At 28.8% G+C, this 144,179-nt stretch overlaps 1 protein-coding gene across 1 annotated transcript; it reads right to left on the reverse strand.

Moving 5' to 3' along the window:
• Window positions 1-36,231: 36,231 nt before the first annotated feature.
• Window positions 36,232-96,653, reverse strand: LOC135957494 (frequenin-1). Its single transcript, XM_065508243.1, has 7 exons — window positions 95,922-96,653; window positions 51,378-51,402; window positions 51,122-51,170; window positions 46,962-47,051; window positions 41,529-41,607; window positions 36,711-36,799; window positions 36,232-36,555 (listed from the first exon to the last, which is right to left on the reverse strand). The coding sequence occupies exons 1-7, from the start codon at window positions 95,983-95,985 to the stop codon at window positions 36,388-36,390; spliced, it is 564 nt and encodes a 187-aa protein (XP_065364315.1). The 5' UTR covers window positions 95,986-96,653; the 3' UTR covers window positions 36,232-36,387.
• Window positions 96,654-144,179: the final 47,526 nt, after the last annotated feature.

Raw genomic sequence — 144,179 nt, forward strand, 5'->3', positions numbered from 1 at the left:
TTTAGTATACTAAAAGTTATTATATGCTTTACTTAACTAAGTAATTTTTCTCATAAAAAAAATTAAATTTTTAAAACTTTAATAAGAAAGATTTTTTGTTCCCAAATCCATAGATACAATTTTAAACGCCTTTCTACACTTCCCTCCCCTTGAGAGTCTAACTCTCAACAAAAACATAAATAATCTACAAATCTGCTCATAATTTCCTTTTATTGGCAACATGATGTTCACTTTCTGTTTTCTTTTATATGAATTATATTTTTGCTTCCATGTCTCTTCTATTGTTTAGACAAGAACTAGAGTGTTACATTACATGTTTATGTTTACATGTGTACTACGTCTGTGTCTGTATCTTGTATACATCTACATATTTATTGTATTTCAATATTTATTGGTAAAACAATATCTGCACAAAATGCCTAAAATACTATAGCAGAAAAAACAAAACAAAGCAAAGAAAGGAAACTAAAGATTATTTACAAAAATGGCAAATACACGAGGGTGCTGCCAATAATTGCGTTAAATCGAAGCCTAAAAGCCATAAACAATAAAATCAACATAAACAAAAAATAGAAAGTTCGATGTAGAAAAGGTCTTTAAATAAAAATTTTAATATTTTTTTCAACAACACCTCGTAGTTATAACAACAACCCTGAGACCTCAAAAATATAGATGTAACTAACAAATTATGACAGACAAGTTCAGCATGAGGGATTTGTATCCATATCATTTTGATAACAAAGCTGTCATGTTTTAAAACCAACATTTACAAAAACAAGCACAAAGAAATTACTTAAAGCATTTAATTCTACATAAACAAATTTAATAAAACTTCCAACAAGATTATCCGAAAAGCTGTAATTTTGTTGAATAAACAATCAATAATACTGAATTTTAACTTCCCTTTGTTAATATTCAATGTTAAAAATATGAAATTTTTGTTTCATATTTTTATGACTTAAGTGAAATCTTTAATAAAACTATTAAATCTTACTTAAATATACTGATTTAAGTTAAGTACACCAATATCATTTCATTTACCATGTAATGTATTAGACTTAAAATCATCGATGCCTGGGAGAATTTAAACAGACCAACAACATATTGCAATGATAAAACTTGATTGTTAAGAAACTTATAAAAATACAAAAATAACATGAAATAGTTTTCACAATTTTTATTTCCACTAACGTCATCTTATAAAAAGAACAACTACTCAGAGACCTGTTTATATTTCCACAACAAATACACCAGAAATCAGATATCAAACACTCGCAGTTGGTAGATTAGGGAAACAGTTAAATATTTCTGGTATTTGTTGAGCTAAAGTTGATAGATAGTTGTATCGTTGTATAGTTGTATCGAAAAGTTGAACGGTTATCTCAATGATATACATGACTTCTTCACTTCGTGTAACCTAAAATTATCACCAGCAAAATCATCAGCAACACCTTTGACCTCCTGTATGAAGAAAGTGAGACCGGAACTGAACGTTGAAGTAAACACAGCGGTTGTAGGTTGGTTGGCTGGTTTACGTTTTGACAAGACCACACCACTCGTCAGATGTAGTGTCATTTACATCGTAATGTATACTAAAATGTCGAAGTTATTAGACTCTGGGGCGCTGGGCATTCGCGGAGAAGGTGGAAAATCGTTTCCCCTTTTTTTCGTCTTTCTACATCTACAGGTCGGTCAAGGGGAGTCCAAGGTGATTTTCATGATTTCCTAGCATCCAGTGCCCCGTTACTACTGCCATTAGCCTTGATATATCAATTCTATTACGGGTTATTGGCATCATAGTTTGTTTTTTGTTAAAAGAGAACCACATTAACTTGCCCACCCTAGTACATGTATCTAAGTTGTGCCATCTACCTTTGTAAGCAAGTGTCTGAAGATAATACTTTTAATAGTCTCTACACGAATTTTACAGAAATTGCATTGACGATATCGAAAGCCGATCCCATTATGGCTAACTCCTCTGTCTGTTCATTGTCATAATAGTCTCGATGTGCAGGGATCCAAACAGAGCTTTCTTATATTACCTGGCTAATGAAAATGAAGTATTATAGGCATTCAATGAGAGAAGTGCCGCCTGACTCTTATTAAAAATAACAATACTGCCGCGAGTATTATGATCATGTAGTGTATTACTAGCTACCATAATCGCAAAAATAACCCTCTGAAAAACCCTACATTCATTCGGAAGACGGTATATGATGCCTATCCCAAGTTCATCACAGAAAACACCAGAACCAACACCACAGTTCATTTAAGGACCGTTTGTATATATCCTGGTGTCATATTCGTACATGAAATTTCCCCTACACCATTCACTCCTGCACGGAACTAAGACTTTGAACACCTTCTCAAAATCTGTATATGGAGTAATATAGTCCGATGGTTGTTAGACGATCGAAGGCAGAAGGGCTAGATTCCACGAGTGGCTATATGTTCTCGATCTCCAACAGCCAGATGCTGAGCTGCAGGCATAGGTGGCTATTATGTGAAGGTCTGTTGGAACAAGGTTCAGTATAGAGTTCAGAGCCTCTGATGGACTAGTTCTTAGTGCGCCAGTTATGACAATGCAGGCTGTATTTTGTATTTTGCATTATTTGAAAGGGGGATTTCGCAGTTTTTCAACCTCGGAAGTCAGAAACCTGGAATATTGGTATTTGTCGTGAAAAGTAAAAGTTCTGTTTTGCTTTGATTTATTCCAAGACCATTTTTCATAACCCAATTGTTAAGAAACCCTAAAGCAGTGGACATAATATCACTAATCATATCTGGAAATAATCCTGGTCCAAGTATCACACATCGTCCGCATAAGCAACAATTATTATACCCCTTTTGTCTAGTTCAATGAGAATCGAAATAATAACGATAAGCCAAAGTAGTGGAGAGATCACTCCGTCCTGATGTGTGCCTCGTCCAACTTAATTGAACTTAACCAGCCATTGATATAGTCTTCAACATCCTGGTTAAGTCAAACCTGTTGAATTGCAAGAGTACTTACATTATTGAAAGCACCCTCTATGCCCTGGAAGCATGCCATTGTGTATTGTTTAAATTTGAGTGCTCTCTCTATAATTCTTACGACTTCATGCAGAGCTTTCTCTTTAGAGTGATCATTAAGGTAGGCATGCTGACTGCTTGAGAGCCGTGTTGTACCCTCTAGTCGATGCTGGACTCCTTCCAAAGTTTTAAGTTGAAAAGATTAAAGATTAATTGGACGAAAATTCTTCGCATTCTCATTGCTTATTTTGCTAATTTTGGGAACAAAAACAACACTGACCCTTCTCCAGTTAGCTGAAACATGTTTAATAGAGAGACAGAGTGTAAATATTCTGCGCTCCTTTCTGCGCTCTGTAGCATCTTTGACTAAATACCATCAGACCCAAACAAGAGTATGTCTAGCACAACTGAGATCTGGATGGAGCAACAGGCTCAATGCCTTCTGGTACCATATAAACAGTGCCATTCCCACCATATGTCCCGAATGATGCTACCCATCTCACTGCGTCTTGAAGATAATTGGAGACACCCAGTCAAAGTAGCCTTACATCTTGGCCTTGATATCAATGATGCAGAATCCTAACCGAAGTTATGATTAACAATAACGGCACTGTCATAATCGTAACAACCTAGAAATTATATCGTATGGTGAAGTTCGTTTCGTTTTAGGAAATGCAAGATTTGAGTTAATTATAACACATTTTTTTTCTTTAGATTCTTTATTTTTATTGACTCAAAAATACACTGGATAGGGTTATGTATTTAATAGTATTTCGGCTTTGCTGGAACATTTTTAGGCACTATGACCCCTTTCACACTAGGCAAGTTAGTTGCGCAAGTCTCTTGCCTAACAACAAAACAGCATGTAAAATTTTCTTCTCCTTAACCCTTCATTACCTCTGCAATCTACAAGAGACTTGCGCAACTAAATTGCCTAGTGTGAAAGGGGTCTATTTTAGTAAAATTTTCCATGACGACTTTTCATAAATGTGGCTGAATATCCTCCTCGAATGCACGGATGGTTGTGAGCTTGTTGGCATATACCTTTGACCTGAATTAACCCAAATTTCACGGCACAATTCTGATCGCCAAAATAAGGAACTCCACGACTAGGAAATGTCTCATAGAGTAATTGAATTGTCATGGGCTTATATGGCATGCGGTAACATTATGTTGAAATCACATGTCATCTTCATTAATACCATCAAATTTATGTAGAAATAACCATGTTGTCATATCGTGATATAGAACATCAGAAACAGAATCTGCTTATTTTCGATGAAGTATGATACTTGAAGCATTAAATTGAAATCGAAACATCGGATTTGCAAAAATTTAGTTATTTTTGTCTAAAAACTTAATCTAAGTTTTTATTCATTTAACCCTGAATATACATAGTTTATCATAAACAGCTCTGCAACTGCTAGTAAAACATTCCCCAGCAGCTAAACTAAATGTTTATAAAAATACTCTACATTTCTATAAACATTAAGTGATGGCAAGGAGGGGAGGTTAGAGGGTTAAGCAGCTAAAAAAAAATAACTACAATATTTTCAGTTTTTGCTTACGTTTGCCAAAATTTAACAAAAAAATAAACGAAACAAAACCTTAAATTTCATATAAGTAGAAATGGTTTAGGAAATGTGGCATATAGAAATTCTACTTGATATGGCATGACTAAAGCAGTTGGTGTTGTTGATGTTTAGAAGCCAACAACTTGATTGTACAAATATGGCCGAAGAAGTGGTTGTAGACATGGTTGTTATTATTGTCGTCCTGGTTGTTATGCTGCTACATACACAAAAAATCTCGCATTAACACCCCAGGAGTTCTAGGGTACTGTCCCGAACTAGTGATTTTACCCATCATTTAGGGTGACAACTAATTATATAACTAGGTACGTGACTAGTTAATTTAACATGTACATGGCAACGGGACAGTCTCGATAGCTGGTCCGAAGTAGTCAACACATTGGATTCACATACAGGTTATATAGAGTCAGTTATCTTACTAGCTACATAAATGGTTACTTCATGTGCTAATTGACCTCAAATATTCAGTTTAAAATACATCTCATAGACAGCCTGATTAACCGATTGCTTGTAAACGACAACTCTCCAACAGATTACTGCTGGTGGGTAAAATAAATACTTTCTAAAGTGCGGTACAAAGTAGAGGCTTAAACTGACTACACTCTAGGCTACTTAGGGGCACTAAAGGGATGTCTGTCTACTTAAGCAAAAATAAAAATAAACTGTATGAGAATTATATCGACACAATTTTCACGAATTACACACAAAACAGTGCTGTACGAAATAAAAGATTAAAGTGACCACACTCTAGATTACTTAGAGACACTTAAGTGATAATTGACTTCACGCTAGATTACCTGGGATGTATAAAGTAACCAACTGACTTCATTCTGCACTACAAAGAGAACATAAGTGTCAAATGACCCAAAATAAATAGGACACATTCAAGTAATCAGACATTAGTGACAAACACTGTCTACAAGGAATACATTGACTACTTGCTTAACTACTGGGACTTATACTCTGAATCAAAAAAAGTTATATTTAAATGCAGATGTAAGCATTGTTGTCTGTACGTATGTATTGGCGGCATTTTGGGCATTTATAAAGATTTATGTTTTGTGTTTTTATGATTTAATTAAAATAAAGTGTTGTTTGTTTGTTCAAGCCATCTTTTTCTATTCTTTATACACATTCTAGTCGGTTCAGTTCTTAGCTTGTTTTCTTTTATACCATTTAAACGTAATTGTTTGCATCTTTATTGTTTTTCTCATTTCCATTTTTATTTTCGTTGCTTGATGTTTTTATTATATTTTATTTTGGTTGCCTTTGTTTTTACTAAATGTTTATTTGTATTTATTCTCTAGAAAGTGACTAGCTTGGTGTTGCTATAGGAGTAAGCAATTAAAGGTGTAGTTTTGTCTAAACAATTTAAATATACATATCGTTACCTTAATATAGAAAGGCCCTAACTCATGTTTTTTTAACTCTAGATTTTTGGCTAAATATGTAGAATGAGCGGAGCATATATCGAAATAAAAAAAATCTGGGCTTTCAAAAAAAACGCGAGTTAGGTCCTTTCTATGTTAAGGTAACGATATGTATGTAGATACATACATATGTGTATATATACATACATATATGCATAGCTTAGTAAACATCTATACATTATTTATTTGTTGTTCCTTGTCGTTTTTCCTTAGTTTCAGGCTAAACAAATTATTATGTCAAATGTTAATTAGTAATTAGTGTAACACCAAATGAGTCTAGGTTAAATAAGAGAAATGTTTCATTAGGCTTCTTTGCTAAACAATTAGTGCGAAACAAAAAAAAAAAAAACGCCGATGCCAACAAAAACCAAACCAACATGTAGCAGAAATTAATTAATTCAACACAATGAAATTCTTAGTAGCATCAATTTAAATACATTTAATAGTATTCAAATTTTCTTCTTAGATTGAAGACATAATAAATGAAAATTTAGCTTTTTATAAAGCAAAATTTCCGGAAGGAAATTTCTATGAGAGTTATGGGCATTTCTACGGCCCAGATCGTGAAATTCGTAAGCCTTTGTTTCCATTATTCGATAGCATTTTCGTAGCACTAGTTTGAGTGCATAATATAGGTTTTTTTGATTCCAAAATATTAGGAATAAAATGGGGATTCAGAACGTGACAATAAGTCATTTTCGATATACTCAGAAAATCAGCGAATTGAAGCAACATTCTTTAAGGGCTTTTAACATACGATAATGTGGCTTTCTGTTTGATTTGACGTCAAGTTTTATAATAATGATTAGATAAAATCACTAATGTAAATAGTTTTGTTAATTAGTGAAAATTAAAATGACCTACTGGCGAATTTCCGATAGAAAGTTGCTCTGTGTTTAGTTTAGGGACTACAAATCTATTTTAATCGTAATCTCAATTAATCGCATAATTAAATCATAATCTCATATAAAATATTGTAATTACGTTTAATAAACATTAGAAGCACCAAGTGTTAAATACAAATTTAAGTTTAAATTTAAAGAGGCCACAAGATATGATTATTTCTTAAGTAGAAGCTGTAGGAAAAATTATTGGATTTTTTAAAATTCCTAACGAATACAATTTTACAACTATTATCACAACCTAAACAGTTTTCTCTGTTTTTCTGGTTCTAAACATTAAATGCAATCCCATGAGTTCCAGAACGCGACAAAAATTTAACTAATTTTCATAAAAACCAGGAAATTGTAACATAATTCTTTAAATTAAAGTACAATAATTTGGCTTCACATTTTTTATGCTGAAATATGTGCATTCGTTCTTTAAAAACTTTTACTGTGATTTAGCATGCGACATATTTTCTCGTCACGCCTATTATAAGGATTAGTTCGAGTATTGTATTTCATTTTGAAGGGTATATATTAGGGTATTCAATTAATCGGGTTTCTGGTTTAATCGGTTAATCGACAAAATTAATCGGTTTATTTGTTATTTGAAAATTGGCAATATTGAATTATTCGAACAGTTAACCGACAAAAATTAATCGGTTAACCGATTGAATACCCTAGTTTATATCTGTCATTTATACTCACTTAGCTATTAAACAAAAAAGTTTTTTTTTGGTCGTCATTTGCGGGAAGTTTTGATTTACTTTTTTAATTTGACAAAAAAGTGCCGCTGAAGCACACCGAATGATCACAAATGGAACCTATACCGAACGCAACTGAATCCGTTCAAGCGAGAATTGGAAGAAAAACTCTCAGAATATGTTAAAAAGTATTTAGAATGCAGTGGTTAGGAAGTTTAGCATCACATTGCTGTGTCCGACTACTATTTGTTTCGATCGAGACAGACTGCTCGGAATCCATATGTTGCCAGAAAGATGGGAAAAGGCTATAGCTGAAAATGGCCAAATGTTTCAAAATAAAAGCCAAACATTTTAAAAGATTCCACATTTATAAGTCATACTTGCAATACAATAGTGTGGCTTTCTGTGAACAATTGCCATGCTGAAATATTTGCATTCATTTTTTTTACAAAACTTACTGTGATTTCGCACGCCACATATTATTTCGTCACTCTTGAAATAAGGATTAGTTAAAGTAATTTTAGCAAAAAGTTCGTATCTATTATTTAATGGTTCGATTTACGTTTTATTTAGTGCTGCAATAACTTTAACTCTTTAACATAGCTCACTGACAATATATATTTTTCTCTTGCAGGTATAAGGCTGAAACTTCTCGTTTTCTTTAGAAAAATGTGTTTTCCTATCATTTTCTTCCAATTTTTTTAACGCAATTTGTTTACTAACTTCTGGGTTAGATCGATCGCGAAAAACTGATAACATGACATGATTTAAGTACAAGAACGCGACATTAGACCACAAACAAAATAATGAAATATTTATCAAGAATTTTTTGGACAGTTTTCGTTTTTGGTTTTATTACTAATTTGTTGTTTATTGGAACGATCGCGGAATACTGACTACAAACGAAGATTTAGGTACAAGAATGCGACATTAGAATATAAACAAAATCAAATTAAAATGCTTGCAGTTGATGGAGCTTTGTTTGGGGTCTTTTAATATTTTGGTTTTATTAATTTTTAATTGATTAGAACGGTTGCAAAGTGCTGATTACAAACGATGATGTTGGTACAAGAATCATGAAAAACAAATAAAAAATTTATATGTAATAGAGCTTTGTTTGGCATCTTGTTTTGATTAATTTGTTGTTGATAGAAAGTTTCCATGTGCAATCCATGTGCAATGTATATCAGGACCGCGGAACAAAAGGTACTTTTTCGAATTTTTTTACAAATTAATTTTTTGGTATTTTTATAATATTTGGCTTAAAATCTTCTAAAAAAATCAATTTCCCAAAATTTTTAAATTTTCAAAAAAGTACCTTTTGTACTGCGGCTCCTCATATGTCAAAAATAAAGACAAAATGACAAAAAAATTAGTTAAGAGCAAGAAAAAAATTATGTTCAGTTTTCAGGGCAATTTTCTCATTATACTTAGCATTTGAAGCCTTGGTAAATCTAAGTCTTCTTGACTTAGTTCTGAAGCAATATTTTGCCACTAGTTTTGACAAATTAAAAAGTCTCTGAAACCTAATTTTCGTTATAATTCAACAAAATCTTGTTGGACCCTTTACTAACCAACTTTATTATTAACTATTTAAAAATAGTAAACAAAAAAACATCATTTGCTATTTGATTTAAATTCAAAATCCTAGTTCCCTACATGTTAAGAACTTTATAGCTATATCTAAATTTTAGTGTTGTTAAACAAAAACTAAAATTTTATTACCATACACTTTATTGACTGTAAATATGCTATAACTTCTAAGAATGGGAAAAAAAGGAATACAATACATCCAAACAATGTATAAATAACCCAACATTTTTAATATTGCATTTATGAATATCCCAAAGATACATATTCATAACATCAATTTTAGTTTATACTTCGAAATACATAAAGTGCTTTATTAACCACTCTTACAATTAACTATAAACATCGAGCAAGAAAACTATGGAAAAAAGGAAAGCGAAACTCATAAAAGTTTAAATTATACTACACACTTCAATATTTTATAGTTTGTCTTTAATATAGCCATCTATTTGCAATCATATACATGTACATCCACAAAATACAGATACTTGTACATGTTTTTACTCATTTTGAAAATGTCTTGAGTATAGATTACTTTATATGGGTGTACATTTTGTGCTCAACCCATAACCTCTAACCAATATATAAGATTTATGGGTATTCCTTTGGGAATGTGTCCAAAAAAAACTAATAGACTAACTACTGTGTACAAAACAAATTTATATGGGAGTGTGTCGAATATTTTGTATCTGTATTTTTTTCATAGAATTTTACTGAATGTAGTGTATAAGTTAAACCATAAACAAAATAAACAAATACTCATATATTCATTGCTTTGGATATAGATAGTTGTTAAATGTATTGTATCTACATACCAGTTTAGCTATGTATGTATGAATGTTGGTATGTAACAGCTATTGTAGTAGTGGCGGTTTAAAGAAAAATTCACACAAATACTTTTTAATACCACACTTTAAATGTACTTCAGTGAAGCATAACAACAGCAACTCGACAAAATATTGACTAGATTCTTTACTCAATATATATGTATGTATAGAATATATAATCAATGAAAAATAATTGAATGGAAATAGTACATATGGTCGCAACAAAAAGAGCTATGTATCATTTTTCAAAAATTTTTTATTCGATTCAAAAAGCTTTATTGTCATCGGTCTACTTAGTAAACTACTACCAGCTTAAGCTACTTTTTTTGGCATGTAATTATTCCTGGGGTCGTCATTAGAATAAAAGTTATTCGAATAATATAACATTCCAGTTTTGTCCGTTAAGATAATTCATGAAGATTCTGGAAGATGGCGCTGTGTATAAATAGTGGCAGACGGTTGCAATCAGTGATTAGTTTATCACATCAACTGTATTACCAATTAATTCTTGCACATTACCAGTGTGCAATATAAATGTGTGCCTTAAAAGAGAGTGAATGTTTAAATAGTTCTGCAACTTTAAACAAATAAAGAGTTGTTACAATTTTTAAACCACTAAACTGTTTTTATTTGCAATCACAAGAATTGAGTTTATTTAAAGCAAATAAACCACCGTTTTTAAAAGGTAAAAACGTAACAATATTCAGGAACCTAACATAAAAATGAAATCCCTGTGACTAATAATACCTAGGAAAGGTGAAATTATCTTCAATAGAGCTAGAATTGTTTTCCAATTAATACTAAATAATATAGCGCTAACATTTTATAAATTTTAGCTAAAAATTTAATGTAAGCCCTACATGAACTTGAGCAAACTTTTGTAGCTAATCGAAGCATTCAGTCGTAAAGACAAAATTGGGATATTTCAATAGCAATTCTACTTTCTCAACTGACTTTATTTAGCTAGAACCGATAAAATCTGTGAGTATAATCGAATCATTGGATTGGCTACAAATTTAGATTTATATTTTTATTAATTTGTAGCAAACAAATAACTAAACATTTTCTGGTTTTAACTACACATATTTTATTAAATTATTCGAATAATATTCAGTGTTTGTTATTCAATCGAATAATTTTAAAAATTAATCGATCTCTCGAATAATAAAAAAATAAACTCTCATTACTGACAAACTTAGTGGTACCTCATGGCGTATGAATATTTTTTACAAACTTATACGAACTGAGAGCCCAGTACAGGCTGTAGCTAAACAAAACATGTTTCATCAAGATTGAACGTTTTATGATTTCAAAATATTTTGCTACATTTATTGACTGATTCATCATTGTCCGTCATTGAACAGCCCAAACGGGAAAATGCTTTTTATTCGATAAAATTTCAAACATTTGTCCATCCAGTCACACAAAAATAAATTAACCAAATGTTATTTGGAAACTCGACTCCAAAGACGTATTTAAAGCATTATTGGACCTTAATCAGCTACTTGGACAAAAAGTATTTCAGCGAAACCAGGAGATGCCGAACCAAAATATTTGTAAATATAAAAATGACGATATATTTGGTAAAAAGGCAATAGTTTGGTAAACCATTTGCATTCTATCTCTGAAGGGAACCTCATTGGTCACCTTTTCAACTTCGGATATTTATATGAAACAATTGCTGCTTCTGCTTAGACGTCACACAGTTTTATAAAAAAAGAGGGAAATAAATCTGTAACTTATAAACGCAATTACCAAAAAACTTTTCAAAAATCCAAACAATGGGATTTTTAGTTTTTTGGCTAAAATTTCCATACTAGGATCGTGGTTTACAAAATAATTAAAAAGATATTGGGCCATCTAAAATAGGTTAATATATTTTGATATCGACTATGCGATTTGAGAATTTTTGCCCTACATTTTAGTTTTACATAAAAAATAGGCGTTTTATGGATGGATCTAGTCCCCTCGGTATCAACAATTTTTAAATATATTGTTTAAAGTTAACTTTTCAAAAAGTAGGACACCTCATTTATGTCTAATTTTTAAAACGTAAATTCCATCGTCTGTGTTCCGAGCTTTTCAAAAAACATAAATTCCTAATACATCTTATAAGAAATTTTTTAAATAACTTGAAAAGAAACAAGTAAGAGAGCTATATTCGGCTGTGCCGAATCTTATATACCATTCATCAAATTATACTTCAAAATAAAAATTTTAAATATTTTTAGGAAAAGAAAATAAATTTTTTTTTTCAGTTTTTTCATTTTTTGGAAACAAAATTTTTCGAATTGTTTTTTTTAATTTTTTTTTTTAAATTTTATTTTTATATTTAAAATTTTTTTTTTTGTTGGTGAAAAAAGAATTAGGATTTTTTCTAATTTTGACCCATTGTAGGTCCGACTTACTATGGTCTTATAAACGTCGTTGCAAAGGTCTTTGAAATATCTATCATTAGATGTCCATATTGTCTATATTAATGAGAGAGTAATCCAGATATAGGTCAAAAATCGAGGTTGTCCTGGTTTTTTCCTCATATCTAAGTCATTTGTGGACCGATTTTCTTAGATTTTCTTTAAATAGCAAACTTCTCGAAAGCATGTCTGACAGAATTATTGAAGATTTGGATCTCAAAGATATCAGGGGTCTTCAGAAAATTGATTTCAACAGACAGACGGTCAGATAGAAGGACATGGCTTAATCGACTCCGCTATCTATAAGGATCCGGAATATATATACTTTATAGGATCGCAAATGAAAAATGTAGAAATTACAAACGGAATGACAAACTTATATATACCCTTCTCACGAAGGTGAAGGGTATAAAAAGTGCTTTCTTCCCAAAAACCTAGCACAAAATCGACTTTTTAAAATTGTTTAAATTTAAATACATATATATATAACATGAACTTTTTGTTAGGCCAATAAAAAAAATGGAGAAATTCGGGAATATTTGGTCCCGCAAAAAACTGGAGTAAAAATTTTGAAAATCGTATTTTGTTTTAAATCGGAAGGCAAACGAAAAATAGGATCGTTTTTAAAAAATTTAACATACATGAGGTGTCCTACCTCTGACCGCGCTCTCTTTGGGCCCATGAGGTCCAAGTTCGACAATACTTCCTCTTTGCGCATATGAAATTTCATTCTAAACGAACTAAGCGTTTAAAGGTCATAGATTTATTTTCCTGTTTTTTCTCTATACCACAGTGCAGCGTTATTAAAGTTTTGTCTGATTTAGTCCCTTGACATTATTCAAAAGCTGCAAAGGAATATATGAACTCAAACAATTGTCCCCAGCTTCCACCAATTGGACGATACTGTGCTATTGTCAAATGAAATTAAAAGTTGAGTGGTACTGTAGTTCTCGTCAATAATGTGGATAGTCATGTTGTGCAACAGGTAATGGGATCCGTCGAAACAAAAACACTTATTTTTCTAAGAGAAAACTATTTTAGTTAATTTTTAAGCTTTTCGTAGACATTAATAAAGGAGTATCTATTTGTGGTTCAAAACTATTAAATTGCTTTATTTGTTAAAACATTTGTGTGATAGGGCTTTATGAGAACAATGCTATAGATTGAGCCAAATTCGAGTAAACAGTTTTCATACAAGACCCACTTCAAACAATCCCTTAAACTAGCATAAATGTGATAAAAATGTTGTTATTCAAATAAAATTTAACAGAAATAAGTTTCATATAGAATAATGGTCACAGCTCCCATATAAGAACCACTTCAGAAAATAAATCACAAAAATAAACTATTGACATTTTAAGAGAAAAAGGTTTTTGTTCATTTACTCAATATAGGGATCTTATGCGGGCTTGATCGTCTACACTTTCTTACTCGTTAAAGATGGGAACATCCACTAACTTTTGTTTGGTTCACCCTAATATGCATATGTTCAACAAAAAAAGTACATATTTTTCTACATTCTCTAAATTGTTCTCATACACTACTCCTCTGGAATGTTTTCCTATCAATATTTTTATATCCATCACACAGCTTTTGTTATGTATAGCGGAATATAGACGGTATGTTAATGGTTGGTTTAAAAGTCAACAATAACTATCAGTTGCTGAGAAATATGAGTCAATAACTTTAAATGTTTGGCTGATTTTAGCGTTTTCATATCCCAATTTTCAATATTTTAGAAAAGCATTTTTTGGTTGGTTGTTTTATGTATTAATAGTGGAGAAAGTTAAACGCGTGTGGCAAATAAATATAAAAGTTTTATGTAATCAAAGTTAGTACCAAGGTGAAAGTAAATACATATTTTTAAAGAGAACAATATTTAAGTATTAAATAGTTATTGTTGATAGGCGCTTATAGGAAAGTACTAAATTCTGCTAAAGAAATTTTCATTAATCCTTCTTTTCACAACTAAAAGGTCTTCCAATAGTGACATTTGAACATTGACAGTTGATAGCGGGCATATTGCTGAAGCTACATCTGTTAGATTGGCTGCCATTTATTCTGTTTGTTTTGTCAAATCACCGTAGGCAGATATGGAGTTCAGCAACACGTGCAAATGATAAAATGGTTTTATCAAAATGGGTGTTGTGTTCGGGTAATGTTCCACGAGCATCACTCTTTTTACGGTGTGGCCCTTTTGGGACAATCCACATGATATCTAAGAGCATCGAATTCATCACAATAAGTCACTAGTAGGTGTGGATTTTAGACTGGCGCCATCGTTCCATATTTCTTTGAAAACTTCGTTGGCCAGGTCATCACCGTGAACGGCGAGGGCTACAAGTCGTTGATTATCAACTTCTTTTGGAATGAAGTGTACGATATGAATACCAACGATATGTAGTTTCAACAAAACGGTGCTGCGTGCCACACAGGAAATTCTGCACGAGCGATTTAAGGTCATGGTTATCTCATGCTGAGGTGAGAGATCGTTCTGTATTCTTCCCTTATCGCCAAAACCAACAATATTATACAAATGTTGACCACGCAATACAATGGTCATAATAAGTATTAGCCTTGTTCAAAAAATCAAAGTATTTTTTTTTCTTAATTTGTATCCCTTTTCACAACTACAAAAGTTTATTTTAAAAAAATTCAAAATTTAAATTTTAGCCTGAAATCTTATCGACAAAACCAAAAATTGTATGAACATGTTGGCCATGAACGTCAACAACGGTCATAAATACCAAACAAAATATTTACAAATACATTTGATTATTTCATAATCCATTTAAAATTTATGGAATTTATCTCTCATATTTAGTAAACCGTAAAACAAAACTATTCTTAATTTAACCATGAATAAATAAACAACAGCCGCCACAAAAACAAGCCGTGGTATTAATGTCAGCCCAAAACTCTCTCTCTCTTACAAAAAACAGACAACAAAAACAACAAACTCGCACACATTTTTCAACACAAGTGCAAACAAGGAATTTATTTAGAAGAAAAACGTGTGTGAATGTTCACACCTAATCGTATTCGTATACTAAATATCTATATATATACATATGTAGATGCCACAAGGAAATAAAAAAAAACAAAAACTAAATAAATATAATGTGCATGAGTGTGTGCACGTTTCTAAAAGCAGCAATAATTTATAAAATGCATTTTAAGCTTTAATTCCATGCATACATTTAGGGTAACCCAATGTTATTATGTTATTTATTACATCTGTTTCAAAATGTGACAGTTAAATGTTTATCTGTAAATTTGTTTGACCTTGTTTTACAAACAGTTTTAAAAAATACTAAGAATTTCTTAGAATTAAGATAATCGTTATATAAAGGATTTGTGATTAGAAAGTAAAACAACATTCAGACATACATAGATACATAAATTAATAATAACATGTGATTTTGAAGACGACTAAAAAATCAGAAACCTGCTCACGTCCAAGTTGTTGCAGTTTGGTGTAGATAATCTATAAAATCTGTTCAATAGAAAAGTTGTACATCAACCAACACATATCAACACTAAGAGCGTTTAATGCTCTTATGACATTCAACGTAAATGTTAATGCTTGTTCATCAATGTCAAAATTAAATAGGGATGCATAAGTTCTTCACACAGTATCAGTCAAAACATATTAGAATAAATTACTACCTTTTTAGCATTCATATTTTTCATATCTTTAAGTTGTGTTCCGATGATTTATAGAAACATGGTGAGCGATATTTGGTAGTTCGAGACCCGAATTTATTATGATACCAAATTTCTTTTCGGATGGAGAACGAGTTCAAGAAATCGAACTCGTTCCCCATCCGAAAAGAATTCATTGAAGAACTTCTATTTCGACGGTGATTATCAATTGATAGAGCATCTAATTCGGAAAACATTTCTTGAATTTTATTTTCTAGATTTGAGATTCTTTTATCATTATTTACAGAAACAGCGTTGATAATGGTTGTGAAGTCAGACTGGTCATTAATTTTATCAGCTATTAAACACAATTTATCGATTGTATCATTGCTAACCGATAATATTGCCTTTGTTATATTTGGAAGACGTTGAATCCACAATGTCTTGAGTAAATATTTCGAAACAGCTGACGAAGCTTTTCTCTTTTGATTTAATAAATTCATTTAGTAGGGAACATTTAAGAGTTTCCTCTCTGGGGTACTTCAACTATATGACTAAAATGATTTAGAATGTTGCTCTCTATAGATCCAACCAATGTATGGTATTTTGTTGTGTCTGACATAATACCGGAAGTTAAAAATTGAGATTCCAGTCGTCGAATCCAAAGTTTAAGATTTTGACGCCAAAAACGAAGGTACGGGCACAGTAACTCGAGATATATCGGGTAGAATTAATGATGAGGCAGATCCAAATTCTTCAGAAGTTGACATTTTTAAACAATTTAATTTAATCAAGTCGCACAATGGTTGAAGAGTGGCCGAAATTCATTTTTTTCATGTTCGCCGATTTGGATAATTTTTTGGTAATTTGTTGTCAGATATCAGAATATTATGATTCCGTAATATTGGCTGATATATTTATTATTTGTTTGGCCAGACACGATCGAAGTTCATATTCGCTTGTTTGAAATGGCATGCAAATTTACTGTATATTCAATCTATTGGTACAATCACAGTAACTTATCATTTGACTTTGTTATATATTTTCGTAAATTATAATTGCCATAGTTGAGATTTGCATTAAAAAAAGTTGGAAAAAGTGCCATATAAAAAATTTCGTAGAACAAAATATAAACAACATCAAAATTTCAATGTTCATCAACTTCAGTGGACTGCATCTTTTTAGCGCTGTGGAGCGCTGTTTAACGAAAGATGGCAAATTACAGCTTGAAGTCTCAGCTGCTCCTACCTGCCCCTTTCCAAAACAAACAGTAAAAACTATAAAGTGATATAGTGATAAAATAATAAAACATGAATTATTGTTCATGCATGATGTTGTTGCCATAATTATTTAGTTGTAGGAAGGAGAAATTTATCTCCTTTCCTGGGTGTTTTGTTATTTTATTATTTTTTATACTTAAATTATTAAGTAAACCCAAGCCAGGCGATCAACGTCAAAGCTGGGTAATACTTTTTATTTATTTGTTTAAAGGGACAAATCGGACTATAAAAATCTTAATCTGTCCTCTTTAGTATTATTTTTTATTATTAAAAAAAACGCCGCTTTTTAATTTGGTCAACTTTACCAGTGGACAGTTCATAAGCGAATGAATTTTATTTCAAAAAATATTAATAGCTAAGCTTCAAAATAAATCAATAAAATAATACAGGATTAACGGTATTTTAAGAAGTAAATGAGAGTTGAGTGATAACATGAGTTATTACGAAAGTAAAATAATGAGACAATGAAAAACAAAAGACTATTAAAAGACTATGCTTAAATTACTAATTCATGTTTTTTCTATGGGAGATGGGCGTAAAAGTGGGCGGATCAGGTATATATTCTACAATTATAATATTTATTTTTTGAGAAAATTGAGTTGATGCATTAAAAAGTTATGAAACTTTTTCAATACAAGTTGTATGGGAAGTGGGCGGATATTTTTCAAATTTCACACAAATGATTCTGAGTATTTAAAAATGCTATGCCCCAAAAATCAATACCGTATGTCAAAATTTAATTTTCACTTTGTATGGGAGGTGGGCGTAAAAGTGGGCGGATCATCTTGATTTTTAAACTTTTTCTTGATTTAAACAAAAAATGTCTATGTGCCAAGTTTCATTGTCCTTGGACAAATTCTTCCATTTTTAGCCGCTCTTTGTATGAACTTCAACCAATGTGCGTCGGGGTCCCCAATATGGATATGTTTAGTTAAAATTTAAAATCCAATTAAATTTAAATAAAATTAATATTAAATGTTATTAACAACGAAATTTAATTTCTGTATTTCTTATATGACTTTTTGAATTTCCCTCATATTACCGGAAAAGGCAACACTGCTCCTATTAACAGGCATCTGACAGTTGACTCCTGCCATAATTTTAACAAGCTGCGGCATTTATTTTGTATTTGACAGATATTGGTTGCAGACTACCGCTTGACTTGAGAAGAAATTGGAAAAAAAATTAATTTCGTCTGCTCATTAAGCATTATTTGTTTTTAATCCAGTCCTTTTAATGATATCGGTTTAAAATTTATTTGTTTTAGTATAAAATCGCCAATAACAAAGTGACACAAATGTGAAAAATGTATGCAGCAAAACTCTATTTTTTTGGGGTCCGTAAAGTACGGAAATAGAAGTATAGAAGTTTTGTCGATCACTTCTTGATCATACACACAAAAAAATAATCGAGGCTATATTAACTAAGCTTAGATAGATAATTTCTGTTTATATGAAAACTAAAAACTAAGTTTTATTATCTATGCTAATAGGTAATTCAAACAATACACTTTACCTAAAAACTATGTTAATATAACTATTTGAATTAGTAATTTGATGTTTTGTATCTTCTTCGATGTTGTTTTTGTTTATTTTATTGTCAATTGAAAATATTTTTGGTGCAAAATGGTATATATAAAATTATCTAAAATTTTAGTTATATTAACTAAGAAACTTTGTAAATGCCATTCTACCCTTGCGCTTAGTTAAATTTATATTATATTTTTAGAAAATATAACCTATGGATTTCTTTGTGTGTATGCTTCATATTATTATAATCGAATATAATATGGTTACCGATTTTTGTACATTTTGTATAAAAACAATTATCTGGTTCAACTGAAAAAATGTTTTTTTGCTCAAAAAAATTCGGAGTAAACATATTTTTCCCGATTTTGACTCATTGTAGGTCGGACTTACTTTGCCGTTGCAAAGCTTTTAGTATCCATATTGTCGATATTATACAGATATAGATTAAGAATAGGTTAAAAATCGAGATTGTCCTGTTTTTTTGCTAATATCTCAGCCACTTGTGGACCAATTGTCTCAATTTTAAACTACAACCAAGCCGGGAGAATTCCCGACATATTGATGTGTGAATCATGTATGGGAGCTACGGAAAGCTGATTTCAACCTACAGACGGACATGACTAATCAACTCCGCTATCCATAACGATCCAGAACATACATTATTTGTGGGGTCGGAAATAGAAAATGTATAAATTACAAACGGAATGACAAACTTTTTATATACCCTTGCCACTCATGGTGAAGGGAATAATGACAGCGTTTGTGTTGTCAGATAAGAGAAATAAATTTCTAGTTTTATGAAATTCCAAAATTTTTCAAATAAATTTTAAATAATTTTTCTTAAATCCACTTTATAAAACCAAGACTATTTTTCAAATTAAGTGGAACACCCTTTTTACTCTCACAAACAACTAGAAAAAAAAAGAGTAGCAATAACATAAATTTAAATGAAAAATCGCAAGTAAATTCTATTTTTTAACAAACAACCTCACAAATACTAATTTTTATTGCAAAACTAAGTTGCTTTTAGCATTCACGTGTGCACAAAAATGTTGCTACAGGATATAGCGAGTACCTACTCGTAGTAACTGGTTGCAAATAAAGTTGCAGTAGTTCCACTTTATGAACACAAAAAGCGACAAATGCTAAATAGGTGACCGATAACTAATACATTCACGTACTCAAATGTTAGATGTTGGTGGCATGAAAAAAAAAACATGAATGTTAATTTTTTTTTATAACAAAGGAGGCAAGCAGCAGCATAAATATATATAGGGCGAGATGAGTAAAAAGATCTAGTTGTCTTCCTTGTTTTTTTTTGTAGATTTTTTTTGCATAACAAATAGTGTCATATATTCTAGCCCTGCATGCAATTGAATAAAAAATGCAAACATGACACAAAAAGAACTGAAGTTAAGCTTGAGCAGGTAACTGTATTTGTTATGCAAATAAACTGTATGATACAGTGGTCGACATAAGTTATATAACAGTATAACTAATAAACCAGTAAAATATAAAGTTAAATAAGAATTGAAATATTTCCCTTAATAACAAGTTATATTTAAAAGAAAACTGTCACCAACAAATTATTACCCAAAGTATGTTTATATTTATACAACACAATTACTTAAAGGATCAACTCTAACATTTGATCTTGATTTATTTTATATATATTCATCTCTTGCAGCTAGAATTTATTTGAATTTATTTTTCAAATTATTGTTAATTACCTATGTCACCTAATCCAAGTACACCCGCATTAAATCACTGTGCTACAGTTTGCTATGTGGCAAATAGCAACTTACAGCAAGGATAAAAAATCCAACAAACAAAACACACAAAAAAAACAAATGGCTTCTACAATTTTTCTTCTAGGACTTTTTGGTTGTTTTTCATTTCGCTTAATTCGCTTTACATTTTCACATCCATGCATGTTCTCGTCGTAGTAGTTCTGGTTGTGTCTTTGGTTTTACAACCCAGCAATGTAAACACAGAAAATAAACGACTTTGTAAAGTTACCATGAATATACAAATGATGTTGGTGATATGAAACATTCATGAACAGAACAACAGTAGAGGCAGCATCTGATGCAGTGGCAGTAACCAGAGCAGCAGTTGGATTCCACGAATGGAAGGGTTCCCTAGTAAAAATGATGTTTAAACAAAATTTAGGAAAAGTACTTAATTAATTTATTATATTTGCTAAATGGGTTAATTTTAATATATACATTAGAGGGGTTGCACAACAAGTTGTATAATAATTTGTAAGAATTCTGTTTAGAACATCCGCATAGATGTTCGTGTAGCACCAACTTCTAGTTGTCTTATGATGTTGAACATTTACAAAAATATTTCGGATGATAGTCCCTTCCATAATTTGAACCACTCTAATATACTATGCGAATATGTGAATAAATATGTTAAATGAAAATATAAATATGTATATGTTTTTGTAAACATGTAGCACATAGTGCACTTCCTTGAGATTTTCAAAGTATTAGAAAAAAACCCTTTGGGTTGACTCCATTTGTGCACACCTTCCTTCAGTTTTTTTTTTTTGCTGTTACGAATTTGCATACAATTGTAATGACAGAAAAGTTAGTGGTTGTTATAGTATGTGCATCTTAAATGCCATTGTTCTCAAATAATGTAACCAACTATTTAAGTGGTTTGTTTTGTAAAATTAACACTTATTAAAGAAAGCAAGTAATAAAAACAATTCGGTCAATACCGACCATATGATACCCTAGATATATAAAAAGCCTAATATGTGCTGTACTTTCCCGTTTATTATGTATTTTTTGCTTCGTGGCCATCTCCCAGCTGACTACTTTATTGTCCGAATATTAGAAATTTTAATTCAATCATATTACATTTGTTTTAATGTTTTTATTTTAGCTCTTTCAGCCACAGTTTTATGTGTAAAAGTTTATAATCAAAACAATTGCATTTTTACTTTAATTAGGGTTCATACATTATGAAAAATAAGAAAAAATAAAAATACAGCTAAAGGTTTTTATGGAATAAGGTGGTTAGTTTATTAACCACCTAGGCGGTTAGCATAAAAAATAATTATGATACAAATTTTCGCAGCGTATAAATTTGTTTGAAAACTTATAATTTTGAAAACTTATAAACAACTTCTGCGTAATAAACCGGCTCTTTAAATTTTGGTTCCACCACAGCAGTTTAGGTAGATAAAGTCACTAACAGATGTATTAGCCAAATTTAGGTATGGATTCCCGAAGGTATGTAACCGAGTACCATCATCAGATCGACTTGCTCCTAATAATTTTCTTCAATTTGAAGTTCATTGAGTACAAGCGGCATTCTTACAAAATAATATAATATTATGTAGAGAAACACAATATATAAAACCCATTTCAGTCACGGTGGTTAGTAACCTAACCACATTATTCCTTACGTTATTTATCAAACAGTATATTATAAAATATTACTTTGTTAGCATAAGCCAACCAAACAAACACTAATAGCGTGGACAGACGACAGCGTTAATATGCATTAGCAATCTTAATTCAAATTAACTTGTGAATTATCCCCATCCTAATGCGCATTATCTTTGACGTAAATACACAAAATCAAACTGAATTTATACTGAATTTAGCTATTTCAATATGGCAATACCGTCGAAATCAATCAGCTGTAGGAAAATTATTTACTATTTTTAAAGGAAACGTAACACAGTAGAATAGAAAAAAAAGAGGGAAATAAAGCTGTAACTTCTAAACTGTTAGCCCGTTTGGTTATGAAATTTCAGATTCGCAAAGAAGTAGAGTTTAAGTTTTGAATTTGGACCACCTGGGCTCACCAGGGGCGCGGCCACTGGTGCCCAAAGTAGGATAGTTCGGGCATGTTAAATTTTTAAAACGATCCTATTTCTTCCTTTGTGTTCCAATGTCAAGTAAATAACATATATAGAATGTCCTTATCAAGCACTATAAAAAACCTCCGTGTAGCTTTCAATTATCTTTTACAGCTTAGGAGATATTTGCATTTGAAAATTAAATTTTAAAAATTTTTACCCACCCTACTCCAGTTTTTTGATAACAGCGGATCGAAGTATTTCCCGATTTTCTTCTATTGGACTGACAACACATGTATGTGTCAAATAGAAAAAGAATTTTTCAAAAATAATGACTAAGTTATATGTATTTAAACTTAAACAATTTTAAAAAGGTGATTTTTCGCTAATTTTTTTTTTTTGAAAAAAGTACATTTTTTTCTTTTTATGTTATCGCAAACTATTTCTAAGACGATGTATAAGGAATTTATACTTTTTCAAAAGCTAATATTTCATCAAATATTTTAAATGAAAAAAAATTACAAAATTGTTGATACCGAGTGGACCTGGTCCATTCAAAAAACACCTATTTTTAGGTAAAGTTCAAATTTAGGGCAAAAAATCTCAAATCGCATAGTCGATATCAAAATATAGTAACCCATTTTAGATGGCCAAATATGTTCTTAATTATTTTGTAAAAGGTTACGATAACCCCGCCCTGGTATAGATATTATAGCCAAAAAAAAACTAAAAAATCCCATTTTTGTCAACACTTTTTTGGGAATTGCAAGATTCCTGATAACAAATTTCAAAATTTGTTTCTATTTTTGCATTTTCAATAGAAAAATCTATATAAATGTAATTAAAATTTTATTAAAAAGTATTCATAAATAAAAATTTAATTTCAATTTGCAAAATTTGTATCTTCGCAAAAACTCATTAAAAAGCATTTTTTTGTCATATTTTTCAAATAAGTATTCCATGAATTTTTTAGTTGTCAAATGTTATATATATTTTGGAAAAAAAGACAAAATCCCCTATCCTGGGATATATTACACGTCTATCTTGAGTTTCTTACGTGGCAATTAATTGGGAAAAGCTTAAATTCTAGCAGATAATTTACCGATTTGCAACAAATTTTTTCAACATTAAACAGTTTACAAACAAACAATTGTTTACTAAATGCAAAAACTGTCGTCTGTCAGGGTTAAAGTTTAATTCACATTAGTGTGCTGTTAATGCAAATTAACTCTATCGTCTGTTTACGGTATAAGTAACAAAGTAACACTGAATTTGATGAACAATAAACACTGATCTTTTTAATTGAACGCGGGAAAATCCCTTAGAAAATCTGCGGTTTACAATATATTCAAATTAATATATTAATCTAACCAGAGCAACCTGACTGCAAAGTTTTGCCAAAAACATAAAGGATGACTTAAAAACATTTAATTGTTTAGCGAATTGCCAACAGATGTCACTAAAAATTGTTTAAAGACTCTAGAAAAAGTGGTCAGTAAAGTGACCACTAAACCGGAAAGAGTTAAACAAATTTTAAAAATATATAGATCTGATGTCGATACTGATAGCAACCAGAGGGCAAAAATTATCGATTATTTAGTGTAAATAAATTTAATCAAAGTAAACAAAATCAGATCAAATTATTACAAAGACTTAGAGGTCATAATCTCTATGTTCTCTCTATGTCGATCACCGCACGCAGAGAAAAACATGGTTGTGGTAAACATAATCTAAGAGCAACTTATTATAATAATATTTATAATTGTAATCCACTCATAATGAAACACAGGTTTTTTGGATAAAAAAATTATTCTATTGTGCCCTTCACCATAAGTGGGAAGGGTATATATAGGTTTGTCATTCCGTTTGTAATTTCAACATTTTTCATACATTTTTCACAAATAAATAAAAAAAAACAATTTTTGAAAAATGTTTGAAAAATACGTATTTGATGACCAATTCACTCCGAGAAACCCACTATTTTTACTGAAAAACTCGTCCATATTGCGACGATTGCACAAATACATTTTGTTGTGAGAAAACCCTGCACTCATCTTGTTGAAATCTTTCTTATACCTAAGTGAACATTCAAAATTGACACCACTGAGTTATATGAGATGCCTATGGCTTCCACAATCTCTCACACTATCAATCTCTGTTCGGACAACACCATATCGTGAATTGTTTTTTAATTGTTTTGGATGTAGAGACCTCAACATGGTCGTCCAGAACGTTCGGCAACTTCCATGATAGGTTTTGGTTTTTTCCGCAAAAATGTATACACGAAATTCACTTTTTTCCATTTTCTCCTCAAGTCTCTCGGTAGTCTGCAATCAATGGCTATCAAATTTTGATGCCCATTCAGTTAAGAGACGGGAAATTCAAAAATCCACGAACTTATTGACCCGCACTCGCATTATGATCATATCGAATAAATATCGAATTATGATCAAATATGTTCGTAATATTACATCATATTATTTTCCTATTAAGAATAATGTAACCTTATAACATAATATTATAATTTAATATGATCATAACCAGGGAAACCAAAATATGCAAATGCATGTTTTTTCTGGTGAGTCTAATGAACACATGGATAATATATTTACACGTTTCAGAACTATTTAAGAATTTCGGCTTCGATTTGTTAGTGCATATTTTTGCATATTTTACCCTTAAGAGCATATTTATGTCATATTTTGCGTTTTTAGAGCATATTTTACTGTTTAATAGCATATTTTGAGTTTATCAAAAACAAATTTTGTCTTACTTATTTTTCGCTGTTGTGTTACAGGTTTTTACTTCCTTTGTTTAAAATTCAAAATTGAAAAATAGATGGCTTTTCACCAAAAAAAAATTTAAAAAACAGAAATTTTTTTTTTAAATTTAAAATAACAATTCGAAAAAAATTTTTATCCAAAAAATTAAAAAACTGAAAAAAAAATGTTTAACTAAAAAAAAAAAATTTTTTTTTCCAAAAAATGAAAAAACTAAAAAAAAATTTTTGTTCACCTAAAAATATTTAAATTTTTTATTTTGAGGTATAATTAGGTGAAGGGTATATAAGATTCGGCACAGCCGAATATAGCTCTCTTACTTGTTTTAATATAAAATAAGCACTATTTTAATAATAGCTCCATCTAAATATCAAATTTTAGTTCTAATTCAAACTTAACCGTTCTAAGTGTAAAAGAAATATTGTCTTTTAAATTTGCTCCTGTAACATCAGTTGATGTCGAAAGAATATTTTCTATGTATAAAAATGTTTTCAAATCCAATAGACAACGATTTTTATTTGAAAATTTAAGTAATTTTTTTTTGGTTAAAATTATGTAAAAGTTTGTTTTTTTAAGAGCATATTTTTTAAATTTTAAGAGCATATTTTAAAGTTTTTACTGCATATTTAAAGCGCCTAAAACGCTTTTTTTAGAGCATATTTCCGGTTTCCCTGATCATAACATTATCATACAGGATCACAATGTGTTCTGAATTAATCATATTATGTATCAAAGCACTCATAATATTACCTAAAGTTATCATATTATGATTCAAAGTAATAATTAAAAGATATTTTTGGGAATACAAAAATTTATTTTCTTCATTTTGAAATTTCAAGTGTTCGTGGCAACTCTCATACAAAGTAAATAGTTATGAACTATAATTGCGTAAGCCGCAAAACGGGTTATATACAATTTTTTCTTAGAATTTTCAGTAGATTGGATTTCTGCTATACGAAATCTGTAAAAACTGTAAAAACATACGTAAAAAACAAACAAAAATGCCTGTATTAATTAAATTCATCTTTTGAGGCCAAGAACGAATCATCCGCATTCGTTTCATCCGCATATTCTGGGCCTTTTTCGACAAATGCTCGCAAACCAATATGTTGCATTCGTTTCAGACATCGAGACGGACATAACTAGATCGTTCTAGAATCGTATTAGGATCTAGAACATATATACTGCTGTGGGTCTGCTATAAATATTTTGAACTTTTACAAACGGAATGACAAAATCCATATACTCCAATTAAAATTAAAATACTTCCTTTTAGAATGGCTCAATGGTGCTGTCGTGGTTAAATATCATCCGTTAATTATTAGTTGGTCACCTTTTCTCACCTTATATAATTACATTCACATACAAATATATGTGCATATTCTTTATCATTTGCAAGACTCTTCCATGTTCATGTTTCCTTCATATAATGTATGTAACCTGCAGTTCATGGAACTATTTACTCTCGCCTTGACGAATGCCACTATTAACTATCAGCACAGAGTATACAGAGGTGACAAATGTGACGTTTCAAAAAAGCCAAAATCAGTTTTCTAGTGCAGTTTTCGTGGAATGAGAAAATATAAACATTTTTGGCACCTAAATTAATGTGTGTTAACAAACTTTAAAAAGCTAAAAAAAAGTTGTTGAAAAAGTTTTTTTAGGGTAATTATGACCCAATAAACTCAGAACAGCCATCAGAAACTAATTTGCAAATTAAGGTGCAAAAAGGTGAATAGTGCCTCAGGGCATTGTTGCCGGTTTAGGTGTAAAACACAATAATTACACCATACAACGAAATCAAATTTTTTCCAAAATTACAAGGACCGACCAATAAATTTTGATAGAGGAGACAAAAAAAAAGAGACACGTGTATCGGCATTTTGAAAGTTTACATCTGAATTTCATTTGAGGGGCTGTTAAAGTTTCCCAACTCTGGCATATTCTTATTGTTAATCGGCAGAAGAAACCATATGATCCTTACATTTTAGGTATAAAATGTGTTCAGCAAAGTTATGTAAAATATTACGGAGAATACTTTTGTAGAATATGTTAACCCTCTATATCCTCAAAGTGCAAAAACGAAGGGTCTTTTTTTGCCCTTCTTTTAAAAAAGTGCAAAATCCACCATTAAAACAGGGATTAAAAGTCAGAAATAAGACATAACAAAAGAGAGCATAGAGCATTTATTAAGAATTTTATTTTAAAAATAAAAATATTTCAGGCGACTAAAAGTTAGTAAAACTTTGATTTCAAAAACTGACACATACAATTTTATGTGCAAAATTATGACATCACTCACAAAACACCTGACAGAACAAAAACTAAGTCAGAATACATTTCGACCTTCGAGGGAAATGTTAACAAATCTGTAACTAAAAACACAGTTAAATTTAAAAAAAATTATAATTACTTATTGAGATAATTGGTGTTTTGCAATGCATGCCTTGAGGCACTCTTGCGGGTTAGAGGGTTAAAGTTAATATATTACTTGCAGCAAAAATATGAACAAAAAGAGAGAAATACAAAACTTAGTTACCTAACACGACACCTTCTACACTACCATTCTGTAGTAAAAATACTAGTGAAAAACCAAATACCTACTGCAGCAGTGTAACTACTAGGGTATTCAATCGATTAACCGTTAATCGGTTAACCGATTAATTTTGGGCGGTTAACTGTTCGAATAATTTGAAATTGCCGATTTTCAAATAACAAATAAACCGATTAATTTGTGTCGATTAACCGATTAACCGAAATTCCTTTTTTTTCACTTTTTTGTATTTATTTTTCCGTTTCAATTCAAATACAAATTTCAAATTAAAATTAGATATTTTTTAAACATGATTAGTGAGTATGTATGTATAACAACAGACATATTTAATTTACATGTGTGTATTTGAAACTTTGTATTAAATGTACCTATAGACGAAACTTTTTTTTGAAATGAGTCTTTTATCATAACTAAACGAAACTATTAAATTAATAAAAATCTAAAACAATCCAAAAAGGAATATTCTTTATCATGCTTTTGATTTCTCCAACATATACAATCAGCGAGAGATTTTTTTTCCAAGAAAAGTTTTATTAAATCTAAAGAAAAAAATCGTTTAAATTATATTATTTTTATAAAAGATTATTTCAGAAGATCTCACTAAAACCCTAAAAAACTCACACATCTCTCATTTGCTGCAACAACGTCATAATTCAAAAAAGTAGTTTCGAGAAAAACGTCTTTGAATATTTTATGACATTTTACTATTTCTTAAATAAATTTTCAACAAATCATGCGATTTCAGAAATATAAACAGTAGATGTTAATATCTTTCTAATCTGTATTTAACCAAATTTTCACTTATTAAATATACTAGAAAACATGAATTTTAATTTTGGTGTTTACAACAAAAAAACACTCACACACAAAAAATAATTGACTTTTTTGAAAACTGATGAAACTATATGAAAGATTATAGAACAGCGTATATTTTGTATTACTCAGTTCATAAAACACGGATTTTGAGTTATGACGTTGTTGCAGCAAATAGGCGATAAGTTTATAAAAATGATCTCAAATACCTTATTTGCTGTTTTTTATGTTTTTGTACACAAAATTCGTTGTTGTATTTTCAATTTAAAATGAAAATATAAATTATTCGGTTAATCGAATAATTTTAAATTAACCGATTATTAACCGAATAAATCTAAACCTCGATTAATTATTTGCTCGATTAACCGATTAAACCAGAAACCCGATTAATTGAATACCCTAGTAACTACGCAGAAAAAATTATTTCTTAAACCGTTTCAATTCAAATATTTGTCACATATTGAACTGGTTTCAATTATTTCATAATTGAATCAAGTATTCATATGCTCAAAAACAAAATTTTCTGATATTTTCTATTGAATTTTGAGTTTTGAATTTGATAATTTTGATAATTGAATATACAATTTTCGTTATTGGTTGAACTTTAAATACAAAAATTATTGAATAGATAATTTTCGTAATTGAAAACACATTTTTGTTATTTTTGGTTTTTCAATAACTTTTGTATTTGAAATTCAACCAATAACGAAAATTGTATATTCAATTATCAAAATTAACAAATTCAAAACTCAAAATTCAATAGAAAATATCAGAAAATTTTGTTTTTGAGCATATGAATACTTGATTCAATTATGAAATAATTGAAACCAGTTCAATATGTGATAAATATTTGAATAGAAATATAGTTTTTTCTGTGTAGTTCAAGGTGACTAATTACTACATTTACATCTGCCGGGTAACAAGAGCATCTGCCTGCAAGTACAGTTACTCTCTTACACATACATTTACCTTTATCCGCTAGTTTGTTGTTGAAAACGTTAATAAAAACAAACTACACAAAGATATTTTTTTTCATAATTTTATTTTTTAATAAATTTTATTTATTGCTTAAAGTTTTTTTTTCATTTTTCTTCATTTTCATATAATTTTACAATTATATTTTATTTATATAATTTTCCAGTTTTTTGTTATCAATTTAATATTAATATTAATGTTATTTTTGTTTTTATTTAATTTAATTTTTTGCTTTTTTTATAATTTTGTATTAAATGTTTATTTAACAAGAAAATTAAGAGAGAAAAAAAACCGTTGTAGTAAATAAATAAAGATATTGATACAGGTAAATTGAAAAAAGTGTTGTTGTGGTATTAATTTATAAAAAAAAAACTTGAATATCATACAAAATTTTATTAAAGTTTTATTTAAAAAAACATTAAATGTAACCAACTTTACATATTTTTGATAAAGTCTGTGGTGCAGATAAAAATTTAGAATTTAGGGTAATTGATTTGTAATAAATTCGAAAATATGTATGAATTTAAGAAATATGAAGCCAACAGGATGTTTTGAGAAGTTGCCTATAAACGCTCCTTTGTTTTCCCTTGTGTGTTGTTTTCCACACATGTTTCTTAAAATGACTTTTATGTATTGCATCTTTAAATAATCCATAAAAATAATTCATATTTGTTTAATTTAATTTTCTTTCCATTAAATATGTTCTTTTTTCTGGCCACAGACAAACATTTCTTATTTCGTTTTAATATCAATTTAATGTTTCAAAACTTTATTCATTTTTATAAAATATTGCTTTATTAATTTATTTATTTATGTGTCTCAAATTTTATTTGTATGTTCTCAATTAATATTCAATTAAAATGAATTTCCATATAATTGTAGTACTTAAATTTGTTTTGTTATTAAATTTATTTTGTTAGTTTTTATTTGAAATATACAATTTAAAAATATTATTTTACCATTTCAATAAAATCAAATTGACTTGTTTAAAAAGTTTATTAAGATTTTCTCTTAAATTATTTATATTTCAATTTCTCTTTTTTGTTTTTTTTTTTTTTGTGTGTGATTTATTTAACCATAAATATTTTGTATGATTTTTCATTTATTTATTGTTTATGTAGATTGTGTCTATGTTGGAAAATGTGTGAAAAACAGTGATTGTTTTTTAATATAATGGAAAAAAACGAAATAAATATTTAAATTGTAAATACTTTGGTTTTGTTTCTCTATAAATATTTAGTATAAATACATAAATGTAGTATATATGTTTGTATTGTAAGTTTAGAAGATTAGTTTTAGTTTGTTTTTGGTGTTATTTACAAGCTATTTTTTCCATTATAGTTGTTATACAATAAAAATTTGTGCTATTATTTTTTTTATATTCTGAAATAGTTTATTTATTTAATTGTTTATTTTTATTTTTTCGCCAAACTTTGTATGTATATGATTTTGAGTTAATTTTTTTCTATACATTTTTTGCTTTTTCCCATTTTTGTATATTTTCAATTTTCAGCTACATTTTGTTTTTCCATTTTTATTAATTTGGCTAAATATTGTTTTCAACAGCTATTTTTGTTTAAATATATTTTCAATTTAAAGTTTATTAAGCTTAATTTTTATACAGTTTTGTAGTTAATCAAGAGTTCATTTTGAAAAAAAATAAAATTTTTTGTTGTTAGTAATAAAAATATTGAGTTTTTTGTTGTTGTATTTATATATATATAGTTTGAAGAATTTCAGTGAGGTGTTACTTTTTTACTTTGGTGGTTGGTAAGAATTTTTGTTTCAATTTATACACAAAAAGTATACATTGCATTAATACTATATACTCATATACATTGCATACTTTTAGGTGTTATAATCCTTTTGACTAAAGCTTTTGCTAACAGGGTGTTAAGATATTTTTAATGCATACTTACAATGTAAGAGAATTTAACTATTAAAGGACAATAACTCCTAAAAGCATAACAAGTATTTTGTAATAAAAATGTGAATAAGTGTTAGTGAATGATAAAATTATTAATTAATTAAAATAATTACAGGGTGTCTCTAAAAATACTTCAAGTTTGAAATAAAATATTTAGTAAATTAAATGTGTTTTATTACATTTTTACACAGTTGCTGTCTGTTTTTCATAAAATTAATAAAAAATTCTTCTAAAACATTTTTTATGAAAACCGCTTAAATGTTTTAAATATTTTTGAGTGATTTTCACAAAAATTTTGAAATGAATTATTCACTCTTCTTACAAAAACATGACTTCAAATATGTTACAGACATATTCAACTTAATTTTTACAAAAATATTGCATTTATGTTCTCAAATTCTACACTAAAATCAATATTAATTTTCTTTCAGTGCTTAACTACAATATACGATCAAATTAACACAATTCCCTTGGGAATTAGGCTGTAGCAATATAAGAATTTTTATTTTAAATTAAACTTCAACTAAGTAGGTACTCTCATGAAAATTTAAATAAACTATTATCCTTATGTAAGTCCTTTTCTAATTTATTTTCATACTATTAACAGATCGGGTTATAGTTGAAAATGCTTAAATATGTTTTATTGTAAAGCTTTGCATGCGCAATTTTTTCTTAAAATTTACAAAAAAGAATAGTTTATTAAATTAGGGACCTTTGCTGAGTATGTTTAATTTTAAGATAACCACTTGAATTATTCATTGAAGAACTTCAATATTCAATTCCATCTTTTAATATTTCAAATACATAGACATAGAAAAAGCGTAAGAAATCGTGTGAATTCCTGCTCATGAAAAAGCTAAATGAGAAGTATAATATTGTAAAATAATTTCAAACCCAATCTTACAAGGCAATTTTGAAAACATTGTTTCAGAACTGAGCATGGCTTAAGATCAAAATCATTTTTTTCAGACCCTTAGAGAATTGAGAGGTGTGTAGATCATGAAAATTGAATTGTAGATCAAGAAAATTAGATTTTGATCCTGAAAGATATTTTTTTAAGTTTGAAGGCACTAAATTAATTCTTTAGTTTTTTCCGCGTCCAAAGAAATATGAAAATCGTTTCTGATTTTGGATTTTCATGATCAACTTATGAATGATGAGTTACACTGAGGGAAAAACTGCAACTTAAAAACAAGAACGTTTCATATTAATTCAATAATGTACATTATAATAGAAAATCCATATAAAACCATATTGAAATACTTTTCCATATTAATATTTCAACATTACTAGACTTTCGTTAATGTTTCTTATTGATTTATTATAGTTTTTATTGATTTGAAGTTGTTTTTTCTCTGGGTGTAATTTTCATGCAATAATCCATTCTTCAACTCCATAGTGTTGAAAAAATGGGATTTGGGGAAAAGCGTGTCAGTCATCATCTGAGTCAACTCCAACTGATCTTCCATGATATGCAAGACTTTGTCATCTAACTTTTCCAATCTCCGTTGAAAGTCAGATTTTAATTGTAAAATTTCAAGTCGACAATTGATCTTAACAAAATCAGAAAATGTTACGAAAATTAGACATTCTTAGATTAAAGCTCGAAAAATCATAAGAATATGAAAAAGCTACCTTAACAACTGAAAAATTATGTCGTTGAAAGTCCGGGAGAGAGCAATAGAACCATGTGACAATTACTATTATAGATTAGATCAGTTCCGTCCAAGCACGCATACATCGATATTTGAGATTCTGTTAAACAGCTTTAAACCTCTTTTTTCAAAGAACATACAGCGCAGCGTAACATCGACTGATCGTTGTTTGTTTGCCAAATAAACAGCAAATATAGTTCTCTGATTGCTTGCTGTACTCTTGTTGGTGTGAAAGCATAAAGCTCTTTTGTAAAAGTTCGCACATTCTGCATATGAGCTGGACGTATGTAACTGGATTAGATCCATGATCATCACTAAGCCCACACATATAAGCCTGAGAGAAGTACGGCACTAGGAAAATAACAAATGGCTACGGTAGCTCGTCAGGCGAGATTGAATTGTTTCATTCAATATGAAAAGTGACAAAGAACAAAACGCACTATATATTACAATTATCGATATGGAAATCTTAAATGTCTTAAATAATAATTGAATCAATTCAGGCATATAATAACTGTTATTAGTTTAATTGTATCTTAGTCTCTCCAATAATTTTCATGATTACCGTGATCATGTTGAGACAACAGCAGAGGTAGTTTTACAGAAACATGATCACAAGGCAAAAAAGGTAATTTAATGGTTTTATATGATCATCTTAGGATATATTTTGAATTACGCTGAAGTCTTCAAAAGTCTCAATCACACTATTGAAGATAAAGATCACTTACATCACTCTCTCATGGCAGCCATTAGTCTTTATCTACTAGTTTTGAACTAAGTTCCAACAAGGATATATTTTAAATTACGCTAAAGTCTTCAAAAGTCTCAATCACACTATTGAAGATAAAGATCATTTACATCACTCTCTCATGGCAGCCATTAGTCTTTATCAACTAGTTTTGAACTAAGTTCCAACAATTTATACTGATCGACAATCACAATATGAAAATCCATAGTTTTTTGGTTTAACTCTGTGGCAATCAGAAAGGATATTGAATATATAAAGATTAACGATTAATGGGCGTGGCAGCTCCTATACAAAGTAAATAGTTATTAGCGAATATTTGGAGAACTATAATTGTGAAAATCTTGAATCAATTTCATATCACGAAATGATGTTTAACCAAAAATTGGAGGGGTCGGAAGAGGGGGAATTAACATACAAAGAAACAAGTAAGAAAGTATGGTCGGTCAAGCCCGACCATATAATACTTTTATAATATTTTTCTTTTAAAATTTCAGTAATTTATATTTTTGAGTGATTTTCGGAAGTGGTCTTCATATGGGGTCTATGACCAATTATGGACCGATCACCATGAAATTATGTCGTGTGATTTATGTCTATATGAAAGTTTACTATGTTGAATTGTGTGAGTATACCAAAATTTTTAAGCGATTTATGCACGTTAAAGTGATTTTCGGAAGCGGGTCTATATGGGAGCTATGACTAATTATGGACCGATCGTAACAAAATTTGGTGACATGAATTTTGTATATATAAAACTTATTTAGATCGCAATTTGTGGAGATACATTAATAAATTAAACATTTATAACCGATAAAGTCCAATTTCGGAAGGACATTTGTATGGGGGCTAGGTGAAATAATGAACCGATTTCAACCACTTTCAATGGGCTTGGTCCTTGAGCGGAAAAAATAATATGTACCAAATGTGATCGAAATATCTTCAAAATTGCGACCTGAACTTTGCGCACAAGTTTTACATGGACAGCCAGCAATAGTCCAGAATTGATATAATCAATTCTGGTAAATGATAAATATTGAAAACATAAAGTCATAATCTGATATTGAAAACATAATGGGGTTGGAGAATTTGTAATAATACAAATTACAAAAATAAGTATAGCTTTTCATTTAATATTTTATAAATAATTTTAACACCCTGTAAAAAAAAAACTTAATAAAAATCTTAAAATCTATGATTTTTTTTAAATTACAAACCTTTATTTTATTTAAAAATTCTAGTAATAATAAAAATATTAAGTAAATTGAAAAAAACAATTATGATTTCTTATATAACTATTAAAAAAAAATAATAAAGCTGAACCGCATATAGAATAGAAATTAAATCAGTATGATGGATTTCTTGTCAAAATTTGGCTTACAAGACGATGCAGAGGAAACCAAATGTTATGATTATTCGGCGGAGTTTATTTGAAGGAAGAAAATAGGAGCTTAAATTTTACTTTATACCAATAAAGAGAAATTTACTTGAGTTGCTAACAATTTTTTTTACTAAATTTTTTTAGGGGAAATTTTTCTGTTAAAATGTCTGGCTAATGCTAATAACAATAAGGCTAAAAGCTAATATAAAAAACGATTTATTTTTCTTTTCTTTTTCTTGTTTATATTTAAATTTACTTTAATAAATATTAAATATGATTTGTTTTATGAATTATTTGTTTGGGTTTTTGTTTGTTTTTCTCATTCAAATATCAAAGGCTTTTTATTTAATAAATGTTTTTCATTAATAATTTATTGACTTGTTATTAAATTAATTATTAATTTTCTGTTTGGTGTATTGACATTGTTAAACTTTAGTTTATTTTTAATATTATTATTATTAATTTTCTTTTTGTGTTTAATGGCTAAAAAACTTTTCTTTTCTTTGGTATTAAATTTACAAAAAAACCAAATAAATTTTGTATGTATATAGTTAAAGTACAAGAGAGCTTTTATAAAAGCTCTAAAAGAGTTTTTTATTTTTAATTTTTAGAAGAAAATTAAGTAAATATTAAGTTTGTTTTTAATAAAAATTACCAAGACTTTTAAAATCCAGAGTTTTGAGTTTTAAATAAGAAAACAATTAAACAAAAACTTGTAGATAGATTTTTCTTTGGTATGTAAGAGCTTTAAAGCTTAAGGTTTTGTTGAGTTTAAAAGAAAAGTTAAAGAACTGTAGAGGTAAACCCTTTTTTGCAAGGAAAAGGATTTAACCACCACCTAAACTTAACGCCTGAACTATACGTGGATCAGCTTTACTACCCTCACGAAATTCTTCTAATGTTAATTTGCCATCATGATTTTTATCCATTTGATCGAATATTTTATCCACTCGCTTCTGTGGTGTATTTTCATCCTCCGCTTGTGGTTGTTGACCCTGATTTTGTTTTGGGTTTGAAAAAAAATAATAGAATACAAAAACCAAATAAATATTTTCGTTAAAAAAAGTAAATAAATTTTAAATAACATTTTCGTTACTTAAATTAATTAATGACATTTGCTATAAATTTAACAAAAAAAACATATACTTACCACCATTTGATAAATGGCATCAACAATGTTGTACATTTCCTCTCTTGTAATGTAACCATCATTGTCCACATCGTATAAACGAAAAGCCCCTGTTTTTTTTATTCATAATATTTTTTAATTTTTTTGTTTGGTTTCGGTGTTTTCATCATCCAATCCAGCAGAGTTTGCAAATTTAATGGAATTTAAGAAAAAAAAACATTTAAATGGTGACATCGAAAAAATGGGATTTAAATAATGGCGGAAATAACATTTACATGAGTTAAACTTTTGTTTTCCGTTTTTCGTAGCAAATTTGGTAACATGCTCACACAGATTTGTTGACAAACATTAACAAAAAAAAAATCACAGAAAAAAAGCGAACTTAACAAAACTCATTTTTTAAGGTCCTTACTATTGTAATGACATTTAAAGTGTTAAAAAAAATTTAAAAAAACAAAAACGATTACATATTCGGCATAAGTACAAAATTAAAAGTAAGCTAAATTGTGTATATTCGTCAGAAGATATGTGCTCACAAGCTAATATGGCCATTTCCACAGAAAGGTCCAACGGGATCGAAAAATGTCTTATTTTTGATATTATCATGAGAAAATTATTAACATATTTACATATATCATGTTTTTAAATATTAAATCCTTCAATCAACAACTATTTACACAAACAAAGCATGATTAGCGTAAAAAGTTAATGTTCTAATGTCGCATTCTTGTACCCAAATTATTGTTTGTTATCAGTACTCGTTCCAGTCAAGCAGTTGAAAATGTTAATGTTTTAACTAGTGGTTTTAACTAAAATCAACAAAGAGAGCTATATTCGGCTGAAACATTTACATTTACACAGTCCGACTTACTACGAATCTTCACCAATTATACTTTAAAATAAAAATTTTAAATATTTTTAAGTAAACAAAATTAAAAAAAAAAATTTTTTAATTTAATTTTTTATTTATTTGAAAAAAAAATTTTTGTTGAAAAAAAATTTCGGTGTAAAAAATATTTTTCCCGCTTTTGACACAGTCCGACTTACTTTGGTATAATATAGGTCATTTCAAAGGTCTTTGAAATATCTATTATTGGATATAGATAAAAAACAGATAACAAATCGAGGTTGTCCTGGTTTTTTTCCTATATCTAAGCCGTTTTCGGACCGATTTTAAATAGCAAACGATCCGGGAGTATTCCCGATTTATTGATATAAGTTATTTAGTTGCTACCAAAAGTTGATTTCCGTATACAGGCGGACAGACGGTCATGGCTATATCGACTCCGCTATATACAACGATCCAGAATATAAATACTTTGTGGGGTCGCAAGTAAAAAATGTTGAAATTGCAAACGGAATGACAAACTTATATATACGCTTGCATATAAGAATCCCACTAAATATTTAATACTGATTTAGAAAGTGTGTCGCGTTCGCTATCATTATTATTTTATCATTTATATTTGGAAGGTAAGGGAATCGAAAGAAAACGGAAAACCACAATATCTACTTTAGTTAACAATGTTTCAATTCGCAAATGCTTTCGCGACAAGAAAATAATTGTTTTAAGATTTATTTATTTTTTCACTTCAAAAAACTACGAATGTCGCGTTCTTTGCCATAGAAATATAAATTTTTCAAACATTCTTCATAACTAATCTTAATACTTCTATTTGAAGCATTTATCGCTTTATAACAATTTTCAAAAATGGATTTTTTGCCACAAAAAAACCTTGGGTTTAATAATGAAATAAATACATTTCTGAAAATCCCCTTTTTAATGAAAAATATTGGGATTTACACATTATAGTGTAAACAACAAAGTTTTATCTGTCATTAATTATCACTTAGTTATTGAACATTATAGAGTAAACTACAAAGTTTTTATCTTTCAAAAATGTGGCAACAAAGTGTGATAAGCGGGAAGTTATGCTTTACATCTTTAATCTGCAAAAAAAGTTCCGCTCAACTACACCAAATCTTATGGTGAATGTGTTCCATCGGTTTCAACGTGCGAGAGATGGTATGTTCGGTTCAGACAAGGAAGACAAAGAGCGTCCAGGCCAGCCAAAAATGTTTGAAGACGAAGAATTGGAATCATTATCCCATGAAAATTATTTTCAAACTAAACAATAGCTTGCAAAATTATTGGCAGCTACTCAAGCAGCAATTTCTAAACGTTTGCGAGCAATTCAATCAAAAGCTGGGAAATTGGGTACCATACGAATTGAAGAAGAGAGACTTTGAAATATCCGAAATGATACTTAAACGCTGTGTCTTTGCACCGAATCATTACTTGCGATGAAAAATATATCCATTACGATGGATATCGACACCAAAGCCAAATATCCATAGCGATGAGATGAGCTCATATTTTGGCTGGGAATCCATATGTTGCCAGAAAGATGGTAGAAAGTCATAGCTAACAGTGGCCAATACTTTGAATAAATTTATATTGTAGAAATGTTTCAAACTAAATTCTTAAAATTTAAAAAATCCCGATTTTTAAGTTTATAGTTTTTTTGGTACAAAATTAAATTTTTGTGAAAACTTGATTTCTTTGTGAAATAGTTTTATAGATAAATATGAATTTGTATGTAAAAAACTAAATTTTTTGGGAAAAGTTATTTTTGTTTTTTTGAAATATTTATATTTTTTTGAAAAAAATGTGGATGTGACCTCTCCCGATATTTTGATGTATCTTTAAGTTATTTGTGATATTCTTAATGCTGAATTCAACATAAAGGTGATCAACATTTATATTCGTTCAATTCATCATGACCTAAAGATAAGATCATTCCATAGTCATGAATGCGACATTCGAATGCGTTTAAAGCATTGGTAGGCAAAAAGAGACATTTAATTTGTGTGCTCTTTTGGGTAAAAAATAAAATATCCACAACAACATCAAGAAACTGAATGAATTGTGTGTATTTTTACGCTCTATTACGCTCTTTTGTTCACATTCGGGTTGTTTGACGAAAATCATCGTAACCTGAACAATATGAACGCCTACCATGGGTTTAAAGTGAAAAATATAAAGAAATCCTCCAGAAATCTCCATTTCCTTTTTTGATGGCAGTTTTGTTTGCACTATTTTTAAGGCAAATTTCAGGTTTGGCGTTTTGTTGTTATTAATATATATTATCAACAAACATTCAATCAAAAACGCGACATAAAATACAACCAGTTATTGCCTGTTTTTGGAACTTTCCATTGATAGTAGATTTCTTTCAATCGCTCAGCTTTTACTGTCTATACTTTCAGCAGCATGCCAATTCGATAGCTCTCCTTGTCATCTTCTAAGCTGATTAATCTCAATAATCTTTATACCTTACTGAATCTTCTTTTGACACACATGTTATCCATCTAAATGTTTATGTTAAAATGATTAAAGCAATAACAATTCTGATAGCGAACGCTACACACTTTGAAAATCAGAATAAGATATTAAGTATGATTATTATACAAAGTAACTTCTTTTAGTTAAAGCTACCAGATTTTATTTTGAATTAAATAGTTCAGTCAATTGATTAGAATGATCGCGGAGTACTGATAACAAACTAGGATTTAAGTACAGGAACACGACATTACAACATGAATTAAATTAAATGGACAATTTACTATTAACACATTGACAGCCACGTCGGACACAACTGTGTGACACTGCACTATGCGGTTTACGCCACGTCGGACACATATGTCCGACACGACTTTTATTCTCTCTAGCCATGTCAGACAAATGTTCTGGATTTTAAGAATTTTTTCCATGTTGTCTGGATGTTCACTTTCTGAACTTGTACTGAGTATTTTTTCTAACTCAGTATCCCATAAAAAAATCTTTTTCGCCATTTCGTAAGACCCTCTTATTTATAAAAAAAAAATCTGTTTCTAAGCAGTAAATATTACTGACAGTAGCCTAAATTCCAATATTGACGTTTTCGAAGAGATTACGAAAAGAAAATGCTATGGCCCCCACCATTTGCTGAAAGTGCCTTGGCAGTCAATGTGTTAATCGAGCATTTTTCGGCCTTTTTTAACTTTCTGTAAACATTTCTTGTTGATCGAATGATTTCTGCATATGATACAAATATGTAAATAATAAATACTAAAGAAAAAATGTCCCAATGTCACTATATTATTAAAATTAAGAAATTTGTTTAATACAATGTCATGCGTTTATTAATTTCTTTGTTGCGGAAATTCCTATATTGAATTATTCCAAAAATTCTACTGCAAAATTTATACAACATAAATAGACGTAAGATTTTGATTATTAAATTAAACTAAATATTTGCCCTTCTTATGACTTTACTGGCAATATAAAGATTCAGTTTCACTAATTTAAAGGTGTTTCCATTAACTACCTATTTTTATTAATATATTTCATTCATCCAGCTTAATGGCAAACAAATGTTTGTTTTTTTTTAAATTTATTTGTTTCGCTTATTTTGTTCACACACACATAATTCAAAGTAATATAATTTATGGGCTGTCCATTTCATAATAAATCATTTGACCTTAGTAAGCCACAGCATAATATAACAAATACAATTACAAAAAAATAAACACAAAACACAACAAATACGTTACAATTGCAATAAATCTTTAATAAATAAACAATAATAACAAAAATAATAAAAACGAGAAATAAACAAATGAATGAAGCCAGAAAAAAAATAAAGAAATAAACGCCAAATAAATGCAAAAAGAAAAAAAAACGATTTTTTACAAAAGCAAACAACAACAATAAATAAATAAAAGCCAGCATTTGTTATTGTTGCTTTACGAACATTCTCACACAATCATTAGTTCGTTTTCGTTTCGTTTACTTACATTGTAATTTTTCATCTAAATTGCCTTTCGATGTTACCGACAAAGCTCGTATAAATTCTTCAAATTCTATTGAGCCATCCTGTACCAGCGCGAGAAAAGTAGAGCACAGCATTGAAGTGAGAAAAGAAAGGAGAGAAAATATATTAAAAGGAAATTTACTCCCACGACACACATTTATTCAAACACACTCATTTACACAAACATACATACATCCATATGAACTGTTAGTGTTTGTGTAGATGAGTTTTTGGATTTGTTTGTTTACATTTACATTAAATTAAACGAAGAGTACAAGAGTATAAAAAATAACTGTTATGTTTACAAATAATGATCAAAACATTGGCAAAGAAATAGAGAATAACTAATTTGTACACAGTGAAAAATTAAACAAGGGAAATATAGAAAATAAAGTTAAAAGAAAACAAACTAAGATAGTGCCAATTAAAATTATATAAATTGTTTAATAAACCTCTAAAACTTTTCAACATTATCTCCCTAAATATAGAAAATATAATTAAAAAAATGTATTTACTTTTAACAATTTCTCCCTGTTTATAACAAAACTAAAAATAGTATACAAAACCATAAAGTATAAAGTCTAAACTAACAAAGCTTGTGTTTAATTAGTTGGCGAATTGGTTAAGAAATAAAACTATAAATCATGTATGGGGCCTTAGGGAGAAAATACAAAAAAAATAATAATAATAAAGCAAGTAAAGGAAATCAAGCATAAAACGGAAGTGCAAATACAGCAACAATAATTTTAACAAGAAATATCCTTCACACAAAGTAAAGCAGAAACAAAAAGAAAACCAATAACTGATGACCAAAAGCCCAAGGGGATTGGACAAGTAAAACAGTAATTGGCTGGGAATTTTATAAAAAGAACTGGTTGAATATTAAAAGCTAAGGAAAATAATTAATCTAAGAAATTATATCAGATTTGTGGTAAATATAATCAATTTATTAAAAACTAATTTTCTTCTATTAGAAAATGTGTCAAATAAATAAAAATTAAATAAATTTTTTCTTAAATTTCCAAATTCAAATTTATATTACACTTTGCCTTTAAATTTAAATTTCCCACAAACATCTTTAACAACTCAAAAGTCAGCCTTAAATTTTACATGTAAATACATAGATATCTATTATATATAACCATTTTATATAACAAACTCATTAAATATTAAATCTAAATATCAAAGTTTACTCTAATGTTTCATGAGCAAGTCCTAGTTAAGCTAAAGTTTCATCGATTTGTGTGGTTTGAAGTGTTTGCTGAAAAATAATGAAAAGTTCAAACCCAAAATTATATAAATTTGTTTTCAAACTATCCCCAAGCTGTGTATGTATTAAGTAATGTACCAACGTGGCTAAAGTAGGTGTACAAAAGAAACTGGTTCTGCGAAATTTATTAAGATTACTCCAAAATTGATGTTTGCCTTTAAAGAGCTGTCACTTTTTTAGGTTTTCTTATATTTGTTACTAAACCAAGAGACAACATTAGCGTATACGTTATATTTAATTATGATTATCAGAAAACACTCATACGTCATGTAGACTGAATTCTTCGAAATTCGAAAAAGAAAAACTTAATGTAATAAACCTTAGGGCTCTGCTACATGTTCAATATACATATATTGACCGCGATCCAGTATCGGGATATTTTTTGAAAGTGTAGCATGCAGTATTGATGGACCGCGATCTAAATCGCAGAATAACCTTATTTTGCGTGATTCATTACAATGGATCGCGATCCAAATATCACAATATATATTGAACGTGTGGCAGTACACATTCAATAAATATCGCGATACTGGATCCAGGTCAATATATATTGAACGTGTAGCAGTGCCCTAAGGCTCCAAAAAAAGTACCCTTAAAAATAAGACCTTAGTTAATCGTATTACTTTTATTATTGTATTACTTTAAGGAGAATCATGTTATTATTCATTTTTGGTGAAATACAGAATAATTTTAGAATTGCAAAAAACAAACTGTCTTTTAAAAAGATCATCAATGATGCCTTACAACTCTATCAATATCTCAAAACTCAAGAAAACTGTGCTGAAACTTTCTTCTTCGAAAATGTTGAATTTTGTGCCAACAAAGCGTCATATGCGGGAAGTTTGGCTTTACTTCTTTAATTTGATCATCAGAGCTTATGGTGAATGTGCTTCATCTACGTGCGAGAGATGGTTTGCTCGGTTTAGAAGTGGCAATTTTGACACGGAAGACAAAAAAAGTTTTAAGACCAAGAATTGGAGGCATTACTCCATTATGAATTTTGGTAAACTCAACAAGAGCTTGCAAAATCATTGTGAGCTACTCAAGCAGCAATTTCGAAACGTTTGCAAGCAGAAACCTACCCATACGAGTTGAAGCTAAGAGAGTTTGAAAAACGACTTTGTATATCTGAAATGCTAATTGAACGCCATAAAAGAAAATCATTTTTGCACCGAATCATTTTTTGTGATAAAAGATGGATCGATTACAATAACGCCAAGCGTAAGATATCGCATGTGAAGCTCGGCCAACCAGCCAAATCGACACCAAAGGGAAATATTCATGGCGCTAATGTAATTCTATGTATTTGGTGGGTGCGGCTGAAATCTAACCAGTATCACAGGAAGCCTGTATAGAATGCAACTAATATGCCTGAAGTGAGCATTGACCAATGAACCCTCTCTCCGGAGTATCTGAAATTGGCTTGATTCATTCTTGGTCTCAAAAGATGAGCTGTTATTTTGGCTGGGAATCCCATATGTTGCCAGAAAGATGGGAGAAAGTCATAGCTAGCAGTGGCCAATACTTTGAATAAATTTATATTGTAGAAATGTTTCAAACTAAATTCTTAAAATTTAAAAAATCCCCCATTTTTAAGTCAATAGATTTTTTGGTACAAAAAGGGTTTTATATATTATGAGCTAATGAAATTTAACTAGACCATCATAAGAAAGCATCTGCCAGATGTTAATTTACCACTTAAAAACATAAGGTAGATATGTTACATATCGATGGATAGAGGATTTTGTCTATTTTTCAAAAATATTTATAACTTTTGACAATTAAAAAATTCATTAAATAGTTTTTTGAAAAATATGACAAAATTTTTAAAATTTATGTAAATTAAATTATTAGTTATTAATATATTTTAATGAAATTTTACATTTATGTAGAGTTTTCTATTGAAAATCGAAAACCAAAAACAAATTTTGATATTTGTAATCAGGAATTCCGCAATTGCCCAAAATGTGTTGAAAAATCCCAAAAATTGGATTTTTTAGTTTTTTCACTATAATATCCATACCCAGGTCCTGATTATTGGAACCTTTTACATAATTATAAAGAACATATAAGTCCATCTGAAGTTTATTACAATATTTCGATATCCACTACGCTATTTTGTTACGTTTTTTGGATGAACCTAATCGCCTCAGTATCAAAAATTTTCAAATTTGTTTTCATTTAAAATATTTAGTGTAAAGTTAGCTTTTCAAAATTTTTAAATTCCTAATACATTTTCTTAGACATTTTTTAGATAACTTAAAAAGAAAAAAAATAAAGCTTTTTTCCCAATAAATTTACTTTTTTAAATTCAAATAACTTTGACTTCAATTATTATTTTTAAACAATCATTTTTTTATTTGACACATGTATACATTTGTTGCTAGTTTAATAAAGGAAAAATTATGAAAATCGTGAAATATTTGGACCCGCTGTTATAAAAATAAACTGGAATAAGCTGGGTGACAATGTTGAAAATTTAAATTTCAAATGCAAATATCTCATAAGCTATAAGAGATAACACAAGTCAATAGCAAAAAAGGCTTCTCAAACCACTATTTAGATTCGATGCACCATGGGTACCTAAGTACAAAAATGGTAAAAGTTTTTAATTCTATGGAAAGATTCTTTTTTTAAAAAAAATTTTAAAGTAAAATTACAAATTTTGTTAGATATTTTACACATAATTAATGATTACTTAAAAACGGTTAGTTCAATGTTATTAAAATACAATTTAGAAATGTTGAAATGTACACAACTTTTAAGCCTTTTATATATTGCGTTTCAATCGGCTCAGTAGTTTCGGAATTATAATAACAAATTGAAAATAAAAATATATTTTTACGCGAAAATAGCTAATTTTTTTGTTTTAAAAAAAACATGAAAAATCGAAAACGACAGAAATTGTTCAGATTTATTGCTTAATCGCAAAGCCACATACAATAGGAACACTCTGAGATATCGACCACAAAAATCTATGGATTCTATTCGAATTTATTCATAATTAAGTGAATTCGCTCATTTTCACAAAATTTTTGTTTTTTGTTCGATATATATAAACTTGAGTAGTTAATGTTCTCCTCTCGAATCATTGAATTTTAAAACCATTTTCTTCACACTATGCACAAATTTTCACATATATATTGCGTTACAATCAGCTCAGTACTTTCGAAATTATAATAACAAATTGAAGCAAAAAATATATTTTTTACGTGAAAATAGCAAAATTTTTTGTTTCAAAAATATCATAAAAAATTTAAAACTGCATAAATTGTTCAAATTTATTGCTTTATCGCAAAGCCATATATAATAGCAACAAAATGAGATATCCATCATAAAAATCGATTTTCGAATTTATTCTCAATTAAGTAAATTCGCTCATTTTCACAAAATTTTTTTGATATACATAAAATTGAGTAGTTAATATTCTTCTTTTGAATGATTGAATTTTGAAAACTGTTTCCCCATGCTATGTACAAATTTTCAAATGTATATGGCGTTTCAATCGGCTCAGTAGTTTCTGAGTTATAGTAACAAATTGAAGCAAAAAATATATTATTTACAAATTTTTTTTGTTTTAAAAAAAATCATGAAAAATCTAAAACGGCAGAAATTGTTCCGATTTATTGCTTAATCGCAAAGCAATGAATAATTATTCTTCATCTATCTAATTTATATGTAAATATTTCAAAGCAATTTAGTTTTATTAATTTTTTTGTATTTTTAATTATCCTTAAAAATTGGCTACTTTTGTTACTACATATTTTAGATCCTTGATAAAATATCACTAATAGTTGACACCTACTAATTTTATTTTCAAAACTCCTCCACAAATTTCGTGCACTCACTTTCAATAACAAACAATTATAATTGTAATTGCTACACAGTGGTCAAACGTTAAATTGAGCATGAACAAAATGGTAAATTACACCACAATTTATTTAATAAATACAGCATGAATATTCATGCAAATGTAAATACGAGAAAGTAATTAAAAGAAAAAATATATTAAAAGCAATCAAGTAAGTAAGCAGAATTAATAAAACAAAATTTGTATGAAAACATTAAAGAAAATATTTAACAAATTAATATAGTAAATAAAAACAAACATTTAAATATTTAAATATTATACATAGAAAAACTTACATTATTTTCATCAAATACCCGGAAAACTAACGAGGCAAATTTACTAGGATCTCCTTGAGGGAAAAATTGTTTGTAGATTTTTATAAAACCCTACAGGCACAATTACAGCACCACACAAACAAATGATTTATAATGAAAAACAACAATTTTTAAACAGCAGCATAACAGTTGTGGCAGCAACATTATGTAACACAACAATTATTACGGGGAGGGGGGAATAAGTGCAAAGAGTGTTGAAAACAAAAATGAAAAACAAGTTGTAACATGTACAAAATCATATGCATATGTAAAATGAACATAACAAAACATTTAGAGGCGCCCCATATGACAGGCAATGACGCCATGGAGAAACATAATCCATATAGAAAATAATATATTAGAAAGAAAAAAAACAAAAACAGAAAAATAACATCAACATCAACATGAATTTGAGGCAGTGGCATGAGTGGCAGAAACAGCAGCATCCAGCCATAATGGTTGTAGTTGTTGAAACATTAAACAAATCCACAATACGAGACATCAGCGGCAACATTTCATTTAATCAAATATGTCGCATACAATATCAAATGACATTATTAGAGGTTGTAACACAAATAACCATATTAAGGATATAAGGATAATAATATGACAACAACAAAAACACAATAATAACAACAACAAACAAAACAAAACAGAAAAAGTTTACAAAATAACATGTAGAGATACATAAAATTTTAATGCAGTTGAAAGGAAAAGTTGTGTGTAATAAAATGTTGCGCATACAGTTGAGTATTTTTAGTTTTCAATTTATATTGTATTCGCACAACAGCAGCAGCATTCAAAATTGCCATTATTAAGAGTTTGATCCATTTTAGTTTTTTTTTATATAAAAATCATAAAATTTTTAAATATTTTCCAATTTAAATGCGAAGAAAAAAGAAAAGAATTGTAAAAAATTTGTATGAGAAATGAGCATCATATAAAAATGTATTAATATTTCCTTGTCGTAAAAAGGAAATATTTTGCTATTAAAATTTTGATGTAGTTAGTTTGTAGTTTTGAAACAAAAATTGTATTAGTGAGGAAATGCAATTAACACTAGTCAGGGCGTAGGAAAAAGATATTGACATAACCTAGACTTTAAAACAGCTGTACCCTAAGAAAAAATATACTTCTACATGACAAATGCCATAATTTAAGAATTATTTAATGTCATTTAATAATATTAGTGTTAGCCCAAACAAGTAAATTTGAATCCATAATTTTTTTTATTCGACTGATCTAATACTAACGCTTGAAAATGATTTTGGGCATATGCCTACCGCATTCTGAACGTTCAATTACACATGTCAACACAAAAAAAGGCTTCACTAAGAAAAAAAAATTTTTAAATTTTTCAATTCTATAAATAGATTTTTTTTAAAATTTATGATGACTCAAAACGGGTTAGTCTGATATTATTGATGTAAAGTTAGAAAAGTTCAAATTTACACAAGCGTATACTTTGAGTGTATATTTTACTTGTATTTTGCCTTTGTTAAAATTTTTGTTACAATAACAAAACACGTGTAAAATTTAAACTCAAAGTATACGCTTGTAAGCACATACAATTTTCTGAAAATAAGCAAGATAATTGTGAATAAATTCGAAAATAATCCATCGATTTTTATGATCGATATCCTATTATGTTCCTATTATATGTGGCTTTGCCACAAGGTAATAAATCTGAGCAATTTCTGCCGTTTTCGATTTTTCATGATTTTTTTAAAACAAAAAAATTGGCTATTTTCACGTAAAAAATATATTTTTTTCTTCAATTTGTTATTATAACTCCGAAACTATAGAGCCGATCACAACGCAATATGTATGTGAAAATTTGTACATAGAATGGGGAAAATGTTTTCAAAATTCAATCAATCGAAAGAAGAACATTAACTACTCAATTTTATGTATTTCAAACAAAAAAGTTAAATTTCGTGAAAATGAGCAAATTCACTTAATTGTGAATAAATTCGAAAATAAACAATCGATTTTTATGGCCGATATCTCATTTTGTTCCTATTATATGTAGCTTTGCGATAAAGCAATAAACTTGAACAATTTCTGTGGTTTTCGATTTTTCATGAGTTTTTTAAAACACAAAAATTTGCTATTTTCACGTAAAAAATATATTTTTGCTTAAATTTGTTAATATAACTCCGAAACTACTGAGCCGATTAAAACACAATATTTAAACGGCTTAAAGGTTATGTAAATTTGAACTTTTCTAAAATTACTTCAATAATATCAGACTAACCCTTTTTGAGTTATCACAAATTATGTGGAGAAACATCTAACAAAATTCACAATTTTAGAAATAAAATTTTTAAAAAAAATCTATTCATAGAATTGATTTTATTTTACAATTTTTGTACTAGGTAACCAAGATGAATCAAATTAGTGAAGCCTTTATCTGCTGTTGACATTTGTTATTTAACTTATATACATAATAATTGGCTGGTATACTGCTGAGTAAAAAAAATCAAAGATAGGAGACTTAATGTTATTAAGGTACCAAAAAGGGAGATCTAATGATACTTTTTAGTTCGTTAAATGGTACTTTTAAATGTCTGTTGCATAATAATGAAAATTAGACACATATGATTCTGACTGAGTTTGAATCCACAATAAAGGACTTACAGGTACTTTTTTCCTAATAATAGTACTTCTTGAATATTTTATAAAAATGGACCTAAAAACACGAAATTAAGCATTCATGGTTCTGAGTGATTGATAATTCAAAAGGGAATTTAAAGAATTTTTATATTTTAAGTACATTTTTCATTACAACGAATTTTGAAATTGGACATACATATGTACTCCTGAAAGACAATTGATTTGAAATGAACAAAAAATTAATAAAAAAAATTTCAAAACATTTCTAATTTAAAAAAAAAATATTTTTTTATTTCCTTTTAAATTTATTAGTGCATAAAAGTTTTGATAAAAACATTTTTTTTTTACTTTTTAAATTTTTTTTTAAATTAATAATAATACAAATTTTTGATAAAATTTTTTTTTGGTGAAAAATATTTTTCCCGATTTTGACCCATTGTAGGTCAGACTATGGCGTTATAAACGTTGTTGCAAAGGTCTTTGAAATATCTATCATTGGATATCCATATATCAACTTGATCCAGATATAGATCAAAAATAGGTAAAAAATCGAGGTTGTCCTATTTTTTTTTCTTATTAAATATCTACCGATGAATCATGTATGTAAGTTTTTGGGGGCTACGGAAAGTTGATTGCATCATATAGACGGACTCGACTCCGCTATCTATAACGATCCAAAAATTACAAACGGAATATATACCCCTGCCTCTCACAAACACACAAAATCATGAGTCCATAGAGTTCAGAAATACTTATACAGCCCAATTATGAATAAAAAATTCCACTGTAGTTTGTTCCCCGGGATTTTTTTCACATTGAGTTTGAATAGGAAAAATGGGAAAAGGGAGAAAACTCCCGGGGAATTTTTATTCATAATTGGGCTGATAGTGTATCTTTGGGATATGCTTGTTAATGGATGAAGCTTCTAATAGAGTTTTTGACGAAATAAACGCTTCGGTTCTCGTTCGGATAACGAATAATTATTGGTAAATATAGCTGGTGGATGCAATCCGAAGAAATGAATTCTTCAGATGTCGTCGGCTGACTACAACTTATTGGCTAATAAGAGACGAGATGAATGCTTCGGGTCTCTGTCGGCTAACTACGGATTTTAACTACGTTATTAGTACGAAGAAAGAACTATGACCTCGTCTACTTATGCTTTGCTAGCCGGAAGCGAATTATAAGTACATCGGGAATTCGATTCTTGATTGCCTTGTTTACCACAACCATGCCTCTTTTGATCAGTTTTTATATTGATTTCTTGGATTTTTCATTTTCATTGTAATACACGATTGTTTATTTTTGACTAATTTTACAAAGTCAACATTAATTTATATGATTTAGCTCTATATTTTAGAGCTATACATTTTTTATGTTAGAAACTCAGCTTTTAAACATCAGTATAATATAATAAAGACCCCATCAAATCTCCTACAACCCTCATAGTGTTAATCTCACGACAATGATAGTTTCATCAACCACAAATCTATCTCATTCACTGTCACATTTCCTGCATTACTTACTTGCTCTGTGAGTAAACCATTGGGACAGTCTTTTAAGAATCCTTTATGCCTGCGTTTTTTTTATGAATTTTTAATACAAAAACAAAGTTTGTTTTATTTTTATTACAGTGTATAGTAGAGTAAAAAAGATGTAATATTATTAAAATGAAACTGTTTTCGCATAAGAAACCAGCAAAAGGAATATAAAATAAGTTGCTGCAATGCTGCAGCAACAAGAAAAAATAAACAGAAAAAAATTATTGAAAAGAAAACTTACCATTGTCTGATTTCTTTTTCTGTAACTAAAATAGAAGAGAAAGAAAACAGTATTATAAATTTATGCAGAATTATGTTTGAAAAGTTTCTTATAAACTACATATTGTACAAAAAAATAATAAAATCTTTATTTAAGAAAAGTATAGATTTATTTAAAATGAATTACAAGAAATTTGTATGCATCTACAAAGAAAATCAAGTCGTATGAGTAATATTATTATACATTAATATTTATCATACGCTTTATTCATATGGATTTATAATATTAGGTTCTAAGAAACTCTATTTATAAAATGACAGGTTGGCCCGCAGTCTAGTTGAAAGTCAGATAAAGGAATCAGTATGGGGATTGTAGGTTCGATTCCTACCAATCATTCTATCTTAACTGTTTTACCCCAGAAAATCTTTACAAACTGTCTATTATATATGTATAGCAGGTTTGATTTTTCAAACTCAAGATATAGACAAGAGTTATTTAATAACTGATACAATATTTAAAGCCATTTAACTGGAAACTATTTTTTGTGATATCCTAGGAGTCCCCAAAAAATTGTAAGTCAATACGTATACGTAATATTATTACAAAATAATATTTATCATACGCTTGCTACTTTCATCAGACTAAACATATAAAGAAAACACCAACCAATTAAGTATTGCAATACAAACTGTACTATAAGAAATAAATAAAAATAAATTAAAAATAAAATGAAAAGAAAACCACATTTATATGTATACAGCTGTCATAAAAATACGAAACTAACTAAAAAAAAAAATAAAATAAAAACAAACTAAAATTGCTAGCGCTTAGAAAAGTGAAGGTACAATATGACAAATCCATAAAATAAACAAGACAATAAATCTTCCATTGAAAACTATTAACAATGATCATCAACGGCAGCAGCAACAACTGCATAAATATAACTGCTGTTTTTTTATACACCCACTGACTAAAATATCTTGCAAATAAATAGATATAAAGGACACTTGCGCCAAGACAATGGATATATTTGGAATGAATTGAAAATAAGTAGCAACATTGAACAAGTAAAAATAAACAGGCGAATGTTAGAGTAAATAAAATGTGTCTTAAAACGCAAAAACTGTGAGTCATAATAGTTTAACTGAGGCATATTGTATTTAGATACAATACACAGAACAGTTTTTAAAAATAGATGAAATTCTACAGTTAGAGATAATTTTAAGAGACTTTTTATAATCCAAAAAATCCTTTATAAAGACTAAGATTTTCTTTTCATCATATTACACAAATATTGTTCTAATTTTTCAAATTATTAGCCAACTTATGTTTGTGTGTGTAAAACATTCTCACGTCCCAAATACAAACCCTAAATAGATAGGATTCACGCAAAATATTAATCAATTCCATAGTCAGTTTGGTATTAAAAATCAGCAGAAATCATGTAATAGAAAAAATACTACATATGAACCAAAATGTCAGACAACTTTGGAAAAATTTTATGTTTTTAACAAAAAAAAAATATACTGTTGTAGTTTTATTTATTTTGAATTTTTACTCTGCAAAAAAACATACACTGAATGTAAAGTTACATGGGAGATTTCATGCCAAGTGACCCAACTTTCAAAACCCATGTTTTCCAATCGGAATGAAATTTGCACAAACCTTTCATTGACCCCCTCTAACTCAGAGAGTTCTTGAGCGATCTTGTTGAATAATTGTGGCTTAATTACTATCCAATAGAACTAACCTTGGTTTTATTCCGATCGGAAGTCATCGGTTTGGTTCAATTGACATGAAATCCACCATATGCTTATATTGATGAGCAGCAATGTTGAAACAGGTATAATTTCGTTAACTGTAGTTTTAGTTTTAGCACTGCCCGATGTTTAAATTAACTATTCTGCTTATCTTTATTTATCATCAGTCATATTGTTTTTATAAAATGACACTCACTGTTACTTGTTTTACAGCTAAACAGAAAATAAAACAAATAAAACTATTCGTGAAACATAAACCTATGGCAGCGGTTTTTCTTCATGTCATATTGTCATGAAAAACAATGACAGTTTTAAATGCAGAAACTATTTCTGAGACATTTTCATTTGCAGTTAGTGCTGAAGCCTGCTTAGGGCATATTAAATGTATCATAAAATTATTATCATTTTTATATAATATAGAAAAATGAATATGTTTATTTAAAGAATTTAACTTTTGTCGGTAATCTTTGCTATTATTTGACCGTAATGTACTTCCTTTTTATAACCATTTATAATATATAATGAGATATTCGAAATATCAAATGTTCCTTGACTCTAACGCATAAATCAGGCTGAATTTTAGCCTGATATGTTGGCGTTTAAGGTCTCTTTGGTTTGTGGTCGAACCCAGACTTGGGCGTTGCCAATTACTTTTCAATTACCAATTACATTACATGTAATTGGTAATTGAAAAATACCAATTACCAATTACTAGCAATTAGTAATTGAAATTTGTCAATTACAAATCCAATTACATTTTGTAATTGGCAACCAACAAATACCAATTACAATTACAAGTAATTGGTAATTGGCTTTTATCAATTACAAATTACTGTAATTAGTAATTGGTAAATGGCAATTACCAATTACATATAATTGGTAATTGGTAAAGTAATTGCAAGTAATTGATAAAAAAGTAATTCTAATTACATAAAAGGTAATTACATTTAAATTTTTTTCTAAATTTTTAAACAACATTAAATAATAACACTATGCTATAAAATAACACTTTTTATCAGAACTTGAAAATCGGCCTAATTGGGGTTGTAGGCCTAGGTTAGGACATACTAAAACCGTTTTAAAAGTTTTTGAAACACCCTCAAAATTTTGAGTTATTTTGAAAAAAACTGTTTAGGTTAGATTCTAGTACTTTAGTACCTAAAGGCAAAGAATTAAGCTTTCATAAATTATATATTTTTTTTTCGTAATTTTTCAAATTTAACAATAACACAGGCAACAAAGTCTAAAAAAAATTAGAGGCTTTTAAAACCGCTACACAATTTTGATGTATTGTGGTTCCAGTAGTTATGGTCCAAACTTTAAATTCTATGGAAAAGTTTTTTGTAAAATCGTGAATTTTTTTAGACGTTTCTCCACATAATTTATGATAACTCAAAAAGGGTTAGTACGATATTATAAAAATAAACTTAGAAACGTTTAAAGTTATATAACCTTTAATCCGCTATTTATTGCGTTTTAATCGGCTCAGTAGTTTCTTAGTTATAATAACAAATTGAGCAAATTAGTTTGTTTTAAAAAAATCGAAAACGGCAGAAATTGTTCAGATTTATTGCCTTATCGCAAAGCCTCAATTAATAGAATACACTTATTTTCAGAAAATTGTAATTTAAAATCATCAATATTTTGATCTAGCTGAAAGTAATAACCCAGCAGTTAAGAAAGTAGTAAATTTATCCCTTATAGACAAATGTTTGATGACTTGATTGAATCCAATTGATATATTTTGGGTCATTTGAAACGTATGTGCTATTTGTATTGCAGAGAGATATCAATTAGTTACTTTATGCATCCCATGTAATCTAGCGTAAAGACAATTGTCACTTAAGTGCATCTAAGTAATCTAAGTATTGCATTCGTCTCTATGTAATACAAAGGATCAATAACTAGTCACGTAGCTAGTTATGTAACTAGTTGTCACCATAAATGATAGGTAAAATTACTAGTCTCATACAACTGCTGGGAAATGACTGCGGTAAAACTTTGTATCTATGTGAAGTTACAAAATCGTTCGATAACGAAATCTCTTAAAAATTTAAATTGCAAATTGTAATGAAACAACATAACTCTAAACTTTTTTGAAGCGAAATGTTTTGAAATGATAATTTTCAATTGTTCATAGAAATGAAGAATATAGTCGACAACATTTGGAGTTATTTCTATAACAAATTCGACAAATATGTTGCCCATTGACGACAAAAACTTCTACTTTTATTAAAAACTTGGATAATATGCACATAAATATGCATTTTGAAATTAAATATAACTAAATATTCATTATTAATAAAATATGCAAAAATACGCACTAATAAATCAATGCCATTTTACAGCAAAATGTGCGATTCTAATAGATAATTGTCTACATTTTATTTGGACGTTCGAGAAAAAACATGCATTTACATATTAATCCGCCCCCTAGTAATAATATGTTTGGATTCCATTATTTTTTTTTTTATTTTTGGTATATTGTGTAATGTACGAGTTATTTAATAATTACATTGTTGGTAATAAATACTTTAAAAGTAATCATTACACATTTTTTATCAATTACTTTCTATTTCAATTAATTTTTACCCATTACATGTAATTTGTAATTGACAATAACCAAATACTAATTACATGTAATTAGTAATTGGCAATAACCAACTACCAATTATATGTAATTGGTAATTGGCATTCACCAATTACAAATTACATTTAATTGGTAATTGGCATTTGTCAATTACAAATTACTTATAATTGGTAATTGGTTATTGCCAATTACCAATTACACGTAATTGGTAATTGGTCCAGTAATTAATTACAAAATGTAATTGGTAGTGCCCAAGTCTGGTCGAACCGCACGATATCTTTGACCAGTTCACATCACCTACATGTGATATGGCCGTGGCCTCAAATTGCTCGTGCAGAATGTCCACTATGGCATTAGCTATGTTGCTCGCAACCGTCCTGCTGAAAACATATGTCGTTGGTGTCCATGTCATCCAATTCAGACCAAACTACGTTGGTATTCATAGACCTATAGCGCTCGCCGTTGACAATGATGTCCTGGTCAACGTTGTTCTGAAAGAAATATGGACCGGATGCTTTGGACTCTCTTGGATCTCATGTGTATTAGTATCATTCCAAATTCCACAATTTATGTTTGTTGATGTACCCATTCATCCAGAAATGGGACTAATCGCTTCCATTTTGATAAAACAATTTTATCATTTGCATGTGTTGATGAATGTGATTTTGCAAAACAAATTGAATAAATGACAGCCTATTTGAAAGAAGTAGTTTCAACAAAATTACCTCTACCAACTGTCAATGTTCGGAAGGCCCTATTGGAAGATCCTTTACAAATATATAACAGGTTTCCATTTCGTTTGTAATTTATTCGACATTCATTTGCAAACTCATCATACACAGAAGGAAAAACAATTGAAAAATTTTCAATTGTTTCTCCTTCTGTCTGTTGTAATCTACTTTCTTTCGTAAGTTTCTGGTCATTTCATTCTGTGCAGTGGTAATAACAAAGGCACTGGTGGAGTATAGTGCTGCATTAGAATGTATAAATATCTCAAGATTTCATACCAAATTTCAACTACTAAAACCACCATTTTTGGGTCTAGAAACAGTGGTTTTATAATAACCGATAACTTGAGTTTATTGGAGGTACAAATTGTATCAAAATGTTGAATATTTTCGTAATAAAACTGACCATTTTATAATAAGTACAATTTTCCAAGGTTCTTTAAACTTCTTCTTCCGCCAAAATTATAACTTATCGCCTTAACTAATCTTCAGTGCGACAGAAACATTTAGTGGTGAATAGCAACAGTATCTACTTGGATCCCTAAGAATACTTGGTCCCTTATTGAGGAACTCAAAATTTCAGACGCAATTGTCAAGACCTACGTCGCTAAGGCATGCATAAGATTAAGAAGCTTGTTCGCGGAAAATTTTTTGAAGGCACGACAAATGAGGCTGAGCATAATCAGTATCTCCTGGAGATCTGAGAGGTTCATATCATGCTGGCTTGAAAATAAGTGCAGAAAAAAAAACCTAAATAATATAAAAGATTGATAGCAGTTAAACACTAACGATTGGAAAGACTTATAATCCAAAGTCTTAATTGACTTTATTTGCTTTAGCATTCTCATTTTTATTTGTTTGTTAAAATCCCACTTCAAATCCTAGTCTATGAATTAAATCCCTCTGCTTTTAATACAAAGCTTTTGATATTGATATCAATTATATTTCAAAGTCATATTTGTATTGTTGTATTTGTTGAAATCCTACAGCAATTCCTCGTCTACGTATTAAATTCTGAAGAAATCTATACGATTGTCATGGTAAATCTTTTAAAATTCAAAGAAATCATTGACGTTTCTATGAGCAATCTACAGCTTGGTTTTTATCCAAACAAACATTGTGTGGATCTCGTAAACAAATTGAGGATAATATTCTAACAATCAATATGGACAAACCTGAACCCTTGTAACTACTGTCTCAAGGTGACCTTGCTATAAAAGGTTTAAGTATCAAAAAAAAAAAACATTATGAGGTGACTTCAAACATTTACAGAAAGTCATTCGTACAGATGAATTACACGGTGCTACGATGGAAAAAAAACTTGGAAAACAACCTAGCGTGGGTTATAGGTCTTCCAAATTGTGTCAAAAAATTTCAGAAATACCCTCAAATTCAGAAGTTATTCTAAAAAAAACCGTAACTCAGTCAGTTTTTGTCCGATTTACAATTTTTTAACGTCTTTAGATAGAAAACTGACTACGCATTAAAATAACATACATTCATTGATACATTTGCAAGTTATAAGTATTGTTTTTGTTAAGAATATATAAAAGCAAAACAAAATTTATCAACTTTTTCGATTTTAGTCGCTTTCCATTGATTAGTTTGATATGAAAGCTTATAAAAGTGTATATCAATATGTAAAGAAAATTTAGTTCTTAACAAGACATGGTTTTAATTTTTCAAATCGGATGCAAACTGTAAAAAAAAACAAAAAACTGAACAAAAAAAATTTAAAAAATTTTTAATTTACAAGGTAAATTTTTTTGATCTTTTGTCGAAAAAGTTTAACAACTTTTGCAAATATGAATCAGTTTTAATAAGTAATACCACGTTTTTTTTTTCTATATGAAATTGTATTTAAAACACTGTGCAAAAAAAATTGGTTTTTATAGAAAAAACTTAAAATAACCATTGTTGAATTTGAAAAATTACGAAGAAAATAAAAAAAAACATCAAACTTTTTATAAATACTTAAACAATTACTTGAAATATACATTTTATGCTTACAAAAAGGGAAAGCTTAATTCTTTGTCTATCCATAATTGCTTAAAATTTCGGACTAAAAATGTGTGAGTTAGAGGTACTAAAGTACTACGACCTACCCTTAAACAGTTTTTTAAAAATAACTCAAAATTTTGAGGGTCTTTCAAAATCTTTGAAAACGGTTTTAGTATGTCCTCACCTAGGCCTATAACCCCCATTAGGTCGCTTTTCAAGTTCTGACAAAAAGTGTTATTTTTGTCAACAAAATATTTGTCACCATTATAAAGACTGAATCAGTCGTTTGGCCAACAATTAAGTTGTCGCAATCAAGCTGTTTTCTTTGCATGCTTATGTCGCATTCTTCATATATATTTTGCCAGAGGCAATATCTAACGTAGCTCGTGTAAATTTACCAAATTACGGGGATATACTACAAGGTGGCGCAAAAGTAATTGTCCTATCAGAAAATGCTATACATTTTGCGATTGGCCCCTAATGTCAGTTCTGTTTTGACATTTGTGTAGTAAAACAAGACATCATCATATTCTTGACTTGATGTAAAAAAAATTAAAAGACCAAATAAAAATAATCCAAAAGAAGAATCAAAGTTTTTAATTTTTTTTTTAATTACAGCCAAAAAACATCGGAAGTTTACTTTTGCGCCACCTTGCATTACGTTAAAAGATTTATTGAAGAAAATAATCCTGGATTGGTTATATCCTACGAAAACATATAGCTGACATATCACGAACGTGATTCATATATAAAACTCGCATAACATAATGTAACTTATAAAAAATAAAAACAAGATTCAAGAAATGGACCAGAGCAGATACAGATGTCTCGAATTTGTTAATAATATTTGTGTTTCTAGAAGCTTTTATTAAACAGCATTGAGTTAAAATTTAAAATTCTGACACTTCACTACTTGCACAATAGCATTTTAATTCAATATTCTAACATTGGTGATGTCATTGGAGCCAAGTACTAACAATAACCGAATATAAATTATTCATTACTTCAATATCAATAGAAATAGTTCTTGTAACCCAAGGAACCAGACACGGCACTACCTCTGTGTCACATTCCTACCCTATAAGATTTTCACATACTTATATTCAACCCGAACTCCAACATTAAATTATTCTCTATAATTTTCATATAAACTTCATCAATCGTAAAGCATGAACATAAAAAATTATAATTGTATTGTAGAAGAGAAATGCCATTATATGAAAACGTGCATATTGATTGCAAATACATCACAAACATTTCCCACATAAATTCCTCTGGTATAATAAAATATTTAAGCAGCAATGTTTGTAACACATTTTGGTCAAACAATAAGGATTACGTGATGATTACAAACAACTGAAATACAAATGAACATAAAGAAGACATGCAGTGAAATACTTGCAATATAACACAAAATAAATAAATACACATTGTATGTATTTAAGAATGTTAATCTAAATATTTAAGAGTTGAATTATATAACAATTTAATCCATATGTACAAAATAGTTCAAGTAGAATGCTTGACTTTAAAAAAATTCTATAGAAAAATAAAACTAACTTAAGCAACAGACAGATAGTTTAAGAAAAAATATATTTTCCAGGATATACAAAATAAGGATTTAAATATGAGAAAATTTTTTTTCTTGTCTGAACTTTGAAATGCATGTCAAATGCAATAATTGAAACATACAAGTAGACATTCTTGAAAAGCTATCAAACACCAAACAGGCTGTAGTTTAGGAGTCAAGCAGGACATGCTGGCTTTAGAAAAGCAAACAAGAAGAAATGACTAAATTTGCATGCAAACTTAGCATATTTTTTTCTGTATTTTCTTTTTATTATTGTTGTAACTTTTCATCTTTTAACATGATAATCAAATAACCTAGAAAAATATGTCTATTACTAGTTTGTGCTCAGATAACAAGGTATTAAGAAAAATGTTTTACTTTTAAATTTTTGTAAAACAGGAAAAGACTTTAACAAACATTTTGCCACTGAAGGATGCTTCAAAAAGTATTTGTTATTTGTAGAACTTTTTCTAAGGCTTAAATTTATTTTTCACTTGAAGTCTGTTGACCTTGTAGGCTGTTCGTGACAATAGTTATGTTGAATTTTTATGACAATGGGAATTATTATTTTTTCTTTTCTTATAAACGAAAGTGAACACTGTTTAAATTTGTTGAGGGCTAACAATTTGATCTTATAAGCAATGGCTTATAAGTAAAGGTTACTACAATCACACCACTCTGGGCCAGAATTCTTGAATTTTAGCCATAATTATAGCATATAGATTTGAATAAGACGAACATTTTTAACTTCTACTCTCATGGCTTTTGAAATATGGCATATGGTCTTTTCAATAAAAAGGTATACTGGGACTGAAAATTTTTCTAAAACTTTTTCAATAAAAATTATCATTAGAAAATATATTTGCTCATACTCTTAGCTAGTTGTAATGACATTTTCTTTAAAAATTTTCATGTTTATACCATGTTTCCTTCATATTATCAACAACAAAATAATTAATTTGCATTGGAGTTTGTTCATGCTCTAGTGTCGCGTTCTTGTGCATAATTTATTGTTTTTTAGCTAGTTGTAATGACAATTTCTTTAAAAATGTTCATATTATCAATAACAAATTAATGAGTGTGCATTTGAGTTTGTACATGCTCCAATGTCGCGTTCTTGTACCTAAATCATTGTTTGTTATCAGCACTCTGGGAGCAGCTAATATTATATTTAAATCAAAATCTACTGACTTCAATTAAAAACTATAATAATTACACAAACTAAACACTTTATTTAAATTTTCAAAATAATTTTTTTTGTGGATTTGAAATCTCATGAAAAGCTATCGCCATAATTAACAATTTAAAAAAAAAATATTTTAATTCTTATGCAAACTCGATATGAATTTTTTTTAAAAAATCAATTCTTAGGCCATTGTCTGAAGTAGGGTGCATGTCTATAGCGATTTATTGGGTATGACTTAAAAATGCGGGATTTCTTAAAAATGTTTGGTTTTTGTTTTAAAACATTTGTTCAATACAAATTTATTGAAGGTATTGAACATAGTTAGCTATGAACTTTTCCCATCTTTCTGGCAACATATGGATTCCGAGGTACCGTGAAATAACTCCCAAATGAAATAACTCCCCACGAAAAGATGAAATAACACCCAACAAATTTTTCATACAACTTAGGACTTATTTCATAATGAAACAACTCTTAACGCGTAGGGAGTTATTTCATAATTTTTTGTTTGGAGTTATTTCATAATGCAATAACTCCCAATTAAACAACTCCCAATGAAATTTTTGTTGGGTTTTATTTCATTTTATTTTTGGAATTAGGAGTTATTTCACTGTATTGGAAGTTATTTCATTTCTGTTGGGTTCTACTTTGCAAAATCAGAACCCATAAATATCAAAAACTGGCTTCGCTCAGAAAAGTTTTTTGCATTGCCGGCCTTTGGCCGGGCGCTAAGGTTTTCTCCTCTGGGGTGTATCAGAAACTGGCTAATTCCCAATCCGAAGCAATTTATTTATGTAATCTAAAAAAAGGAAAGTTTTACTCCTCTGGGATGTGTCAAAAACTGCCTTCACTCAGAAAATTTGTTTTGCATTGCCGCCCTTCGGCCTGGCGCTAAGGTTTTCTACTCTGGGGTGTATCAAAAACAGGCTTCGCTCAGAAAAGTTCTTTGCATTGCCGGCCTTTGGCTGGGCGCTAAGGTTTTCTCCTCTGGGGTGTATCAAAAACCGACTTTGCTCAGTAAAGATTCTTTTTACATCGTCCTTTTTTTAGATTGCATAAATAAATTGCTTCGGATTGGGAATTATTTCATTTCTATTGGGATTTATTTCATTGGGAGTTATTTCGCTTTTTTTGGAGTAATATTTTTAAAATTATGAAACCGCCGATTATTGGGAGTAATTTCATTTTACCCTTTGGTAATTATTTCATTTTTCAAGTTTGGGAATTATTTCATTTTTGATGGCAATTATTTCATAGGGAGTTATTTCATTGGGAGTTATTTCATTTGGGAGCTATTTCACGGTACCGGATTCCGAGCCAAAAGAACTGCTCATCTTTTGATGACAAGATCAAATCAAGGTCATCGATCGAAACAAATAGTATTCGGATGTTGCAAGGTATGGACTATAAACCGCCACTTTATTGTAAATAGTTTTGTGTGTTGTCATGATCCAATGTTACGGTTTCATGTCTGGCCACATATTCTGGGTGTTTTTTGGTCAAACGAATCAGTTGCGTTCGATACAGATTCCCTCTGATAGTCTGGCCAGATTTGAGCAGCTCATAATTGATAGGACCCTTTTGCTCCCACCAAATACAGAGCATTGCTTTAATGCCATGGATATTTGGCTTTGGTGTCAATATGGCTGGTTGGCCAGACTTCACATACGATTTCTTACGCTTTGGGTTATAACAATGGATTCATTATTTATAGCAAGTACCAATTCGGTCCAAAATTATTTTCTTTTTCCACGTTCTAGCATCATTTTGGACATGCAAAGTCCGTACAAAACATCTCTCGTAATCACCTAATGCTTTGGTGAGCAATCGGTGTGCTTTTTGCAAACTAAAGAAGTTACGCAACACTTCCCGCATATGACGCTTTGTTGGCACGAAATTCGACATTATCGAGGCAAAAAAAAACGGTGTTATTTATTTATAATGTTCAGTAACTAAGTTAGAATAAGTGACAGATAAGTACCCTTCAAAATGACATTTTAAGTCGTACACCCAATAAAAATTTAAAAAAAAAATAAATTTTTTTGGACATATTGCTACAAGTTTCGAGCTCTACAAGGTTTTGCACACCAGAGGTTGACTCTAATCTGCCGTTATTACCAAGAACTAGACTTAATTTCATTCATTGTTTTAAGAATATTTTCATCATTAGCAATCAGTGGTATTCGGCTTTGTTAATAACCTTAATATGCATTAGAAACAACAATCAATTATGCACTTTAAAAGTCTCCATTGTACCATATTCCACACATTTGGACAAATAATTAATATATTGAGCAGAAAGTTTGGCAGTCTGTAATGCGATTTAGCCTCATTGGATTTTAGGATTGCGTTTATTCCACTTAAAGGAAACCTAAAGAATTGATCGACAAATTTATATATTTGGCAAAGACAAAAATACTTGAGTTTCTGGAATGGTTTACAAAACCATGACATTATGCTTAACCCTTTGACGACCACGGGGACACCGGTGTACCAACACAAAAATATTGAATAACCAAAGAACTAAAAAACGTGTCTCTTATTTAGCATTTATTTTTTATTGTCTTTAAAAATTGACAGTTTCATTGGTACTGTGATCAAGAATTGTTCAAAAATTGGTGAATTGTTAAGGAGAATCTACCATAGCACATACATATTACAACCATAATGACAATTATGAGGTGAATTCATTATATGGTTAGACACAATCATATTATGATTGTGTTCACTATTATAATATGGTCGGTAGACCTTAATATTATGGTTAAGTAGGATAATGTTATGATATTTTATAATTCTACACATTAGTAACTGTGGTACTTCGGTTTTGATAGCAACCATAGTGGTACTAATGTGTAGCATCATAAAATATCATAACATGATCCTATTTAACCATAATATTATGGTTTACCGACTATATTAAAATAGCAAACACAATCATAATATGATTGTGTCTAACCATATTATGATTTATGATAACCATATTATGATTTCCCCTCATAATTGTCATCAGGAATATTTATGATAATATTATGGTTGTAATGCATATGTACTATGGTTGATCCAAAACATATTATGAATCCAGTTCAATCATTATATGATTACTTTTAAAACTATCAATTATTATGGAGTATTTTTGATCATGTCTCGTTTACAATATATATATTATAAAATATAAACATAAACATAGTAGAGTTTCTGGAATCAAGACATTTTTCTGCATGTAGTATCCTACCCTTAGTTGCACATCCTGACTCACCATGAAATGGTGATTTTATTCAAGTTCAAGGACCATATTGTAACAAAAGCTTGTAATAATTTTTTTCTATTGAGTGCCTTCAAAAATGTACAAAACTATGTTAAAAATATTTCTGAAGCCATTAAAAAATAAATAACAAATATTCTTTACACCAAAAAAAAAGCTCAAATACTCTGTCTGCTATTGAAATAAATAAAAAAAAGAAACCTTTTATTTATAAGCAATTATGGCGCAATAACGAAAAAAACATCATAAAACCATTAGAAAAATTGTATTTAAAATACGACAACGAACGCATAAAAAGAACAAAAAGTAAAAAAATAGCAACTTTTTGAAATAAAACTTGGACAATAATTTATGTGACCATTTGTAAAATAAACTGCACAAAAAAACCTAAGAAATATTACACAGATACTCAGTCACATACATAGGAGCCCACAGTTTAGAGCAGTGGTCGGCATAAAGGGAACACTTTATGTGCTTACACAGCTCTCCCTGTTGTAATCTGTTAAGCTATTGATTTTTGATTTTTGTTTCCTATTTAATGAATTTTTTAGTTGTTTATGAGTGTCTACGAGTGCCGACCACTGGTTTAAACTATACAAATACGTTAAGAATTTATTCGAACAATGCTATGCTTTCAATTTGGATTTCTAAAAGAAGAAGGTGTTTCTTTTATAATTTTTTTTTTCTTTTTGGGGAGGGGGGTTATTCCAAATGGCGAGTATTTATTTCCTAAAGAAGGAAGAGAAGAGAAATTGCTATCAAAATGTGTACATAATACAAGTTAAATATTGCAATAATTGTTGACCTTTTACACAAGTACGAGAAAGGAAGGAAACAGGTCAATATCATAAATTTTCTTCTTTCGTTTTGGGGTGCAGGTTGGGAAATAAATTGGATTTTTTTGAAAGCACCAGAAAACATTTTTGTATGTATTTTTGGTGAAAAAAAGAGATAGTAGTAAAGATAAGTTGCTTTAAATCAATGCTTGTATTAACACTTATAGTTGCAGATATTTTCTTATAACCATTAAAGGGTTTTCAAACAGTTTCCTTAAATTTTAGAAGTTTTCTCAAATATTGATTTTTTATTGTGTAAATATTTATGAGTAGCATTTTAATAAAAAAAAAAAACAAATAAATATTTTCTTTATTTGTTTCTTTGTTTAAATGTAAATTAAATATATTTTTCTCACCCCGATTTTTTTTTCCTAAATTTTGGTTAAAAATTGCATTAAAGCCAAATATGGTTAAACTGAAAGAAGAAAATTTTACCAAAAACATTTTGAATGTGAATAAAATGAGTAGAAAATAAATTTTCTACTCACGTAGTTCAAACGTATGCAATCAAAACCCACGCATACAAGTATTTACACGCAAACAAACACTGCCCAGCAGTTCCAGGTGACTTTTTCGTACTACTGATTTTATTGATCATTTAAGTTAAGCACTGGATTCAGAATAGTTGGAAGTCTATTGTCCTTACACAGATTACAATAAAGAAACTCAGGATTAACAAGTAAGAGAGCTATATTCGGCTTTGCCGAATCTTATATACCCTTCACCAAATTATACATTAAAATAAATGTTTTTAAATATTTTTAGGTAAACAAAATTTAATTTTTTTAATTGTTTATCAAAATTTTTTTTTTCGAAATTGAAATTCGGGTCAATAAATATTTTTCCCGATTTTGACCCATTGTAGGTCCAACTTACTATAGCCTTATCTACATCGTTGCAATGGACTTTGAAATATCTATCATTAGATATCCATATTGTCTATATTAATGACTTAGTAATCCATATATAGATCAAAAATAGGTCAACAATCGAGTTGTCCCAGTTTTTTGCTCATATCTCCTTTATTTATGGACGGATTTTGCTGATTTTAAATAGCAAACTTCTCGAAAGCATGTCTGACAGAATTATTGAAGACTTGGATCCCGAAGATATCTGCGGTCTTCAGAAAATTGATTTCAACTAACAGACGGACAGACAGACAGACATACAGACAGACAGACAGACAGACAGACAGACAGACAGACAGACAGACAGACAGACAGACAGACAGACAGACAGACAGACAGACAGACAGACAGACAGACAGACAGACAGACAGACAGACAGACAGACAGACAGACAGACAGACAGACAGACAGACAGACAGACAGACAGACAGACAGACAGACAGACAGACAGACAGACAGACAGACAGACAGACAGACAGACAGACAGACAGACAGACAGACAGACAGACAGACAGACAGACAGACAGACAGACAGACAGACAGACAGACAGACAGACAGACAGACAGACAGACAGACAGACAGACAGACAGACAGACAGACAGACAGACAGACAGACAGACAGACAGACAGACAGACAGACAGACAGACAGACAGACAGACAGACAGACAGACAGACAGACAGACAGACAGACAGACAGACAGACAGACAGACAGACAGACAGACAGACAGACAGACAGACAGACAGACAGACAGACAGACAGACAGACAGACAGACAGACAGACAGACAGACAGACAGACAGACAGACAGACAGACAGACAGACAGACAGACAGACAGACAGACAGACAGACAGACAGACAGACAGACAGACAGACAGACAGACAGACAGACAGACAGACAGACAGACAGACAGACAGACAGACAGACAGACAGACAGACAGACAGACAGACAGACAGACAGACAGACAGACAGACAGACGGATATGGCTTAATCGACTCCGCTATCTATAAGGATCTCACGAAGGTGAAGGGTATAAAAAAGGACACTTAGTAATAGTTTACTGCCCAAAAGATAGATAACATCTCGTGGATAAAATATCTACTTTCTAAAGTTCATTATAAAGTGACTATACTCTAGATTACATAGAGACACTAAAGTAACCAATTGACTTCTCTTTGCATTATAAAGAGTACATTCATATCAAATTTCAATGATCATTGTCTTAGTTAAATATTAACCCTCTACTTTGCAACAAAGCATACACAATGTTCACAATTCACCCATTTGCGACTGCCGGGAAACTATATTTTTCTAAAATGAACCCTTATGAGAACGCTCACACACGAAACAGATTCATATAAAATGTGCATTTAATTTGTTTTCATATATAAATCTTTAAAGCAAAAAAAGTCCTTATAGTTCGTGTGTGGTTGAGTAAGTGTGTAGGTAAGTGTCGGTAACAACAACAAAAAAATAAATGAAATATTTAAAAGTATTTGTTGCATAAAGCACATATACATTTACCAAAACAATTCATTTCTTAACCCATACGACTGCAAATTGAAAATGACTCAAGTAATTTTTTTAATGGAAAGTGAATAACAATTTTCATTTCATTTATTTCAAAAGCATGTTTTGTTGAGAGTGAAAAATGAATATTATTAATAAAGTTTTTGAAATTTTCTTTAAATAATTTCAATTTGTTTGTTGAAGTTTATTCAGATGATGTATGAATGTTTAATTATGTTTAAAAATAATTTAGAAACAATCGTGAGAAAAGTGTTCATAAATTAAAGAACTAACATACAATGTTGTAATATTTTTCAATAAATTTTAAAGCTAACTTTTGAATTGTTTTACAAAATTACACCCTGCGTTTTATTGTCCAAAAAAACTTAAAAAAACGGTTACTACTGTTACAAATATTACTCAAATGTTAACAGTTGCCTTAAATACCATTTATGTATATTGTTTTATTTAAACAATTCCGCTAACGAAGTAGCCCGATAAATGCCAGCATTTAAATAAATAAACATTAATACTAAAATTGTTACTGCCATAACAACAACAACAAGAAAAAAACTATATTGAAGTAGAAGCTTATATGGGCATTTCCACGATCTAGAACGTGACAATCATTGACATTTTTTTTTATTGCCTTTTCTTGATAGTATTTAAGAGCTTTATGATTACTACAAAAGGTTGTTTCAAATATGTTAGCAAAACAATTGAACTCTTCTTTTGCTAACATATTTGAAACGCGACAAAAATTTAACGCGTTTTCGACCACGTCAAGCTAAAATAATATTTTATAGTTATTTTTTAAAAAGAGTAGAATTATATGACATACTCTGGATAATTGTCAAGTTCAATAATTGCATTCATTAGTTTACGACATTCGTACGACTTTTAAATGAAATTCTTGATTCCATTTTTCGATACTCGACTTGTTTTAATGTCACTAAAGCTTAATAATTTCCACAAAAATTACGTATTTATTATTTTGTGGTTCGAGATACTTTTTACTTTTTCACAGTCAGGAACGCGACATTCGTATGAAATCTTAGCAATTTTCCATATAACAATTGTATTTAAGTAGCAATATGTTTAGTATATGTTGTTGGCTTTGTCGCTTTTTTATCCACTAATATTAGCAATAAATTTGGATTCAAAACGGCAACATATTGTTTTTAATTAATGCAACAAATTTTTCCATGAAATTTGCAATAATAACGTTTATTTTGATTTTAATGAATTTTATCAAACGGTCCGCATTCATTTATTTTCATGAAATATTTTCATGTATTTATTATTTTTGGTTCGACATACTTTTACTTTTTCACAATCAAGAACGCGACATTATTATGAAATGTTAACAATTTTCCATATCTCTCATTTGCTGCAACAAAGACATAATTCAAACAACCCAAATTTCATGTTAATAGCACCATTGAATAGTAAATAAGTTGTTTAACCATTATATGTGTGACCAAAAAAAATACCTTTAACAGCATTTCATATTATTGCGCAATATATACAAATGCACCATATTTTTAAATGCAAGAACGATGTTTTACTTTAGCCTAACGTCAATCCAATAATTGGGGATTCCCATTTATATACACACTACTCAAAGAAATTCAGCAAGTAGAAAGAATACTCAATATTGTTTTGTGAGCGTATGAGTAATATTTTCCATATAATTTGCATGTGGTACCTGGGTGCTCTGACAATCTGTTATGGGTGTACAATGTAAAATGATTTACCACTCCCTCCCAAGTCGAGAGACACAAGCGTCCATTTTAAAACAAAAGTTATGAGTTCTCAGAGAGTTTCAAGAGCCAAGGAATCCTGCATACAATTAAATTTCAAAAAGTTACCCGGGTATCCTGTCACACACATAATGGTTAAACAACTGACAAAGTCTTGTGAACTATCTTCTTAAATTACACGCAGGATCGCCATAGAAGCAAAATAGATTTCCTTTTCGTCTGAATCTAGGAAAATGCAAAAAAAAAATATATATAATTTTTTTTTTAAATTAATGCGACGTATTTTTCCGTCACGTTTGTAATAACTTCAGTAAAAGCTTCGTATTAATTATTTATTGGTTTGACAGACTTTTGAATAGAGCTTTAATGGCTTTTCAAGGTTTACTTATTTGTATAAGGCTGAAATTTCTATTTTTATTTTTTTTTTCAGCATTTTGCTATTTACATGTGTTTAATTCTATAAATATTCAAGAAGAACCTCATTGTTGGTTTCGTTATTCTTTTCTAGACGCATTTTTGAAAATTGAAAAAATTCACTTACGACAGTGATCGTGACATACTTTGAAGATCAACATAAAATGTTTGACGTGATTATTTGTGCTGTAACTTATTTAAGTTAATAACAAACGATGATTTAAGTACAAGAACTCGAAATTAGAACATGAACAAAATCATGTGAAACAAGTAAGAAAGTATGGTTGGTCAAGCCCGACCATATAATACGCTACCCTAAGTAAATGAGCAAAAACTTATATTCGTAAGTAATTTTCGAAATGTTTTTGGGCGTTACAAACATCTGTACAAACGCATAATACCCTCCCCAATATGGCGGTGTAGGACATAAAAAATTCCGTTAGTGCAGCTTTGTTTAATTTTTATTGTATTAATTTATTATTAATAGCGAATGCGACACAATTTATCAATCAAAATTAAAAGTATAGTGTGATTATTATATACAGACATATTTTTAATCAAAGCCACAAAATTTTGCCACGACTTACAATTTACAACGAGTTGATTAGAACAATCGCGGAGTACTGATAACAAACGATGTTCTTATACAAGAACGTGACATTAGGAATGAACAACATCAAATGAAAAATTTGCCGTTAATGGATTTTTTTTGGATCTTTTCATATTTTTATACCCTTCAGCACACCCAGAGAAAAAATATAGTTGAGAAAGTAAACATTTTTACAAGTTTTTTAACAATACTATAGTCACAGAAATTATTTATATGATTGTGGATAATGTGAGTCATAAATTAACGATATTGTGGCTACCACAATCATATAAATAATTTCTATGACTATAATATTGTTAAAAAACTTGTAAATATGTTGAAATGTTTACAGTAAACATGCACAACTATATTTTTTTCTTTTTGTGCATGAGTGATAATGGTATTTCATTCCGTATGTAATTTCCATATTTTTCGTTTGCGACCTCATACAGTATACATATATATTCCGAGTCGATATTGCCGTCTCTCTGTTAATATTAACTTTGCGAAGCCCCCAAATAACCTACAAACATGATCAATATGCCGGGTATAGTAATGATTCGGTTGCTATTTAATTTATTTTCTGTGGAAATGCCCATATCTGAATAAAATTGTATTATTTTTAAATAAAAAAAGAACTCCTTTGTGCAATCATTCATCCCATAAAAATGCATAAAAGTAAGGTATTAAAAAGATTTCGTTATAACTCTATAATAATATTTTTTATGAAATAAATTTAATAAATCCATTTAAACACATACACACAACAACATCATCACAAGCCATTCATCCAACCATCCATCCAGCCACCTGCTGGCGCCAACGAGATGGCTTGATGGTTGATTCTACCAGGACTATTTGCAAAACATTTTTGTATGTTTGTAGGTATAAATATTGCACAATATTTCACTTCCATGTCCTTACTATGAATGAATATTCATTACCATGTCTGTTTACAAGCACACGAGTTCAGTATGTGTGTGTTCACACAGAACCTACTCATGTTAGTATTGTGAACAAGTGAGTTTGTGTGCGTATGTGTAACCGTGTTCACATTATCGAATGTCAATGACGTATGAATGCCATGGTAAGGAAAATGAAGAGGCAAAAGAAATATTAAGGCAAAAAAAAACAAAAAAACATTTAAAACTTAAACAACATGATTGACAAGTGACAGACGTAACCATTGGTTTAACAGTAGCATGTTTGTTCAGTTGCTTTGTGTGGCTGACTGACCGACTGCCAGTCGGATTGAATGACGGCATGACTGACTGTCTGATGGCATGATATGAATGTGAAAAGCTCCATATAAGTAAACAATAATGGAGCCACCAACCTCCCGCAGCCATTAAAATAATTACATTCATATTTGTGTTACAGAAATTACACTCAAATATTAAATAATTGATATATACTTTGTAACAGTGACGCTTCTCTTCAGCTCAATGTGAATTTTACTTCATTAAGGCACTAAAAAAGTTTTATAATCAGAAAGAGGTCCATTCTCAATTATTACAAAACATGCAAGAAAGTATGGTCTGTCAAGCCCGACCATATAATACCCTACACCAAGTAAATGAGCAAAAACATTTTTCTTTTAAAATATCAATAATTTATACTCGTGAGTGATTTTCAGCAGTGGGCCTTATATGGAAGCTAGGACCAATCACCATGAAATTAGGTCGTGTGATTTATGTCTATATGGATTTGAATTTTGTGTGTATACCAACATTTTTAAGAGATTTATGCACGTTAAAGTGATTTTCGGAAGCGGGTCTATATGGGAGCTATGACTAATTATGGACCGATCATAACACAATTTGGTGACATGAATTTTGTGTATATAAAACTTATTTGGAGTGAAATTTGTGTAGATACATAGATAAATTAAACATTTATGTCCGATAAAGTCCAATTTCGGAAAGACATTTGTATGGGGGCTACGAGAAATAGTGGCCCGATTTCAGCCAGTTTCAATAGGTTTGGTCCTTGGGCCGAAAAAATAATATGTACTAAATTTTATCGAAATATTTTCAAAATTGCTACCTGTACTTTGCGCACAAAGTTTACATGGACAGACAATCAGCCAGCCAGACGGACGGACATCGTTTAATCCACTCAGAAAGTGATTAGAAGTCGATACTTACGGTGGGTGTTAGATTAATATTTTTGGGCGTTACAAACATCAACACAAACGCATTATACCCTCCACACTATGGTGGTGTAGGGTATAATAATATATTTTAATTCTTTGCGGTTTAGTGGTCACTTTACTAACCACCTTTTCTATAGTCTTTAAAACATATAAACAATTGTAGTTTATTGGCATCTATTGGCATTTTGCTACACAATTATATTTTTTGAAGTCATATGTTTATGTTTTTTTCAAAACTTTGCTGTCAGGTTAGATAAATATATTAATTTGAAAATATTGTAAACCGCAGATTTTCTAAGAGACTTTCAGACATTCAATAAAAAAAACAAATAAGAAAGTATAATACCCTACACTTAGTAAAAGAGCAAAAACATTTTTCTTTTAAAATTTCAATAATTTATATTTTTGAGTGATTTTCGGAAGTGGGCCTTATATGGGAGCTATGACCAATTATGAACCGATCACCATAAAATTAGATCGTGTGATTTATTTCTATATGAAAGTTAACCATGTTGAATTTTGTGTGTATAACAAAATTTTTAAGCGATTTATGCACGTTAAAGTGATTTTCGGAAGCGGGTCTATATGGTAGCTATGACTAATTATGGACCGATCGTAACAAAATTTGGAGACATGAATTTTGTGTATATAAAACTTATTTGGAGCGGAATTTGTGGAGATATATATATAAATTAAACATTTATGATCGATAAAGTAAAATTTCGAGAGGACATTTGTATGGGGGCTAGGTGAAATAGTAGCCCGATTCCAGCCACTTTCAATAGGCTTGGTCCTTGGGCGAAACAAATTATATTTATTTTTTCTTACTTTTTATAATAAACTAACCTTGATTAAAGTAAAAATCCAATTGTTTTGCTTTTAAAGTGTAGCTGAAAGAGTTAAATCAATTTTCAAATCTATTTAAAACTATTATTTTTCGAGTGTTTTCTTCTACTAAATACTCTGTAGACATGATGGCATCTACCGGTTGCAGTATATAAGTAAAATTGCCATTATATTGGTTCTTTGCATGCTTGAGCATTTTGTGTGACGTTTGAAATTTTAATTTTTATTCGGGTTAAAACACAACTGAATGGAAGTAACAAAATGTCAATTTTAATAAATGCAGACAGACACGCCATGCCGGATGTTAATGTTATGGAATTTAGTTCAATGTATTTATTTAATATTTGTGTCACAAAGTATTCTGTTTACCAATTAACACACACAACCACACATTTACATTTAAGTATTTACATACATGAACATACATATTTATATATACAAGAGTGTGTTATCATGAATGCTTAAAATCTATTGACATTTAATCAATAACACTGGGCAAGAAATTATGGGCCATCCAAAATAGATATTGATTTTGTCAATCAAATACAAATATTTCAATGATGGTCGAATATCTGAATAAGTGCATGCAGAGAAAAATCATTTTTCTCGATTGGTCGATTCATGAAGTATCCTATTATGTCATATCATCATAATGTTCTAATATTTCACAATGGTTTAAAAATGTCAAAAAAATTCCTAAAATAATACTACTCTGTTTCTATGTTTATTGTGTTATCGTAACCAACCAGCAGAGACCTGCTCTGAATACCTAAGAGTCGGTGAAGCCGTGCCCCCAAGTCGTGAAATATTAAGACATTATGACAATATGACATGACCTTGTGAATTGACCAAATATGTATTTAAAATTTCTCCTAATCCCCACTTTAAGCTAAATTTTCGGACCTACCAAGTTACTCCCTGAGCATGTTATTGCTATATTTTATTATATCACAATAATACTCATTTAATTATCTCTCCGACGATACTAAATACAATAAATTCCTGGTCAATAACTGTGCACAATATCTTACTGCCCAGTGTAACCATGAATTTATAATTTTTCAACATAATTTAACAGCAACCAGCTAAGAAAACAACAACCTTCTTTAATTGCAAATAACAAAAAATTGTCTAAGACTTGAGGCTGGGTTGCTCATCAAATATTTCAATTATTTATTTACTCAATCACTTTGTATTTTTGCTGTTGCTGCTTAAAATTCATTTTGTTGGCCAGAAAAATCTTGAATTATTTCTTGATTAGATGGTGCGGTATTTGGCTATTTGTTTAATTGTTTTTAATTACATTTTCATGTAGAAGTTTTTACTGTTTCTGTTGTTGTTGTTCTCGAGTTTATATCTGTCTGTGCCAAATGAACATTTTAAATTTGTTGATTTTACTAATGAATTTAATTTAAGGCAAAAGAAAATAAAATAAAAATAAATTAACAGGAATTTCTATTTTGGTTACAAATATAAAGTAAATATTTGTTTGTGAAAAGGATTTAGCAAGGAAGTTTTAGAATAGATAGATTGTTTAAATTAATAATTATTTTATAAGGATTTTGTTTGCTTAGAAAAACCTAGCAGTGCTAAGGAGTGTTCTCAACCCTGGTTAGAGAATTAATCAAAAGGACACTTAGTGACGACTGACTCTCTAGTGTATAACATCTGGTAGGTAAAATACCTACGTTCTAAAGTGCAGTATAAAAAAGTTTAAACTGATTACACCCCAAATTACCAAGACACACTAAAGTTTCAATTGACTTCATGCTGCATTTCCTGGCATGTATAAAGTAACCAATTGACTTATACTGGCATAACAAAAATCATATAGATTCCTATAGGTTTCAACCAAGTAATTAGAAATTCGTGAAAATGCGTTTGTGCAGATGTTTGTAGCGCCCAAAAATATTAATCCAGCACACACCCTTAAAGTATACCGATCGACTTGAAATCACTTTCACACAGTCGATTAAACGATGTCAGTTCGTCCATCTGTCGATGTAAACCTTGTGCGCAAAGTATATTTCTATAAAATTTAGTACATATTATTTTTTCCCAATGACCAAGCCTATTGAAACTGGCTAAAATCGGGCCACTATTTCACCTAGCCCCCATACAAATGTCCTCCCGAAATTATACTTTATCGGTCATAAATGTTTAATTATACCCTACACCACCATAGTGGGGAGGGTATTATGCGATTGTGCAGATGTTTGTAACGCCCAAAAATATTAGTCTAACACCCACCTTAAAGTATACTGATCGACTTAGAATCACTTCCTGAGTCGATTAAACGATTTCCGTCCGTCCGTCTGGTAGGCTGGCTGGCTGTCCATGTAAACCTTGTGCGCAGAGTACCGGTCGCAATTTTGAAGATATTTCGATCAAATTTGGTAGATATAATTTTTTCGGCCCAAGAACCAAGCCTATTGAAACTGGCTGAAATCGGTCTATTATTTCACCTAGCCCCCATACAAATGTCCTTCTGAAATTGGACTTTATCGGTCATAAATGTTTAATTTATAAATGTATCTCCACAAATTACGCTCCAAATAAGTTTTATATATACCAAAATTCATGTCACCAAATTTTGTTACGATCGGTTCATAATTAGTCATAGCTCCCATATAGACCCGCTTCCGAAAATCACTTTAACGTGCATAAATCTCTTAAAAATGTTGGTAACACACAAAATTCAACATAAATAACTTTCATATATGGTGATCGGTCCATAACTGATCATATATCCCATATAAGGCCCACTTCCGAAAATCAGTCACGAATATAAATTATTGATATTTTAAAAGAAAAATGTTTTTGGAAAAATATTTACTTAGTGTCGGCCTTGACCGACCATACTTTCATACTTGTTTTTTAATTTTTTTTTGTTTTGTAAAATTGTAAATTTTAGACGTTTCTCCACATAATTTATAATAATTCAAAAAGGCTTAGTCCGATATTATTAAATTAAACTTAAGAAATTTTAAATTTACATAACCTTTAATCCGTGTATATATTGCGTTTTAATAGGCTCAGTAGTTTCGGAGTTATAATAACAAAATGAAGAAAAAATATAAAATAACAAATTTTTGTGTTTTAAAAAACTCATGAAAAATAGAAAACGGCAGAAATTGTACAAATTCATTACTTTATGGGATACCCACGTATAATAGCAACAAAATGAGATATCGATTATAAAACTTGATTGATTCAATTCGAATTTATTCACAATTCAGTGAATTCGCTCATTTTCACAAAATTTTACTTTTTTTGTGTGATATACATAAAATTGAGTAGTTAAGTTCTCTTTCGATTGATTGAATTTTGAAAACATTTTCTCCATGCTATGTACAAATTTTGACATATATATTGCGTTTCAATCGGTTCAGTAGTTTCGGAGTTATAATAACCAATTGAAGCAAAAAATATATTTTTTACGTGAAAATAGAAAATTTTTTTGTTTTAAAAAAATCATGAAAAATATAAAACGGCAGAAATTGTTCAGATTTATTACTTTATCGCAAAGTCACATGTAATAGGAACAAAATGAGATATCGATCATAAAAATCGATGGATTATTTTCGAATTTATTCAGAATTAAATGAATTCGCTCATTTTCAGAAAATTTTACTTTTTTGTTTGATATACATAAAATTGAGTAGCTAATGTTCTTCTTTCGATTGATTGAAATTTTGAAAACATTTTCCCCATGCTATGTATACATTTTCACATATATATTGCGTGTCAATCGGCTCAGTATCTTCGGAGTTATAATAACAAATTGAAGCAAAAAATATATTTTTCACGAGAAAAAACTATTTTTTTTTGTTTTAAAAAAATCATGAAAAATCGCAAACGGCAGAAATTATTCAGATATATTGCTTCAGCGCAAACCCACGTATAATTGCAACAAAATGAAATATCGATCATAAAACTTGATTGATTCAATTCAAATTTATTCACAATTCAGTGAATTCGCTCATTTTCACAAAATTTTACTTTTTTTGCTTGATATACATAAAATTGAGTTGTTAAGTTCTCCTTTCGATTGATTTAATTTTGAAAACATTTTCCCCATGCTATGTACAAATTTTGACATATATATTGCGTTTCAATCGGTTCAGTAGTTTCGGAGTTATAATAACAAATTGAAGCAAAAAATATATTTTTTACGTGAAAATAGAAAATTTTTTTTTGTTTTAAGAAAATCAAGAAAAATATAAAACGGCAGAAGTTGTTCAAATTCATTGCTTTATCGAAAACCCACGTACAATAGCAACAAAATGAGATATCGATCATAAAAATCGATTGATTCCTTTCGAATTTATTCACAATTAAGTGAATTCGCTCAATTTTACAAAATTTTATTTTTTTTGTTTGATATACATACATAAAATTGAGTAGTTAATGTTCTTCTTTCGATTGATTGAAATTTTGAAAACATTTTCCCCATGCTATGTATACATTTTCACATATGTATTGCATTTCAATCGGCTCAGTAGTTTTGGAGTTATAATAACAAATTGCAACAAAATGAAATATCGATCATAAAACTTGATTGATTCAATTCAAATTTATTCACAATTCAGTGAATTCGCTCATTTTCACAAAATTTTACTTTTTTTGCTTGATATACATAAAATTGAGTTGTTAAGTTCTCCTTTCGATTGATTTAATTTTGAAAACATTTTCCCCATGCTATGTACAAATTTTGACATATATATTGCGTTTCAATCGGTTCAGTAGTTTCGGAGTTATAATAACAAATTGAAGCAAAAAATATATTTTTTACGTGAAAATAGAAAATTTTTTTTTGTTTTAAGAAAATCAAGAAAAATATAAAACGGCAGAAGTTGTTCAAATTCATTGCTTTATCGAAAACCCACGTACAATAGCAACAAAATGAGATATCGATCATAAAAATCGATTGATTCCTTTCGAATTTATTCACAATTAAGTGAATTCGCTCAATTTTACAAAATTTTATTTTTTTTGTTTGATATACATACATAAAATTGAGTAGTTAATGTTCTTCTTTCGATTGATTGAAATTTTGAAAACATTTTCCCCATGCTATGTATACATTTTCACATATGTATTGCATTTCAATCGGCTCAGTAGTTTTGGAGTTATAATAACAAATTGAAGCACAAAAAATATATTTTTTATGTAAAAATATCCAATTTTTTTGTTTTAAAAAAATCATGAAAAATTTAAAACTTCAGAAATTGTTCAGATTTATTGCTTTAGCGCAAAGCCATATGTTTTAGGAATAACATGGGATATCGATCATAAAAATCGATGAATTCTTTCCGAATTTATTCACAATTAAGTGAATTCGCTCATTTTTAGAAAATCGTATGTGCTTACAAGCGTGTACTTTGAGTGTAAATTTTACATGTGTTTTGAAATTGTAACAAAAACAAAACACAAGTAAATGTACACTCAAAGTACACAAGTAACAGATACATATTGCAACTATCAGAACTAAAGGTGTTTGCATGTTTAAATTAGACACAATACAATTAAGAACTACACACAATATTTAGAAATCTTTTTGCAATTATTGTATTTTAAATATTAAATTAGGCAAACACGTGAAATTCTGAGTCGTTTACTATAGGTTTCAGTCTTTTATTCAGATGTTATTAAGTAGTCATTAAGAAGTAAGTTATTCAGTAATTACAAATCATTAGATTTAGATGTTTCTGGGTATATTTTAATTGAACCATTACTCTTTCCTATGATATCTGATTGCTTTTTAAAGTAGTTATATTATTAAATATTTCAATTCGTTTGTAAATGTACTTCATACTCATTAGCATTTTAATAAAGCTAATAATGCATAAATTTCAATCAAAAAAATAAGTATAGCTGCTATGCATTTCTTCATTCAATAAAAACTTGAACACATCACAAATATGGCACTAAAAATACTTTTGGAAAATTATTCAATCTCAACAATCCATTTAAAATAATAACATTTTTATTGTTTTTATACCACAGCACACAAACAAAATAAAAAGAAAAAAATCAAATCCACATTAACATACAAAGAATCTGCTTTAGAAAACTCTACACAATTTGATTTAAGTATTTTGCTACCTTTACGAACATTTTGTTTAAAACATTCAACTGCAATCAAAAACTTGAACAAACGTAAAGTGCTTTTTATATGAATTCTACTGTTGCAACTGCAACAAAACCAGTCAAAAGCTTAAATAAGGTTGAAATATAAAATTTCCTTTTTATTTTTTTGTTGAACTTTAGAAGCATCATTAAATTGTCAAAAGACCAAGGAATAAAAACTAACAAAATCTAAAATGTGTAATGGGAATGTCACTCTAGCAGATTGTCTTATAGATTTGAAAAATTTCATCAATGAATGACAAAAAAAAAAAATAAAAGAATTTCACACATGTACGAATATTTGTTAAAAATCATGCCATCATCATCCCAGTATTGGCTATACATAAGCAGTACTTGCAGTATTTTTTTTTTTACAAAAAATACTTAAGAGAATTTACATTTTTTCAAATGTGCGTCTGTGTCTCTGTACTAAATAGTCATACAAACTGCCACAGACAGACATTAGTTGGGAAAATAAAAAAAATAAAAAAAAATTTCAAAATAAAACTAAAAGTATAGAAAAAAGTAATTTTCGATATGGATGAAAATGTCACCAGTTCAACAATAACAACACAAAACTTGATCTTTGAATATAAAAAGACATAAAAAAAACTCTTTACTGTTTAAACAAAGTTTTTATATATCGAAGAAATGTTTCAGTAAAAGAAACGTAAGAAAATAACAAATCACAAATTGGAATTATACTATATATCACACATACATACATCCATACAAGAATATTTTGTGTTCCGAAAGGATAAAGTAGGAAAAGTGGTTTTTATTCGTTTTTTGTTTGATTTATTTAAATGATGGAATTTTATGATTTCATTGGTTTGCAAAGCATTCACTAGTATTTAGTTGTTATTATAGCAAAATAGTATTTGCATTTAAGCAAAAATTATATAAAAAGCTATACAAAATCAAGGTCTTTATTTTGTTCAAAGTAATAACAAATTCTCTTTAAGCTGACCAAATAATATGTATTATTATCAGTGTTTCAACATTACTCAAGGGAAATGTCAGTTTATCATTCATTGGGCAATATTTAGAAATACTCATCTAGGATCATATAAAATATATACTTGTATTATTGCTATTTAAAATTTTAATCAAATTTAACTATGGCCGTATGTATGTGTAAATCACGCTCAAGTGTACAATACAAAATAGAAATAAATAAGACTTTCCTGAATTGTTTATCTTTGTTCTATATAGTTCGGTAATGAAATATAGAAAAATCGATTTAGAAAAAATTAAGTTATAAACCAAAATGTGAGACAACTTTTTATGTTTTTAGCAAAAACATTTTTGTACCCTTTACCATGAGTAATAAGTATATGTACTATATAATTTTGTTATTCCGTTTGTAATTTCTACATTTTTCATTTGCGACCTCACAAAGTATATATATGTGGTTGTTTGGAAAAACTAAGTAACTCCATTTTTTCGAAAATTGAGATAACACCAAAAGTAGAAAGTACATTTAATTTACTATCACTCTGTCAGATCGAAATTTTGATACTGTTTCTCATTTAAAATTTATTTCAATTCTTTTTTTGAAAAAACAAGGTAACTTCATATTTTCTTAAAAAATCTAAAAAATTAAAAGTTTAAATTGATGTTGTTTCGAAAACTAGGAGAGAAAAAGCGAAATAGAACAAATTGGATTAAATTTTTTAACCTAACACAAGCAAAAAAACTCGGTTTATTTCTGATGTGTGTCCCAAAAAAAAAAATTTGTGGGGGCTCAAGCATAATTCGAAAGATTATAGGGTAGAGTATTTTTGAGAATTTTTTCAGATTTTTCGGAAGAGGTTTAGAGGTCGCTCAAGTCGAGTTTTTACCAAAAATAGGGTTTGTCGGCCTTTTTTTGAGTTTTCATGCTTCATTTTTGTGTGCAAACATTTTTAGTTTTTGTAATGAATTGGCTCATTAAGGAGCCATAGGATTACAATTTTTCGAAATTTTTCCAGAAATTTTGTAAATAAGGCTTTATAACTTTTAAAATTTGTATGAAAATTAAATAAACTAACATTGCAGTTTGAAAGATCAATTAATTCTTAATAATTTATGGACAACAATTTTCTTTTAACAGTTTTCTTTTAAAATGTACCAACATTTTTAAGAGATTTGTGCTCGTTAAAATGATTTTCGGAAATGGGCTCTGTATGGGAGCTATGACTAATTATGGAGCGGTCGTTATACAATTTCTTGACATGACTTTTGTATATATATAACATATTTGGATTGAATTTTATTTGAATACGAATATTTTGAAGAGATTTATGCTATTTAAAGTGATTTTCGGAAGTGGACCTTATATGGGAGCTATAACTAATTATAGACCGATCTTTACAAAATTTGGTAGGCGTGAGTTTAGCATATATAAAACTTATTTGTGCTCAATTTGGTTTAGATATCTTTATAACTAAGATATTTATGAGAGCTTATCTATTTTTAGATAGGTCAATCGTATGGGGTCTAGTAGAAATAATGGACCGATTCCATCCAAATTCAATATACTTCTTCCATGTGGCAATAGAAAAGCTTGTACCAAATTCTATCTTTGAAATTGCGACTTGTAGTTTGATTACACTACGGTGGTGTAAGGTATAAAAATCATTTTGTGTACATAAAAGCTTTCGTTTTCTTTATATAACTCAGGAACGGTAAAAGCAAATTCAAAAATTGTTGTCTCTAAATTATTAAGAATTAATTGATCTTTCAAACTGCATTGTTAATTTTTTTCATTTTCATAAAAATTTTAAAGCCTTATTTACAAAATTTATGGAAAAATTTCGAAAATTTGTAATGTAGGGCACCTTAATGAGCCAATTCATTACAAAAACTAAAAATGTTTGCACACAAAAATAAAGTATGGACATTTTTCTTTTAAACTGTGTCTTCAAAAGTAATAAAAATCGTGGGTCTTGACAAAGTTATGAATAAAACTCAAAAAAAGGACGACAAACCCGTTTTTTGGCAAAAACTCGACTTAAGCGACCTCTAAACCTCTTCCGAAAGATCTCAAAAAAATCTCAAAAATACTCTACCCTATAGGCTTTAAAATTATGCTTGAGCACCCATGAAAATAAGACACACTAATGTATATAAGAATAAAAGGAAAAAAATATTTTTTGAAAAAACTGGGTAACTCCATTTTTTCGTAAAAAAAGGATAAATTAACAAACTGTGTCAAATAGTCAATGTTTTACCACAAATTATTACTAAAGAGGCCTTAATTCCTTAAAATATAAAAATAAATTTAAAAAAAAAAATATTTTTTTGGGAAAAACTCGACTTTTTAAAAAACGGAAAAAGTCGAAAGGTCGAAAAGTCGAAAAGTCGACTTTTCAGCTATAGAACCCTATTATTTAAACAATTTTTAAACATTTTTGCTTCAAAATTAATTCATTCGAGTATTCGATTATTTGGCGATTATAATCGCATTAACATCATTGACTACTCAATCTGATGTATATAAAATTTTGTAAAAATGAGACAATTCACTTAATTGTGAATAAATTCGAAAAGAATTCATAGATTTATATGATTGATATCGCATATAGATCCTATTACATGTGACTTTGCGACAAAGTAATAAATCTAAACAATTTCTGCCCTTTTCGATTTTTCATGATTGTTTTAAAAGAAAAAAATTTGATATTTTCACATAAAAAATATATTTTTTGTTTAAATTTGTTATTATAACTCCAAAACTACTGAGCCGATTGAAACGCAATATAAATGTGAACATTTTTGCATAGCATGAGGAAAATGTATTCAAAATTCATTTAATCGAAAGAAGAACATTAAATACTCAATTTTATGTATATAAAACAAAAAACTAAAATTATGCAAAAATGAGCGAATTTACTAAGTTGTGAATAAATTCGAAAAGAATCCATCGATTTTAATCCTCGGTAACTCATTTTGTTGCGATTTATGCGGATTTGAGACAAAGTAAAAAACGTGAACAAGTTCTGCCGTTTTCGATTTTTCAAGATTTTTTTAAAACAAAAAATTTAGCTATTTTCACGTAAAAAATATAATTTTTGCTTCAATTTGTTATTATAACGCCGAAGCTACTGAGCCGCTTAAAATGCAATATATAAACAGATTAAAGTCTATGTAAATATTAACTTTTCTAATTTTGCTCTAATAATATCGGACTAACCCGTTATGAGTTATCATAAATTATTAACAATTTAAAAAAAACAAGTAAGAAAGTATGGTCGGTCAAGCCCGACCATATAATACCCTACACTAAGTAAAAGAGCAAAAACATTTTTCTTTTAAAATTTCAATAATTTATATTTTTGAGTGATTTTCGAAAGTGGGCCTTATATGGGGGCTATGACCAATTATAGACCGATCACCATGAAATTAGGTCGTGTGATTTATGTCTATATGAAAGTTTACTATGTTGAATTTTGTGAGTATACCAACATTTTTAAGAGATTTATGCACGTTAAAGTGATTTTCGGAAGCGGGTCTATATGGGAGCTATGACTAATTATGGACCGATCGTAGCAAAATTTGGTGACATGAATTTTGTATATATAAAACTTATTTGGAGCGCAAGTTGTGGAGATGCATTAATAAGTTAAACATTTATGACCGATAAAGTCCAATTTCGGAAGGACATTTGTATGGGGGCTAGTTGAAATAATGGACCGATTTTAGCCAGTTGCAATAGGCTTTGTTCCTGGGCCGAAAAAATATATGTACCAAATTTGATCGAAATATCTAAGTCGATCGGTATACTTTAAGGTGGGTGTTAGACTAATATTTTTGGACGTTACAAACATCTGCACAAACCCTCCCCACTATGGTGGTGTAGGGTATAAATATATTAAAAATTTTTACCATTTTGATGATGCATCAAATCTATAGTGGTTAGTTGAGATGAGTTATTAATATTGGCTGCATAGACCATCGCTCTTCATCAAATTAAATTTACACAAATATATTAAACCTAACAAGAGAAAATTGTTATTGCTATTGCACATGTTCTAAATATAAATATAGCTGTTCAAACTTTTTCTTATTTCGCGATTAATTTCGATTAATAGATACAAAACAAGCAATTCTTTATAATTAAATTTTAATAATTTTAAATTATTGCTCTTGCAAAAACTAATACCAAATAAAAGTTCCTTTTTCCATAAAAAATCTTTCTAAAACAATTAATCAAATTTAATATGTTTCTATGCTCTACAATTAATAAATTTATGGCACAAATTTGTTAACAAAATTTAAATACACAATGACAAGGCTAATTTCAAGTCCTCCAAACATATTTGACATACCAACACAAACATACACAGGATAATATTTGGCCACAAACCCACAGAATTAAGGAAAACAATGACATGTATGGAATTTTAATTAGTTGAGCAAACAAACCCCTCATAAAAACAAATAAATAAATAGCAAAATTTAACAAAAACATTAATACAACCCAAATTTGTTACTTATGAGAGGAAAATGTGTTAAACAATTAAGTTGAAATACATATTTTGTTTTCCTTTTTTTATTTTGTCGTTTTGCAGTAATTTAGAATTTAACAATCTAGAGAATCTGTTGGCCAATTATTTGTTACAAAATACATCAGTTTGTTATAAAATGATTTATTTATTTAGAGGAAATTGGCTAAAATATTCAAACATATAAATCATATGCTAGAAATGGATTTTAATATTTATTTTTGAAAACCTTTTTGAAATTTTTGGCAGTTACTTATTGGCTAAAGTTGGGCGAATACATAAATTAATTGGGCGTAACATTTGGCAGCATGTTTTTTATTTTGTTGCTAAAGTAATAAATCATCAACAAATCAATTTCTGTGCTGTTATATTTCAAATATTCAAAAAATGCAAATACACATTTCCCTAGACACAGTGATCCGTTAGAATCAACCCAGCAGTTAAGCAAGTAGTCAATGTATCCTTTATAGACAGTAATTGCCACTAATGTCTGACCACTTGGTCATTTGACACGTATGTGCTATTATTAGTGCATAGAAAAATCAAATGGTTACTTTATACATCCCTGGTAATCTGGCGTGAAGTCAATTGTCACCTAAGTGTCTCTAAGTAATCTAGAGTGTAGTCACTTTCATTTTTTTTGTTAGTTATTCGTACAAACGGGTTTTAAGTACGTGGTGTTAAACGCTATATCCGTCCATGGTGATTTAGCAAAACAAACTTACTAAACGACAGCCAATTCGACAGATGTAGCTTCAACAATATGTCCGCTATCATCTGTCAATGTCCCTATTGGAAGACCCTTTATATGAAATATTGGCACAGACAAAATAAGCTTTCAGAATATTTCTTGCATAGTTCTCAAATTTAATTACAGGGTATATAAGTATCATACAATTAATGTAGACTTTTATGACTCATTTCCTAATCTATCCCACTGTTTTGCATAACTGTATAAATTACTGTGGTTGGCAAATCGGTGTTTTGCAGAAAATTTTAATTGTGTTCAAGTATTTATTTTACAAATCAGATTTCCCATTCGGAAAAGTCAACCAACCATACACACACACGTATTTTACACATGAATGTGTTTCTATGTTTTGAGAGAGAGAGCGAGAAGATAACAAAAGTAAAATTTTTGTTTAAGTATTTCTGTTTATTTATTTAAACAATTTTTTTAATGAATTTCAGTTATTTTATTTAGTTTCCGGTTTATTAAGTTTTCAAAGCAACCATCCATCCATCATACATATATGATGAGGGTTCGTATACTTAAGTTTGCAATGAAGTTTGTAACACATTTCGAATACTCATGAGGGTCTAAATGTAACAAACGAAATGAAATATATTATTGATCCTTTTTATTGTTAAGAAATGGAAGACCTTCATAACTCAAAAATATAGTTTGCAAGTTAAATGATTTTGAATGGTTTAAGTTGTTGTTAAAGTTTTTAAAATAGGATTTATGTAAATTGGAAATTTGTTAAAATTAAATGATTTTTTTATATTTTCTAATGTATGTAATGTATTCACATGTGTTAAATCTAATAGAAATCATAAAAAATAGATTACCCAGTATTTTAGATTTGTAACCTGAGAGAGCAGGATAATGACAGAGAAAGTGACTTCAGTGAATCAATATCCTCACATGCGTACGTGGAACACAACAATGTCAGTAGGTCATTAATAATATTGAGAAATATATTACTTTTCCGTACTACAATACACAGGGTACAGGACAGACTCAAAATATTTTGGAAATTAATCTGACTTTTCTTATTGGCTGATCCGATTGCTAAAGCAGAGTATTCGATTTTATTTGTTGAAGATAGACCTGCACAAAAATCTTGTTATAGTCAGAAGTGCAAAATTGCAATCGGATCCAGAGAGGAAGCATTCAGAACTAGCGCAATAACACAGAATCTAATTCGCTACGCAAAAAAGCGATGTCTTTGTATGTCAAAGTACTAAGGCCCAAAAAAAGATTCGTAATAAAGTTTTTACTGCTTTCCGGGATAGTAAAAGCTTTTGGTCATTCGTTAAAAGCGTAAAGGATAATACTAGTTCCTCAATTCCGACTCTTTTAAAGGATTACCAAACATTCACTGATAAAACTAAACTTTTAGCTGAATTATTCGCAAGTAATTCTCACTTCCCGGAAAGTGATCAAAAACTGTCCGAACTCGAAAGAGTATTAGTGACTATGCCAAGTATATTATTTCGAGCTTGTGCTATTAAAAGTATCAGATGCGTTCGTCATAAAGCAGTACTATTCGACGTTAGCTCGTCCATTACCCAACTTTTTCTGCACTTCACACCGTGCCGGCGTATTTCCTGTATGTTGAAAAGTTGTTAATGTCACGTCAATTCCTCTACCTAGTGGCGGTTAGTAGCCATAAAATCTTATGGTACATGGTACTTACTGCCTCGTGAAGCATAGCTGAGTGCTATCAGACGCGTCCACGGGTTGCGGATAGTGGAAACCCCAGTAGATATGCTGGGATGCTGCGAATGAAATAAGCAGTCGCGGACAATTCAGCGGTCTCAAGGGGAGAGTCTCGGGGGGTCTCATTTAGAGCTCCTGTAAATACCCGAGTTGCCAATGATCCTTGGAATGACGTGGCGAGTAGTTGGCGCCACTCAATAGCCAATCTCAACCGTTACCAGATCGGCAACCCGTTACCAGAATCGGATGCAATCGGCTAATCATCGGTTCATCTTAAACTTTCCGGATTACAGAAACCACAACGAATGAAAACCAAAACGATCCCCAACTGTTGACGACTTTTAGCTTTAAATCAAGGACACGATTCGGAACATGCAATATTAGAACGCTTCTTGAACCATCAAGACTGGCCCAAATATGTAAGGAGTTTAAGAATTATAACCTTCTGTTTCTCGGTCTATGTGAAACAAGATGGCCTGATTATGGCACAATAACAACTAATGGTGACATTACCTTTTTATATTCTGGCAAGCCAAGTGGACTCCCTCGATCGAGCGGCGTAGGATTCCTTCTTTCTAGAGAGGCAAGGAGCGCATTAATGGCATGGAAACCCCATTCTGATAGGATTATATCTATTCGCCTACACATCCGGGCACGTAATATCACATGCATTCAATGCTACGCCCCCACTGAAGTCTCGGACCCCAACGACAAGGAAGACTTTTACAGCCTCCTGGAAAGGATAATAAAAGACACTCCTAGTGGTGACGTTTTACTTCTTACCGGCGATTTCAACGCACAGGTGGGCCCAGTTAACTCAAATATTGAGTCAGTCATGGGAACTCATGGACTGAGTCCTGAAACTGTACTGCAAGCGACATACAATCCCTGCAAGTATTTATTAACCACTGCTTGCGCAAAATATTTCGAATATTTTGGCCGAACGTAGTTTCCAACAGGGACCTCTGGCAAATAGCAGACGAAACACCAATCCGCATGGAAATTGCAAGGAGGAAATGGAGCTGGGTTGGCCATATTTTGAGAAGACCTCATGATGATATATCAAAGATGGAAATTGACTGGAACCCTCAAGGCAGCAGAAGAAGAGGAAGACCCGCTAACACGTGGAGAAGGCAATTAGAATCCATAGGAATCAATATATATATTCCTAAAAAGGAAGAGCCTAATAACCCTGAAAAATACAGTCCAACAGCAATTTGTTCTGCACTTTCCTAAGTTATGGAGGGTATGGTAAACTACCATCTGGTTATAAGTATAAAATCAAAACAATTGCATTTTTACCTTAATCAAGGTTAGTTTATTATAAAAAATAAGAAAGTTTTGTAAAAAAAAAACATAAACGATGACTTCAAAAAATTTAATTGTTAAGTCAATAGATTCCAATAAACTATGTTTTAAAGACTATAGAAAAGGTGGTTAGTACAGTGACCACTAAAACGCAAATATTTAAATATTTGAAGTCCAAAAATTTACTTAACAATCGCCAGTATGATTGTCGTAGAGGATGCTCCACTGGAGAATTTTTCCTATCGCAAAAATGGTGTCGTTCTATTCACCGTTTTGGCGAAAGTAAAGTGGTGATATTTCCAAGGCGTTCAAAATAGTGTGGCATGGTGCTCTTATTGCTTTTGGTGTCGGTAATAACTTCTTTCGAAGTATTCGAGCTTTCTTAGAGATCGCACTATACGAATGGTTATAGATGGAATCACATCAAACGAGTTCGAGATAAATTCAGGGGTAACGCAAGGAAATTTCAAAATAAAAAGTATTGATCTTTTTGAAACAAATTTCATGATTTTTTTAGTATGTAAAATCGACATATTTCATTCCAATATTTTAAATTTGTTTAGTTTTTTGGGACCGCATAACACACTACAGGGAAAATTCATTCTTTTAGTCCGCTGAAGTCTATCCTGTCATTTTCAATGTAGGAAAGTCGCTAAAAATTTTAAAACTTAAAATTTATAAACTTAAAATATTACAAATTGGATTAACACGATACGGCAGATACGGCATTTAAAAATCATAACAACCTTAAAAAAGGATGTTTTAATACATCAAGGACAAACATTTATGAAACGAATCCCATAATTCGCAAAAAAAAAATTCCTAAAATGAACATTTTACAGTTTTTGTCTCGGACCACATTTGGTCCGAGACTGATAAATGACTTACATTGCATTTAAGAAAAATGTAAAACCGTTCTAAAATTTACATTCCCAATTATTTACTGAAATGTGTTTTTTAACAAAAATCATAACAAAACTGTATTTTATTTACTTAGTACACAAATGAAGGGTACTTAAAATTCCGCACAGCCAAATACGGTTAGCACTTTAACTTGTTAGTGGAATACCATCCCCCTTTAACACATACTTATTTTATTTTTACACTTAAGTATGTTGTAAGTATGTCTATGCGAGAGTGTAGAAATGTAGAAATATCTGTAGTACATAAATGCTAAAACCAAATTAATGTTGAATTTAATTCAAATGGAATTTACAAACTTTTTTTCCTTTACTCTAAGGTATAAAACATATATCTAAAATAAGGATATGGTTTCGTTGGTTTATATGTTTTTATTTTATATTTATAGGATTTTAGAGGTAAGTAGTTACATACAGAGAGTATCAAAAGTGAGTAAACACTAGTGTTTTTTTTTTTTTTGATTTTTTTAAGATCATGAAAATCATTATAGTCCGACTTAAATGTTTTTTTTAAAAAAACCGAATCTATTATTCAGACGAATCCCCAACAAACCAAAACTTTTAAATTTTAATCGACTTTAGGATTTTTATTATCTTAAAAAAATCAAATAATTTGTGGTGTTTACTTACTTTTGAGGCTCTCTGTAAGTGTGTATATTTCTACCATTAAACTGAATCATATATAGCCACATTTATCTTACAGATACAAAACTTGTACAAAATTGACTACAACACATGCAAATATGAACACATGTGATTGTGTAAAAGGTAGAGAACATAAATAAAAAGTGTATACTCCCAACAGTTCTAGGATTCTGTCCCGAGCTAGTGATTTTACCTATCATTTAGGAGGACAACTAGTTAAGTGAGCTAAGTGACTAGTTCTTTTAACCCTTTTGGATTGTAATAACACTTTCTGATAGCTGGTCAAAAGTAGTCAAAGCATTGATTTCATATACCGGTTACCTAGAATACGTACATTTTAATATGTACGGGTGCTAATTATCATCTAAAACGACATATCATAGACAGTCCAATAATCGATTGCTTGTAAACAAACCTTCCTCCGACAACTCTCCAATAGATTACTTCTGGTGGTTAAAATAACTACTTTCTAAGGTGCAGTACAAAATAAACGTTTAAAGTGATCAAACTCTAGGTTACTTAGAGACACTTAAGTGACAATTGACTTCACGTTAGGTTACATGGGATATCAGTCTACTGAAGCAAAAAGTAAATAAACAGTATGAGAATTATATGAGCACAATTAGTATATAACAGTTTGTATGAATTAAATTTTAAAGTGACTACACTCTAGATTACATAGAGACACTTAAGTGACTATTGACTTCATGATAGATTACCTGGGATGTATAAAGTAACCAATTGACTTCACACTGCACTTCTAAGAGCACATATGTGTCAAATAACCCAAAATAAATAAATCGGACACAGCCAAATAGTCAGACATTATTGACAATTACTGTCTTTAAGGGATACATTGACTACTTGCTTAACAGCTGGGCTTTTATAGCTGGAAAAAAGCAGAAAACTATAGAATATAATGTGAATATGAGTAAATATATTTACTGTGTGGTATCATATGGATTTTACCTTTTTTTCCCAGCTTGTTTTATTCAATATTTTATGTTAGTGGTTATATTTTTCATATAATTAAGACATCTTAAGAGGCAGTAGTTGATTTATAATAGATTTAAGTAGAAGGTTATTTAATGGCAACACATGGTAAAACACAAGATGTTGTGGCAACTAAGTGAGTGTTTTTTTTATTCAAGGTGTAAATTCAGCTACATTGTAAAAGAATATCCTACAAATGTAGTGGCTTTTGTAGTATGTAATAAAATTGTTTAATTTTGTTGCTAACAAAAACATCTAAATTTAAATTAAATACAAAAATGAATTGAATTTTCTTAAAAAGCTTTTGTTTCTAAACAATTCTTTTAAGTTATATCATGCTACGATTTCTCTGGGTTTGCAATAAATTTTTCCTAGAATTCAATTGGTTAAACTAAACTATATTTGCACTGCTATTATTGCAATTTAAGTTAGAAAATATAATAAATAATTCAAACAAAAAGAAATCATGTATTTCCTGGTATTATGAAAGCACACAGTTGGAAGTTTCTTATAAATATTTTAATTTAATAGCTTTGCTTTTCAGGACTTCTTCTATTGATTATAGTTTATTATATAAAATAGTGGTGTGTTATAATAGATTAATAGAATCTCAACTATGTGCCGCTGTTAGTTTATAAATAAGACAAATTTTTCTTTAAAAATATTGAAAAGATGTCCATGGACGATATGACAAATATGATATGTCACCATGTCCAAGTTTTTATACCCTTCACCTCGTGAGAAGGTCGATTAAGCAATGTCCGTCTGCCTGTCTGTCTGTTGAAATCAATTTTCTGAAGACCCCAAATATCTTCGAGATCGAAATCTTCAATAATTCTGTCGGACATGTTTTCGAGAAGTTTGCTATTTAAAATTATCCAAATCGGTCCACAAATGGCTGAGGAAAAAACCAGGACAACCTCGATTTTTTACCTATATCTGGATTACTAAATCATTAATATAGATAATATGGATATCTAATGATAGATATTTCGAAGACATTTGCAATAACGTATATAAATCCATAGTAAGTTGGACCTACAATGGGTCAAAATCGGAAAAGATATTTTTTAACCTGATTTTTTTTTCACCAACATTTTTTTTTTTGCTAAATATTAAAAAAAAAAAATTAAAATTAAAAAAACAATTCGAAAAATTTTTTTTACAAAAAATTAAAAAACTGCAAAAAAAATAAATTTTGTTTATCTAAAAATATTAAAAATTTTTATTTTGAAGTATAATTTGGTGAAGGGTAGAAAAGATTCGGCACAGCCGAATATAGCGCTCTTACTTGTTTTGTTATAATATCCATATCTGGGGCGGAGTTATCGGAATCCTTTACAAAGTAATTAAGAATAAACTAGGTTACTACTTATATTTTGATATCGACCATGCGATTTGAGAATTTTTGCCTTAAAGTTGCATTTTAAAATTGTTTAAATTAAAATACATATAACTTATAACTCTTTTTATAATTGACACATACATGTGTTCTTACTCCAATAAAGAAAAATTGGAGAAAATCGGGAAATATTTGGATCCGCTGCTATCAAAAAACTGGAGTAGGGTGGGTAAAAATGTTGAAAATTTAAATTTTAAATGAGAATATCTCCTAAGCTATAAGAAATAATTGATAGTTGTTTTTTGTAGTACTCGACTATGAGATTCTATATATGTAATTTTTTTGAAATCGGAACATAAACGAAGAAATTGGATCGTTTTAAAAATCTAACATACACGAGGTGTCCTACTTTGAGGACCCTTGGTCGCGCCCCTAGTGCGTCCATAAGTTTTAAGTTCAAAAATTAAACTCGACAACACTTCTTCTTTCTGCACGTGAAAATTCATTCAAATCGGACTTACACTTTAAAAGTTACATATTTATTTCCATATAATTTTTTTTCTATACAACTGTGTGTCGCACAGTGTTGCTAATTTTGAAATAACGGTCAAAAACTTTTTTTTATATTTTGCCGCCAATTTTTCACTATAAACAGGGTGATTCAATATGCACCTTTTTATTATCTGACTGAAAAGTAGGATTTTGTAATAAATTTTGAAAATTCAATCGCTTATAACTTTTTATTTACAAAAGCGATTTTTATGAGGTAAACGGTTTTCTTTAAAATGGTTTCATAGCTTTAATTTCAATTTAGATATATGATTCCACCACTATGGAAATTGCTTCTATATTATTTTTAAAAATGTGTTAAATTTAACATAAATTTAAGGTTTGATGGAATAGAAACCTAAGGAATTCCTAATATTTTGTAAAAAGCTTAGTACCATTTTAAAGTACTTACTCTCTTCTTTATATAAATACCCATTTCGTTTTCCGCTTTTTTGCTCTTCTTATATACAAAGTACAGGTCGAAATTTAGAAGATATTTCCATAAAATTTACAACATAAAATTTTTTCGGCCCAAGGACCATTCCCATTAAAATTGGCTAAAATCGGTCCATTATTTCACCTATCCCCCATATAAATGTTCCCGAAATTGGACTTTATCCGTCATAAATGCCAAATTAATATAGGTATCTACACATCCTTTCCAAATTAGTTTTATGTATACGGAAGTCGTGTCACCAAATTTTATGACGATCAGTTCATAATTAGTCATAACTTCCATATAAGGCCCGCTTCCGAAAATCACTTTAACGAACATAAATCTCTTAAAAATGTTGGTAGCTACACAAAATTAAACACAAATAACTTTCATGTAGACATAAATCAGGCGATTTAAATTCATGGTGATAGATCCATAATTAGTCATATCTCCAATATAAGCCCCTCTTCCGAAAATTACTTTAATAAGTATATATCTCTTTAAAATGTTGGTAGCTACACAAAATTAAACACAAATAACTTTCATATACTACGTTTATATGCAAGGCTTATTCGCAAATAAAAATATTGTAATTAGAAAAATTTGCCGTATAAACAGTGACTTATTTTTTTATTTGCAAATAGCTAACTCACGAAAACAATTCCTGATTAACGACACTATTTGCAAATTAGATTTTAAACATTGCCATATTTTTTAACGTTTTTAGTTTTTCTTTCGTATTTTAAATATTTCATTGCGTTTTTGCATTAATTGAATTGTAAGACAAACAAGAATTTTTAATTCTTTAATTTTTGCATTTAAAAAAATAAGAATTTTCCGTTACCAAAGTGACATATAAACAGAGAGTTAGTTAATTGCAAATAATTATTTGGGAATAGGCTACGTATAAACGTAGTAATATAGACATAAATCACACGATCTAATTTCATGGTGATCGGGTCATAATTGGTCATAGCTCCCATGTAAGGCCACTTCCGAAAATCGCTCACGAATATAAATTATTGCTATTTTAAAAGAAAAATGTTTTTGCTCATTTACTTAGTTTAGGGTATTATATGGTCGGTTTTGACGGACTCAGAAAGACCTTTATATTATACAATACAATAAATACTCAATTTTTTGTTATAAATTTCATATGTAAACTGCAAAAAAAAAAAGTTTTACTTAAATTATGGCTAATATTTCTTAAGAACATAACTATAAATTTTGTAGACATCATAAGTACATTACACCACAACCTAATATCCAAAATAATATACCAAAATAAGGATAAAAAATTCACCTATCAAACAAAAAAACCGCATTAAAAAATTCCGCCTGTATCAAAATTTATATTTTTGTTATATAATTTGCCCCACTGTGCGTCGTTGCAAGGGCTCGATAAAGAGTTTTTCTCTTTCGACTTAGATTTACACTATTTAGTTATGACAAAACAAGCACAACAACAATTTTTTAAAACTATTGTAATGATACAACCCGCCATAAGAAATTTTGCTTCTAAATGACGCACATTATATATTTATTATATTCTTTGGTAAAACTTTATGACGATATGATATAGCACATCGTGTGAATACCCCAATTAAATTATACAACTGATTCATTTCTAGATATTTGCATAAATTTATTGATAACGTCTTCTGTAAGTCCTAGCTATCAATGAGTTATTTAAGTCATTACTTGTAACTATGTATTTTTAGTGATATTAAAGTAATGGCATATTTATAAGCAGTTAAAATGCTATTTTGTAAGTAGTGAAATACCAGAATTAAACTAATAAAATCCTATAATTTCATATTAAATTATTGTATAATGGGTTCACATTTAGCTAAAGTTACCAGCCGTAAGATTATGTTGGTGATTCACTTTGAAAACCAACATTTCAATTGGTTACTAGTTACATTTTCCAAAGTAGTAGATCCTCCTCTATAATTTGCAAACAAATTAAATAGTTTAGAAGTTGACAGTAGGCATATAATCAACTCCCATATTATCTTGTATTCTCAACTTTCAGCTGTTTGGTTTTGCATAACATTATCTAATTGCTTGAATTAATAATAGCAGTAGAATTAGCTATTTAATTATTTATATATATTTTATATGATTATTATATTCTTATTCCTATTATTATTATTATAAAATAATTATGCAATTAACTTACAATAGGTATCCGTTGTTAAACGATCAATGGTGTCCTGTTTCAATTTGGAGCTTTTCTTTCCCATATTTGCGGCGCTAAACACACTCACTTACTCACTCAGTTACTAGCACGCACACACTTACTCTCAGGCTTAAGTGGTGTCTCTTTTCTAACTGTTATTTTAATGGCGGTTGTTGTCCTGTTTGTGGTTTTTATTATTTTTTCTTCTTGTTCTTCGTTTATGTTAAACGTTGTGGCCAAGCAGCGACTTTTTCAATACTGCTGGAGGTGGTGATGGTGTTGGCGGCGGTGTTGCTGATAATGATGGCAGGACATAAAATACTGAAGAAGGGTCTGTCTGGCTGTCTTTCTTTCTGTCGGTCTCTCTGACTGACTGACTGACTGATTATTTTTATTGTTTCTGCTGCTGTTATTTGTCAATACAATTAAATTATAGCAGTAATTGTATTATTAAATGTACTATATTGATTTTTTTGTTGTATCTTCTTTTCTGTTATTTTCTTTGTTAAAAGAGTAAATAAGTTTTTCTTTTTTCTGTTTCTTTTGTATTGAAATTAAATTTCTTGTGTTGCTTTTCTGTTTTTTTTTTGTATTCATATGCTAAAAATTCAGTTTGTCTTGAATTTGTTTTTGAATATTAACAGTTTTTAGGGACAAATAGAGGCCAAGGTGTCGTGTGTTAACATTTGATGTCATAATTGATTACATTGATATTTAATTTGTTTATTGACAGCCTGCAAATAGAACACAAATGGTAATATAATTTTATTTTAATATCAATTAATTTTATTACAAGTTATTTTTTCATTCTCAGTAATACTTAATTTATGTATGTTGAAATTTATTTAATTTAACAATTTATGTATGTGGGCATTTTCCTGGCTAACCAGAATTTATAAACTGATTGATTAATTGCGGTCGTTCATTGTAGCGTTTAATTACTAGTAGTATTTCTCATGCATCATGCTATTTTATATTTATCACGTATTCACCACCTGCTTAATGTATAGATTGAACCTAAAGTATTTACTTACTACACTTTTCTTTTTTTGTTTAAATTATTATCTATTATTTTATTATTAAATATTCTGTTTTTTTCTTTAAATTACATTTAAACAATTAAAGCTGTTTGATTTCCCACGAACTGTTGGGCTTAAAAGTAGGCCATATTGTGTAGTAATTTGTTTGGGTTCAAAAGCCCTAGGATTTTTCCAGTTAATTGTCACTTACTTAGTAATAGTTAAATGGTAGTGGCTTTATAAAAAAAGGTTTTTTAATGTGTTATTGACTGTTTCTAAGTATCATTGCTTTAAGGAGCACCAGGTGTTTCTAGCACACCCATTAAATACTTATTATAAATCGTAAAAGACACAAAATTTTCCATTTTTTTCATATTTACTATAATACCTTATATATTTAAATAAACTGTAGATTTCAAACTTACATTTTTTAAAGAATATTTCAAAATTCTTCATCAAATCTAAGACTAAGCTGAAATTATAACCCAAACATTTTTGACACACTTATTTCTAAATTTAATTTATTTCTAGGTTTTATCTTTTGGTTTTCCAATATATTGGCAATAAACTTGGGATCAAGAACGCGACACGATTTCGACTACGTCTAGAAAAATTTGCGAATTTGAACATAATTCTTACTATCATTCGATTTGGAGTTTCTACAATACTCATTTGCAATTCCGCGATCAAGAACGCGACGTTCGTACGCATTTGAAGTGAAACAAAATTTCACTTTTTATTCGTGTTTTCGCCAGCAAATTAATAATACTATTTTTAGATCAAAATACAGTTTTTTCAAAGATCAAGAAAAAGAACTCATACAAAAACTGCGAATTGGAACAAAGGCTTTTTAAAGCGTTTTTAAACTATCTCTAGTAATAGTTGTCATGATGAAATATTTGTACTACAATTTTTTAAAACTTTTATTGTATTGGGTGACTTTAAATTTTTAAATTTTCAAGAATTTGTACAGTATAAATTTATTCAAAGTATTGGACATTGTTAGGTATAACGTCTTTCCATCTTTCTGGCAACATATGGATTCTGAGCCAAAAGAACTGCTCATCAAGGAATCAACCCAATATCGGATACTCTGTTCCAAAGTGAAGCATATCCCAGAAAGAGCGTTCTGCATCGATCGATGCAGATGACTCGATGCAAAAGTAATTTTCTTTAGGACATGCTGAATAGTCTTTCAAGTTCTCTCGACTTCAATGCGTTTGGTGTCCAATTTCCATGCTTTTGTATGAACCCTGCTGCTCGCAAGCTTTCTGTTATTACTGCTCCCAATGATTTTGTAAGCCTTGTTGGGTTTTGCAACAATCTTCATGGAGTAATGCCTCTAATTCTTTTTATGGCTGGCCTGGGCGATCTTTGTCTTCCGTATCAAAATCACCACTTCTGAACCGCACAAACCATATATTGCACGTTTAAACCAATGGAGCACATTTGCCATAAGCATTGATAAGCAATAGGTGTGCTTCAGGGGCAATTATTCAAATTAAAGAAGTAAAGCAAAACTACCCGCATATGACGATTAGTTGGTACAAAATTCGACATTTTCGAAAAAAAAAAAAAAACTTTGTTGTTTACACTATAATATTCAATAACGAAGTGAGAATAAATAACAGATATGTACCCTTCAAAATGACATACAAGTTATTAAAAACCAAAACCGTGTTCAAAATATACGCCATCTATTGCAAATCCCGCAAAATCATGAAATCGTACACCATAAATCTTTATAAATTTTCTTCTTGTTGCCATTTTTCAATAGCATTTTAGAAAAAAGTAGGTTTTATTTTTTGGTTTTTCCAATATATTTGCAATAAACATGGGAACGACTGCATCAGGGAACATAATTTTTACTATTATTCGGTTTGCAGTTTCTACAATACTCATTTGAGACCCTATAAAGTATATACCATTTCCATGATTAATCTTAACTAATCCCATTGAGAAATCATTTTCTGTTTTTTACTGCTTGCATTTATAAAACCCAAACGTCTCTTTATTTTTAGCATTTGTATCTAAACGTTGAAAGGTTTATTGAGATTTTTCTATGCACAACTTTTATGTTAATTAAAGTCTGTAAATTTTAATAAATTTTTACAGACACATGATTAGAACTATAGCAGAATATGAACAAAATCAAATAAAATATTTACTGCTAATTAATCTTGACGTCTTTACATTTTAATTGTAGTTATTAATATTCGAAGGATTTGAAAATCAAAATAAAATGTTTGGTGTGACTATTTTTACTTAAAATCTCTCAGTTTTGGTTTAGCCACTTGCTTATAACCATCACTGAGTTCTAAAAACAAACAATGATTTAGGTATAGGAACTCGACATTAAATAAAATGTAGCATTTAATGCTAACCTATATCTTTTTGGCCTCTTATAATTTTGATTGTATTAATTTGTAAACAATTTTTATACCCTTCACCACGAGTAGCAAGGGTATGTATAAGTTTGTCATTCCGTTTGTAATTTCCACATTACATACACGATTCATACATCAATATCTTCGAAATTCCGGCTCGGTCGCTATTTCAAATCGAGAAAATCGGTCCACAAATGGCTGAGATATAAGGAAAAAACTAGGACAACCTCGATTTTTGACCTATTTTTGACCTATATATGGATTACTAAGTCATTAATAAAAAAAAAAAAAAACAATATGGATATCTAATGATAGATATTTCAAAGACCTTTGCAACGACGTATATAAGACTATAGTAAGTTGGACATACAATGATCAGAAAAACCCGAATATTTTTTCATCAAACATTTTTTTTTGTCATAAATTCTTTTTCCAAAAAAATTAATTAAAAAAATTCAAAAAAAAAAAATTTTAAAAAAACTTTTTTTAAAAATATTAAAAAACAATTTGGAAAAAAAAATAATTTTAAAACATTAAAAAAAAATTTTTGATTTTGTTTAAATAAAAATATTTAAAAAAAAAATATTTTTAAGTATAATTTGGTGAAGGGTATATAAGATTCGGCACAGCCGAATATATGTCTCTTACTTATTTTAAAATAAAATTATAACCAGGGAAATAAAAATATGCAAATGCATGTTTTTTCTGGTGAGCCTAATGAGCACATGGATAAGATATTTACACGTTTCAGAACTATTTAAGAATTTTGGCCTCGATTTGTTAGTGCATATTTTACCCTTAAATGCATATTTTTGCATATATTTGTTTTAAGATCATATTTATGTCATATTTTTGCTTTTTTAGAGCATATTTTACTGTTTAATATCATATTTTGACTTTATCAAAAACAAATTTTGTCTTACTTATTTTTCGCTGTTATGTTACAGGTTTTTATTCCTGTGCTTAAAATTAAAAATTGAAAAATAGATGGCTTTTTTTTAATATAAAATAAGCACTATTTTAATAATAGCGCCATCTAAATATCAAATTTTAGTTCTAATTCAAACATAACCGTTCTAAGTGTTAAAGAAATATTGTCTTTTAAATTTGCTCCTCTTACATCACTTGATGTCGAAAGAACATTTTCTATGTATAAAAATGTTTTCAGATCCAATAGACAACGATTTTTATTTGAAAATTTAAGTCAATATTTTGTAATTTATTGCAATAATAACCTTAATTGAAGAAGTGACTTTATATTTATATAAAATATCATTAAAAAATACCTCTCGAGGCCTTTTCATAGCTTAAGTTCCTACTGTTTTTAGTTGTATTTATTTTTTGTTATACTTGTTTTAGTTCATGTTATTTTTGTTTATTTTATGTTACTTTACCTTTTTAGAAATGAATTGTATTGATTTTTTAAAATAAAAGCATATTTTTTGGTTAAAAATTATGTAAAAGTTTGTTTTTTTAAGAGCATATTTTAAAGTTTTTATTGCATCTTTAAAGCGCTTAAAACGCTTTTTTAGGGCATATTTCCGGTTTCCCTGCTTATAGCAATCGCAGAGTACTGATTACAATCCAAGATTTAGCTACAATAATGCGAAAGTATAACCAAATCATATGGAAAATATGCCCTTAATTGAACTTTATTTGAGCTTTTTTCATTGTAATTGCATTAATATGCGAACGATAGCAAACGTGACACACTGTTGTTAATCAAAATAAAATGTTAATATCTGAAATTGGTCCATAATTGGCAGAGATATAAGCGAAAACAGTATTTTTGAGTTTTTGATATCGTATTCAAATGTTTGCACATACAAATTTATAATGTTGACATTACAAAAGCGATAATTATCGACGACGCCTACTTCCAAATAGGCGTGGCTTTAAATTTGCTAACAGATTCGTTATATACTTTAAATCTTAAACAAATTCTGTGCTATAATTTTGATTTAGCTCTTAATTCAATATCAGAAAAGTCTTGATGAAGTATTCAAACGAGCTGTCAATCAGCACATTCACTTGATATGTAAAATAAATCTTTTACACTTTGTAGCATATTTAGTGGGTGGATGATTTGTGAATAATTTTAAAGTTTCGACACAGTAGAATATAACTCTTTACTCTTACTATAATTTTATTCTATACACCTATAGACAGCAAACTTTAATAGCTTTAAAATTTTATTAAGTTTAATTACACTTTGCTGCTTATTTTGCTTTGTGAAATTCTCTAAACTCTTCAATCCCTACCAAACTTTATTTAAAACAAACTATTCTCTAATCGATTTAATTTATTAGACTTTTCCAACAACACATTATTTAAGCAATTCTCATTACAAAAAGCCAACTATCAAATTAAGTTAATGCTAAATAAGCCTTCGACTTAATACACAAAACGTTTCATTAATTAAACCAATTTGCAATAAAATAATATTAAACAAAAGCATATTAAATGTTTCATATAAATGCAGACAATCTCTACTACATTAAGTACATTCAACATTTTACATAACTACATACAACCAATTCAAATTTATTTATAATAAATATTTATGATTCGATTTAATTAAAATTATTTTACATACAAAGTTTTTAATTAGAAAATCAAATTTATGATAATGAAGTCTCTATAAATACAAAATAAATACTTAAATGGAAATTGCAATTAATAGCCAATTAAAGGTTAAAGTTTAAGAATTTTATGGCAAAAAAACATAACTTTTAAACAGGGTGAAGCTTTTATTACCACGAGGGTTGCGGTTCAATAATGAGATTTTAAACAGGGGTTCCAAATCTTGATAAAAAAACAGTAACAAAGCAATGTTTTTTTCTAATTTATGCAACAATTCAACCTGTAGCAAAAATTTTGCAAAATTCTATATTTATTTTATAAGCAAAATCTAAAAACTATACAAATTACCTCTACAACCACTCTTATTTAGTTACTACCACTCTTCAATACAATTTCTTAACACACTCAACATGACCTCATTTTTGAACAAAAGTAATTTTATATAAATTTTCCATTACAACAGCCTGTGTCGTCCGTCCCTTGCATTAAGAAAAAATATAGGAAAAATAGAAAATAAAAACAACTTTGGAAAAATATCTCAATTAAAATTTATTTGCAAAATGAAAGGCAGGAAAATGTAAAACATTTTTGCTCTGTATTTATGATAAGTCAATCCTTTCAATTTTCATCACTGAATCGTTGCTGCTGAACAATCTTTGTTTATGAACGTGAATTGTTTATTGTAGATACTAGAGCTGCCGTTGCCAATGCAATTGATGCTGCTGTATTAAGCTGCATTTTTCTGTCAACATAATGCCCATGTAAGTTACAATACATAGTCGTAGAAGGTATAACCTTCATCTATGGTCAAGAATGCGACATTCGTAATTGTTTTTTTTTTACTCTTTTATTCCTTTAGCTGATCTTCTTTAGACTTATTTCGAACGCGACATATATTTTCTCTCATACGATATGGATTTGTTCAAATAATTTCAATTTAATTATCTTATAAAAACCTTGTTTTTGTCGTTTCGTTGTTTCTACAATAACATATTAGCAAAAAACGTGGGAACAAGAACGCGACAAAAAAGAGAACACGTTTTAAGAGCTATTTTAAGATAGTTGTCATGCTAAAATGTTTGCATTAGTTTTTTAAGAATGATTGAGAACGTGACATTTACAAGTCTCTCGTTTATAATAAGGATATGTCCAAGTAATTTCAACTTAAAATTTAATTAACTCATAAAAAACTTGGTTTTGTCGTTTCGTTGTTTCTAATATATTAGCAATAAATATGGGAACATGAACGCGACAAAATATAGAACACGTTTAAAATGACATTTCTTAAAGTAATGGGTGAATTCCAAAACGTCTGTATGCAATGCAACCTTAAAAAGTCGAGCGATTCTTAATGCAACCGTGTAAACTGTGATAATGTTTCATATCGCAAAATGTATGAAAAATGCTTGCTTTGTCTTGATACAGATATGACTGCATTGTATACAGACATTTTGAAATTCACCCTAATATATAATAATGAGGCATTTGCTGATGGAAATTTTTATATTAGTTTTTTACTATTTTAGAATGATTGAGCACGTGACATTTACAACTCTCTCGTTCAAAATAAGGATGCAAGTAATTTTAACTTAAAATTTAATTAACTCATAAAAACCCTGGACTCTTTTCATGTTTATCTAATGATAGATATTTCAAAGACCTCTGCAACGACGCATATAAGACCATGGGTCAAAGTACAATGGGTCAAAATCGGAAAAAATATTTTTTAACCCGAATTTTTTTTCACCAAAAGTATTTTTCTCTAAATAAAAAAATATAAAATTTAAAAAAACAATTCGAAAAAAAATTTTCCAAAAAATTAAAAAAAAAAAAAATGTGGAAAAAAAAAATTTGTTTACCTAAAAATATTTAAAATATTTATTATGTAGTATAATTTGGTGATGGGTATATAAGATTCGGCATAGCCGAATATAGCTCTCTTACTTGTTTAGTTAGTATTTTGATCTCATTTACATTTTTAACTAATTGTTTAGAACAATAGCAGCGTACTGATAACAAACGATGATTTAGGAACAAGAACGCGACATTAGAATACGAATAAAATCAAATTATTGAACATTATAGTGTAAACAAATTTTGTACCAACGAATCATATGCGAGAAGTTTTGCTTTACTTCTTTAATTTGGAAAAAAATGCCGCTGAAGCACACCGATTGCTCAACAAAGCTGATGGTGAATGTGTTCCATCGGTTTCAACCTGTGAGAGATGGTTTGTTCGGTTCAGAAGAGGACAAAGATCGCCCTGGCCAGCCAAAGATTGAACACCAAGTATTGGAAGCATTACTCCATGAAGATTGTTGTCAAATTCAACAAGATTTTACAAACTTATTGGGAGCTACTCAATCAGCAATTTCAAAACGTATGCGAGCAACAGAATACATCCAAAGGCAAGGAAAATGGAAACCATACGAATTGAAACCTTGAGACCTTAAAAAACTATTTTGCATGTACGAAATGATATTTGAACGCTATAAATGAAAATTATTTTTGCAGCAAATCATTACTTGCAATTAAAGGCCCAAAGCGTAAGATATCGTATGCCAAGATCGGCCAACCAGCCGAATCAACACCAGAGCCAAATATCTATAGTGCTAAGGTAATTATCTGAATTTGGTGGGAGCAAAAGCGTTATATTTATTTTGAGCTGCTAAAATCTGACTAGAGCATCACATGGAACCTGTACCGAACACAACTGATTCAAACGAACAACGCTCGGCCACAAAGGTAAAAATCATGTTGAAAAGTATTTAGAATGAAATGATTGGGAAGTTTTGCTTCACTCGCTTTACAATACAGACCTGCAATTGGCATGTTTCGTTCTTGTATACCTTAAAAGATGAGCAGTTCTTTTGGCTCGGAATCCATGTTTTCAGAGAGATTGGAAAAAGTTATAGCTAACAATGGTCAATATTTTGAACAAATACCGCATATTTAAGTCACACATCCAATAAAATAATTGAAAAATCATTTTTTTTTATAACATTTTAATTTTTCTTAATCCTCTGTGGAAATGCCCGTATATAAATTTGTCGATTAATTTTCTTTAAAGTTCTAACTGCTTTAAATTTCATTTTATGGCTGCACTTTTACTAAATTTTATGTCTGACCTTATTTTTGCCGCCCATACGCCCCTGTTTTCTTTGCTATTATTATTAATGTGTTTTGTGGGAGGAGGATCTCCCACTAGTATGTTTTTATGTGCGTAACATAAAGTCTAGAATGGCAGCTGTAACTACACAAACATAAATGCAAACAGAAAAACTACACTTTGTTTACATGCGAACAAATTTCTAGGTCAAAAACATCTTTGTACACAAATCTACTAAATAATACTTTCGGAATGAATGAAATGTACGAAAAACAATCACTATTTTGCATTTTCATCCTGCCCTCCCCCCTCACTCTCTCTCTTTAACACTTTCACCCACACTCATATAAACAAACACAAAGACATTTTAATATTGTAACTCATTGATATGATGAGGATGCAGGAAAGAATAAGAACAAAACAAAAAGCAACAGCCGCAGAAAAAAAAGAAAATAGAAAATTTTATTATGATTATGTAGAAGCATGCATGATGCACTTGTTTGCTTGCATTGGCTGGCACACATACGTTAGTATTTCTATTTTATTTTTCTTTGTGGGGTTTCTGCTCATCATCAAGTGTTTTACGGGCTGTCATGTAAAACACTTACGAAAATACTTAGTTTTTTTTTAGATTTTTTGCTCTTCTTATGAGTAGTTTTTTATTCTTGTTGATTCTCAAACGAACATCTAACAAGCAGCAGCGCGTACAAATGAATGAACAGTGGAATGAGTATAAAGGATGTGTAAGGACGAGAATGTAGCAAATAGTTATTAACTTGTATAATATACATACATAAGTGTACACAATGCTTAAGTATTGGTTAATGCATGTTTGTTTGTTTGTTTATGCAAGTGTGTTGCAATTTTTAAATATATTGTAGTGTCAATAGAGATTCTTGTAGCTGTGTTTGCTCTTAAAGAAACAGTTGTTAGGGTAATATTGTTTAAAAATCTGGTAAGCAAACTTAAGTATTTCTTAGCATTTCCATAGTAAACAAATTATTTTTTCTAAAAATATATTTAAAAAATTTATAAATTTTTATAATATAAAACATTTTCAGCTAATCTTAGTTGATGTCATGAGAAAATTGGCCTGAACATTTAAAATATATTTGTTCTTGCTCTTAACTCCTTTTTGTAATTGTCTCTTATAGAGGCAAAAAGAACTAGATAAATGGCAAATTGCTGAAAATTTTATTTCAAATTCAAATTTAGTGGATTTAACTGCATATAACAACGACACTAAACTATATTAATGATCTAGGTGTGTCGCGTTCGCTATCCTAAATGTAGCATTTTTCAAAACATTTTTCTTATTATAACAACTATGTAAACATTTTAACATGCTCTGTAAACCGAATCTGAGTAACGCTTTAGTTTTGAAGCGAATTCAGGGTGTTCTGTAAATCGAATTCACATGATTTACTCATTTTACTTTGGAGTAAACAAACCTTTACCAATACACAAAATCGTGTGATTAACTCAACATAAATTTTTCAATAATGCCTATTTAAACATTGCTCGTTTATTAATTCACATGCGAAAGGTAGATAGTAGGGTATTCAATTAATCGGGTTTCTGATTTATTCGGTTAACCGAGCAAATAATTAATCGGGGTTTAGATTTATTCGGTTAATAATCGGTTAATTTAAAATTATTCGATTAACCGAATAATTTCTATTCTCATTTTAAATTGAAAATACAACAACGAACTTTGTTTACTAAAACATAAAAAACAGATAAAACATACAATTCAACCAAAAAATAATAGCAAATGTGGTATTTGAGATCCTTTTTGTATACACATTTGAGTTTTTTTAGGATTTTTTCCTTTTAAACGTTTTTTTCTTTAGATTTAACAAAACTTGACTTGGAAGAAACTCTCTCGCTGATTGTAGATGTTGGAGAAATCGAAAGCATGATAAAAAATTTGCAATATCTCAGTTTTTTCTAAGCATATCAAATCTTTCGTTATACTATTGGTGTCCTTTTTGGATTGTTTTAGATATTGAATACTTTTGATAGTTTCGTTAAGTTCTGTACATGTAAATGCAAACAAAGTTTCAAATACGTGTAAATTAAATATGTCAGTTGTTATTCTCACTAAAAATGTTTCTTGGATGTTGGAAAAAGTATATAATTTTAATTTGTATTTGAATTGAAATGGAAAAATAAATACAAAAAAATATGTTAAAGTGCAAAAAAAAGGAATTTCGGTTAATCGGTTAATCGAAACAAAATCGGTTTATTTGTTATTTAAAAATCGGCAATTTTAAATTATTCGAACAGTTAACCGTCCAAAATTAATCGGTTAACCGATTAACGGTTAATCGATTGAATACCCTAGTAGATAGACATCTAATAATGTATACATTATATTGCGATTAAGCAACTGAGAAAACACAATGATCAGCTATCAAAACTGGTTTAGCAGGCTTTTAATAGAAAACAAGTAAGAATGTATGGTCGGTCAAGCCCGACCATATAATACCCTACACTAACCTTAAAGTATACCGATCGACTTAGAATCACTTTCTGAGTCGATTAAACGATGTCCGTCCGTCCGTCTGGTTGGCTGGCTGTCCATGTAAACCTTGTGCGCAGAGTACAGGTCGCAATTTTGAAGATATTTCGATCAAATTTGGTACATATTACTCTTTCGGGCCAAGGACCAAGCCTATTGAAACTGGCTGAAATCGGTCCATTATTTCACTTAGCCCCCATACAAATGTCCCCTCGAAATTGGACTTTATCGGTCATAAATGTTTAATTTATCTATATATCTACACAAATTTCGCTCCAAATAAGTTTTATATATACAAAATTCATGTCACCAAATTTTGTTACGATCGGTCCATAATTAGTCATAGCTCCCATATAGACCCGCTTCCGAAAATCACTTTAACGTGCATAAATCGCTTAAAAATGTTGGTATACACACAAAATTCAACATAGTTAACTTTAATATAGACATAAATCACACGACCTAATTTTATGGTGATCGGTCCATAATTGGTCATAGCTCCCATATAAGGCCCACTTCCGAAAATCACTCAAAAATATAAATTATTGATATTTTAAAAGAAAAATATTTTTACTCATTTACTTGGTGTAGGGTATTATATGGTCGGGCTTGACCGACCATACTTTCTTACTTGTTCTTGATGCAGTAAAAATCTAGTTATATGTTTTTTGTCGCATTCTTGATCTCATGTTTATTGCTAATATATTAGAAACAACAAAGTAACAAATACAAAAATTACGGAAAATATTAATATTGCGTGCTGAATTATACTAAAGTTTGTAAAAAAAATACATACAACTATAAACAGAGAGACATACTATTATATTTTAATTTAAAAAAATAGCTTAAAAAAAAAATCGGTTCAAATTCGAAATTGATGCAGTAAAAATCGAGTTATATTTTTTGTCACGTTCTTAATCTCATGTTTATTGTTAATATATTAGAAACAACAAAGTAAAAATATTAACATTCGCTCTAAACATACCACTGTGATAGATTGTATGTAAATTTACATTTCTAGTTTTAAGGCCTAATACCACCAATTCGATCCCTCCCTCAGCCTGTTGTTAGTTCGATTTAATCATAAAGACTCTTTGAAAATTTCATAAAAATCTTCTAAGAGGTGTAGTCTTCAGTAGCAAAAATTAAATGGTAAGTAATCTAAGATCTTCGAAAATTTGCTTTAAAACAACAAACGAATATACTTTAGAGGACAGCAAATAATTATTTTGGAAATTACAAATCTTTCTTTACAAATCATGCTATTCAAAATTGGATGGCTACAAATTAATTTGTCTTAAATGTTGTATCGCTTATTTTGGTGAAATAACAGTTTTTGAGGTATAAAGTTTATTTTTAAATGCTCAGAACTGAGCCCTTTTACAAACCGAGTTTGTTGATTTTACAGGACAAAGTGCTCAGTAACATACACTATCAGCCCAATTATAATACAAATGCCCCGGGAGTTTTTCCCCTTTTCCCATTTTTCCTATTCAAATTCATTGGGAAAAAAACTCCCGGCGAACAAACCCCCGCGGAATTTTTTATTCATAATTGGGATGTATGTATATACAATTTAAATAAGCATTTCGTTTCGAAAGAGAAAATTATTATTATAATTATATATTTATAATTGTTATTATTTTCTCTTCATATATCGACCTACTAGAATAGTTAATTTTCCAGTTTGAAAGAAATAGATTTTTGTTTTGATAATCAAATAATTGAATATAAATGACTGAAAAATATGACTGAGAAATGTCAATTCTTCCATGTTAACTGATTTTCTTTCTGTTCAGAAATAAATAATACTGTAACTTTGAGATGAAACTTTTGGGAATTGTTACAATAAACTAAACATTACTGTACTAGTTATAAAAAGTTAAATGTAAGCTACTTTTACGCAGTCAATAGCTGAAATTTAAAACACAATTTAAATAAATGTTTTTCAGTTTCTTTCAAATTTATTTAGTAAGTGTATTTTAGGATGGTCCACATTTATATGGAGTTTAAAAAATTTGTGGATGTTAACAATTAAAATGACAATTTCGTTTGTTTTAGAAAAACATTTCCACTAAAAACTCTAGATATGGAAAGCATATGATGAAAATTTAAAAAAAGCATATGAGAAACATTTTTAAATGGTATAACAAAACAGACTAAACCTTAATCTTAGTTGGAATCAACAGTTTTTCGAGGGACCAACTTAATTCACCAAAAGTATTTACTTAAATTTTTTCTCATTTTATAAACTTTATGATGTTTAAGTTGTTTTTTTTTTGTTCTTCACGCTCTTATTTTTTCCGTTTTTATTGCTGGGTACATTTAACAAGGCATACTTCCTAAAGCTTTTTCCTTGCTTTCATCATCACCCATTACGCTTTAATATTTCTACACGTACATGCATGTAAAAAGATGTGTATTTTACACATGTAAAATACACTTACATTCATACACCAACAACAAAAATAATAATAAGTGGAAAAGTAAGAAACAAACAAACAAAACTCATCAACTCTGGTGAGGGTGAGAGCAGGGCTGCCAGATGAATTTGGGAAAAAATCGTCAATATCCCGATAAAAAAGAAAAAAATCGTCATTTTGAATTTTAAAAATCGTCAAAAAAAGTCGTAAAAATAAAAAGGTTAAGATTTCTAACAGGAATTTTAAATTAAAATTTAATTTTAAAAAGTGAATCAAAAAAATTTCTTAAAATTGAAGTTCATAAATAAGGGATCACTAAAATAAAAAAGTAAAGTTAAATTTAATTATAATATAAGATTTCATTCAGAAGTTTTTTTAAATAAAACACATAAAATATAATTTAATGTCTAAATCTTTATTATAACCCGAAAGAACAATCTCTGACATTACTTTTTAAAGATAATTTCATTAAAATATAACACCACGCTGTAGGTGGTCAATTCGGAAGGTAATAATGCCTGAGATTAAAGCATAAATTCGAGCTTGGCGGCTTCAATTGAATGGGGTAATGTCATTATATTCTGAATAAATTTTGTCAAAATAGAAAAGTTGCATTCGAATTTTTCCGTTTTATTTCAGTAATTAATTTATTTTATTGGTTTAAAATCTAAAAATTTAATTGACAAAATTCAAAATCTTAATATTCACCATCAAAATGAGAAAATTCTTTACCTATTTCATAAAATAGTACCATATTTTCATAATGCAGAAAATCGTAATTTTCGAGAAAGAAATCGTCAAATTGTCAAATTGCTATTTTTGAAACCAAAAATCGTCAAAATGACGATAAATCGTCAAATCTGGCAGCCATGGGTGAGAGTATAAAAGAGCAAGAGCGATAGATACTGGTTAGCAAGAAAGAAGAGTGAGTGAGTGAAATAGTGTAAGTGTAAACAGGAAAATAAAATGCAGTAACAAAAAATGCTTTAGGCGTCTTTGTTACATTAGCCAAATGAAAGTGTAATATTTACACGAAAACATTTATGTTATGCTGTAAGTACGTACGTGTATACATGCTGTACGGTGGGTAATTCAGCTATTAAATGTATAAAATATTGTTATTAAGAAATTATAACAAAATAAAACAAAATACTTATGTGTGTTAGAATTTATGTAATCACAAAAGCAAAATGAACATTTTATTGTTAAAGTAATTTTCAAAATAAAGTAGAAAACAAATGTGCTGGAATGTTCTTTGAAGTGAAATTGCATTAACAGGAAATTAGTTTTAGGCCTCTTCTGTAGAATATTAGCAATACTGAACTCATGAAATTTAAAGTTTTTGAAATCTAAACTTTAGATTCCATTTACTTTAGCATCTTTTGAGTTGTTATTTTGTAATTAATTGGAAATATGTTGAAATGAAATTGCCGAAAATTCAATGTCAATCAATTACTGATTTAAATTGGTTACATTTGGTCAATTCACAAGATCTCCTATCATGTCATATTGTCATAATATCCTAATATTTTACGACTCGTCGGCGCAGCTTAACCGACTTTTAGGCGCTCGGAGACCTTGTTAATTGACAAATTACTTGGTTAATTTAATTTATGATAACTCAAAAAGGGTTAGCCCAATAATATTGAAATAAACTTAGAAAAATTCAAATTTACATGGCCTCTAATCTGTTTATATATTGCGTTTTAATCAGTAATCGGAGTTATAATAACAATAATAATTGAAGAATAATTGAATAATTGAAGAAAAAAATATATTTTTTACGTGAAAATAGCAATTTTTTTAAAAAAAAAATCATGAAAATTCTAAAGCTGCAGAAATTGTTAGGTTTATTGATTTATGGTATAGCCACATATAATAGCAACAAAATGAGATATCCATCACAAAAATCGATTAATTATTTTCGCATTTATTCACAATTAAGTGAATTCGCTCATTTTCTCAAAATTTTAATTTTTTGTTTGATATACTTAAAATTTAGTAGTTAATGTTTTTCTTTCGATTGATTGAATTTTGAAAACATTTCCCCATGCTATGTATAAATTTTCACATATATATTGCGTTTCAATCGGCTCAGTTGTTTCGGAGTTATAATAACAAATTGAAGCAAAAAATATATTTTTTATGTGAAAATATAAAATTTTTTTTGTTTTAAAAAAATCATGAAATATCGAAAACAGCAGAAATGGTACAGATTTATAACCCTACCGCAAAGCCACATATAATAGCAACAAAATGAGATATCGATCATGAAACTCAATTAATTTTTTTCGAATTTATTCACAATTAAGTGAATTCGCTCATTTTCACAAAATTTTTGTTTATTGTTTAATATAAATAAAATTGAGTAGTTAGTGGTCTTCTTTCGATTGATTGAATTTTGAAAACATTTCCCCATGCTATGTATACATTTTCATATATATATTGCGTTTCAATCGGCTCAGTTGTTTCGGAGTTATAATAACAAATTGAAGCAAAAAATATATTTTTATGTAAAAATAGTAAATCTTTTTGTTTTAAAAAAATCATGAAAAATCGAAAACGGCAGAAATTGTTCAGATTTATTACTTTATCGCAAAGCCACATACAATAGCAACGAAATGAGATATTGATCATGAAACTCAATGAATTCTTTTCGAATTTATTCTCAATTAAGTGAATTCGCTCATTTTCACAAAATTTTTGTTTATTGTTTAATATAAATAAAATTGAGTAGTTAGTGGTCTTCTTTCGATTGATTGAATTTTGAAAACATTTCCCCATGCTATGTATACATTTTCACATATATATTGCGTTTCAATCGACTCAGTTGTTTCGGAGTTATAATAACAAATTGAAGCAAAAAATATGTTTTTATATAAAAATAGTTAATTTTTTTGTTTTAAAAAAATCATGAAAAATCGAAAACAGCAGAAATTGTACAGATTTATTACTTTATCGCAAAGCCACATGTAATGAAATTGTATGTACTTACAAACGTGTACTTTGAGTGGAAATTTTACAAATGTTTTGTTATTGTAACAAAATAATAATATCGGACTAAACCCTTTTGAGTTTTTTGTTTAAATAATTTTTTTAAAAAAAATCTATCCCTAGTATTTCAAAATTTTACCATTTTTGTACTTAAGTAGCGATGATGCATCAAATCTATTTAGTGGTTATTCAAGCCTTTTTTGCTGTTGATCTGTTTTATTAATTCAATTTGGTTTCATTATTTATTCCATTTCTTGTAATATTGTTTTGTCATATTTAAAACCAATCAATTGTACTTATTTTAATTACAAACCTTTGCTCTATTTTCTTATTTTATTTCTGGCTTACATTAACAATTAATTCCAGGAATTTTGAAATGTTGCTCCAAATTCTCAGAAAAATCCACAATATTTGTCTACTAAGCATAATATTTGCATTAAAGTTAATTGCTTCACAGAAATTGAAACAAACTAGAAATTCATCTTTTAAATTATTAAAAAGGTTATATGGTGGGTGAACCCTTTTCATCAAAACATTTTTACGAAGCATGAAATTTAGTAAATAAATGAAATTGTTTCCTAAGCCCTTTTCAAAAACAGTAAGTGAATATTTTGTGCCCCCAGCAACATAAGATTTTAAAACAGATTTCAAGAGATCAAGCTTCATGCTATTTTTTCTTTAGCAAAATATACTCTACATCCCCTTAACAACAACCCCAACAACAACATAATCATTATCTTAACAAAAAAAAAAAACAAAAGTTTTCAACCTTACAACACTTAAAAAAATTCGGTCTTAATTAAAATATAAATACTAAACACATTTTAACTTTTATGTGAAATAAGAATGGAAACAATTTAAAACACAAAACCAGGGATTCAGAGAGAGAGACCCAAAAATAAGCCACAAAGCAACAATGGCCAACAGAGTATTTAATTTAAAAACAGGCAACATTTAAACATCAAGACAAATGACAAAATTGTGTTGTTTTTCTGTGAAACCAGTAAAAAAACAAAAAAAAAAACACAAACTGAAATAAACAAAGCAAAGCTGTAAGAAATTAAAACACAGGTGTAAATTACTCACAGAAAATGACATCTTTATGGCCCCTAAACTTGAAATGAAACAACGGAAATAATATAAAAAAAAGAAAAACAGAAAAAGGACAAATGTATTGTTTTTTGCTTATAAAAATAATAAAACAACATAAAAAATAATACTTAGTAAAAAAAATAAGTAAAATGAGAAAAAAAAAATTACAAAAAATATAAAAACTGAGAAAAAGTTTTAAAAGCCCAGCATTTTAAATGCTGTATTTAGTTCCATACCCTTATTAAAAATAGAAACATTTTTCCTAAGTCATGTCAGGTTATCTGAAAACTTATACAATACAGCCTATAAATATAGGATATTTTCTAAAATATTTTAGATGATTAACAAACTCATCAAAAGTATTGCAAATTGCTAGATTTAAGTTTTGACTACAAATATACAAAAATCATAAACATTTATCTTAAATATTCCTACAAAGTTGTTATTATCTTTTAAACTGAAAATTTCGGGACAATACCAATCAATAAACAGCTTAAAATAATGCTTCTTTATAAAAGAACTCACATTAGTAAGATCAAAGATTCTAACGGTGAATCTCGCCCTCGTATGCTCTGGACGGGTCAATATATTCGTGACTTCCTTTAACGAAACACAGGTTCATAGATAAAAAATCATTTTATTTTTCAACATAGTCTCCTTTGTTTTCTATACATTTTGTCCAACGTTTCTCCAATTATTTTATCTCTTACAAAAAATAAGATTTGTCGAGGTCATAAAAATAGGATTTTGGAAAGAGATTCTCTCCGAGAAATCCACTGTTTTGACTGCCTTTTGGTCTCCGTTGTGTTGTGGTGGATCCAAATTTCGTCCACTGTTACGAAACGGCACAAAAACTAGTTCATATTGCAGTTGACCAATGCCAAACACTCCTGCGATGTCACATTATAGCACAAACGCAATCGATTGTGAACAAACCCATCTTGGCACCCATTTTGCTGAAAGGGTCTCATAGAGAAGTAACACAGGGCAACAAAATCGAAAAAATTTTAGAGGCTTTTTAAATCACTAGACAAATTTGATGTATTGTGGTTCCAGTAGTACAAATGTTGTCCAAATTTTAAATTCTTTTTTGAAATTTTTTTTCTAAAATTTTTTCTAAGTAAAAGAGCAAAAAAATTTTTCTTTCAAAATTTCAATAATTTATATTTTTGAGTGGTTTAGTGTTTATAAAAAACCGACTTTTTAAAAAACCGGTTTGTCGATTAACCGAAAAATGGCCTTTTTTAAAAAACCGGTTTTTCGGTTAACCGACATCGAAAAAACCGGTTAAACCGGTTAACCGTCATATATGTGTAGAAAACATAAAATGTACAAAAAAGTATATACAGCTTTAAATTTTTTAATTTTTAGTAGTCAGGAATGGTTAATATTAAATAACTATAAATATACAAAAGTGCTAAGTCCATTTATTTTGTAAAAATTTCAAAATTATTATCTGAGTCAAATGGAAATGATTATAAATATGTTACTAAATATAAAATACTTGTTTTAATTATTGGTTTATTCATTAAATTTCAACAAAAAATGTAAATCACTTTTTTAATTTAATATTTGATAACTTTGAAATTTATTTTCACCTCTACTTTCTGATATGAAAGACAAAATGTTTCAAGTCCCAAAAAAGGACCTATAAGATGTAAACGCACTTCCTCTTAGCTGTGAGTATTTGTTATTATAAAAAAACTCCATTATCAGATTTCATAAATATTTCAAATAATGAATTTTAGAACGTTCTTTGTCTCTCCTGTAATATTTCTGAAAAGCTAACGAAATGATTAATAAATTAAAATTTTAAGAACAAAATACACTAATGAAGTCAAATTTATTGAAGGAAGGTATGCACATCGAATTCAATTTAACGTTTAGTAAGATCATCACTAAGTTTTTAATGAATCTTTAGTAATATTTAGCCTAAGCTTATAGAATTATGCGGAATTTAATTTTAATTTTTAATAGTTTCATTATGTGCAAAAAAGTTTTTAAGTAAACTCATCGTCCTCTATTATTTAGAATCATTGTAATTCTTAAAAATATTAATCTAAAGAGGTTTGTATTGTAAATCAGCAGTTTAGGTTTCAAATCAGACCAATAATGTGTATACAATAAATATTAAAAATGCACAAAAACGTGAGATTTATCAATTTTAGTCCCAAATTTTAAAAACCGGTTAACCGAAAATCAACATTTTAAATTAACCGGTTCGCAAAAAACCGAGATTTGGAAGAAAAACCGGTTTTTCGGTTAACCGGTTAACCGGTTTATAAACACTAGGACCTTATATGGGAGCTATGACCAGTTAACTGTATTAACTGTAATTTGTGAGTATACCAACATTTTTAAGCGATTTATGCACGTTAAAGTGATTTTCGGAAGCGGGTCTATATGGGAGCTAAGACTAATTATGGATCGATCGTAACAAAATTTGGTGACATGAATTTTGTATATATAAAACTTATTTGGAGAGGAATTTGTGGAGATACATATATAAATTAAACATTTATGACCGATAAAGTCCAATTTTGGAAGGACATTTGTATAGTGGCTGGGTGAAATAATGGACCGATTTCAGCCACTTTCAATAGGTTTGGTCCTTGGGCCGAAAAATAATATGTACCAAATTTGATCGAAATATCTTTAAAATTGCGACCTGTACTCTGCACACAAGGTTTACATGGACCGCCAGTCGACCAGCCAGACGGATGGACATCGTTTAATCGAATCAGAAAGCGATTCTAAGTCGGTATAATTTGGGTGTTAGACTAATATTTTTGTGCGTTACAAACATCTGCACAAACGCATTATATCCTCCCCACTATGGTGGTGTAGGGTATAAATATATATATATTTTATGTGAAAATAGCAAATGTTTGTGTTTTAAAAAACTCACGAAAAATCGAAAACGGCAGAAATGGTTAAAGTCTATTATTTTATAGCAAACCCACATACAATAGCAACAATATGAGATATCGATCATGAAAATCGATTGATTCTTTTCGAATTTATTCACATTTAAGTTAATTTAACCATTTTCACAAAATTTAACTTTTTTTGTTTGATATACATAAAATTGAGTAGTTACTGTTCTTCTTTCGATTGATTAAATTCTAAAAACATTTTCTCCATGCCATGTACAAATTTTCACATATATATGGCGTTTCAATCGGCTCAGTATTTACGGAGTTATAATAACAAATTGAAGGAAAAAATATATTTTTTATGTGAAAATAGCAAATTTTTGTGTTTTAAAAAACACACGAAAAATCGAAAACGGTAGAAAAGGTTCAAGTTTATTATTTAACGCAAACACACATACAATAGCAACAATATGAGATATCGATTATAAAAATCCATTGATTCTTTTCGAATTTATTCACAATTAAGTGAATTCTCTCATTTTCACAAAATTTAACTTTTTTGTTTGATATACATAAAATTGAGTAGTTAATGTTCTACTTTCGATTCATTGAATTCTGAAAACATTTTCCCCATATCATGTACAAATTTTCACATATATATGGCGTTTCAATCGGCTCAGTATTTTCGGATTTTTTATGTGAAAATATGAAATTGTTTTTGTTTTAAAAAATCATGAAAAATCTAAAGCGTCAGAAATTGTTTAGATTTATTGCTTTATCGCAAAGCCACATGTAATAGGAATAAAATGAGATATCGATTATAAAAATCGATGGATTATTTTCGAATTTATTCACAATATTCATATTCCGTGTAATTTGCTAATTCCAAAAATCTATTACTACGTTTATACGTAGCCCATACGCAAATAAAAATAATTTACAATTAACTAACTCTCTGTTTATATGTCACTTTGGTAACGGAAAATTCTTATTTTTTTAAATGCAAAAATGAAAGAATTAAAAATGCTTGTTTGCCTTACAATTCAATTAATGCAAAAACGGAATTAAATATTTAAAAAAAGAACGAAAAACTAAAATCGTTAAAAAATGTGGCAATGTTTAAAATCTTATTTGCAAATAGTGTCGTTAATCAGGAATTGTTTTCGAGAGTTAGCTATTTGCAAATAAAAAATGTATTCACTGTTTATACGACAAATTTTTCTAATTACAATATTTTTAGTTGCGAATAAGCCTTGCGTATAAACGTAGTTTATATATAAACGAAATGGGCCATGTATGTCCATGATTTTCAGGAGATGGTTTGTAAAGAAAAAAAATTCAAAAATTCCGTTTAAAACTCGTAAATTCTTTTTTTTTGAGTCCATTCAACTGTAATAAAAAAGCTCCCTAAAGTATGCAGTACAAATTTAGATATTTTATTTGCAAATAAATAAGAATAGGCAGGAGTATGCGGGTTGGAGAAACTTGAAGAACTAACATTAGTAAATGCTACCGGGCGAAGCCAGGCCGCTCAACTAGTATTTAATAGTTCTGTATATCTGATTTTAATTTGACATCGTTTTTTAATTATATTAAAACCAATTTAAAGTTTTTGGTACAGAAATTGATTACAAATTATAGAAAACAAACAATCCAGCAAAAATATAGTGAATTTGGTAATGGCAACTATTTACCTCGTACATTATTTTGTAATGAGAGGTGGTTACCCAGCATATTATTTTATTTAGTAGAATTGGTCCTTATTTTTATGCAGTTTGGTAATGAACTCTTGCATTTAACACAGCTATCTATAGTGTTTGACTGAAAAACGAAACGTTAGTTGTTCATCATCAGTCGAAGCAATTCATTCTTTTGTTCGTATTATATTAATTATGTTAAAATTCATATTTAAATATATAAAATAAGTCGTACATGAATATGTGAGTTATCACTTTTGCTCCAATAGTACTTGCTGAATTACTAGGTAAGTAAAGTTTTTGGTAACAGAAAGTGGTTTCATTCCGAAAGAAATTTTCGTTTTACTTTTACTGAAGAAGCAAAAAACGGAATTAATTATGCTTTCGACCCAAATGGAATTCTGTGACAGGCCTGATATAAAAAATCGTCGTATCTTATTTAATAAAGATCGCACTAAAGATAAAACATTGAAATATTATTCTATAAATTGGAACTTCACATTTCTGATATTGAAACAATATGTGAGTATGTACAAAATTATAACTTGAACAGAGATTGAGCTAATTTTCATAATTTGTAGGTGTGAGAAGCTTGGCATTCAATTATTTATGGTTAAACCATTTTTGTTACATTTTTTCCTACAATTTACTTACATATTCTGTGAATTATTTTTTTCAAAAATAAATCTCGTGTTAATTTATTTTATAATATAACACTCTTTATTACTAAAAACAATTACAACATTTTAAATATAAAATTCCCTGCACAACATAAAATTAAATTATACCCATAAATGCATATTTTATTTACAAACTCTCTGTGAAAATATTTATTTAAAATAAATCTAGTGTAAAAACAAAATCTAATTGTCCATTAAATCTTATTGTTAAAACAAACGACTGGGAAATGCGCTGCTCAACTGCATCACTGTCCTCTATGAATGTGAAATAAACAAATAAATAAATCTCGTATATAAAACATATACTAAATATTTATTTATATTTTTGTGAATTTTTATATAAAACTCATCAAACTCACATCACGATTGCCATTCAAAAACATGTTATCAATGGCAGACGAATTTAATTTATAAATTTTTTCACACTAAAATATTTAAATGAACAATTTATGTGTTTTTCTGTGAATTGTTTTTTTTTTGTAAATATGAATTTTAAGCTATTATTATCAAATTAAATTTTTGAGAGAAAATTTCATTGAAAAGTTTGCAGCTTAAGGGAATATGGAAAAATGTCATTTTATTTTTATTGTATATTTTAAATAAGAATTAATTTAAAAATATTTTTCAACAAATTACAAATTAAATATTTATTTAGGAAAAAGAAGAAAAACTACATCAAAGTCTTAACTCATTGTTTAAATAATCTTCACACAAACACCTTCAAGTCTCTATCAACAACCACATGTATCTGGGTCATACTAACAAATACAAATTCCTCCATCAACAACCTCAAAACTAACAGAACAAAATACATACTTAAAGACGTTTTCATTTTTTTTTTTTTTCAAATGTCATCTCATGCAGCATAGAAAACTACCAAAGACAAAGAATTGAGAAAAATAAGACTCATATGAAGAATAAAAAACTATTTAAGATAGAAAAGAAAAACAAATAACTGAAGGCTTAAAGGACTGAAGTTACGAGTACGAACCAAGCAAATATTTTATTTTTAACTGAACGAATGTATGAATGAAAATACACTGCAAGTGAATGAATGAAAACAATTTCTGTTGATTATATACAGTTTATTGTGTGAGTATATGTTTGTATCTTTGGTAAATATTTGTATTTGTAAGATAAAAATAAAAATAAAAAACAGTGCAACAGAAAAATATGGCGCAAAATTGTATGCAGGTCTCAAACGAATTTCAACATCTTCAAATTTAAATCCATCAGCAGTCTGTAAAAATCTCTTTTAAAGCCCCCAAATAAATTGCGAACGTGTTTAACGTATAATGTTTTTTTTTTCAAAAAAGTAGTATTTTTTAGTAATTAAACTGCATTTTAAAAAGTAGTATTTTACTACGTTTTAAAATAGTAGTAAAAGTAGTAGTAAAAATCGGATATAGTGATTTTTTCCAAAAAATTTGTTTTCTTAGTACTTTTTCAAAAAGTACTATTCCTATTACTTTTTAAAACGGAAAATAATATTTCTACTACTTTTTAAAGAAACTAGTAATCTATTTTCTCTTATTTTAGTATATCTACTATTTTTTTAAAAAAGTAGTATTTAATCATGTTTTTAAAATAGTAGTATTTATACCCTGCACCACCATAGTGGGGAGGGTATTATGCGTTTGTGCAGATGTTTGTAACGAACCAAAATATTAGTCTAACACCCACCTTAAAGTATACCGATCGACTTAGAATCACTTTCTGAGTCGAGTAAACGTCCGTCCGTCTGGCTGGTTGGCTGTACACGTAAACTTTGTGCGCAGAGTATAGGTCGCAATTTTGAAGATATTTCGATCAAATTTGGTACATATTATTTTTTCGGATCAAGGACTAAGCCTACTGAAACTGGCTTAAATCGCTCTATTATTTCACCTAGCCCCCATACAAATGTCCTCTCGAAATTGGACTTTATCGGTCATAAATGTTTAATTTATATATGTATCTACACAAATTTCGCTCCAAATAAGTTTTATATATGCAAAATTCATGTCACCAAATTTTGTTACGATCGGTCCATAATTAGTCATAGCTCCCATATAGACCCGCTTCCGAAAATCACTTTAATGTGCTTAAATCGCTTAAAATGTTGCTATACACACAAAATTCAACATAGTAAACTTTCATATAGACATAAATCACACGACCTAATTTCATGGTGATCGGTCCATAATTGGTCATAGCCGCCATATAAACCCACTTCCGAAAATCAGTCAAAAATACAAATTATTGAAATTTTAAAAGACAAATGTTTTTACTATTTTATATTTTTATAAAAAGTAGTATTTCTAATCCTTGAATAAAAAAAGTACTTCAGCAAGTCATTCAAAACGTAATATTTTTAGAATGTGTTAAAAAAGTATACTTTTAGCTCTATTTTAAAAACCTGTACTAAAGTATTGTTACCAGGGACCGAAAATAATAATTATTCTTGAAATTTCTAAGGAAAAAAGCCATCACAGGATAATATCGGAGAGTCAAGTCAAGCATACCATTTTGATTGTTTTCAACTATAATTTCATAAAATAACATGCTTTTTAAATTCTTGATTTTTATTTTTTTTTGTCAGAAATAATTGTTATTTTCTGATTTTTATTTTTTTTGTCAGAAATAATTGTTATTTTTGATTTTTATTTTTTTTTGTCAGGAATATTTGTCAGACTTTGAGTTTTATTTTTTTTTGTCAGGAATATTTGTCAAACTTTGAGTTTTATTTTTTTTGTCAGGAATATTTGTCAGACTTTGATTTTTACTTTTTTTGTCAGAAATAATTGTTATTTTTTGATTTTTATTTTTTTTGTCAGATATATTTGTCAGACTTTGATTTTTATTTGTATACCCTTCACCACGAGTGGCAAGGGTATATATAAGTTTGTCATTCCGTTTATAATTTCTACATTTTTCATTTGCGACCCCACAAAGTATATATATTCTGGATCGTTATAGATAGCGAAGTCGATATCGCCATGTCCGTCTATTGAAATCAACTGTATGTTGAAATCAACTTTCCGTAGCCCCCAAATAACTTACAAACATGATTGATACATCAATATATCGGGAATTCTTCCGGCTCTGTTGCCATTTAAAATCGGCCCACAAATGGCTGAGATAACGGGACAACCTCGATTTTTGGCCTATTTTTGATCTATATCTGGATAACTAAGTCATTAATATAGGCATTATGGATATCTAATGATAGATATTTCAAAGTCCATTGCAACGATGTATGTATATAAGGCTTTGACCTACAATGGGTCAAAATCGGGAAAAATATTTTTTAACCCGAATTTTTTTTTTAACAAAAAATTTTTTTGTTCATAAATTTTTTTTTTTACCAACAAATTTTTTTTGTCATAAATTTTTTTTTTAACAACGAATTTTTTTTGTCATAAATTTTTTTTTACCAAAAAAATTTGTTTGTCAAAAATTTTTTTGTTTCCAAAAAAATTTTTTTGTCATAAATTTTTTTACCAAAAAAATTTTTTGGTAAAAAAAATGCCTATATTAATGACTTAGTTATCCAGATATAGATCAAAAATAGGCCAAAAATCGAGGTTGTCCCGTTATCTCAGCCATTTGTGGGCCGATTTTCTCGATTTTAAATGGCAACCGAGCCGGAAGAATTCCCGATATATTGACGTATCAATCATGTTTGTAAGTTATTTGGGGGCTACGGAAAGTTGATTTCAACATACAGTTGATTTCAATAGACGGACATGGCGATATCGACTTCGCTATCTATAACGATCCAGAATATATATACTTTGTGGGGTCGCAAATGAAAAATGTAGAAATTATAAACGGAATGACAAACTTATATATACCCTTGCCACTCGTGGTGAAGGGTATACAAATAAAAATCAAAGTCTGACAAATATATCTGACAAAAAAAATAAAAATCAAAAAATAACAATTATTTCTGACAAAAAAAGTAAAAATCAAAGTCTGACAAATATTCCTGACAAAAAAAATAAAACTCAAAGTTTGACAAATATTCCTGACAAAAAAAAATAAAACTCAAAGTCTGACAAATATTCCTGACAAAAAAAAATAAAAATCAAAAATAACAATTATTTCTGACAAAAAAAAATAAAAATCAGAAAATAACAATTATTTCTGACAAAAAAAATAAAACTCAGAAAATAACAATTATGTTGTGATTTTTATTATAAATGTCATAATTGTTACGGTCCCTGATTGTTACTACTTTCATAAGAAGTAGTATTTACACTACAGTTTTAAAAATTTATATTATAACGTCTATTTCAAAAGGTAGTAAAGTACTTTTTCTAATATATGGGACATTTCATGTCAAGTGAACCAACTTTTGAAATCGATGTCTTCCGATCGGAATGAAATTTGCACCAAGGTTAGTTCTATTGAATATTAACTCAGATACAATTTTTCAACAAGATCGAACTCTCTGAGTTAGAGGGGGTCAAAGTTTGACATTTTGGTCAAGCATGTGTTTATTCTTATCAATATAAATTATTACCTGTTCTTAGCAAAATGTGCCCCAAATCTCTTTCTTCAATATTTCAAAAAAAAATAAAAAATTTTTAATATTTTTTTTTTTGAAATCAAAAACTTTTTTAACTTTTTTTTAAATGGGCCCTTTTTTCTTAAAATAAAGCTTAGTTGTTTTCTTTTAACACCTATTTGGTCGCTTAGTGGGATACGAGTGGGATATCTATCAAAATAAATATTTTGTAACTCAAAACATACAATTTTTAACTTTTTTTGCAAAATCAAAAACTTTATTGATTTTTTTTCAAAGTGGACCCTTTTTAATTTTTTTTAGCTCAAACAAAAGCTTAGATATTTTTCTTGAAGACCCTTTTGGTCGCTTAGTGGGATGCGAGTGGGATATCTATCAAAATAAATATTTTTTAAAACAAGACTTACAATTTTTGACCTTTTATTTGCAAATTCGAATTTTTTTTTTCAAAATGGTCCCTTTTTTAATAATTTTTTTTTAGTTTAAGGTCCATTCCTTAAAGATATTTTGGTTAGCTTAGTGGGATACGAGTGGGATATCTATCAAAATAAATGTTTTGTAACTCAAGATATAAAATTTTTGGATACAGTTTTCATCGCAAGTAAAGCTTTAGTGCAAAAATTAATTTATTTTTCAGTGTTTAAACATTATTTCGGACATTCAACATCGTCTTTCAAGGTCTCTCGGCTTTAATTCGTATGTTACCCAATTTCCCTGCTTTTGGATGAATCCTGCTTCTCGCAAATGCTTTGGAATTGCAGAACAGCGACCATATAATTCTGAAAGGGCATGTTGAGTAGATCATATTTGTAGAATAAACTTATAGTCCAGCTGGGATTTTTGGCTGGCCTGGGAAATATTTGTAAATATTTGTCTTCCGTGTCAAAATCACCTCTTCTGAACCGCACAAACCACCTCTCTCACGTTGAAACCGATGGACAAATCGATGTGTTTCAGCAGCACTTTTTCAAATTGTAGACGTAAAGCAAAACTTCCCGCAAATGACGCTTTGTTGGTACAAAATTTGACATTTCCGAAGCAAAAAAGCTTTGTTGTTTACACTATAATGTTCAATAACTAAGTGAGAATATGTACCCTTCAAAACAAAAACCGCTTTCAGAAGATACGCTATCTATTGCAGAAATAAGTCATACACCCAATAATATTTTTACAACTTCTTTAAGGTAGTATTTTTAGTGATATTCTTTGTCTACGATCTGCCAGCTAAGGAGTCTAAAGGATAATATGTTCTTTAAGGACTCATTAAGGTTGAATTTACAGTTATCACCATGGGGCCGATGTTTAAGGACCCAATTATGTCACTATTTTATATGACAGCCAGTCTTTCTACAAACATAAAAATTGCACATAAAACTTGCGTAACTGATTGCCTAATGTTAAAGGGGCCTTACTGTAAAACTCTTTGAAAATTGTATTTAAAAATAAATCCGATTTCTCAAAACCTTATTCCTCCACACTGTAAGCTTGCAAACAAACACACATAGAAAAGTTTTCGCCTTCAGCTATTAGCCAAACTGTAGATGAAAGTATAAAAATAACTTTAAAAAAAACTAGTGTTGCCTAGTTGTCAGTATATAACTAGAGTATATTTTTATTATTTTACTTTTTTACGTTTTTCTGCACATAAATAAAAAAAAACAACTGCAAACGTGTAGGCGCTTACAATTTTTATTATTTTTTTTAACTACAAACAATTTATGTAAGTATGCTCTAGTATAAGTACGTAAGAAATGTTTGTTTTAATTCAGTTTCTTTATTTTTTTTTTCTTCTCATTCATTCATATTTGTTTATTTATGTAGGTTTATAAATAAAGAACAGTTTGTTTTCATTTTCTAAAATAGTAAAACTATCAAAACTATTTTTAGTATGGCATAAAGTTGTTTTAGTTTTGTTGCAGTTACGTGGGTGTTTTATTTCTGTCTTTACTCTTCCTACTTTTAGTTTAGCAAGTTTTCTTATGTGGTTTTTCTTAGCCCTTTTTTTTGGATTTCTTGGGCAAATGTTTTGCTTATTTTTTTAATATAAAAGATTTCATGATTTTTATGCCTTTTTTTGTTTCTCCAATGTTTATACAACAGAAAATTTGTTCGTGGTTGTTTGAAACAAAAAGAAAATAAACTTTTTTTTTTTTGCTAAAAAACTTGGTATGAAAATATTTAATATTTTTGTTTGAATTGTTTAAGTATTTTAAGAGAATTTTACTCTTATGGCGTGTTAAAATATTTATCTTGGAACTATTTAAAGTGTTGTTTGTACTAACAGCACTAAAACAATAATAAACACTACTCGCAATTAAATTTATTATCTTAACTCAGTCATGCATAAAAAATGAAAGCATGACGTATGAGTGTTTTTTTATTAGGAGTTTTTGCAAATGAATTCAAAAATACTCATACGCACTGTTACATAGAAAGAAATACTTAAATTTTAAAGATAGTTAGTTAGTTTTAAACATATGTATTTGGAATTTGTTTTGCAAAAAAAATTTTATTAAATATAGAATTTTTAAAAATATAGTATTTTTTACCTCGTCTTTTTAAATACTATTTTTACCACTATTTTTACTTATTTTTCAGAAAAGTAGTATTTTACTACGTTTTTAAAAAGTAACATTTTTAAATAAAAGCAATGTTTTTGCAACTATTTTAAAATGTTGTACATATTTTTTCCAATTTTCAAAAAGTACTATTTCTACTACTTTTTTAAAAAAGTATTTTTTTTACTTATTTTTCTGAAACGTAGTAATTTGATACCATTTCCAAAAAGTATTATTTTACTACGTTTTTAAAAAGTAGCATTTTGAAATTTAAAAAAAACTTTTTTGAAAAAAGTATTTTTTACCACGCTTTTTAAAATATTTTTTACATATTTTTACCAATTTTGAAAAAGTACTATTTCTACTACTTTTTTAAAAAGTAGTTTTTTACTAGTTTTCAAAAAGTATTTTTTTACTTATTTTTGTGAAACGTAGTTTTTTTTATACCATTACCAAAAAGCAGTATTTTACTAAGTTTTTATAAAGTAGCATTTTTAAATAAAATCAGTGTTTTTGCAACTATTTTTAAAAAGTATTACTCTACTACGTTTTTATAAAGTTGCATTTTGAAATTTAAAAAATTTAAAAATTTTATTTTTTACCTCGCTTTTTAAAATAGTATTTTTATATCTATTTTTCTGATACCATTTCCAAAAAGTAGTATTTTAATACGTTTTAAAAAAGTAGAATTTTTAAACAAAAGCTGTGTTTTTGAAACTATTTTAAAAACTTGTATATATTTCTACCAATTTTTAAAAAGTACTATTTCTACTACTTTTTTAAAAATTAGTTTTTTTTTACTTATTTTTGTGAAACGTAATATTTTTGATAACATTTCCAAAAAGTAGTATTTTACTACGTTTTTAAAAAGTAACATTTTGAAATTTAAAAAGACTTTTTTGAAAAAATAATATTTTTTACCTTCGTTTTTTAAAATACATAGTATTTTTACCACAATTTTTACTTATTTTTTCTTTAAAGTATTATTTTATTACGTTTTTAAAAAGTAGCATTTGTAAATAAAAGCACTGTTCTTGCAACTATTTTAAAAAGCTGTACAAATTTTAACCAATTTTTAAAAAAATATTGTTTCTACTACTTTTTCAAAAAGTAGTACATAGTTTTTACAATTTTTTAAAAAGTAGTTTTTTTAATATTTTTACTTATTTCTCTGAAACGTCTTAGTATATTTGATACCATTTCCAAAATGTAGTTTTTTACTACGTTTTTGAAAAGTAGCATTATTAAATATATTCAGTGTTTCTGCAACTATTTTTAAAAAGGAGTACATATTTTTACCATTTTTTAAAAAATATTATTTCTACTACTTTTTTTAAAATGCATTTTTTTAATTTTTTTCTATTTTTTAAAAAAGAAGTATTTTTATAATACAAATATGCAACACGAGTAATAATAACCGATCGCCATTGTTTTTTCAATTTAAAAAGCAGCATTTTGAAATTCAAAAAAATCTTTTATAACAAATAGTATTTTTTATCTCGCTTTTTAAAATAGTATTTTTACTACTATTTCTACCCATTTTTCTGAAATGTAGTATTTTTGATACCATTTCCAAAAAGTAGTGTTTTACTACGTTTCTAAAAAAGCATTTTTAAATAAAACCAGTTTTTTTGCAACTATTTTAAAAAGGAGTACATATTTTTACTAATTTTTAAAAAGTACTATTTTTACTACTTTTTTTAAAAAAAATTTTATTATATTTTTTAAAAAGGTAGCATTTTTACATTGTTTTTAAGAGGAAGTATTTTCATAAATACAAAATATTCAAATATTCGGCTTTTTAATGAACGAATATGCGACAAGAGTAATGATATCCATTCGCAATTGTTTTGAAAAAGTAGCATTCTTAAATTTAAAAAAGTATTTTTTTAAAAAATAAAGTATTTTTTTTACCTCGCTATTTAAAATAGTATTTTTAACTCTATTTTTACTTATTTTTCTGAAAAGTAGTATTTTTGATACCATTTCCAAAAAGTAGTACATTTTTAAAAGTAGGAATTTTAAATAAAGCAATACTTTTGCAACTTTTTTAAAAAAGAGTACATATATATAAAAAAGTACTATTTCTACTACTTTTTTACTATTTTTTTTTAATGTAAAAAAAAGTTGAATTTTTAAATGGCACGCGTAATGATATCCTATCCGATGATATTTGATCGCCATTATTTTTTAAATTTGTATTTTTCCACCTATCTAATATTGCTGAAATCATATCATTATTACTTACTAGAATTATTTAATTAACTAATGTATAAAATAACATTTTCATATTAATATTTAATAATTTTCCAACACATATGTTTTTTAACAGCCAAAACAAAATTAGCCTTTAAATAATTTATAAAGTAAAATTTAATACCAGCATTTACATTTAACTTATTGTTAAAAGTTTTGCTTAAATAATACAAAAAAAACAATCTGTTTAAAACAATAGTTTTCGCAATGTCCTTTTGCCAGTGCCAGCTGACAAAACTTTCTTAACAATTTCATCAACATTGGTCAGAAGAAAACACAGACATAAATGCCAAAACAAACTTTTGCAATTTCGGCGAAATTTTTTCCCCAAACTGTTTTATTCATAAATTAAAAAAAAAGAAATGAAAAGAGTTGGACAAAAAAAAACTCTTGTGCATAGTTATGAGTTTAAGATTATTGATATTATGGCACTCAGAGAAAGGTAGAGGTTATATATAAAATTTCCAATAAGAGAAAAATAAATAGAATTTACTATTTTGAAGTGCTGAAATAGCATTAAATTAAAAGGCATTCGAAGGAATGAATATTTAATAATAATTTGCCAAACTGCTAGACTTGAAGTAATTTTAAAGTATTTGGATCAAAATTATTTCTCGCTTTCAGTTTGGAATATTTTCTAATTTCGAAAATATCCTTAAGTATTTTAATATTTTCAAATATTTGTTTATTATGATTGTGGTATTCACACGGTCTGCTATTAATCATAATGCCATAATGTCCTAATATATTATAATTTTTGTTGTTGTGTTTTAAACAAAAAAAGTATAATTTTAAGACAAAACAATAAACATAGTTAAAATAGTCTTATAAGTTTATAACTTTTTTGTTTGAAACACAACAAAAATAGTAGACCGTGCGAATACCCCAAATGTATTTGATTTATACAGACACATGGACACATCCATTTTAAAAATGTTCTTATTTCTTTTAGTGTAAACCATAACATAAACCTAATCTTTAAAAACAAAATGTTATTCCAGCAAAAAGATCCACAACACAATTACACAAATTTCCATAATCCTTAAAAAATATATAAATAAATTTGTGGATACAAAACCCAAATAATACCACTACTAGTTAAGTATGTATTAATGCGGGTATTATACAAAATATAATATTTACAACTAAAACCTACCATCCTTTGTTTAACTAAAACAGGCTAAATAGCTTAAATGCAAATAGTACAAACAGTGACACAAATTGAAACGCACAAAGAAACAGTTACAGTGTCCCAGCAGATAAGCAAGTAGTCAATGTATCCCTTATACACAGTAATTGTCAAGAATATCTGATCACTTGGCTGGCTCCAATTTATACATTTTGGGCCATTTAAGAAATATGTGCTCTTTGTTTAGATAGAAATCAATTGGTTACTTTATACATCCCATGTAAACTATTGTGAAAACAATTGTCACTTAAATGTCTCTAAGTAATCAAAAGTGTAATCACTTTAAATGTTTTTTTTCTAATGCACTTTTTTGTTATTAATTCGTATAAATTGGTTTAATAAACACCAGACATTAGAGAGTCTCTTTGTAATCCAAAAGGGACAACTGAACCCCTGCTTAGGACATGCACGTGTTAAACTAACTATCCACGTAGCTAGTAATGTAACTATCAGGGTATTCAATTAATCGGGTTTCTGATTTAATCGGTTAATCGAGCAAATAATTAATCGAGGTTTAGATTTAATCGGTTAATTTTAAATTATTCGAGTAACCGAATAATTTCCAATTTAATTTTAAATTGAAGAGAAAAACAAGAATTTTGTGTACTTATATAAGCATTTTGTTAATAAAAAGAACAAAAAAAAAACAAACAAAAGATAACATTTCAACAAAACAATAAATAAACGTGTGAGTTTTGTTTTGGGATTTTGGGGAAATCTTTTGAAATAATCGTTTAAAAGAAGAATATAATTTAAAAGATTTCTTTTTAGTTTTAATAAAAATTGAATTGAAAAAACTCTCTCACTGATTGTAGATGATGGAGAAATCGATAGTAAGGCATGATAAAGAATATCCAATTTCTCAGTTCATTATTTAGTTTTTTGTAAGCATATAAAATCCTCCATCATACCATGTGAGCCCTTTTTGCATTTTCTTTGATTTTGAATACTTTAATATTTTCTTTAAGCTGTGATAAAATACTCGTTTCAGTAATGTCTTTAGTTTCGCCTATTACCATTCGTTCTCCGTCTCATTAGGACAAAGTTCATCATAGAAAATTCTAGAAAAAAGGGTCATTTGCAAATTCCTTAGTGTCAGTTTTCGTACTATGCTTCAAAAAACTAATGCTAGAAGGGAATGTTTACGAGTTGAGAAATAAATATATTTATATATAAAATTCAAAAAAAAAAATTTCGGTTAATCGACACGAATTAATCGGTTTATTTGTTATTTGAAAATCGTCAATTTAACGGTTAATCGATTGAATACCCTAGTAACTAGTTATTCCCCTAAATTATAGCTAAAATCACTTGTTCGGGACAGTATCCCCGAACTGCTGGGGTCCAACAGATACACACCTTTACAAACCTGCACAATTACCATCAGACTAAAGACCAAAAAGAAAAAAACAATTGAAATTGTATTTAATCCGTTTTTAACAGGTTTTAATCCTCTATAAATGTTGTATTTGAAAAATGTTTATTTTTATGCAAACAACAAGTTTTATACATATTTATGTATATTTTTTTACTAACAAAACTTACTACAAAAATATTTATTTTGTTGTTATTGTTTGTTTGCATTAATTGCCATATAATAGTTGACCTTTCGACAGGACATGAATTTATACACGTCAAACATCAGACGTTGAACTGTCTAATAGCCAGCCAAAGAGGTGTGTATTTATTTGTATAATATAGACAAAGGGTTTTAAAAATGTGTAGGCATATGCAAACATAGGTATATATTTACTTTTTTTTTGTCAAAATATCAACACACTTATACATTACAAAATTTCATGTTTACCAAATTTACAACATTTTTGTAGTTTTACTACACATTTTTTTACACTTTCTATGACAACATATTTGCAAACAATGTACAGTGATTTCCTAGTAATCATAAACAATATCAATTACAGAACTTTTAGTATTGGTAGATTTAAAATTTAAAGGACAATAATTCAACAAATTTAGTTTATGGGCATTTACACATAGTTTTTAATATTTCAATAAACAAATTATTTTTCTAATATTATATAAAAAATATGTAAATTTTTATAATACTAAGTATTTATCTTAGTTGTCATTATTAGAATATGAAAGAGGTCAAATTAAGCTTGAATAATGGTCAATTATTCATTTATTTATTTTTTCATGTTCTAATGTCGCGTTCCTGTAAATAAATCATGCATGGCATAAAGTTGTTTTAGATTTGTTATTGTTAAGTGGATGTTTTGTTACTCTCTTTTCTTACTTGGTTTTTCTTAGCCCCTTTTAAGTTTTCTTGGTTAAATGGTTTGCTTATTTTTTTAATATAAAAGATTTGATTTTTATGTTTTTTTTTCATTTCTCCAGTATTTATATAAAAGCAATTTTGTTCATGGTTGTTTCTAACAAAAATAAAATAAACTTTTTTTTGGTAAAAAAAAAACTTGGCATAAAAATAATTAATATTTTTCTTGGAATTGTTTAAGTATTTTAAGAGAATTTTACTCTTATGGCGTGTTAAAATATTTATCTTAGAACAAATTAAAGTATTGTTTATACTAGTAGCAATATAACAATAATAAACACTACTCGCAATTAAATGTATTATCGTAAGCTATCAGTATTTCGCGATCATTCTAATCAAGTGACAAAACATTTTGTTTTTAATTTCAAATTGTGTCGCGTTCGCTACCGGCAGTGTTTTTTTTATCAAAAAGAAATGTTTTTTATTATTTTCACCTGCATCTTTCGATATGGTATGCAAGTAAGAATAAAGAACTATCGAAATTGGTAAAAACAAATAGCAATCTGCTGAAAGAAGAAAGGTTACAGCAAACATGTATATAATCTGAGTATAACATATTATGATATAAAGATTCATCATAACAATGGTTGTTACAAAAATATACTTGTTCACTGTAACCATACATATGATTGATACAATTATGTGAATCGTAAGTTAACCATATTATGGTTACCACAATCATGTATATAGTTAATGTAACTATAGTATTGTTAAAAAACTTTTAAAAATATTCTGCGTGTGGAGATATATAGGGCCTTTCAAAACTAATATTCTTTTATATTCGGGGCTTGCCCTTTTTTAGAAATTTTTAGTTATATGTGAAATTTCTCTTCAAAATAAACCAAGTTAAGTTTTCTTTCAGAAACATATGAAAAATTCAGCCAGAATAACTATTTTTTCTATAAGAGAAATAATATGATGAACTTTTTGGGACAAAACGTAAAAAATATGCTCTATTTCTGATGTTTCGAATTTGTGTGGAAGCTTTCTTTATTTGATTTGAAATTTTACAAGAAACTAGTAGACCCGCCCGGCTTCGCCCGGTAGCACTTACTAATGTTAGTTCTTCAAGTTTCTCCAAACTAGATAACCTACCTGTTCTTATTTATTTGCAAATAAAATATCTAAATTTGTACTGCATACTTTAGGGAGCTTTTTTATTACAGTTGACTGGACTCCAAAAAAAAATTTCAAATAACCTTGACCAAATTATACAAAAAAATATTTTTTTTAAAATAATTTTATTTAAAAAAAAAATAAGATTTTTTTTTGTTTTTAAAATTTTTTTTTCCAAATTTTTTTTTAAAATTCATTTTTTTTATTTGTAAAAACAAAAAAATTTGGAAAAATAATTTGTGACAAAAAAAAATTTTTTGATGAAAAAAAATTCGTGTTAAAAAATATTTGTCCCGATTTTGACCCATTGTAGGTCCAACTTACTATAGCCTTATATACATCGTTGCAATGTACTTTGAAATATCTGGCATTAGATATCCATATTGTCTATATTAATGACTTAGTAATCCAGATATAGATCAAAAATAGGGCAAAAATCGAGGTTATCCCGGTTTTTTCCTCATATCTCAGCCATTTATGGTCCGATTTTCCCGATTTTAAATAGCAACCGAGCCTGAAGAATTCCCGACATATTTATGTATGAATCATGTATTTAAGTTATTTGGGGCTACGGAAATTTGATTTCAACATACAGACGGACTTGGCTATTTTGACTTCGCTATCTATAACAATATATACCCCACATAGTATATATATTCTGGATCGTTATAGATAGCGAATGAAAAATGTAGAAATTACAAACGGAATGACAAAGTTAAACTTATACAAACCCTTGCCACTCATGGCAAGGTCAAAGTCTATTGAAAATAAAAAAATCTCATCACAAATATCTTATTTTTTATAGATATTTTCAAGTACTATCTAAATATGAAATTTCTTGACATTCGGATAAGAACTGAATTTTTGGTGACTTTTTTTATATTTGTATGGTCCCTATGTGAGTTATTTTAGGGGCAGTCCAGTAGCTCCCATTCCAACTACAAATCAACACAAAAACTCCATTGCATTGACTGTGTGAAATTTCATTAAGTTACCTCTAATAGTTCATGAGCTATCAAATTATTTCCAAACTAATAAGTTTCTAAACCACTTTTTGTCGCCTTGATGAACCCATGTTTATTGCTAATATGTTGGAAATAACAATATAACAAAACCTTTCTTTAACACACAACATAGTGCAACTAAAATTCTATCAAAATATGCAAACAAGAAACAAAAATTGTATAGATTTCTATATATTACTTACTTTAAAGGCTTACAAATGTCGCGTTCTGGACCATTAAAATTTCCATTTACTTAGGATATTTTAATTGAATTTTAATAACAATTTAAAGAATTACATTTTATTAAAATGAAGGAAAAATCGCCACTATGATATTTTTGAGAAAAAAAGTCTACGACATGTGAATAAATCGGGAAATCTGGATGGCTTGACTTTAGAAGAAAATGGGTAGAAGTGGTATTTTAGTAGTCTAGCCAGTTTTATTTAATTTTGACTTCGGCTTAATATGGTTTAATGAAGTCCAAGTAAATATATTATGCTTCTAATCGATATGGTACAATAAAATACAGAAATTGTTGTTAAGAATCAACTTTGATGTATTTTATATTTTTTAAAATTTTTTACCGTCTTGAATTAGAAAATTGTTTAGAATATTTGTTAGTCTTAACTACCCTCGATGTTCCTAATAACCATCGTTTTTATTTGAAGATCCCTTCAACTAAGCTGTCTTCAAATCCACACTTTTATCAAACTAAAACAGAATCAGCCCCATTCAGGAAAACACATTTTCGCCACTATTTTTTAATTTAAAGAATATGCTAATTAACTCTAAAAATAAGTTTATAAAAATAACTTAGAATTAATAAGCCCTCATGTATCAAATTGATATCAATAAAAGAAAGGCCCGTTTGAAAATATTTTCTTCACTTTTTATTTCGAAAACATAAAAAAATATTAAATTCAAAGTATTTAAAAGAATCATGCAAATAAAATTGCAGTATAAATATATTTTTATCAAAAAATAGCTTAAAACTTAGGGTGTTTAAAAAAATTTACCATAAAAAAAATGTTGCCTGTGTCAACTAGATCAGTTGCGAGTAACGGAGGGTTAAAGCAATTTTCTAAAATGCATAATATTGCTCTAATTACATATCAAAAAATTGTAAAAGTTGTTGTTAGAGGGATCATGAATAACACTGAATATTTCAAATTCCATAAACTAACAAACTTATCTCTATAAATAAATAAAAGTAGTAATAAAAATGTTCATATAAAATTGTTACTACAACTTTAGTTATAGACCCACTGTTACAGTTCATATAGCATAAACAAGGAGGCAATTTTTGTTAAAGTCAACACAGGGAAAACGTAAAACACCAGCTAAATAAAAAAAATGGTGTAAAATTTGTTTACATAATCCTTGCACGTTGTAATTTAAAGCCAAATGCTGAGTTTTTCTTTAGACTCTGATGAGCCTGCTGATGGCTGTGAACACTAACTGAGGAGGAGAATGACACATTTTTTCCCTTAAATGTTGTGCTTACAATATTTTTAAGTTTTTTTACAATTCTCAGACACACAAACACTCACATACACTGGTTTTTAGGTCAACTGCTTTTTAATTTGAAAATTCAAAAATCTTAAGAAACGTTTTTCTTTTTTCTACTTAAAAGTGTAGGAGGAATAATTAAAATAAAATGTAAATTATTGTGTTTATAATACTCTTCTTTTTTGTTTATTATTAATATTAATATATATTTTATTTTATTTAGATAATTAAAAATTATTACTTTTTTATTATTATTAATTTTTTTGAGAAAGTAATTTTCTTTTGTGGTATTTTTTGCACTTATTGGAATTGTATTTCCATAAATTATTTGATTTTTTTTCTACTTAAGTTGCTTTTGATTTGCAAAATAACTAAACACCCGTATTTTAATGTTTCCAAAAGGCGGTCAAAATTATGACTGAATTGTATGTGAAGCTTCAGGGCCAAATTTTTAGTAAACGCACCACTCAATTGTAACGTACAACAAGGTACGTTCATACAACGAATTCCATACAATACGATACGATACAAAAATTCTACTTTGTATCCTCTTGTACTCTTCATTTTACCACTTTGTTGTTTGAATTGAAGTGTGTTGAATTCTTTCCATCATAACGGCCATGTTTTGTTGTTGTTGCTGAGTAAAATGTATGAGAATTTCACTCAATTTGAACACGTTGTTTATGAAAGCATTAATAAAGAGAATGAGGTGAATTTGTTTTCATTTCTTTTTTTTTGAAAATTTATGAATGACTTGAAGTGGTTTTTATTTAAATCTATTCAATGAATGTTCTTCATATTGCAAGTGATATATATATTGCATAAATATACATAATATTAAAATTTATGGAATGATTTATACTTCTATATGATAAGTTGAGTAAAAATCTGCATAAATACAAAGTAAAAGTACTAACAAGATGTTGGAATCATCATTCTATACGTTATTCATTATCTTATACAAATTTCGTTATATGTCTCGTTATAGCTCGCCGCAAAACTAAAAAAAGCTATAAGCGAGACACACAAATTTCCAATAGAAATTTGTGTGTCTCGCTTATAGCTCGACGCAAAAATTTCCTATAGAAATTTGTGTGTCTCGCTTATAGCTCGACGCAAAAATTTCCTATAGAAATTTGTGTGTCTCGCTTATAGCTCGACGCAAAAATTTCCTATAGAAATTTGTGTATCTCGCTTATAGCTCGACGCAAAAATTTCCTATAGAAATTTGTGTGTCTCGCTTATAGCTCGACGCAAAAATTTCCTATAGAAATTTGTGTGTCTCGCTTATAGCTCGACGCAAAAATTTCCTATAGAAATTTGTGTGTCTCGCTTATAGCTCGACGCAAAAATTTCCTATAGAAATTTGTGTGTCTCGCTTATAGCTCGACGCAAAAATTTCCTATAGAAATTTGTGTGTCTCGCTTATAGCTCGACGCAAAAATTTCCTATAGAAATTTGTGTGTCTCGCTTATAGCTCGACGCAAAAATTTCCTATAGAAATTTGTGTGTCTCGCTTATAGCTCGACGCAAAAATTTCCTATAGAAATTTGTGTGTCTCGCTTATAATTGGATTATATTTCAACCATAAATTTCCAACTGGGATGCGGTTAACAATCCATAAAGTAATATAAAACCTTAATATAAAACTTGTTAGTGAGAATTATATGTTTAACACTAAAATGATAAAGCTTTCATACGAAATTTAAACCATTTGTAAACCTTTAACAACAAATACTAACATTATCCTTTAAAACAACTATTAAACTCAAATTTTGCTCTCAAAATCGTATCATCTATAAAAGCTTTTCCTATCTTATCTCTCAACATACTAGAAATTCACCTCAAAACTCATAAAATCTAAAGCTTTTCAACACTCTTATTTCCACTCAAAACATAAAAAGAAACCCCCAAAAGACGCCAACAAATTCACATGAAAAGTAACAGTCAAAAAAGGGAATTAACGTGGTATCCTATCTTGTGAGAAATACAGCTCTCTCTCTCTCGTACAAATTAGATTGAATGCAATAGTATTAGTGTTAACTTTATCAATTCCATAACAACAACAACAAAAACTAATTTTATTTACAATCCACAACAAATACAAAAAACACACAACACTGTGCGTGTTTAGCAGCAGTTACAACACAACAACAAACAGCAATTACAAAAATAACAAAGAAACATCTAAAAAAATAAGTTTTCTTTAAAAACCGAAACTTGAAGCAAAAAAAGAAACCCTTAACAAACAAACTAAAAATAACTTAAAAAAGGATTTTTCGTTTTTTTTTTTTTAAAACCCCATCAACCAACAACAAATTAAATAAACTAATAAACAAACTATTGCGTGAATGCGTGCGTGTAGTCATATTTTTTGTATTTCTATGTGTGAATGGAAATGTATGTATGTGTGTATCCATGACTTGAAAATATGTAATTGTATTAAAAAAAACTTTACATTAAGATTAAGCGAAGCAATGTTTATGCGTATGTTTGAATGAACGGATGAACTGTAAGTAAAAATACATATAGAAACCAAAATATATATATTACAACTTACATGTCAAAAAGTTTATTTGATAACATTAATATATAACACTCATACATAAATACAGTCATACATACATATATTACATTTCATTATCATTGCCCTTGTTTTTTCACTCGAATTGTGGGTTTGCTTTACAAACATATAAATATTGCTACTAAAACTACTTGTTTGTTTAAATTTGAACAGTGGGACTTGTTTGCTGGTAATATTTTCATTTAAAACAAAAAATGATATCGAATTTTAACAAATGAAAAGCCCTTTCATTCCCCTTTTTACTTTGAATTTAATCTCTATGTTACTAGAATATATTGGACAAATATTACTCATACGTTGCGTAACCTTATATTCTATATTTTCCTGGACTATTCCGCTTTTCAAAGGTACGGTCACGGGACGAAAATTAAAACTTTGATAAACAAATAATTTTTTCTAACATTATATTAAAATATTCATAAAACATTTTTAAATTTATAAAAGGTTTGTAAAACAAAATTTGTTTTATATTTGTTTGATAAAATTGGACTGATAACACTGTGCAACAAATGAAGATTTTTGGAAAAAAACACGATCATGACAGGTTCGACTCTACTACTAAAGGATAGTAAACCCTATACTCAGTATGTCCATTTTGGTGACCAATTTTTTTTTATGGGCCCCCAAATATTCAGAAAATCAGTGGGCCCTCAAAAAAGGTGTCATCAGTTTTTGGCCAACAGCTAATTCAGACTTGGTGATATCGCTTAACTTTATATGTCAATAATATAGCTCAGAGTCCGCCAAACAATTCTGTTTTCCAAAAAAAAAATAAGTTTTTCGTGCACTTTTTTATGACAAAATATAGGAAGAAAAAATTCACTAACAATATTTAGCAAAGTTGTAACTACGGTAAAGCTAAACAATTCTTGTGAACATATCAATGCAATCTGAATATATCTAGACGTTCTAAGTAGCTCCCAAAGATAACCTTGTAACTTTAAAATTTTAGTTTTTTCCTATATTTTGACGCTAAAATAAAGATTTGTTGTTTAAAAAGTATGATCAAGTCCACACTTCTAAGTTGTGATGTATTATTTACTCGGTTGAGGTATTTTCGAGTTGATTTACAGTTGTTCAGATTCGTAGGCAGAATGGGGATCAGTGGGTGGCCCCTCAAAGTCTCAAATTTAAAAAAAAAATCTCCAAAAATTCATTTATGATCCGAATGAGCTGAAATTTGGCAAAAAAAATATAAATAAAATTAGTTTGGTAAACTCTTAGCTATATTATTGCAAGTCTGAATTAGCTGTTCGCCAAAAACTGATGACACCTTTTTTGAGGGTCCACTGATTTTCTGAATTTTTGGAGGTCTATAAAAACAATTGGTCACCAAGATCGCCAAATTGAGTGTAGGGTTTTTATACCCTTTGCATTGTGGTTCCAAATCAAAATCTAGGTGGACAAAATTGGTATCTCCGATTCCAAAAAAAAATGTTTAAAAGATCAATATAGACTTTTTTTCAAGTTACAGTAGGGTCTAGATATATAAAAATTAAAAAAAAAGTACAATTTTTTTACAAAGGCATTCCCCAGAAGTTTCTTTAAATGATGTATATAGTCATTGGACGGGCTTCGACGGTCTTTTATTATGCATGCTATTTAATATTATTAGAAAAAAAAATAGCATATTTGAGACACAAGTTTAAAGGACTATAACAGGAAAATGGAGAGGCCCATAAATATAAGATATACACTTGATAAAAGCATATATCAATGTTTATCTATGTTTTGAAGTATGAATTTCTATATGGTAAAACAATTGAGATATATGTAATTTAGTAAAGCAGTAAAATATTAAAAAAAATTAACGAAAATATGATTCAAAATTTTTTGAACTTCCAATTGAAAAACACATTTGTATTGGAGGAGAGCAGATTGTTAACTTCCGAAAAAACTTCGTTTTTCCACATTCTGAAAATACCGATTTTTATAATTTTGTCCACCTAGATTTTGATTTGGAACCACAGTGCTCTGGTAGTACTTAGCTCTTTTGCATACCACAGTGTAACAACGACAAAAAAGTGTGTTTCTACTAATTCTAATGTTTTTATCAAATCTCAATTTCATTCAAGTTTGCCAATTGTACAAAAATTGTTCAATAAAAAAAGTGGACCGCTGGTAGTATGAGTAATATTAATTAATAAATGCCTTTCAATAAAATTATTACAAAAAAAGGGTTATGTACTTTATCTAAATTTAAAATTTTAGAATGCTAAATGCTAGAAAAACAATTGAATTATTTCCCCACTTCGGCCCACTGTTTGACTTTCTCTTCAAAATGAAAGCGAAAAAAACAAACAAAACTTATCAATGGAAATTAATCGCTATCGCAAAAAAATAAAACACAAACCGAAATCAGAAAAACTAAATACAATATTAAACCACTTGGTTTCTGCAATTACACACTCACAGAAATATTCATTTACAAACAAACACTCACTCTCAGACTAATACAAACAAACACTTGTATGCATTAGGGGGACCCATATGTCATTGTGTGGGAAACATTAATCTTTTTAATATATTTTAAAAACAAATGTTCTTAACTTTCTTGACTTTTCCTGCCGCATCAATTCCGCCAAAAAAACCCATTACTTTATTCAAAAATATATTTTTTATATTATTTTTTATGTTGAGATATTTAAAAAGAGTCGTTGATTACCTTCTTGTGTGGTTTTCCACACATATGTAATTATATGCAATTTAATATTTGTTCTAGAAAATCCATAGACCTATTTTTTGCTGTAAAATGGCATCGCAGATTTTTCCATATAACTTATAATTTATTGGTATATTTTGTTATATTTTACTTCAAAATTAATATTATCCAACTTTTTAAAAAAATATTGCCAATATATTGTCTTGAATTTTTTGTAGAAATAACATCAATTGCTGTCGAATAACTTCTTTCAACATTAAGAAGCTAGCAGTAAGTCTTCTTCATATCTCGATTCTCAATTCTATCCGATAATTTGATGACATACAGATACAATATATAAAGATAATGATTATTTAACTACAAACTAATTATGTTGCTAGTGTAAAATAAATACAAATATCGCAAGTGTGGAAAACAACACACCAGTAAAATCAACGTAAGTTTTTTGAGCGTGATATGAGGGCTAATAAACTAAACTTTAATTTTAATTTTAGCTGACAATATCGACAAAAATTATATTTTGTCTTCATGTAAATGGGGCCCATCCTACTGTATATGCATAAGTCTTGTTCCAGCAGACATTGTTAAGAAGGCGTCATAAACAAGCATCATGTTGTTGTAGTAACAGAAATACAACAAAAATAAAAAGAAAAACATTTTCATGACATGTTATTTTTCTTATTGTTTCATTGCTTTTATTGATGTTGTTTGTTACTTTGTCTTGTAGTTGTTCTTGTTGTTGCTATTATTATTATTGCCGCTGTTTGTTGTATGACGTAATCCTTAAGACTTTTGTATCAACATGAAAATAAATCTATAGCTACAAACACAGTGACTAGGTTTGTGTTTCTACGTACATTTACATGGAATAGGTTTTATTATTTACAAGAACAACAACAACAACAATTTTACTGATAAAAACCACCAGCGACTTAAGAAAGTTTTTATTTCAACGTATTTATTTTTAAATAGACTGTTTTATTTTTATATTCCTTATTGTTTATGATTGTTTTTATTTTTTTTCCCTCACGTTACATTGCACAGTGGCTATGATTATAATTGTGGGTGTGTTGTGGTGGCAGATTTAAGTTGTTTATTATTGCATTTAGGTTTTTTTGCTATTTGTTTTACTTTTCGCGATAACGATTTATTTATATTGATAAGTTTTGTTTGCTTATTTCATTTTCAATTGTAAACTTATAAAGCTAAACAGTGGGTTAAAAAAGAGAACGAAAAAATTAAATTGTTTAGCAGATATTGGCAGATCTTGTTTTTACGTAACCATATTATGGTTGTTGTGGAATCAAAATATGTTTGGTCACAATTATTATTATGATAGTGCTACTATTATAATAGGATCGTTGAACCATCATATCATTAACAAGGAATTAAATTATGGTTAGTAATATTATGGCATATACGAACCATAACATAATTTAACAACAACAATAAAATCCAATCATAATATGACGCTGTTAGATTATAGTTACCACAATCATATTTTTTTATGTTTATGTTTCCACTGTTCATTTTCTTTGTTACATACAACATACATTTCCTAGTGTGCACAACTGAGCCTCTGACTCTTTTCTTTTCTATTTAATATTTAATTTTATGCCTTAAAAATATTGTTTAGATGGTTTTATTTTAATTTTCTTTTTCATTTGTTAGAATTCTTCGCTTTTGTTTATAACTCCATAAAAATTTGTTTTAAACGCTTCAAAAAAATCCACACTTTTATTAAAATTTACTCCAGTATTTATCAAAATCTTTACGATGCGGCACAACATACATATTTTAATATTCTTTATTTTTTCTGCAGTTCTCTGTTTGTATACAAAAAAACAATGAAATTATTTTATTGCAGACATTTTTTTTATTTCATTCCGAAATCACACGCTTAAGCATTTAAAACAAAATTTGTTTGCTATTTCGTTGCTAGAGAGCAAACTGAAAGAAAAAAAAAACAAACACGTAAAATATTACAAGTTTTACGATTTGGAAATCAACTTATTAGGTTTTTGTCGACAAATTTTTCACTAAATTTGTTTCGTTTTTATAGCCCACCCCCATGTTGGCTACTCCAAAAGGACGTAAGGTGCTGTTAATTTTTGTTATTACGTTTCAAAAAGTGACGTACTTATATCTCCCTCTCCTTTTATAACAATTCCTGGCCATGCCTGATTGTGTGCTAACAAATAAATTGTTGTTTTTATTGTTTTTATCATAATATTATTTATTTAGCAAGAAAATATTATTAGCATTGTATACAAATAATAAGCAAATAGCAATGACTTCTTTATAAAATAAACAAAAAAACTTAATTTTTTGAACAATTTGAACCCCTACCAGCTAATAGATAACTAACTACATTTTTCATAAATTTGTGAAACATAAATTTATTATCTAAATCAAATGTTTATAACCGAATAATGTTGGGATTTAGTACATAGTTTATTTTATGTGTAGCATTATTAAATATCATAATATGATCCTACTTAACCATAATTCGCTTGTTATAATTATTTATTTATTGGTAATCTTAATATAAGCATTTGTAATTATATTAAAAACTGTTATACACACATTTTTCTATAGACAAAAACTGTTATATACAAATTTTTCTATAGCAAAAATGGAATAACCAAATTTTTCTATAGAAAAAACTGTTATACACAAACTTATTTATAGACAAAACTGATACACAAATTTGTCTATAGAAAAACCTGTTATACAAAAATCTATCTATAGAAAAAAACTGTTATACACAAATTTTTCTTTAGAAAAAACAGTTATACAAAAATCTATCTAAGAAAAAAACCGTTATACACAAACTTATTTATAGACAAAACTATTAAACAAATGTTTCTATAGAAAAAACTGTTATACAAAAATGTATCTATAGAAAAAACTGTTATACACAAATTTTTCTATAGAAAAAAACTGTTATACACAAACTTATTTATAGACAAAACTCTTACACAAATGTTTCTATAGAAAAAACTGTATACACAAATTTTTTTATAGCAAAAATGGAATAAACAAATTTTTCTATAGAAAAAACTGTTATACAAAAACTTATTTATAGACAAAACTGATACACAAATTTGTCTATAGAAAAACCTGTTATACAAAAATCTATCTATAGAAAAAAACAAAAATATACAAAAATCTATCTAAGAAAAAAACT

The sequence above is a fragment of the Calliphora vicina genome, chromosome 4, assembly GCF_958450345.1.
Source record: "Calliphora vicina chromosome 4, idCalVici1.1, whole genome shotgun sequence".
Lineage (NCBI taxonomy): Eukaryota > Metazoa > Arthropoda > Insecta > Diptera > Calliphoridae > Calliphora > Calliphora vicina.

What these genes read in the sequence shown, in the direction of transcription:
- LOC135957494 (XM_065508243.1), bottom strand. Translation starts at nt 95,985, where the DNA reads ATGGGAAAGAAAAGCTCCAAATTGAAACAGGACACCATTGATCGTTTA. An exon ending in TTTAACAACGGATACCTATT is followed by an intron (nt 51,403 to 95,921) that starts GTAAGTTAATTG and finishes CTTCTATTTTAG; the next exon opens with TTACAGAAAAAGAAATCAGA. An exon ending in GGGTATTTGATGAAAATAAT is followed by an intron (nt 41,608 to 46,961) that starts GTAAGTTTTTCT and finishes GCGCTGGTACAG; the next exon opens with GATGGCTCAATAGAATTTGA.